At 32.6% G+C, this 144,179-nt stretch overlaps 3 protein-coding genes across 3 annotated transcripts; 1 reads left to right on the top strand and 2 right to left on the bottom strand.

The window, feature by feature from the left end:
- Positions 1-16,523: 16,523 nt before the first annotated feature.
- LOC114324252 (cytochrome c1, heme protein, mitochondrial-like) lies at positions 16,524-32,952 on the bottom strand. Its single transcript, XM_028272046.2, has 5 exons — positions 32,871-32,952; positions 32,766-32,813; positions 32,290-32,435; positions 24,812-25,104; positions 16,524-17,781 (listed from the first exon to the last, which is right to left on the bottom strand). The coding sequence occupies exons 1-5, from the start codon at positions 32,934-32,936 to the stop codon at positions 17,399-17,401; spliced, it is 936 nt and encodes a 311-aa protein (XP_028127847.1). The 5' UTR covers positions 32,937-32,952; the 3' UTR covers positions 16,524-17,398.
- Positions 32,953-64,831: 31,879 nt separating this feature from the next.
- Positions 64,832-107,123, bottom strand: LOC114324259 (ficolin-1-like). The gene is made up of 6 exons (XM_028272056.2): positions 107,025-107,123; positions 96,921-97,044; positions 93,683-94,057; positions 88,496-88,717; positions 68,587-68,820; positions 64,832-68,532 (listed from the first exon to the last, which is right to left on the bottom strand). The coding sequence occupies exons 1-6, from the start codon at positions 107,088-107,090 to the stop codon at positions 68,360-68,362; spliced, it is 1,194 nt and encodes a 397-aa protein (XP_028127857.2). The 5' UTR covers positions 107,091-107,123; the 3' UTR covers positions 64,832-68,359.
- Positions 107,124-112,216: 5,093 nt separating this feature from the next.
- On the top strand, positions 112,217-112,951 carry LOC126888714 (uncharacterized). Its single transcript, XM_050657096.1, has one exon. It carries the CDS (start codon positions 112,217-112,219, stop codon positions 112,949-112,951), a length of 735 nt encoding a protein of 244 aa, XP_050513053.1.
- Positions 112,952-144,179: the final 31,228 nt, after the last annotated feature.

Raw genomic sequence — 144,179 nt, 5'->3', positions numbered from 1 at the left:
AACGGAGATGCAAAGTGGAGCACATCACGGACTGTAGAAGAGGAGGAGAGTACAATGAGACGATTTTATAAACCAAATAACAACAAATAGATTAGTAACGATGGAAAGAAACGGTTCCCCTATAGGAAAACGATCAGTGGGAAGACCACGAAAACCCCGGAACAACAACTTACTGGAGGTATTTACATTGAAATACATAAAGAGTCATGTCTACACAAAAAGAAGAAGAAGATAATCTGATAATTTATACATTCCTGAGAATTTTTCCTGGTGTCGAGCAGACTTTGAAAATAATGTTTCCATCTTGATATGATTTTTACTCGGTCAGAGTAAAAATCATTCCTTCGGTATTTTTAATTATTGTGAATGTCCTATTCCTTGCTTCATAAGGTTTTAAGTCAAAAAATATTACAAGAAGTACAAAGATCAAAATCTATAAATCCATCGTCAGACATCTACTAACATAAGGATGCGAAATGTGGACCATGACCAAAGCAAACGAAGAAAAGTTCAGACGTTTTGAACGAAAAATACCTACCTAAACAATTTTCGGACCTCACCACGACATTAACACAAACCAGTATAGGATCAGGATCAGAACCAATATCGCATTAAAAGCACTCTACAATCTACAATGACACCAATATAGTCCAAAAAATTAAATCACAGCGACTAATATGGGCAGGCCACATGCACAGACTTCATAACGAGATACTTATAAGACTGGAGAGATAATATCCAAGTAGATATCCGGAAAATTAACATTCCATTTGACCCTAGGTTGATGTAAGATCGAACAAATTGGAAAACAAAACGTCTATTATATGATTTCAACGAAATAAATATACTTTCGAACAGTTTATTTATATTTTATTTAAAGATTAAACTAATTTTTACTTACCACTGAGCTATACTCCTTTTGTTTGTGCGGGTGCGGACTACAAGATTTCTCAGACATAGTGTCAAATAGACCAAATGAAGTATAAAAATACTTTAAATATTACTTATTATCTTATTCTCGAGGTAGACAAATCCAAAGATACAAAAATTATAGTAAATATATTTACTAAAAACACTAACACCTATATTCTTTCCACACATTTCTTTGGACTAATACATACATAACTTAAAACTTTTAGCAACGAAGTCCATACTGTCTGTGTACGCATGCGCGCAGAATAATAAAAATTCACTCCCAATCGCGCCTAAAGAAGTATAACTTCAAAAAGTTATACAGTCAGCCAGGACCCACCCAGGGTTGTAGCGCTATGTAATGATGATGATAAGGCTTTAAGCACTTTAAAAAGTTGTAATATTATATTCCCTAGTATAAGTACTCCATTAAAATATTACATTTTTTAAGCCGTACCTTGAATTTGTTAGAGGAGTCAATTTTATTTCTTTAGTGTGTAGGGGGGATCAGTAGAAGTTTAATTTCAAGTTTTTGGGGTCGCCATCCTTGTGCCCCGGCCGCCATCTTGGAAATGGTGTGCAAATGGGTTTCGCGCTATATCTCGTAAACTACCAACCCTACGGAAAATCTAATTTAACATAAAATGTAGAAAATTAAATTTTCTACAATTTTATTTATATTACTTTTTGTCGTCAAGTGACCAAGAAAACAGATATAAACAAAAATATGTAAAAAAATTTTAACAAGATTCCTTTTGGAGGTTATAACTTTTTTCAGTTCATTTTAGAATAAAATAACATTATAGCAATTTTGTAGAGGGTTTTTCAGCGAACAATTTCCACTATAAATTTGTTTAATTTTATTTATTTATACAGGTGTTACAGCGCTCCAAACTTGACCAGATTCTCGAATGCTCATAGGGATATAATAAAAACAAAAGTTAGGCTTACTTTTCTATCTATATATATTTTTTATTCATACAATTTATTATGATTGTAACATTCCTATGCTAATATTAATATGTTTTTGACCTTTCTCCCCACTACAAAACTTATAACTCGAAGCATATATAGAAACGGCCCAAGAAGTTGTTTGAGGACAAATTCGCCGGTTCAGAAGAAGAATAACGCAACCACATATTGCAAAATTCTTAAGAAGAGCAAAAAACGAATTATTGTTATCAAAATCATAAAGTATGATCAAAATTAGGCATTCACCACACCGTGGTCAGGATCTCGAGATATAAGCGTTTTTGGGGTGTGCCGCTTGTATATGAATTAACATAACTTTTTTCCTATTATATATTTTGACTTAAAATTTTCCAAAAAACTTCTTCATGAATTATATTTTATTGTTGTGTTGGTTAAAATTATAAACTAAAAAGTTTGTCACTCAACTTTTTTAAGTAAACATGAAACTAACGAAATATGATGACAAAATGTTTAAAAACTAACAACTCCTTTTTTAATGTGTTTAAATACTTAGCACAAATTCCATTGCTATCTACATACTTCAGAGATTAAACAGTAAAATTTTCAAAAGGAAATATTTACAGAGATCAAAGATACAGCGAGGTAAATTTGAAAAATCATCAAAATTAATTTTCGGCATTTTTGTATAAAATTTGATTTTTGAACATGTTCCACCAAATCTAGATAAAAATAAACTTCATATTCCGATTCAGCGACCTCGAAAACATAAAAATAGTCCAAAATTGGTCATTCACCTTAAATTTGATTTTCGTGGTCGGCATAAAGATTGCTGCCGCTCGACTAATATATAGATAGAAAAGTATTTTTTTTTTATTGTATTCCTATGAGAATTCGAGAATCTGGTCAAGATTTGAGCGCTGTAAAACCTAGATAATAAATAAAATTAAACAACTTTACAGCGAAAATTGTTCATTGAAAAATCCTCTACAAAATCGCTATGATGTTATTTTATTGTGAAATGAACGAAAAAAAAGTTATAACCTCCAAAAGGAAACTTCTTACAAAATTTTCTCATATTTTTATTTATAACTTTTTTGTTGGTCACTTGACGATAAAAAGTAATAAATATAAAATTGTAGAAAATTTCATTTGCTACATTTTATTTGTTATTAAATTTTCTGTAGGATTGCTAGTTTAGAAGATACAGTGCGAAAACCCTTTGCACCCCTTTTTCCAATATGGCGGCCGGGGGACAAGGGTGGCGACCCCAAAAACTTGAACTTAAGCTTCTACTGAACCCCCCTACACATTAAAAAAATAAAATTGACTTCTCTAAGAAATGCAACCTAAATGTAACATTTTAATGGACTAAAGTGATAATAAACTTTATTAAAATGAAGTATGCGTATGCAGTGACACCATCAATTCAATAATATTGCTTGAATATTACTGACCATTGTTTTGTAAAACTTTATAACTAACCACGTAAATCGAAACCATTATTTTTTATAACAAACGATTTCTATTAAAAGCCACAAAAGAGAAAATTGGCTTTAATATTCAACAAGAGTATCTGCAATTTCCTGCAGCATAAATAAACTTTTAGTTGTGCAAAACGAGTCGAAAACAATCAACTGATAGGAATTGCAAGAAGTCTTGGCCAGCCAGGATGTACGTGATCAAACACTCCATTTAAATGACATGTGTTTTTGTTAGTTGTTATTGCAGGCTTCAAAATTAGATTTCGTGTAAACATTACAGGGTGGTTTGATCGTAGATATACTTTCGAGTCCTTGGCTTTTACAAACTACAATAATGTCTTCAAAGAAAACATGTTATAAAAAAGACAAGATTAGTTAATGCATTTTCGTAATAATAGACAAAGGAAAACTTATGGTTTATTTAAAGGGTGATTCGTTTAGAGGTACATACTTTTTTCAAAAAGAAAAGATAATCGAAAAATAAATTTTATTTGAAGATCTCTGTTATCATAAAATAGAACTATTCTTTACAATTACTACTTAAAAATAATTTCTTTAAAATGCAGACCGTGATGGCAGTTAAGATGGTCCATTCTGAATTCCAATTCTCGATAGCGCATTCGAGCATTTTGATTTTTATTTGACCAATAACTCGAGTAATCTTGGCCTCCAATGCTTCAATCGTAGCCGGTTTATTCAGTAGACTTTGGACGTTAGGTAGACCCAAAGGAAAAAGTCTAGAGGTTTTATGGCAAGTGGTGCCATCTTGTTGGAACCAAATGTCGCTAAGACCACGAGCTTCAATTTCAGGCACAAAATAGTCCTGTTATTCTCTTTGGTCTCCTCTATTCTCGATTCTCCTCTATCTTGTTTTCGTATACCTCTTTTCCCTCTTTTATCTAGCATGGCGGCAATTTCATCGTCCCAGGTCTTCATGGGCCTGCCCCTCGGTCTTTTCAGGTTTCTTTTCGCTTCCCAAACTTGTTTCACTGGTCTTCCTTTATCCATCTCACCATGTGGCCGTACCATCTTAGATGTGCTTCTTCGATTTTCTTCTCTATTGGTTGGACTTTAAGACGTTCCATTTAAGATTTCCTCATTCCGTATCCTGTCCATTCTGGTCACACCTAGTACTATTCTTATATACTTCATTTCCATGCTTTGCAGTTTCTTCTTTAGTCTGGTGGTGAGCGTCCAGCTTTCACATCCAAATGTTAGGATAGGTACGAAAACTGTGTTGTAGATTGTTATCTTTTTTCTATAGGAATGTGCTCTTAATTGCTTGGTGTATTCGGGTTGCGTTTGCTATTCTGGTGTTTATCTCAGTTTCGTGTGTAGCCTACTCTCCATTTGAACTCCCAGGTATTTGAAGTTTTCAACTTGTTCTAAGGTGTCGTTATTGATTTTAATTTTTATACGTTTATCTGTTTTCTTACATACCTTAGTTTTTCTTTCGTTAATCTTCAGATTACGTTTTTCAAGTTTATCCCTCCGTACTTGGAGGTTTTTCTGTAGTGCGGCCTCGTCACTTCCAAACACAAGGAAATCATCTGCAAGTACGCATTCTGCTATCTGTATCATTTACAGATTTCTATGTCCAACATATGTTTTCGATGTATCTTCTCTGGTTTCCTTCTTTACATCATCTAGAACAATATCGAACAGGATGGGGCTTAGTACACGTCCTTGTCTTAAGCCATCATTAACTATAAACTCCTCCGATTCCATAATCTGTTCTTACTCTGTTTCTTGTGTTTTTGTAGTATAAGTATGACGAATAACAACAACAACATGAAATAAAATACTAGTAGTTGAATTGGAGTTTATGAGAAGATAACTACATATCACCAGAGAGGATAGAATAAGAATAGAGGGAATATAGAACAGAAAGGAAGTAGAATGCTCAATTACAAAAAAGATGGAAATCAGTCCTGCAGTGGTTCGAGTATGTAAGAAAAATGCCAGAGCAGAGGTGGCCGAAAAGAACAGTGGACTGGGACCCGCCGGGAAGAAGACGTAGAGGAAGACCTGCTATGAGATGAGAACTTACATAGGAAATGTCATGATAGACCTCAGAGATGGCGACTGGGAGAACAGAGTGCTGTGGAGGACGAAACTGTTTAAAGCTCTACATAAGAAAACAACAGCAAAAACCTGTGCTGATTATAGAACCATCAGTTTGTTAAACCATTTATTGAAATTTTTTTTGAAGGTGATACATGGTCGTATCTACAATAAATGCGAGGAATACCTGGATAACACACAGTTTAGTTTCCGTAACGGGTTTGGAATGAGAGAGGCACTGTTTGGAATGAACGTACTTGCCCAAAGATGTCGAGATATATCTGTAGCCATATACTGTTGTATTATTGACTTCCAAAAGGCATTTGATCGTGTTATGCACTCTATATTGATCGAAGCTCTAAAAGGCATTGGCTCTGACGGCAGAGATGTTCGAATAATTGCAAATTTATATTGGAATCAAACAACATCAGTTTTAGTGGATGGTGTGGAATCACAGGCTCTTAATATTAAAAGAGGAGTACGGCAGGGATGCCTCTTGTCACCCTTGCTTTTCAACGTTTACTCCGAAAGAATTTTCAGAAAAGCACTTTCTGAAAAACAAGAAGGAATACTTGTGAACGGTGAAGTCATCAATAATTTGCGATATGCTGACGACACAGTACTCTTAGCTTCTAGTCAAGAAGATCTGCAAACACTACTTAATAGTGTCGTTGAGAGTTGTAGGGAGGCAAATCTGGATCTGAACATACGGAAAACCAAAATACTCGTAATAAGTAAACAACAGCATATAAAACCGTCTCTATATGTAAATAATACCAAATTTGAGCAAGTTGATAAAATCGTTTACCTTGGACAGCAATTAAATTGTAACGCAGAAAGTCATGGCGAAATTAGATCTAGGATAGCGTAGGCTAGAGCCGCTTTTAGAAGGATGTCCAAGGTGTTATGTAAAAATAGAGACCTAAAATTGGCATTGAGGATCCGCCTACTTCGCTGCTACGTGTCCTCGGTCTTACTTTATGGTGTCGAGTCCTGAACTGTGAATAAAATCGATCCAAATCGCCTTGAGGCTTTCGAAATGTGGTGCTATAGAAGAATTTTAAAAGTTTCCTGGGTGAAGAAGATTCGAAACTGCACAATACTAGAACGTCTCAGCAAGACTACTGAAATCATAAAAAGCATCAAGCAGAGAAAGCTGGAGTATTTCGGATATGTAATGAGCGGTCCCAAATATAGGTTGCTACAAAACATCATGCAAGGAAAAATAGCAGGCAAACGCAGTCCAGGACGAAGAAGAACCTCATGGTTGAAGAACTTGCGAGATTGGTATGGTGTTGATACAAGCATGCTATTTAGGGTGGCAGTGAATAAAATTAAGATAGCTATGATGGTAACCAACGTTCTGAAAGGACATGGTACATGAAGAAGAAGAGGACGAAAAGATGAAGAAGAAGAAAAATATTAATTGAGGTTTATTTCCAGTAACTATCATGTTCTTATTCTTTTGGTGTAGATTAAATAATATTACCACTATTCAAACTATTTTGTGTTACATTGAATTTATTTTCTTCATAAGTCCAATTTGTGAACCCTTCAAGTTCTTATAAACTTAAATTCGGTGCGAGAATGTTAAATTAGGCCATTAAAATGTTACATTTTTTAGGCCATACCTTGCATTTGTTAGAGGAGTCAATCTTATTTCTTTAATGTATAAGTGGTATCAGTAGAAGCTTAATTTCAAATTTTTGGGGTCGCCACCCATGTCCTCCGGCCGACATCTTGGAAATGGGGAGCAAAGGGGTTTCGCGCTATATCTCGTAAACTACAAACCCTACGGAAAATCTGATTAAATATAAAATGTAGCGAATTAAATTTTCTATAATTTCGTTTCTATTACTTTTTACCGTCAAGTGACCAACACAAAAGATATAAACAAAAATAAGTAAAATTTTTTTAACAACTTTCCTTTTGGAGGTTATAACTTTTTTTCAGTTCATTTTAAAATAAAATAGCAGTATATCAATTTTTTAGAGGGTTTTTCAGCGAACAATTTCCACTATAAGGTTATTTAAGTCTATTTATTTATATAGGTTTTACAGCGCTCCAAACTTGACCAGATGCTCGAATGCTCACAGGGATACAATAAAAAAAGGTTAGGATTACTTTTCGATCTATATATATTTCTTATTCATACAATTTATTATGGTTTTAATATTCCTATGCTATTACTAATGTATTTTTGACCTTTCTCCCCACTATAAAACTTATAACCGTAAGCATATACATATAGAAAAGGCCCAAGAAGTTGTTTGAGGACAAATTCGCCGGTCCAGAAGAAGAATGACGCAACCGCAAAATGCAAAATTCTTAAGAAGAACAAAAAAACGATGTTTGATATCAAAATCATAAAGTATGATCAAAATTAGCCATCCATCACACCGTGACCAGGATCTCGAGGTATAAGCGTTTTTTTTTTTGGGTGTGCCGCTTGTCTATGAAGTAACATAACTTTTTTCCTATTCTATATTTTGACTTAAAATTTTCCAAAAAACTTCTTCATGAATCATACTTTATTGCTGTGTTGGTTAAAAGTATAAACTAAAAAATTTGTCACTCAACTTTTTTAACTAAACATGAAACTAACGAAATATGGTGACAAAATGTTTAAAAATCAACAACTCCTTTTATAATGTGTATAAACATTTTGGACAAATTTCATTGTTATCTAAATTCCTCAAAGATGACACAGTAAAAATTTCAAAAGGAAATATTTACAGCGAATATATACAGCGAGCAGGCGCGAATACAGAGGACCCCCCTATTGTATTTAGTCTATAAGTATTTTTTTATTATTTATTATTTTTGAAGTTATACTTCTTTAGGCGCGATTGAGATTGAGGGTGAATTTATATTAATCTGCGCGCATGCGCACACCGACAGTATGATATTAGTCGTTATACGGGCTCTGATTGGGTGGAAATGATCTGTCAATAATAAATAATTGTTCAATATAAAGGTAAACAAATGTATAATATATTAGTTTTATTGTTGTGAGGACAGAGTTTATAATTGTAGTGACTTTTAAATAGTTTTTAAAGCAACAGGTACGTAATAATTGTAAATGTATCATAGGTACCTACCTATCTGAACCTACCAAAATACATAGTATGTAATACTTTTATTTACATAATTTGATTACCATCAAAGTTTCTATCAATATTCACCTAATATATTGTTTTCTTACTCTATGTTTTGTTGTATTTTTTCAATTCTAAATCATTTCAATTCAAAATCAAAATAATTTGATTTAATTCAAAAATGTCAAAAATTTAATCTGTTTAGATAGTCGATCTTCGCACATAATGACACATTGTCTCCGTGGCGAAGCGTTTAATGCGAATGAACCCCAATACAACGCTAATACCAACCGCGCTGATAAGTTGGTTCGAATCCCAATAGAAACTTTTATTTTTTTTATTTTTTTTATACATTTTATGATTGTAAGTATATTTATTTTATAATTTTATTTTCAGAAAATACGTATTTAGTTAAAAAAATTTCCGACAATTAGTGTCCAGAAATCATTTGTGGCATTTTTAATGTGTTTGTGTGTGTTTTATTCTTTTATAATTTTAATTTTTGGCACTGTTTTAATAAAAATGTTTGAGAAGTAGTAAGTATAAATTAGTTTAATATTTAAATAAAATATAAATAAAAAGTATATTAATTTCGTTTATAATCATATAATCATATTTTATAATAGAAGTATAACTTCTTACGTGCGTACCAAGTACACACACATTCTTTTTTTTTTCTGTCAACCAGAGCTCAATTCTTTTGATAGCGTAGGTATCTGAGATGACTGAATTTTATCCTTAGAGTAAGCGTGAGTCGTATGGCTAAATCTGGGCAATAAAATATTTACGGTACGTCTGACCACCCTATTAAGAATTTCTAGATCCGCGGCTGACAGCGAGGTAAATTTGAGAAAACGTAAAAATTAATTTTTGGCATTTTTGTATAAAATTTGACTTTTGAACGTGTTCCACCAACTCTAGATAAAAATAAACTTCATAATCGGATTCAGCGACCTCGAAAACATAAAATGTGACCAAAATTCGTCATTCACCTTAAATTTGATTTTCGTGGTCTTCATAATGTAATTTTAATTAAAGTATTGTTTTTATTGTATTCCTATGAGAATTAGAGAATCTAGTCAAGTTTGGACCGCTGTAAAACCTAGATAATAAATAAAATTAAACAATTTTATAGTGGAAATTGTTCACTGAAAAATGCTCTACAAAATAGCTATTATGTTATTTTATTGTGAAATGAACGGAAAAAAAGTTATAACCTCCAAACGGAAACTTCTTACAAAATGTTCTCTTATTTTTGTTTATAACTTTTTTGTTGGTCACTTGACGATAAAAAGTAATAGATGTAAAATTGTAGAAAATTTAATTTGCTACATTTTATGTGTAACTAAATTTTCTGTAGGGTTGCTAGTTTAGAAGATACAGCGCGAAAGCCCTTTGCAGCCCTTTTTTCAATATGGCGGCCGAGGGACAAGTGTGGCGACCCCAAAAACTTAAACTTAAGCTTCTACTGAACCCTCCTACACATTAAAAAAATAAAATTGACTCCTCTAAGAAATGCACACTAAATGTAACATTTCAATGGATTAAATACTTTGCTATAAAATATATATCTTCATAGTTAGGAACTCCACCCTGTAGCAAGACCGTGCCATAGGTCAATTTGAGTAGATGCACGTCTCGTATGAGACCATCCATATGTTCAAATATTTTCTTCCTCAACACATTAATCTTGTTAACGTGAGAAATTTGGGCCACATAGTTTTCTGCTTATTGATTTTAGATAAGTAGCGAGTGGTTTATTTGACTGATATCGTATATAGGTCTGGATCCCGCGTACCAAAAAAAGTTAATTAATAGCAAGCTGAAAATTTGTTAATAGCTTAACGGTGTCTAGTCGGACAAACTTTAATATATCGCCTTAGTACTATAACTTGATAACTCCAAAATTGACGTTTTTGAGATAACTAGTTCACAAGACATATTTTATTTGCCTCCATATTGTGTAAACACTTGTAGACAAGACGAAAACGGCGGGTTCGTTGGAAAAAATATTCCCATGAAATTTTTTTGCATAATCACATTTGTAATACACCCCAGAATAAGGTTCAAGAAGTCGCCCACGAGAAAAAGTGTCCAAAATTTTTTTAACAATTTTTTTTTAATCAAATTGCAAAAATTATTATTTTTGGTCTGGACAATTTTTTTTGTTTTTAGACCACTCTGGACAAAAAAGGTCTCTTGTAATTTTTCTCTAAAATTGATGGTTTTCGAGTTATAAGCAATTTAAAATTTGGAAAACGCAAAAATAGCCATTTATGTCTTAATAACCAGGCGCGGATCCAAGGGGGGGTCAATGGGGTCAATTGCCCCCTCCTTAAGACCTCGCCTGGTGTCTACTGACAGTTTTTTTAAGAAAGAGATAATTACATTGATTGTAAATTAATAGTGAGTTTTGTGCCCTGTTGATAACTGAATAACTGAAACATAACACAGAATTCTTTGGAATCGAAGATTACTAAAAGTCTTTAGAACATAATAAATGAAAAATTCTCACAATAAATCTGCTTATTACCATCTAATGCCAGAGACCAGATATCAATAGTAATTTGTTTTTTCTTTATGTAAAATTAATGAGTCAGTTTCGTTTCAAAAAATGTTATTCTCATCTGAGGCTATTGTAAGAGCTGAAGTACAAACAGTAAAAATTCAGTCATGCAAAGCTTTAAATTATGCGATGAAGATGTGTTTCCACATTGTAAAATACTATTACAAATATTGCTTACTTTGCCTTTTAGTACATCACGTGAACAACGATCGTTTTCTGCTTTTAAAAGCCTTAAAACTTGGCTTAGAAACAAAATGAGTCAGAATCGATTGTTACTGTTAGGTCTATCTTTACTCCATGTTCATTTTGATTTAAAATTAATATAAAAATTACATAAAATTGATTATATAAAATTAACGATCGTTTTCTGATTTCAAACGCCTTAAAAGTTGGCTTAGAAACAAAAGGAGTCATCATCGATTGTTAGGTCTAGCTTTACTCCATGTGCATTTTGATTTAAAATTAATATAGAAAATATTGTTAATAAATTTGTGTAATTTATTTATGTGATATATTTCGAGCGATCCTGCGTTTTCGTCTAATAGTGACTAAATAACAAATATAGTTGGTTTTTATGGTACTACTGATAAACTTTACCAAATTACAAGTTTTACTATCTTTTAGAAAATAATTATTAAATGTTATTAAGGTAACTTTAAACAAATTTACAAACTTTGGATATACATATGTCCATTTTAATTAAGTATATTTAACAAAGGATGTCCAAATTATTATGTAACAGAGATCTAAAATTGGCATTAAGGATGCGCCTACTTCACTGCTAAAAGCGAAGTACGTGTTCTTGGTCTTACTGTATGGTATACTTGGACTGTGAATAAAATCGATCTAAATCGCCTTGAGGCTTTCGAGATGTGGTGCTATAGAAGAATTTTAAGAGTTTATTGGGTGGAGAAGATTCGAAACTCCACGATACTAGAACGTTTCAGCAAGACTACTGCGATTATAAAAGGCATCAACAAGAGAAAGCTGGAGTATTTCGGACATGTAATAAGAGGTCCCAAATATAGGTTGCTACAAAATATTATGCAAGTGAAAATATAAGGCAAACGCAGTCCATGACGAAGAAGCACTTCGTGGTTCATTTAGGGTGGTAATGAATAAATATAAGATAGTTATGATGCTAACCAACGCTCTGAAAGGATATGGAACATGAAGAAAAAGAAAGTAATAGCCCATTCCGAAAAAGAATCCTGCCTACGCCAGTGACGAGAAAATTTTTATTTCATTGCCACCACCTTACCAGGTTGCTGGATCCGCCGTTGTTAATAACTCGGTTAATAATTATTATTATGAAAGTAAGATTAGTCAGAAAGTGATTAAATCAAAGTTTAAAGCCCCCCTACATGATCCTGAAGAAATTTGTGTCATTAATTTATTACTAAGCTGTTATTTTTAATTATTAACAATAAGCCGTAAGAGCGTATTGACGATGCTGTAAATGTGAGTGCGAGTAAGATTGGACTGCCGGAATGGCATCTCTCTGGCACTCACCATAGACGGCCGCCTAACACGTGCTGGCGCTCATTATTATTACTTAAAAATTACAGCTTCGTAATAAAATTATGACAAAAATTTCTTCAGGATCTTGTAAAGGAAGCTTTAAACTTTGATTTAGTCACTTTCTGACTTACATAATAATAACTTTTAAGCAATTTATTAAGCTTGAAAATCGCCATTTTTCGTTTTTTTCAATTTTAAATTATTTATAACTCGAAAACTATCAACTTTAGTGAAAAATTACAAGAAACCTTTTTTGTCCAGAATGGCCCAAAAAAACTATCAAAAATACGACCAAAAAATTGTACGGGCCAAAAATATTGATTTTTGCAATTTAATTAAAAAAAAATTGTTAAAAAAAAATTGGACCACTTTTCGTGTGGGCGACTTATTGGACCTTATTCTGGGATGTCTCACGAATGTGATTATGCAAAAAAATCTCATGGGAATATTTTTTCTAACGAACCCGCTGTTTTCGCCTTGTCTATTGGTAACTCTCTCCATACGGGTTAAGTATTTATTTATGATTGACGAAAGTTGATAAAACTCAAATGCCCCTAATATTCAGTGCTAAAACTTGACAAGATAAATTATCAAGGTATTGTTTAATCGAAGTAATCGTGAATATGACATACACTGAATGCTACAACTAGCTAACTCCAGTTATTAGTTTTAGCACGTGTTTATCTGAAACCATTGAGCTTACCACGTAATTGCTATCTGTTTATTCAGTTCATGTTAATGCAAAAATTCGAGAATTGTTAGCAGATCTGGCAACCTCCACGGCAGGGGGCTAATTTTCACCAAAATATTGCTTAAAATATTAGTTGTGTTAAAAAGTTCACTTAGATGCAACTTGGCACGGCATGCGACATTACCAAATGTTAACGTTGTGGTAGTGCTAAAAGTTGATAACTTTAATTTTTCATGTTATTTTCCATATTGGAAAACAAAGGACACCGCACACATCTTATGGAAAATATAATGTCACTCAAATGAAATAAAATTTACATGAATAGATGCGTCCTGAAATTTCAATAATTTGATACCATTGCGCCAACTCTGAATTTTGGTTAATTAGGGCGTTAATTGTAATTAAAGTTTATCTAAATCGCATTTTGAAGTCGATAAAACTGGAATTCATAAATAATATTAGTCTAGAGGCTATCGAAAACAGTCTTTTCACCACTAGCTTAAGCTGATTACAGGTGGTACAACTAACCAATTTATACCTACTTTATTATCAATAATAATAAGAAAAGATAAGAGTAAACCATTGCCTTAATCCCTTAGAAAGATTTATGGAGTAAGCGAATCACAAGATCTTTTTCCTCTCTTTGACACACGTACATTCCTATTTGATTTTAGATTTATTTTTATCAATTTACGCTCTTGTTAATCAAAATACAGAGTTGGCGCAATGGTATCAAATTATTAAAATTTCTGGACGCATCTATTCATGTAAATTTTATATCACTTGAGTGATATTATATTTTCCATAAGATGTGTGCGGTGTCCTTTGCACCGTATTCCTAAATAGATCAGTAGCCAAAAAGTTAAGGAACAGTATTTTAGAGCTGCAGAGTGAATTGCGTATTTACCAACATCATGGTAGCAGCACAGATATCTTTAAAATCTTTAAACCCGTTTATCTCAGAACTACTAATTTCGAGTTATCAAGTTATAGTATTAAGGCGACGATATGGTAACAATGGAACAGGGGAAGTTTTTAATCGGACAAAACTTCCAATTGATTTGTTGCCCTTTCATTAAACTCTCCGCAAAAATCAGACTGCTATTTATCACCAACGTAATTCCTGTTGTTTGACATGTTCTACTTGTCGGACTTATTAAAATGCACAGTTGGTGATATATAGCAGTCTGATTTTTGCATGAGAGTTTAACGAAACGGTAACAAATCCATTGGTAGTTCTGTCCGACAAAATACGTTTTCGTAATCTGACGTTCCAAATTTTTAAACTGTTCCACAATTAAAACTTCCCCTGTTCCAGTGTTCCCGTACATCAAAGTTTGTCCGACTAGACACCCTTAAGCTATTAACAAATTTTCCGCTTGCTATTAATCACCTTTTTTTGGTACGCGGGATCCAGACCTAATAGTTTTTGACAGTTGGGCATCGATAATATTTTATTGGGATTTTTGTATGTATCGCATACTCACCGCAAAATGAACAGATAAGATAATAGGACAATAACCTGTGAAATGACCCTTTTCAATTGCGCAATAGATTGGTTATTTTGATTATATCCTAGAATATACTGTTTTTCTTTATAGCATTATGGGAATTAACTCCTAGTTTTATATACTTTACACTATTTTTTACCCTCTTATTGTTTGCATAAAAAACATATTATACAGTCGGAAAAATGAAAGAATACCCATGAACGATCATATCAATCACATGTTATTCAGATTATTAATAATCTATCTCTCTCGTTTGTTATTTATGAAAAAAACAGCAAATACAAAATATGTGATTGATGTGATCGTTCATGGCTATTTTTTCATTTTTCCGACTGTAAGAATTATTGTACTAATTGTTTTCGCCCTGGAAGGAGACTGGCGAAAACTAAGTCTTTTTCATAAATTGTAAAAAAATAAAAAATTGAATCGGGTTGTATCGATCTCAGAAAAATACAATCCCCACAAAAAATCACAAAAAGCCATAAAACTTTTAAAAACCTGCGTTTTTTTGAGGCGTTAATAACATTTTTTGATATCGATAAAACCTATTTTTTTCGTTTTTCAACGCTTTGTGTTAAAAAATAAGACTCAGCGCAATTTCAGCAAGCCACCACTCTCCCTCTTCCCACTCACATGTCATCAGAAAATTAACACGCATAGTTGAGGCATTTACAAAGCTTATGTATTTTTTATTGACCCGTTTGCTGAGTGTATATAACCTAAAAATGCATTTTTTTTTTCTAAAAAGGCGTGTAACCTTTTTTGGCGATGGCTGCAGTTCATTTTTTTATTTTATCAGGTCATTTTAACAACAAATTTGTTTCTGATTTTTTACAGATTTTTACATAAGGTGCATTACCTTCAAAATCTTAACAAACTGGGTTTTTATGAATTTTTGGGGATTTTCCCCATTTTTTAGACTCAATAGATCAAATCGAGGTATGGGTTATACCATTTGAAGTAAATGAGTTCTTCAGGACAGTCAAAAATTGAGCGAAACATCTTTACCTTCCAAAAAAAACATGTTTTTGTCAGTTTTGAAAAAATATGTTTCGCTATTTTTAAATGTTTCATTTACTTTAATAAATTATATGTAACCTATAAAAACGTGTTTACATATTTTATATATTTTGAAGTCTATAAAATGTGGAAAATCCACAAAAACTCATAAAAAACAAGTTCTTCGAGTTTTTGAAGATAGTGCACCTTACAGGAAAATCTGGTAATATTCAGAAATATATTTTTTGATAAAATACACAAAATAAAAAATAATTAGACCTGCAGCTATCTCCAAAAAATAGTTAAACGCTTTATCGATAAAAAAATGCATTTTAGGGCAAGGTAGGGGCAGGGTCTTATTATTCAATCACATAGAACGTAAAAAAATAAAAAAAAAATAATTCTGAGAAAGATAATTGAACTCTAAAAAGATAGGGTACCATTCATGCATAGGTAATAAAAATAGGGTTAAGTAAATAAAAATGTTATAAATTAATCGTATTTGTAGTATTAACGTTATAGGACTCTAAATAAATTCAAATGAATGGTAGAAGACTGCAAATAAATATGTATTCCAATGTATATTAAGCGATTATATCAAGAGATCTAGAAAACAATATGTTGTTAATAGTAAAGTATCGATAGACCAGAAAGGAAGAAAATTTTTTTTGGCCAAAATGGAAACACTTTTCCCTGTATATACTTTATTTAAAGATACTAAACTAACTGTATATATATACCTCATAGACAAATTTGCCCGCTACATATTTTAAAACAATATAAAGTATCTAGTAACAAAATAGATAAAATAACAAACTAAAAATAAACAGAATAAATAACATCATAAATATCACAACGTAAAGGCACGTATCCGCTAGGTTGGCAGTTCGCGCTCCCTGCAACTGTTTAAATCGATACTGCATGCGCTCCTCTACATAAAAAACGCAACCGATTGGAGCACCAAGGCGGAGCGCGCACTGTTGTACGGGCCGGCAGCACGAACGCATCCACTATGTGGAGCAGTTGCAGGAGCGCGGAGTGCCAACATAGTGGGTACGTGCCTTAAAATATATCAAAAGAACACCGCACATATCTTAAGGAAAATATAATGTCATTCAAATTCAGTAAAATTTACATAAATAGATTCGTATCGAATTGACGGTAATTTCATATCATTGCGCCAACTCTGAATTTTTAATAATAAGCGCATAAATTGATATAAATAAATCTGAAATCAAATGGGTACGTACGTAAGATAGAGAGAGAAATAATATTTTAAAATACCCAAATTATCGGTAATCCATAAATCTTCTCCGGCTATTAAGCCTCTTGTTATATTAGTTTCACTAATCCGCTTAGGTCCCGCGGGGTTTAAGCTGTTTTGAATAGCGTCCAGAGTAATAATGATTGTGACTGACACTTTTATGAACTTCAAAAATGTGATTTCGATAAACTTTAATTGAAATTTGCGCCGTGACAAATTATAATTAAGAGTTGACGCAATGATATGAATTGAACGTTAATTTGAGACGAATCTATTCATGTAAATTTTATTGAATTTGGGTGACATTATATTTTCCATAAGATGTATGCGGTGTCCTTTAAACCCATCAAAATATCTATTAATGTTTGTCACATATGTGCTTATCGCCTTTAGGTCTATACTGAAATTTTCTGGCTCTGAGGGTCATGAATCTGAACCTGAACATAAACCACACGGCGACCATCAACATACTGCCCGCTGTTAGAAGTTTAACCATCATTCTCTGTCTTTGGTCAAACTCTGGCTCTCCTGCCCATTTTAGGAAAACGGTTACGTCTTTTGCTAACTGGCTTGCGTAGGCCGGTGTACCATCTGCATATTCAGCCGAGTCATCAAAGAGTGGTGGTCCCATGGCTGTGGCCCCTCCTATGAAGTATGGGTTGTAGTACTGTCCATCTCTGAGCACTACTCCTGCTGGAGGGTCGCAGTAGCCAGTAAGAAGAGAAAACACGTAGTCTTCGCCTAAATTAAAACAAAAAATGCAATATAAAGGTTTAAGTTTACTAATAAGGAAACATAATATTGGTTCTAAAATATCATTGTAGTTGAAGTAACAAAATATTGTAGCATAACAGTAGCAGAAGTATCTCCTCCTCCTTTATCTTTTCTCCTTTTTAACGATGTAGTAGAGATAGAGTAACAATGTACAAGAGGGTAAGTTTTGCACACTTAAAATGAAGACGTTCTTAAAGTAATGAATACAGAACGTCTGCTGATAAATATAGGGAGGAGAAAAACAAAATAGTTTGGTCATATACGTAGGACCTAAATCTCATCTATTTCTTCTTATAATACAAGGAAAAGTAGGGAAAAAGAGATGAATTGGTCGAAAGGAACTTTGGTTTCTGTGTGATTCTCCAGTAGAAGAATTATTTTGCGCAGCAGCCGATAGAGGAAAGCTTCAGGAAATTGTAAACATGATGATGGACAACGTCTGAATACGAATACGGCACAAGAAGAACAATGTAGTGGCATCATGTAAGTCGTCTGACCACGTCTGTCCAATTATCTCTCCCCAGGCGGAGAAGAACTGCATCGAAAAATATACGACCTAAGAATATGGATTTGGGAATAAGAAAGAATTCCATAAAAAGGGTGGATATTTCCTATTCTAAAAAATCGTGATTTCACACAATGCATCAATTAATGCATCAATTATACAGGAGTATCACTGTTAAATAGCTGATACAAAATATTGTCATTATTAATCAGACAATTAAATTTCAAAATACACTGATACTAAAATAGGAGACTACAAGCAGGGATTTAGAGAGGAAAGGTCAACAATAAACGCAATACCTACATATAATTACACAGTCAATTGAGAAGTATTACGAATATCATATCGACTTATACATCCTTTTCGTAGATTTCAAGCAAGCATTTGACTGCCTAATAAAACCCGACCTAAAGAATACATGAAAAACCTAGATATCCTAATGAAATTCATAAAGCTTACGAAAATGGCACTGTAAGGATCGACGGCAGCAATAATAACAGATGACGACATCTATAAAATCATAGGAATAAGAAACTGGAGTATGACAGGGTGATACTCTATTAACGTCACTATTTGGATGGCGTACGCTGACGAAATAGCATTGATTAGTAGAAACCTAAACAAATAAAAGGAAGAATTTTGCGTAGATTTGCAAAGAAGCATCCAAGAGTGGTTTTGCAATAAATCAAAATAAAAAAATAAAAAATACAGTTAATATGACAAGGATGAATATTGGTTCAATCGTTTTCGTCAAATCTTTAGACGTTAATTTTACTGCCTTTTCTTCAATGCAAATTAATGAAATTTTGCAGACATGTGCATTTGAGAGAACAATACACGAATAGTCAATAAAAAAAATTAGGTTTATTAATTATTGTTTAAATAAAAAAAAGATTTTAATGGAAACTGCTTAAATTCTCTTGTGTTTTACAATGTAGAAACTTAAAACTTTTACAGATTGTAGCTAATTATATGAACTATACATAATTTCACTTTTTACGTTATTTGTTTACGTTATGCTTCATAAATAAACAATAAAGTTTTTTTATCCAGTTTCTGTCCGATTTCTATCCAGTTTTCAGCGGAAGAAAGTAATGGCAACGTAGAGAGTCGAATGCTGCCCTTAGTATTGTCGTGGGCTTTGACTGTCCATAAAACGGAAGGTTCGACTGTTGACTACGCTGTCGTGAACTTGGGCCCGAAAATGTTTTCGTAAGGACAGGCTTACGTTGCATTGAGCCGAGTGCGATCATTAAGGTACGTATTCATACAAGGGTGAACCCCGCTCGGTGTAGCTGCTCAAATGGATACGGCATGCGCTCCCCTACATATAATCCGCAAACCGGTTGAAACGAAGAGGGTGAGCACTGAGCGACGATCACCGACGTATCCACTATGTGGAACTGCTACACCGAGCGAGGTTTACTCTTGTATGGATACGTACCTTTAGACGGCTTGCGCATCTAAGAACTGCATTGCGAGAAATTAACAGGGTCTACACCGTGCAATAGTAAAACATTAGAAGAGATGGAAAGACTGCGAAAACTGTAATAGGTGTAAATAATGATTTTGATTCAAGAAATGTATGAAAAAATTACAGAAAATGTACAATGTATGTAGTACAACAATGTATCAAAAGTTGAAATAAATGCAAAAATGTGTCTATCATATACTTACATCCCTTTTTTTAACATGACGACATATTTTAATGTTTGAAAAGTGTAAGACTAAAAAGTAAAAAATAAAATAATATGAAAAAAAAATTGTAAGAAACGTTTTTCTTTAGTTATGAGTAGTGTTGCCCAAAATCGGTCTTGGTCTTGCAGTCTTGGTCTTGTTCTTGCGTTTTCGCAAGACCAAGACCAAGACCAAGACCGCCTAATTTTAGCAAGACCAAGACCAAGACTTACCGTGCAAGACTTGAGCAAGAACAAGACTAAGTCTGCGAGACTCTTGCGTCTTGCAGTTAGAACTGAGGGTCGTTTTAGGGAGTATATAAGTTCGGCTATATTCTTAGATATTCTATGAGAAACAAAAAAAAATTGTAACAACAATTTTGAAAATTGGACTTTACGAACAATACCATAAACATACATAGCGAATCAAAATTTATATTAAAAGAACACTCGACACATTTGACATGTACTCAGAGGTCATTAAAAAATAAAAAACTTTAGTACACTTTCTCAGCAGCCGACTTCTTTGCTCTGAAATTAATTGTCCTGGTTTTGAGAATAGTCGTGTTCTAATCATATTCATATAACACAACATTCCTGCGTTGCGAGGCCTACTAGGTCTGGATCCCGCGTATGAAAAAAAAGTTGATTAATAGCAAGCTGAAAATTTGTTAATAGCTTAAGGGTGTCTAGTTGGACAAACTTTGATATATAGGAACACTGGAACAGGGGAAGTTTTAATTGTGGAACAGGTTAAAAATTTGGAACGGTCAGACCACGAAAACGTCACATGCATTTTGTCCGACAGAACTTCCAATTGATTTTTTACCCTTTCATTAAACTCTCATGCAAAAATCGGGCTGCTGTTTATCACCAAATGGGAATTATAATGAGTGGAACACGTAGAATATGTCAAATGACAGGAATTATGACAGGTGATAAATAGCAGTCTCATTTTTGCATGAGAGTTTAATGAAAGGGTAACAAATCAATTTTTAAGTTCTGTCGGACAAAATACATGTGACGTTTTCGTGGCCTGGCGGTTCCAAATTTTTAACCTGTTCCACAATTAAAACTTTCCCTGTTCCAGTGTTCCCATATATCAAAGTTTGTCCATTTGTCCGACTAGACACCCTTAAGCTATTAACAAATTTTCAAGTTGCTTTTAATCAACTTTTTTTTCATACGCGGGATCCAGACTCCAGACCTAGTAATATCGAATATCGTATCCAAACTTTTTAAAAATATGTCACCTTAGCACTTATATAAATTGACAAAAATAATTTTTTTCATTATTAGTTTTCTAGGAATCTAACCAGAAATTTTATCAGTATGCATTATAAAGCGCGTGATACACACGCAATCTTTAAGTACGCGGGTTTAAAGATCGCGGACTTACTCGGCTCGCCGTCGATGATACACGGCAGACTTAAAGTACGCGGTTTTAAAGATCGCGGTCTCCGTCGGTAGCAAAAAATTTAGAAACTGTCCTCGTGGTTAAACTTTTTATTTTCTGTGTACCTAATTTTGCTGAAATCTTATGTTTTTTAGTAGAGTTTGATTATTTTTTTGATCAGGTTTTGTTAAATAGAAGAATAATTTGATTTTTTATAAGTGTGGTAAAGCAGCCTATAAATAATTAGGTTCACTCAAAACCAAATAATCAAAATAATTTAGTATAGCTTAAAATAGTGTTTTACGGTTTTCTCAAAACTTATAAAATGTAACTTGTCTCCTTTCAATAATAAACGATTGAATTATTTCTAGGCAATTTGCTTAATTAGTGAAAATATAAGTGTAACTTTAAACGCAAAAACATGATGGCTCGAGGCTCGCGGCTCGTGGCAGTGATACAAGTACGGGTTACGAGTAAGATTTCAAACTTGTTGGATCGACGGCGTACTTACTCGGCGGACTTAAAGTACACGTACTTGCGGTGATACACGCGCGAAAAAGGTCGCGAGCCATAAGTTCGCGTACTTACTCGCGTGTGTATCACCCCTTTTATAGTAAGACTATTATGTATTGTTTCTGCTGCACAGTCAGCAGAAACAATACATAATAGTCTTACTATGTATAATGTATAATAATGTATACTGATGTGTCCTGCGTTATGAGGTCACTCGACTAAACAAAATTTTTGCTGAAACAGCGCGGCTATTATTTGTAAGTATCATAACCAGACAAAAGTATAGACATAATGCCGGATATCGTATAAACATAATACCGAAATTTTATTTTAACGATATACACTTCTCCAAGAAATTAACGCACCACCTTAAAAAACAGGTCATTTTTAATGGCTCAAATTTTCTAAACCTGTTGTCCAATTTAAGTGATTTTTTTAAATATTTTGTCTTATTCTTTATAAATATCGCAGTAATACATAATAGATATTGTTGCTAGACAGGTCAATTAATTATTGTCAGTGTATACAGGGTGTACCAATCAAACTGTGTTTTTCTCACTCTGTGGAATATTGTAGCATTATGCTAACTTATTATTCTAGCATGCAATAGCATACTGAAATTAAAGCCCAACTATAGCCTCATATTTTCTTAACAGTATGTTTTTTATTCATTCACTTATAATGGATAATACAAAAGTTAGATCCTTTTTTCTTTTTTAACTAACCATGTTCTTCATCAATACAGAATGTTTTTAAATAAGTATGGCAAAATTTAATGGGTAATTCTGCACGAAAAAGTAATGACAGTTTGCTTCATAAACGTTTACTTTCTAAATGCTTTGTTTACCAAATAGGGGAGGTTGAAATTTGTCTTACAAACTGACGATTTATTTATTGCTCTAAAACCGGTTGAGATATGCAAATGAAATTTTGTGGATTGTAAGAGGTAGTTTTAACTTTAGTTAGTTAAAACATAGGCAGGGATCACTTAGATCGTGGGTTCAAACCCCACCCGGTGTCAGTTGTTTCGATATATATTAATTTGGCTAGTCTTTACTATGGCTATGATATTCAAGTTTAAAATGTACCTCTTTGTTACGTTGTTCTAACATATTCAATAGGCTAATGGGCAACTGCGAGACTTGCAAGACTCTTGCTGCAAGACCAAGACCAAGACCAAGACCGGGAGCGCAATACCAAGACCAAGACCAAGACCAGGTGTATTGGCGCAAGACCAAGACCAAGACTGTCTAAGTCTCGTCTTGGTCTTGCATTTGGACAACACTAGTTATGAATGACCAAAATTTAAAAATATAATAAAAAAATCAACTAAAAAGCAAAAAATAAAAAAATATCAAACTCGAGGGATTATTCGAAAAAAACGTTCGTTAAAAAAATGAAAAAATCTAACACATTCGTTAAAGAAAACGCTATCCTCAAACGCTATCCTCAAACCGTTTATTCGATGAAGACGCGCCCCACGCTTTTCTTTAACGAATGTGTTAGATTTTTTCATTTTTTTAACGAACGTTTTTTTCGGATAATCCTTCGAGTTTGATATTTTTTTATTTTTTGCTTTTTAGTTGATTTTTTTATAATATTTTAAATTTTAGTCACTCATAACTAAAGAAAAGCGTTTCTAAAAATTTGTTTTTTCATATTTTTTAAAATTAAAAGCATATGTTCTAAGCAGTCTTCGTAGCAATTGTTTTATGGTTTCTATATAAGGGATATACATACAACTCTCACAAATATCTGGTATGGTGGAGGAATTCATCAGGAGACAGACGAATCAATTCATTATAGAACATTCGCAAAACTGACGGCAGACCTAATAAGCAAAGGCAGGAAACAGTCAAAGCCATAATAGGTCTGCTAACAGGGCACTGTAAGTTGAATAGGCACTTAAAGCTGATAGGATTGTCAGATGATGATCTATGCAGACTATGTCACCTAGAGGAAGAAACAAAAGAGCACATTTGGTGTCAGTATGCTGTACCTACTAGGTTAAATTTTCAAAAACGTGGATAGTACACAATAACTTAAAAACTAATGAATTATCTCTAACTGAAAACTAATGACTATTGATTATTAACATTACTATTAATATAATCATGATACATAATAGTAATGACCTACAAAGATTAATTAAATAATTCGAAGATATGGCGCTCATATACAACATGGTGATCTCAACAGAGAAAACTAAATCGATAGTGATATCAGCACAACCGAGACGATGTAAACTGGTCGCAAATAACAAAATAATAGAACAAGTGATAGAAACGGAATACTTGGGAATAAAACTGTCAAGCTACGGAAAAGTGGAAGAGGAAGTACAGAAACAAGTGAACATGGCGAACAGAGCAGCAGGATGTCCCAACAACACATTCTGGAGAAACAAATACCTCACAAGGAAACGAAAACCAGGATACTTATATGTATAAATCAACAGTAGAACCGATAATGACGTACATAACAGAAACAAGAGCAGATACGGAGAAGACAAAAAGACTGCTGGAAACAGCAGCAATGAAAGTCTTACGAAAAATAATAAACCAAACTCTAAAAGACAGAGTAAGAAGTGAGGAAATACGAGCGAGATGTGGTATAAAGGAAATAAACATGTGGACCAAAAGAAGAAAAACAGGATGGAATCAACACATAGAAAGAATGACAGAAAATAGAATAGTACGAAGCAAAACAGAATAGCAAAAGATAAATCGCCAAATGGAAGAAGATCATTGGGACGACCGAGGAAAAGATGGTCAAACAACGTTAAAAACTGAAGGAAAAGAGGCATGGGCCTATTTATAAAATAGAAAGAAGAAGAATATGATAATATTAATTATAAATTTCATGAACTTATATGCAAGATATGGTGTCAATATATAGTTTGTTGCTTACCGTGTGTTCTACCAAGAACAACGTAACTCAAATCTGCAGGATATGCCCCATTGTTAGCAGCTCGAGCAGCTTCTTCGTTGGGATATGGAGGACGGAAGAAATCGGATAGCTTTCCTGGTCTCTCGTACATATTTCCTTCTTCGTCAGGACCATCTACTATCATCTGCTCTTGCGCTTCAGCTTTTGCTTCTGCTTCAGTATGAGTCACTCCTACTAGATGTCTGTAAGCCACATACCTCAAGGAATGACAGGAAATGCATGCTTGTTTGTAGACCTCGTAGCCCCTTCTGATACTGTAAGTGAAATAAATGTTAATTTATACAGGGTGGTTCATCTTATCCACCTCGGTCTCTGTACGGAAAACCACTTGATATTTTAAAAAAACTTCTTCACATAAATATACAGGGCCTTTAATACTACAACCTAAAAATAATGCGAATTATACAGGGTGTTCCAAAAAAGAGTGGTATATCAAAGTTATATTTTTTCTTATAGAATGCCCTATATCTGATGACATTATTGAATTGACTTTAAAAATAAGCTATACTTTCATAAGGGTTCCCTATACCTAAATACCGGGTGTTTTGATTTATTTCAATTTTTATAAAAATGTAAGGTTTTAGAAAAAAAAATAAATATCTACGAATCTAACAAGCAGTAACAAATTCTTTCTTGGATCTTAATAATAGACTATTTAGCATACTTAAACAGATGCTTATTGCAACAACATTTCTTATAGGGTGGTCAAAATATGAAATTGTTCTATTAACAAATTCAAGCTGTAATAACTTACTTATTTTAAATGGAACACCCTGTATCTTCCTAGTCTATGGCGTAGAAAGTTTACTTAGTTTTTAATTTGTATAAGAGTTTCCTATACCTATCTTTTTACAGGGTGGTCAAAATATTAGATTGTTCCATTAAAAAATTCAAGCTGTAATAACTTAATTATTTTAAATAGAACACCCTGTACCTTACTAGTCTGTCGCGTAGAAAATTTACTTAGCTTTCAATTCTTATTAGGGTGTCCTATACCTATCTTTTTACAGGGTGGTCAAAATATTAGATTGTTCTATTAAAAAATTCAAGCTGTAATAACTTACTTATTTTAAATGGAACACCCTATATTTTACTAGTCTATCGCGTACAAAATTTATTTAGCTTTCAATTCTAATTAGGGTTTCCTATACCTATCTCCCTTCATTTTTTAAATATTTAAAGATTTCCTAATTTGTAACCTTTAAAAATTAGAATTAAGTACTTACCTATAAAAAATATGTCGTGTTTATGTACAACACATCACCAACACCGGCAATATGCTTAGACAAGATACTGTCATTAATAAACTTTTCATTGTTATCATTTAATCACACAGAGTGTTGTATTATTTTAGTTGATTTTGGCCTACATGTGACATTGAATAATATGTTTATATTAAGGCTATGGGTACATAATTCGCAAATATTTTACGTGTATCCCTACTTTTTCTGCCTTTACACGGCAAATTACGTGTAGTAAAATTCACACTGGTGTGGATATGTAAACATTACTAGAATGTCATTCTACTTGAAAATGTCATAATTAATTTAAAGAGATGGCTTTTGAATGTTCTTGGATAACTGTTATTTTTATAATTGCAAATTATTAATTCAGTTAATAAATGTGATAATTTTTTCACTAACTATGTTTTCAGTGATTGTAATAATTTATTTGTAGAACAAAAACTAATAATCAATCGAGAAAAGAGGAAAAGTGTTAAAGTGATTTTTTAATAATATGTTGTTATTTTGGAACGCTTACAATTTTGAACATCTCTAACAACAAAATACTTGGATCACAGGATATATCTGATGTATTCTCTGCTTGGATCTTTCACAAATAATACGCAATAAATAACTTTTTATTAAGTTCACGTCTTAAATCAATTATTTATCAAATACACTATATATCAATAATATTTAATCAATTTCTCAAAATATTCCCGATGCAATGTCAAATATTTAAAATTGTCACTGATTGTCAGTGTCTGACTGACAATATATGCTGACAATATTATATTCGGTTGAGTGCGTTGTAAGACAAAGACAGATTTGGAAAATATTACCACGGCATTGTGTTCATTTTTTTCAAATCCTGAAAAAACCAATAAATATTTTTGAAAAATTTAAACGCAGAATGAAAGACTAAATTATTACCGAGGGCCGAAAGTCCCTTAGAATAAATAAAAAGTTTATTTTGAATGAGATATTTGAATTTAAAAATCACACTAAATTTTCTCTTAGTTTTTTCACCCCTGTAACTTATTAAAATAAACATTGTAGAAGTTCTCAGGGACTTTCGGCCCTCGCTAATAACGTAATCTTTCATTCTGCGTTTAAATTTTTCCAAAATACTTATTAGTTTTCTCAGGATTTGAAAAAAATTAATCCCCATTTGAATAGCATTGCAGCCGAAAATACGTTCCGATCCTCTTAAACTGCATACCCTATATTAGATGCCGTATTCTGGAAGATATTTAAATTATATTTCATTCCGTATAAGTATTTTCCATATCTTATCCCAACGGTTATTGAGTAAATTTAAGAACACCACTTTTTGTTTGAATCTTTGAATCGCAATTACAAACAATTAAATGCAATGGCTACTTTGACGAAAACGAGTCTATTGTACAAAAATATGTAAAAATGGGTATTTACAGAATAACATGGGAATATATATTTACAGAATAACATGTGTATTGAGAATATTTACATGGAATTGAAGAGATTTTAAATATCTTCCATTATAAAGAATAGAATATCGAGTATGTCATTTAAAATAAGAACACTCTGTGTGATTAAATGATAAACATGTGAATTTTATTATTTAAACTATCTTGACTAAGATACTTAAGTATATTGCCGGTGTTGGTGATGTGTTGTACTAAGTTGTACATAACCACGACATAGGTACTTAATTCTAATTTTTAAAGCTTACAAATTAGGAAATCTTTGAATATTTAAAAAATGAAGGGAGATAGGTATATGAAACCCTAATAAGAATTGAAAGCTAAGTACATTTTCTACGCGACAGCCTAGTAAGAGACAGGGTGTTCCATTTAAAATAAGTAAGTTATTACAGCTTGAATTTGTTAATAGAACAGTCTAATATTTTGACCACCCTGTAAAAAGATAGGTATAACCCTAATACAAATTGAAAGCTAAGTAAATTTTCTACGCGATAGACTAGTAAGATATAGGGTGTTCCATTTAAAATAAGTAAGTTATTACAGCTTGAATTTGTTAATAGAACAATCTCATATTTTGACCACCCTGTAAGAAATGTTGTTGCAAGAAGCATCTGCTTAAGTATGTATTATAGTCGGTTATCAAGATCCAAAAAATAATTTGTTACTGCTTCTTAAATTCGTAGATATTTATTTTTTTCTAAAACCTTACATTTTTATAAAAATCGAAATAAATCAAAACACCCTGTATTTAGGTATAGGGAACCCTTATGAAAGTATAGCTTATTTTTTAAGGTCAATTCAATAATGTCATCAGATATAGGGCATTCCGTAAGAAAAAATAAAACTTTGATATACCACTATTTTTTGGAGCACCCTGTATAATTCACATATTTTTAGATTGTAGTATTAAAGGCCGTGTATATTTCTGTGAAGAAATTTTTTTAAAATATCAAGTGGCTTTCTGCACAGAGAACAGAGACCGGGGCGAATAAGATGAACCACCTTGTATATACACGAAACTTTATGAAATGTTTTACACCTTAATATTTTTTCACTATAAACAGCTTGACTTTTTCCAGGAAGAAGACAACAGATGCCTTGTTTACCATAAAACAGTTAAAAAAGAAATACCATTAGAAGAAAAGGCACACGACCCAGTCCAAGACAAGAGCTATGGAGATGTATTGAAAGAGAAATACACGTACATCAAAGTCAGGACTTATATCGGATTGAACGAAAGTTGTTGAGTGACGATTGGTTTGCATCAAGGTTCTTCACGGAGTCCCTACGTCCTTAATCTTGTTATGGAAGACAAGGAAGGTAACGGAGGAAATTCCTCAGCCAATGTTCTTTGCAGATGTTATCGTGTAAATGGAGAAGAGCAAAGACATGTTGGAGGAGAAGTTGTAGGGTTGGAGTACGGATATTGAAGAGGAAGATCTTAAGGATAGCAGGAAAAATAAAGTTATGTGGTTTACAGGAACATGAATGCTTAGTGAATCGAATTGATTGGGGAAAAGTAAGAACAAGTAGGAGACTTTAAATATCTTCGAGCCCTACATATTAAGGAAAAGGATACTAGGTCGAAAATTCGTTCACAGGATATAGGCTCGTTGGTGTAACTTGAAGCGAATATAAGCTAAGTACTTTGTGATCGAAATATTGGATAAGACAAGACAAAGAAAGGGCAAGATTAAGAACAAAATAATTAGGAAAGGAGATGGGATGACTACAGTTTCAAAATGTAGGTATTTTGATGTAGCGAACTTACTTTTGATCTTTTTCTGCAGAGGATTAAAATCTAACCACAACCGGAGAGAACATACCCAAACATAAAATATAGCAATCATAAATAATATAAACCATCACAATTTTAAACATTATTTAATGGGACCAATCCATCAGCAAAGAAAATAAAGAGAGGATATATGAGACTATTGTGAAAAGTATTACTCTAACTAGGGGTGGGCAAAGTGCGGCCCTCGGGCCGCATGCGGCCTTTTATACATTTTCTTGCGACCCGCGGAAAAAAGTGAAATATTTTCTTTTAAAGTTTTTTTTAATCATTGCTAATATTAATAAATAAATATAGATAATGCAGCTATTAACACAGCTAATATAATTAACACTTTCGCAGCGATTGATTTTTCCGCAAATTTTCAACATAACGCGGGCAATTATTTGAGTTTCCGGCAGAGTTTTGTCGCCTGTCTGAATGAAATCCACGAAATTTCAACAAATGGAAACGATATTTTAGAAGTAGTCTGGAACTGTTTGAAAAATTTTAAATTAGCGCGGTAACCACCTAGTAAGTGTAACAACTAATGGAGCACCATATTTAAGAGAAGCAAGGAGCAAATATTGTAATTTTGAGAAAACTTTAAGCGTACGTCCATGAACAATTTTCAGAACATCAGTTATTATTTTTCACTGCTTAATCCATGAGCAGGTATTGTGCAAAAATATTTTGTAAGTAGTCAACGCAACGTCATTTCAATTATAACCAATATTGTTAATTATTCGTTCAATAGGATTAAATCATCGTGCATATTTTTATATTATTTAATTCTTCCAAAGAAAACAAAAACAATGAAGGGAATCTAAGATTTTTCAAATTTATAGCTTTGTTTATATTGATTTAAATGACGCATGTTAGATATTACGTATGATGCGTGTTTGCATATAAGCACGGAATTTCTCTTCAGATATTTAGTAATTAATAGCAATGTGAAAATAGAATCTACTATTTTATTTGGGAATAAACCACAATTTAAGTTTGAAATTAAATTTATTTGACGTTTAAAACATTAATAAATTAAACTAATTAAATAAATGCTTAATTTTTTAAGGTTTTGTATTTTGATAACGATTACCGAAGTGGCAATCTAAACGTCAAGTAAATTCAATTTCAAACTTAAATTGTGGCTTATTCCCAAATATAAGATGTAACAAGGAAATAGCTTCAGAACAATATTAGGGAAAAAAGAAATAGGTTCATAGATAAAATAAAAATAAATAAATATATAGATACAAGATACACATATATTTGAGGGAAATACCATCCTTAATTAAGTGCGAATGCTGTTTAGGCGGAAGGGGTACGGTTTGAAAAATTTGAAATTTTTGATTTTTTTATTATTTTAAATGAAAGTACATAACTATATTTATTTTAAACTTTATTTTAAATTAAAGTACATAAATAAAGAAATAAATAAATAAACTTCAAGAATACTCTCTAAAATTTTCAGCTTGACCGGAGTAAAATTACCGGAAGTAAATCATCATTAATATCCCTACCTACGACTCGATTTGCAGTAGCTTGAGCGTAGTGAGAAACGTTCAACAGCTGTTCCCGTCTCTTTTGTAAATTACTCTGCGATTCAAGAACATATTCCGGCGTGCATCACTTTACAATTTGACAGACAAAAAATAAATTGAAATAAAAGTTGTCAAACCAAACGCGTTTTTCTCAAAACTGCTTTTTTCAGAGGTGGTGGACATTGTAACTCAAAAACTACCTACTTGACAGATACACCTGAAATTTTTCATAGATTTTCTTTAAACATTTCGTGAGGTAACTCTGATATGTTTTGGTTAACAATAATCAATATGTTGATTTTCACCCTTTTTACAAAAATTTCGTTATTTTGACTTGTATTTTGAGTGATATCAAAAACTCAAAAATCGTTGAAAGTAAAAAACTCAACAGCGTTACCTCGAGAAACTCATAAGCTAATAAAATATTTTTGACTTTTTGTTTCATATGATCCATTTCCGAGTTATACTGCAAAATCCCTTTTTTTGGGCTGCCTGTAAAAATTTGCCAGCGTTGGCTTATTTTTCAATATTTGGTGTTGAATTTTTTTTTTAATAATCTTTGAATTGTACTGAATATGTTTATTTAATTTAAAAATAAAACAATTCTACCATAATTTCAAACAAAATTCAAGAAAAGGTACTTGAAATGTTGATTTCAAACCATGCCCCCCCCCTTTAAACAAAATTAGTAAAAAGTTAAAAATTCGAACATGTTAAGGTAACAAATATTGCGGCCCTCGGTAATAAACCAAAAATATTTTGTGTCCCTTACTAAAAAAAGTTTGCCCACCCGTGCTCTATACAGATGTAAGGTCACCGAAAGAAAGAACACGAGCAACGCTGAAAGCAACGGAAATGGATTTTTAGAGAAGACCAGCAGGAAGATCTAGAAGAGAAAGGATAATCAACGAACGCATTAGAGAAATAATGGGAATCAATAGAACAATCGCGGATGACTTGTCAACAAAACAACTTATCTGGTTCGGGTAACAATGAATTCCATAGAAAATACTAAAATTGGAAAGAGAAAACGAGGTAGACAAAAAATTTGGAGCGATGGAATAGACAAAGATCTGAAAGAAAGAAATAGAAGACGAAGTGGCGATTGACAGTCGGAAAATGGCGGAGAATGTTATAAACCGACATTTAGTAGTAGTAGGTAGATCTAATAATATACTTTTGCAGGGCAAATAATTAAAAAACACAATTTACTTTACATTACAAAATTACAGTGTGTAGGTAGACTGAGAGCAGACAGAAGAAGTAGAGGTAGACCACCTACACGATGAACAGACGACGACGTCAAAAGACTTGCTGGGAATTGGTTGCAGGAAACCCAAGATCGACAAAACTGGAAGAAATTAGGGGAGGCCTATGTTCAACTTTGGATGCAGAAGGCTAGATGATGATGGTGATAAGAATATATACCTACCTTGCATGGTCTAATGCAGTAAATAGTCCTTGATGTCCCCATCTATTTTTTGGCGGATGCAATTCTAATATAGATGCTCTAACAGAACTGTTTAATGTACATATTAAAACACCTGTTCCTCCAATTAATAATCCAAAGGCACCAATCTGAAAACATAATTGGCAGCATTATAAAATAAACGGAAACAAAATTCTATTTTCTGGAATGTGCAAGATAAGAAACTTTCTGCTTTTTTTGTAATATAATGCGGTAGCTTTTTGTCCTTGTTTAAACGCGTTATACACGTTTCCAGAAAATATTTCTAGAAATTTCTTGAAAAATTTGTATTTAGTTACAAAAATTATTACAAATAATTAGATTCGATTAAAAATGAGTCCTTCAGAGGAGACTTCTAAAAACTCTATAAATTTTTAGAATTTTTCACACTTAAAAGATAGTATCTACAAAAAATAATAATAACAAGAAGTAGATCTTACCGCTTTCTTTTGCCAATTCTTTGATTTTTTCGAAAAATAAGTCTTTATCTGCAATCAATTTTTTTTATTATTTTATGACACTAAAATTAAATTAGAAAATTTTACCTTTCTAATAAAACTAGTATTGACTGGACTTACACGTAAAATAAAATTTTTTTGTAGATGTGACATAATTATTAAAAACGAATTTCGACTGTCAATGTCATAATGTCATAATGCCATTTACAGTTAAATAAAATAAATCAAAAAGAGAAGAATATGTCCAAAGTAAAAATTTCCGCATATTATGATGACATGTGGTGTTAATTATAGTCGATATAAGCATGTTACTACATCCGTACAAACTGTTTAAGAAAATAATTATCAATAGACTATCAAATAAGTTCGAGAATTACCATCCTGTTGAACAATCGAGATTTGGTAAAGAAAATTGCTATGGAACACCTACAGACACAACGGACACTTGAGGCACTATCTTTCAAAAATTGTTTACATTAGAAGTTGGGATGAAGAAGTAAATTTGGGAACAACGGAAAAAAAATCGATAGCAAATTTTTAAGTCATCTAAGATTTGCCGATGGCATAGTACTCATAAGCATAAGCAAAAATACGAAGGCCTATTCTAGGCCTATATGCTAAATAACTTTAATGAGAATAAAAATAAATAGTAATTAAAAATCAATTTAAATAAAATGAAAGTGATGACCAAGCAAAATATCACAATAGATTTAGATTTAACGACGTTCTACACCTTCGGCAAAGAATTAAGGATTTGCACGAAATTTTAGTATGTTATAGTTTACTTCAAAAAACTAAGACTTAGTTTTTTTAAAATTGTTTTAACGTGCCGTTTAATTACTATTAAGGTTCAAAGTTAAGTTTTAACATGGGCTCTTATGGGAATTCTTAAAAAGTTAATAACTCTTTACCCAAATTTACGATGTTTAATTATTTGTGCTTAAATTAAAGGTTTTTTTGCAAGGAATAACATATTAAAAAATGAGGATTGTTTACCGTAGCATTATTAATTAAAAGTGAAAATACTGTTTCGAAAATACTGTTTTGCTCTTAAAAAGTTAATAACTTTTGATCCAAATTTACGATTTTCAATTATTTGTGCTTAAATTAAAGGTTTTTTGTAAGGAAAAAAATATTAAAAAATGAGGATTGTTTACCGTACCATTATTAAATAAAATGAAAATACTGTTTCGAAATCATGTTTCGCTCTTAAAAAGTTAATAACTTTTTACCAAAATTTAAGATTTTTAATTATTTGTGCTTAAATTAAAGGTTTTTTTGTAACAAATAACATATTAAAAAATGAGGAGTGTTTACCGTAACATTATTAAATAAAAGTGAAAATACTGTTTCGAAAATACTGTTTCGCTTGCATATAAGGATCCCCCTTTCCTCTGAGAGGCATACCCCGCAACGAAGGTGTAGAAAGTCGTTAAGAGAAATGGATCAAAAGTACCAAAGAGTATATATGGCGAGGTCACATGATCAAACTAGATAACAGAATCAACAGGCAGAGACCATTAGAAGAATCCAAATGACTTGGACAGCAGTAAGAAGACTCAATGTTAGACTGCAAAGGCCACAAAAATGTGACTAAACGACACCGAAACAAAAATGGGGAGACACTGGTATCGAATAGCACAAAAAGAGAAGATTGAAGAACTCATGGAGAGCCATCTGTTTAAAATTTACTACTACATAAATATATTAAAAAGGGAAAAACTAAACTTCCTACAGTCCTATTTTGAGTAGAAAGGGCAGAAACTGTCCTTTTAAAGTTGAAATTTCTTCTAGGAAGTCAAATAACTATCCAACGAACTGTCAGTAATTTATTACGGTCTCCCACCGGTTGAATAATATATTAGAGTCAATTGTAGACAATACAAAGACACTACTTACTGTCAAAAGGGATAACTGGAACCATTTTGCAAAAGTGTGTCGCGACCATTTTTAAAAGCCTTCGTTCATATAGAAACTACAATACAACTATAAAACATACCCACCAATAAGGTTGGAGGGTAACATTTTAACAATTGGGTCAAGAAAAGGGCATTACCTCACTTAGTTTGAAATGAAGACAATAAAAAAGTTGGTGAATGATTAGTTTAGGGCAATGAATATAACCGACCCTAAAAGTGTTGCCAGATTTTTTTGTATAATGTGTTAAAATTTAAAGATAGTCTTTTACGATTTAATATTTTTAATATTTTTTCTTATGAGACGCTACAATTTTTTTATTAAAAGACAGATACTGAGATAGCTAGGACACAGAGAGAGAAGAAAAACGACTTACTGATTAAAAAAATTACCGGATGGAAGCCAGAAACTAAAATACCAAGGGGAAGGCCCAGAGAGATGGGAGGACGAGGTTATGCGGGACATCAAAATCATGCAAATGAGAAACTGGAGGAAGCTATGCAAAAATCGAAATGAGTGGAAGAAAATTGTAACGAAAGTCAAGTCATACAACAAACTTTTACAATACACAAGAAGAATTTCGAAGCGATTCACTGCAATAATCGAATCAGAGAGCTTTAAGTAAAAGAGGCAAACATTCTGGACAATTCGATGTAATATAAGTTTCGAAATGTTTCTAATGCCCTGTATCTCTTTCTTCTCGATCGACGATGATAAATAACTCTTGAAGTCGTGGAGTAAAAGAATGGTTTTAATGACAGCTACTGAATTATTACACTACAGTTGTTGGTTAGGTAAAATTTTACAATAAACTGCCCTAAATTGACAGCTACTGATAATTACACTCTGTTGACGTAACTTCAAACAATGACTTACGCAGTAGAGTTGTTAATGAGGCAACTACTCTAAATAGACTATGCTCAAAAGAGCCCGAATACCCTAATTAAGAAGTTCACCAATAAAGTATACCTCAGCATAGAGGTTAATGCATCTAGCATAGTAACAAAAACTTTGAACTTGGAAAGCTTAGAAATACAATTTAAACGAGAAAGCGATTGCAACACTAGGAATTAAAATTAGAAATATCACTATTTGGCAATTTATTTAGTTTGTAGGAAGTTGAATAAGCTATAATTAAGCTTTTACTGTTTCACAATTTATACACGGTGAAACTATAAAAATCTAAAAAGCTAAGATTAATCTGAGATTGCAAATTAAGGGATTAATTTGTGATTGAACACGTTCCATCCAGAATGTAGCTCCTTCATGCTTGCCAACCCTGTATTCAAGAAACTTTTTACACATCCACAAATTGCTTCCTAACGGAGTTATTATATGAAAAAACATACACAAAGAATATAAATTTAGCAACGTCAAATATCGTAATTTACATGGCAAATAAATTACGAAGTTCTTCACAAAAGCTTGTGACACCTGATTTAAGTTTTAATTGCTAAAGTTGTCTAGCGTAACTTTTATAAGCACATGTAAAAGGGCCATTCATCAAAGCTTTTAACGATTTTCATTATAATTACGGCACTGAAGATGTATATTTTAATGGAATAATGGTTGAATGGTATGCGAAAATTGTTCGATAATGGATAAGGATATAAATTTTTGCTGCGTCTCGTCGTTGAAGATATTATGCATTGCCGTTGCCGTCGGGATTTACGTTTAATGAGCAAGGCGTTGCATAAATAAATACAATTATGATGGAGATGCTGATCAGATCAGTATAAGTTAGGGTGACCAAACGTCCTGTAAAAACGGGATTGTCCCGTTTTTTAACGATTTGTCCCGGAGTCCCGAAAAAGTATCTCGGGACGCCTAAATGTCCCGTATTTGCGTTGGGTTGAGTTTTTGTATCTGACTATATTTTCTCTCTTTAATTTCTGCATTTGTTTTCATTCTTATTTCTCCCTCTTTTGTTACATTGTGGCCCAGAATTGTTCTCATTATTTTTCTTTCAAATTTCAGAAGGCTATCTCCACCTTTCTTGTTAATCGTCGTTGTTTCCATCCCATATCTAACACCAAGTCTTATTAAGGTCTTATATAGGTTCATATTATACTTAGAGTCTTGCTTCTCAACAGATTTCTACCGTGTAGATGTTTTTCTGTCCTTCAGAATTTTTTCCTCTGTTCTCTCTTTTTCCGGTTTTCCCTATTTTTACTCCTAAGTAGCTAAAGATGGATACAGTTTCAAATTTATGGTTCTGTGTTATTAGATATTTCTGAGTTGGGTCATCTTTCCCTATCGCCATGTATTTTGCTGTGAGCTGGTTTATCTCTAGTCCTATTATTCTCTTCGCTTCCTTATGTAATTTTCCAACTGCAAGTGTTATCTTCGTCTTCGCTGTGCTGAATCATCTGCATATATTACTATTTGAAGTTGATCTGTAATAATGTTCTTGTTTGCAAGTTTGTCATCCTCATGATTACAGATTGTCAATATCTGATATTGTTAATATCAGATTAAATACTGTCGGAGAGATAGAGTCACCTTGTTTCACGCCTTTGTATACATTGATCTCCTTAGGAGTTGTTCCGTTGTAACTGATCCTTGCTCTGGTGTTCTTTAGGCTCACTGTTAGCATATGTCTTAATTTTTCTGGGATTCCAACATTCTCTAACTGGTCCATCATTTTTGTCCGATTGGTTGTATCAAAAGCGCTTTTGAAATCCATGAATATTAGGTGCATTTCTCTGTTGTATTTTCTCGATTTTTGAATTATTTGCTTCACTGTATGTATGGAATTAATCGTCGACCTCCCCCGGTCTGAACCTGTTCTGGTATTTTCCTAATATTCGTTCAGTGCATGATTTAAGTCTTATGTTTAGTATATTTTCTAGAATGCTATAATATGTGTTGTTTAATAAAGTTATTGCTCTGTAATTCTCGCACTCCTCTAGATCTCCTTTTTTATATATAGGTACCTATAGTCCTGTCGCCAGGGGGGGTACAACGGCCTCTTGTATTCAGATGGACTTACCCAAGTTTTTTTTATGTATTTTGACCTGTAGAACACGAATTTTTTGGGTAACAGTTGATCCGGATGTCGATAAGATTGTTATAAACCAAGAAGTTGAGGAATCACATAACAGCGATTTCTCGCAAAACAAAACAGTTTTTTTGTATTTTTTGGGCCATTCTAACCAAAAAATGTTCCTACAAATTTTTTCGTAGGATGCATAGTTTTCGAGATAAACGCGGTTGAACTTTCAAAAAATCGAAAAATTGCAATTTTTGAACCCGAATAACTTTTGATTAAAAAATAAAATAGCAATTTTGCTTACCGCATTTGAAAGTTCAAGTCAAATTATATCGGTTTCAATTATTTGTATTGCTAAAAATTTATTATTTTATTGTTAAAAAAAGCTATAAACACCTAGTGCTTGAGTGATGTTTTCAATGATTTCTCATTTAAAATCGAACGAGTACGTAGAAAAGGTAAAAGTGCAAGCGCGGCTATTTCTACGTAGCATGCATTAAAACGCATGTATTAGACACGGGAAACACTATGTGTTTATAGATTTTTTTAACGATCAAAAAATAAATTTTTAGCAATGCAAATATTCAAAACAGATATAATTTGACTTAAACTTTTAAAGGCGGTAAGCAGAATTGCTATTTTATTTTTTATTCAAAGGTTATTCGGGTTCAAAAATTGCAATTTTTCGATTTTTTGAAAGTTCAACCGCGTTTATCTCGAAAACTATGCATCCTACGAAAAAACTTGTAGGGGCATTTTTTGGTTAGAATGACCCAAAAAATACAAAAAAATGTTTTCTTTTGCGAGAAATCGCTGTTATGTAATTCCTCACCTTCTTTGTTTATAACAATCTTATCGACATCCGGATCAACTGTTACCCAAAAAATTCGTGTTCTACGGGCCAAAATACATAAAAAAAACTTGGGTAAGTCCATCTGATTAAGAAGGCCGTTGTACCCCCCCTGGCGACAGGACTACTACTATAATACCTGCGTTCCAATCGGCTGGTAGTCTCTTTTGTTCATATTTGTTGTATTAGCTGATTTATTCCTTTACGTAATTCTCTTCCTCCGTATTTTATTCCATAGTTATTTCATCTTCTGTGAAAATTTTTCCTTCGTCGTTATCTTGTACGGCCTTACTTCTTCATCGCAGTGTATTTCCTTTACAGTGAATACCATTTTTTCGTAATATTCTTCCCATATTTTGCTGATCTCTCTGTCCTTAAACAAGGTTTTTCTTTTTTTTTGCTTTTTTAGTCCTCTTGTTTTAATGCTGGGCTTATTTTTGCTGCTTTGACTTTTTTGTAAAATTATTGTTGTATTTGATAATTTTTTCTGTCTTTTTCAATATCCTCCAGCGAAACCAGTCATTTTTCTTCTTTTTATTTGTTGAGTTGGCTTTGTTTCTCGATATTTTGTATTTTTCCCTGTTTTGTTCTGACGGGTTGTTGATCCATGCCATTCTGGTGGAGTTTTATAGTTTTCTGTTTCGCAGTCTTGATCGTATGTAAATTACACATTCAAAAGTAAATTGAATAGGATTTATAGGTCCCAAATTAGCTAAAAGACCATGTTTCAATTTCCCCTACCTGTTTGGTTATCGCTCCAAACCCTCCTTGGCAGTGGCGCACTCAGGGGGTTTTGCGGGTTAAACCCCCAAGGCGTATGAAAAATATACAAAAAATCGTAGGAAAATATAATATGTCTTTCACAAACAATACAAAAAAATTCGACGCCCAACCAACCCTCTCCCCCCAGAGAAAAATTCTAGGTTCGCCACTGCTCCTTGGATGTGTCCCGTTTTTTCAAGTTTATGATTTGGTCACCCTAGTATAAGTGTAGGTATATTTTTCTAATTCTCAAATTTTCTAAACCTGTTGTCCGATTTGAGTAATTCTTTAATATGTTATTGCCTTATTATTTAAGCAAATCGGTGTAATAATATTGTTGCTAGACAGGTAAATGTCATTTTTCTACAACCACTATTCAAAATGCACTTTTCTGTATAGTTTTATGTTAGCAAACTTGATATTTGCTCACAGTATAACGTACTCTCCCTCATATGGAAATGTTTGCAGCTTTCCATGTACACTTTTTGGCGAACATTTGGCAAACACTCATCGACAGGCAGCGCCTTCATAGTCGAATGGACAGCTCTTTGGAAATTTAATTTAATTAAGAACGAAATTACTGGATCCGATCTGAAAAGAGTAGTCTCTGTGGTTAAGTTTTTATCTTCTCGCGGATTAGCGTTTAAAAGTGATACAGAGATCCTTCGTTTACAAAATAATGGAAATTACTTAGGCATTTCAGAGCTACTTGCAGAGTACGATCCTCTTTAAGCCCTCATTTAGCTAAGTATGGCAATAAGGTTACTAGAAAGCCTTCTTACTTATCTTCAAAGATCTATGAACAAATAATAGAAGTAATGGGAAAACACGTTTGAATACAATTGTTAAACAAATTAGGAAGCCAAATACTACTCCTAAGTGTCGATATAATACCGGATTTATGTATGTCATATTGACCAGCTGAATATTTATTAAGCCTAATGCCAGCTGATCGTAAAGTGTATGAGGGTTTTCTTACATTCATATCCATAAGTAGCCATACTGGACAAAATCTTTCTTTTACTGTTTTAATAGTTTTAAACGATTGTGGCATTGATGTTTAAACGACTTGAGGGGAAAATTATTCATCAGACATGTCAAGCAAATATAATGGTATCCATGCTCATTTATCTAAGATTAACAATCTTGCAATTTGCATTCCTTTTGACGCACACTCGCTTAATTTAGTTGGAGTAAGTGCTGCTGAAAGTTGCGTTGGAGCATTACATCGTATTTTTGGTTTGTTAAGTCCATGTAAAACTTTTTTTCAGTCATTAAAAGCACAAGCAGCTTAGTATCCTATTCAATATTATTATATTCAATTCACAACCCCGTCTGCACAGCTTGGTAAAATTCCAACGGAATATGGACCTAGTTACTCGATAAGAAGTAATTTTATCTTGTCTTCATTGCAGCACCGATCTGGCTTGCAATTTTTAGAAGCCATGGAAGTGTTACCAGCCCAATAAGTTTTTCAATTAAATATCTTTTAAAAATATTTTTAATAGTTATTTATGATATGTGTTAAAAGTACACATTTAAGGCACGCATGTAAAAGTTTGCAGAATGAGCGAAGCGAGTTCTGCAATTCACATGAGTGACTTAAAAATGTACTTTTTAACACGCATATCATACAATAGTTTTTCAAAAAACGTAATTATAGAATAATATCTACAAAAACCTTTACTTGAACTTGACTGGCATTCCATTTTTATATTTTCTTGACATTACATCAAAATTGCCTATTAGGGGAGTGCAATTAGAACGAGAAGATACAATGTTTCGGAAAAAATCAAACAAGGTTATATTTTTCTAAAACTTTTTTTGTTAGTTTATAAATATGTTAATTGTTGTATTAATTGTTTAAACAATAACAATTGTTTTGTATAAATAATGTTAAGAGTATGGGTGAATTCAACATTTTATTTTGATAAAAAATGTTTTTATGTTAGTTTTGATTATGCTGAACCCGAATCTGACATTACAATTTGCAAATTCAAAATGGCGGATTCAAAATGGTGGATTTTTTCCTAAAATTCCTTAAAAAGCAGTTATAAAATCCGAATTTTTTTTATAAAACGTGTTTGTTTGCATATATGTGGATATTTTTGAGAGGTTGCTGAACCTGAATCAAATTTTGATAATTTAAATTATAAAATGGCAGATCCAAAATGGCGGATAACTTAAAAAATAGTTGTAAAATCATAATTTCTTTACAAAATGTATTTATTTCTACATATATTTATTTTTGAGAGCTTTGATAAACCTAACTTAAATGTTAACATTATAAACTATAAAATGGCGGATCCAAAATGCAGATTTTCTAAAAAGAACATAAAAAAGAACATTTTTCTAAAACATTTATTGTCTTTATTTTTAACAGGTTGTTGAATCTGAATTAAAGAATAAAAATTTAAATTTCAAAATGGCGGATCCAAAATGGCGGATATTTAAATGAAAACAAGTAGAATCCAATCAAACAAATATGGAATTTCATTCTTAAAAAAAAAGATAAACAAATAATTTTCACAAAAATATTAAAAATTAAAATGTATTAGAAAGAAAGAACCAATTATTCAAAATCTATCTCTTCAATATTCAAAAAATTGTTGCAATGGAATCATAAATAAAAAGTTATTCTTAGTAAAAAGCTCTGAATATTCTAAAACTTTAAATGCAATCATAAAATATCAATTTTTATCAATTTTGTACAAGATATGTCAATAAATAAAAATTTCAGTTAGGAGTAAAATACCTATATTTTTCATAATACTGAAAATTGTTATTATGGAAAGTTGTTCAGAATTAAAAACGATGTGTCAATATGCAATTACACTTTTATGCAATTTTTACTTTATCGTACTATATACGTAGTATAGTATAATAGATAAAGTTATAGGATCGTGCAAAAAAATTTTTTTCAGATTTCACTTTTTTTCGACGTTTTGAGTCCCGCTGAGTCTAAAAAGCAAATAAAAAAACGCTGGACGGAAGGGCCGCCCGAGAACTTTATCGTGCCGATCTATTATCGTTATGGTACTAGATATTGGCATTCTATAAAAATAACAAAGTTACTCGTTATTTTGATTTTTTAGAAACACCTACTGTACTTAAAAGTATTTTATGGTTCTACGCATCATTAATTCCTGCATTTGAGAAAATGTTCGATGCCATATTTCGGGGACACACTATAGATGTGTAGATTATTGCATAAATCAATAGAATATTATAGTCATACTTTCATTTCAAATTAGTTCATTTTTCTGAGAAATTAATAGTTTACAATATTTGCATTTCATTCTATTTCGATTAGGCCAGTCAATGCGCGAGATTAAGAACAAGATATTATCTCCAAATTCTATCCTACTGCATGGATTTTAATGAAATTTTGGGAGTAGCCCAATCTCCTAATTCAAAGTCTATCCTATATACTATGGCGCTTTTATCATGGGGGAAGTTCCCACCACTTCTCAGGGGTGAAATATTTTTATTTTCGAATTACATGGAGAAAAAGGAAGATTTTTAAGAAAATTTAAAAATTCATTCTATAATTTGATCACATTTTTTAAAAAAACCATTCATTTTAAACCCGTTTAACTTTTTGAAAGTAGAAATAACACTATATTAAAAGGTATTGAGAAGAAAAACAATGCATTTAAATTATGGTGGATGGGGAGTTAAATGTATATACTTTTAATTTTTCCTTAAAGTACATTAGTCATTATATTTTTTGCACCATATCTCGCTTAGTTTGTAAGTAACCGACATTTAACGGTGCTCGTTTTAAAGGCCTTTTCAAACACTACAAAAGGTGTTGGTAGCATTATACACCTAAAACCTACCGTTCCTCTGTTATTTCAAGTTGAATTCACCAATTTGAGCATGCACCAAAAAACAAACTATTTTCACCTACCATATCTCTTTTTGTATTATAAATAGAACATTTACGAAGGAACGAATCTCTTTATTATTTATAATCTAAAAAATGTTTTATATAGAGTTTTTAGTTCGATGCATAGTTTTTAAGGTATTCACAAAAAATCCGTCCGAAAAGGTGTCATTTTTCAATGAAAATGGCCAATTTTCAACTACGCATAACTCAAAAAGTATTGAGTTCTCAAAAAAAAGTATAGACCAGTTTTTGCTTAGAAATAGGTTCTTCAGCCACTTCCGTGCTTATTTTGACCAACAAATTTTCCACCCCATTGAAGAAGTGGGAACCGCCCCAAGATAAAAGCGCCATAGTATATAGGGTAGATTTTGTTTCTTGAGCTATTCCCTACTTACTGTGAAAATATCAAGTACATCAATGTAGTAGGATGGAATTCGGAGCCAAATACCCTCATTGACTGCTCTACAATAATGCTCTGCTATGAACGCGTGAGAGAGGACACACATAAGATTATGGCTACGGCTCCACGGGCTGGAAATTGACGCTAGCAGTAGCCGTAAAAGGAACTTAAGGTTCCGCGGAACGGAATAGGAATAGCCGAACTGTACCGACTACAGGACTTGTGCGTAGTCGGTTCAGTTCGGCTATTCCTATTCCGTTCCGCGGAACCTTAAGTTCGTTTTACGGCTACTGCTAGCGTCAATTTCTCGCCCGTGGAGCCTTAGCCTATAGCAAAATTTCTATTTACCGTAACTTTTCGAGTTTTTGAGCTATAGCAATAAATTTGATGTCATTGGAAAGGTAATTTTGCATTCTTTCAAAATCTGTTAAAATATACAGGGCGTATCAAAAAAATTAAGATTTTTTATTCATTTCCGGTTCAACCGGAAGCCATGTTTTCGGTAAAATTTATTGTGATAATAGATAATAAAATACCATATATGTCTGCAAAATTTCAAATTTTAGTTTCTATTAAGAAGGAAGTTACGGGCACTCGAATATTTTTTTATAAAAAATTCATAACTCCCCTCCTATGGGGAGTTAAGATATATGACTAATGTCATTCAATTTACTGATAGGATATCAAAAATATATCAAAAAATAAAAAAATTCCTTGGAGCCATTTTTGAGAAAATCTAGTTCAAATTTATGTCAAAATTTGACCCCTTAAATATAGGCAACCCGTAACTTTTTCTGAAAAACGATAACATCTTTCTTATAGCCCCATCTTTAGGCTATATAACGACTTTTTCAAATTAAACTTATCTTCAAAAACTTTTTAGATAGATAGGGAAATGTGTCGGGGGGGCGGTCGGCCATGTTGGCCGCCATTTTGAATTTGGAAATGTCAAATTCCGTACTTTTATTTACCTATCGATGAGCTTACTTTGAGTTGAATTTCATTTATTTCTGTCAAAATTTGCAAAAATGGGCCCTAAATAACCCCCCTATTTCGGCCCCCCTTTGAGAGATTTTTTTTAAAAGCTTAGTTTCTCGACAAAATTCTCTTAAACTTACTCATACCGAATTTCATCAAAATCGGTCCAGTAGTTTTTGCTGGGCGGTGGCGACATACGTACGTACATACGTACGTACATACGTACGTACATACTTCCGACATGTTTTTTTATTTGCTTTTTAGACTCAGGGGGACTCAAAACGTCGAAAAAAAGTGAAATCTGAAAAAATTTTTTTTGCACGATCCTATAACTTTATCTATTATACTATACTACGTATATAGTACGATAAAGTAATATTATACTATACTACGTATATAGTACGATAAAGTAATATACTATACTACGTATATAGTACGATAAAGTAAAAACATGTCGGAAGTATGTACGTACGTACGTATGTCGCCACCGCCCAGCAAAAACTACCGGACCGATTTTGATGAAATTCGGTATGAGTAAGTTTAAGAGAATTTTGTCGAGAAACTAAGCTTTTAAAAAAACCTCTCAAAGGGGGGCCGAAATAGGGGGGTTATTTAGGGCCCATTTTTGCAAATTTTTACCGAAATGAATGAAATTCAACTCAAAGTAAGCTCATCTATAGGTAAATAAAAATACGGAATTTGACATTTCCAAATTCAAAATGGCGGCCAACATGGCCGACCGCCCACCCGACACATTTCGCTACCTATCTAAAAACTTGTTTAAGATAAGTTTAATTTGAAAACGTCGTTATATCGCTTAAAGATGGGGCTATAAGAAGAATGTTATCGTTTTTCAGAGAAAGTTACGGGTTGCCTATATTTAAGGGGTCAAAATTTGACATAAATTTGAACTAGATTTTCTCAAAAATGGCTCCAAGGAATTTTTTTATTTTTTGATATGTTTTTGATATCCTATCGCTAAATTGAATGACATTAGTCAGATTTCTTAACTCCCTATAGGAGGCGAGTTATGTATTTTTTATAAAAAAATGTTTGAGTGCCCGTAACTTCCTTCATAATAGAAACTTAAATTTTAAATTTTGCAGACATATATGGTACTTTATTATCTATTATCACAATAAATTTTACCAAAAATATGGCTTCCGGTTGAACCGGAAATTAATAAAAAATCTTAATCTTTTTAGATGCGCCCTGTATATTTTTACATATTTTGAAAGAATGCAAAATTACCTTTCCAATGACATAAAATTCGTTGCTGTACCTCAAAAAGTCGAAAAGTTACGGTAAATAGAAATTTTGCTATAATCTTAAGTGTGTCCTCTCTCACGCGATCATAGCAGAGCATTATTGTAGGGCACTCAATGAGGGTATTTGGCTCCGAATTCTATCCTACTACATTGATGTACTTGATATTTTCACAGTAAGTAGGGAATAGCTCAAGAAACAAAATCTACCCTATATACTATGGCGCTTTTATCTTGGGGCGGTTCCCACTTCTTCAAGGGGGTGGAAAATTTGTTGGTCAAAATAAGCACGGAAGTGGCTAAAGAACCTATGTCTAAGCAAAAACTGGTCTATACTTTTTTTTGAGAACTCAATACTTTTTGAGTTATGCGTAGTTGAAAATTGGCCATTTTCATTGAAAAATGACACCTTTTCGGACTGATTTTTTGTGAATACCTTAAAAATTATGCATCGAACTAAAAACACTATATAAAACATTATTTAGATTATAAATAATAAAGAGATTCGTTCATTCGTAAATGTTGTATTTATAATACAAAAATAGATATGGTAGGTGAAAATAGTTTGTTTTTTGGTGCATGCTCAAATTGGTGTATTCAACTTAAAATAACAGAGGAACGGTAGGTTTTAGGTGTATAATGCTACCAACACCTTTTGTAGTGTTTGAAAAGGCCTTTAAAAAGAGCACCGTTAAATGTCAGTTACATACAAATTAAGCGAGATATGGTGTAAAAAAATATAAGACTAATGTACTTTAAGGAAAAATGAAAAGTATATACATTTAACTCCCCATCCAACATAATTTAAATGTATTGTTTTTCTTTTGCAATACCTTTTAATATAGTGTTACTTCTACTTTCAAAAAGTTGAACGAGTTTAAAATGAATGGTTTTTGTAGAAAATGTGATCAAATTATAGAATGAATTTTTAAATTTTCTTAAAAATCTTCCTTTTTCTACATGTAATTCGAAAATAAAAATATTTCACCCCTGAGAATTGGTAGGAACTGCCCCCATGATAAAAGCGCCATAGTATATAGGATTGACTTTGAATTAGGAGATTGGACTACTCCCAAAATTTCCTTAAAATCCATGCAGTAGGATAGAATTCGGAGATAATATCTTGACTGGCATAATCGAAATAGAATGAAATGTAAATAATATAAGCTATTAATTTCTCAGAAAAATGAACTAATTTTAAATTCTAAAATATCAAAATAACGAGTAACTTTGTTATTTTTATAGAATGCCAGTATCTAGTACCATAACGATAATAGATCGGTACGATAAAGTTCTCGGGCGACCCTTCCGTCCAGCGTTTTTTACATAATACCTCGTATAATATTGATAAAATATAATATTTTATATTTGCATATTAAGTGTTAGACCATGCACAGCTATTTATGACGAATAACTTTCTTCATAAAATTAATAATAAATCAGTTATCATAAATAATAAGTGAAAATTTAATGATGTTTGGTATAATTAATTTGAAACAATATTAAAAAAAACAAATTTTCAATTAGAAGGATATAATTACATATTGGAACATAGTTTTTAATTCCAAACAACTTTTTTTTATAAAAATTTTCGATATTGTGAAATATAAAAGTACTTTACTCTTGAGTGAAATTCATATTTTTTGACATAACTCGTACAAAATTAACAAAATTTGATATTTGATGGTTGTATCTTATGTTGTATACGATGCAGAGTATTTTATAAAGAATAACTTTTTTTCGTAAAACTGATATTAAAAAAGTTATCAATAGGTTCCAAGTTACGCAGACATACTGTATAAGAGCTAAAAAAAATTTTTTTGTTTAACATTTATTATTTTTGAAGCTTATTATTAAATTAATTTTAGGTAAGTTTTACAGAAAAAAGTTTTGATCACTCTGTATATACATTTTTTCAGCTGGTAATTTTCGGTTTTTGTATTACATTTTTGTTATCTTTCTTAGTTTTCTCAAAAAGAAATTGTTTATTTCATTTTTAATCTAAAATAATTCAGTTTTATAAAGATTGCATCCTAGGCTTTAAAAAAATATTAAAAAAATTGTATTAGATTTATTCAAACTTGAGTAATACCGTCTTAAAGTGGTGGGAATTCTGTAGAACTACGAAGTTTTCAAAAATTACATTTTTTGAGACAGCGTATTATTTGAATTAAATTTTTGAGATTTTTTTTTTGAATGAAACATCGTTTGTTAAGATGATTGAGAGGTAAGTTGTGCAAATTTGAGAGCTTTGTAAGTAAAATTGTATTAGTTACACATTTTTAAATCATTTTTAAACAAAATTCATGTAAGTCTCACTTTCCGCCCACACCGTACTTATGTCCATACATTTTATTTCTTTTTATTACAACCATAAGATAGCTTATTTTATCTTCTTTCATGTCCAATTTGTAAAATTTCTTTTGATCCATTAGTTAAAGAATTACATTAAAAAAACTCAACCATGCACTTCTTCCAACGCTAGTTTACATTGCGCCAATGTGTGTGAGAAGGGTGACTTTAGCGTTATAAATAAAAAATTACAGAAGCTAGAGATTTAATTTTAGAAAAATCTTTATATAAGGTTTTTTTTGTAAAATTTTCTGAATTTTTCAATGGTCAAGTCAGTTTTTTTCTAAAAATTATATTTTCGGAGTTATTTAAAAAAACATCTAACTTCGCTGTTCATTTGTTTAATAAAAAATGAAGCACCCACTTCTCGAGTAGAACTTTTTGATATGTTGTTTATTAAACATTTCTTAATGAAATTACAAAAAGTTTTATCTTGTTTGATTTTTTCCGAAGTGAAAATCTAAATGCACTCCCCTATATACGGTCAATATGAACTGCAGTGCCCTAAAAATTTTAAAGCACTTGTGCCTTAAAGTAACATTTTTAACGCTCGTATGGAGTGCTAAAAATTGCATTTTTAACACGGTTGTAGAAAAATATTTTTATTAGGTTGAAAAACTTTGACTTATACTTTTTAGCAGATGTCGCTAGGCACATACTACCATAACGTCAGTTGCAATGCAAGGACTTGCTCGTGGGCCGTTTTCACTTGGGGCAGAGAACAGCAAACCTATGCCTCTGATGATACCTCTATCTAAAAAGAGGCGAAAAGCGTCGATTTAGAGTGCTGGTTTCCGCTCTCTGGACTAAGTGAAAATTAAGACAGTTTTGCATTCGCATTGTAACTGAATAAAACTGGTATACATTTTTATTTTCTATTAGTATTACTTCTTTCGAGTAAGTATGTCCATTTTCCGTTGGAATTTTACCAAGCTGTGCAGACGGGGTTGTGAATTGCAAATTTTAGAATTCCCGTGTGTCTTCATTGCAGCATCCATCTGGCTTGCAATTTTTAGAAGCCACGGAGGTGTTACCAGGAAAATGGCCCATTAGTTTTTTCAATTAAATATCTTTTAAAAATATTTTTAAATATTTTTATTAGGTTGAAAAACTTTGACTTTTATAATTTATTTTGTTTATGATGCGATGGTATATCTCAAGAAGTATCTCACGAATCTCACGTATCGAAGAATGCTGAGAATCTCCTGGACAGACAGAGTGACCAATGAGGAAGTACTAAGGAGAATACAGAACAGCAGGGAGATACTGGATTCCATCAAAATAAGAAAACTTCAATACTTGGGTCATATAACACGTGGTGACAGATATGAACTCCTAAAATTAATTATGCAGGGAAAGATTCAAGGAAGGCGCAGCATAGGTAGGAGAAAAATGTCCTGGCTGAGAAATCTCAGAGAATGGTTTGGATGCAGCTCAACTGAACTCTTTCGGGCTGTAGTGTCGAAAGTGAGAATAGCAATGATTATTGCCAACCTTCGTCGCGGAGATGACATGTAAAGAAGAAGAAGTATATCTCAACTTGCGGATCTACGAGCATAAATCTTATTTGACCTAAAAAACTTTATGTTTATTTATAAACTCAGCAGTTTATAGCAACATATTAAGTATTCACTTCCAAAATCAATTAAATGGTGAATCTTTCAAGAACTGTAAATGTACCCTTAAATTATTTGATTCAATTACCCAAATTCAAGAGGCACAACCTTTGAATATAAATTTCATACTTATCCCGAACTTTTTAACGCTTTAAATCTGATTTGCAGAATTCAATTTTCTTAAATATTTTTGAACTTTTCGTTTGTAGAATGTTTTTGATAAGTTGGGGTCTATATTAGAGCTGCTGGGTTGGAATTTTAATGTTACAACGTACTTAAAATACAGTTAATATAAATAATAGTACAAGAGACGACGAAAAGTTGTTTAATGTATTATGTATTATATTAATTACTTTAATTTTTTTCGTGCAACTATTAATTATTGGTAGTAGATAGCAAGCTGAAAATTTGTTAATAGCTTAACGGTGTCTATTCGGACAAACTTTGATGTACGGGAACACTGGAACAGGGGAAGTTTTAATTGTGGAACAGTTTAAAAATTTGGAACGTCAGATTACGAAAACGTCCCATGTATTTTGTCGGACAGAACATCCAGTTGATTTGCTACCCTTTCATTAAACTCTCATGCAAAAATCAAACTGCTTATACTAACCAACACGATTCCTGTCATTTGACATGTTTTTCGTGTTCCTTTCATTAAAATGCCCAGTTGGTGATAAACACCAATCTGATTTTTGCATGAGAGTGTAATGAAATGGTACTGGAACGTTTTCGTAGTCTGACGTTCCAAATTTTTAACCTGTTCCACAAATAAAAATTCCCCTGTTCCAGTGTTCCCATTCATCAATTTTTTTCCGACTAGACACCGTTAAGCTATTAAAAAATTTCTAGCTTACTATTAATGAACTTTTTTTGGTACGCGCGATCCAGGACTATAGTCCAAGAGCTGGGATTTCGGATTTTGTTCGTGATAAGTAATATGGACAAACTATACGGTAATATGTTGAATTAGTTGGGTACATGACTTTCCCCTACGGTCGGAAACCAGATTGGGAGACGAGGGTAGTTATACGGGAGCAAAGTCGCGGTTTTTATTATATTTTTGTGACACTCATGATCGAGATAGTGCACAAAAATTTGGAAATAAGTAGATCATGACGTACCTAACTAAGCCAAATTTACAGGGGCTAAACTTTGCGTGGAGGACAAAGGGGTGGTGGCCAGTAGTGAAGATAAAAATTATAAGGACGATCGTCACAAAAAACACTTATAATTTTTTAATTCACCCCTGTCCACCCCTTGTCCCCACGCAGCTTTCGGCCGCTGGAGAATTTCTCAGTTCCGTAATGATCTACTTATCACCAGATTTTGGAGCACTATCTCGGTAATGAGCGTCACAAAAACCCCTTATAATTTTTATATTCACCCCGGCCCGCCACCACGCAGCTTTTATAAAGTTTGACCCCTTATAACTACCCTCGTCCCCCACTCTGGTTTCCGCCCGTAGGGGAAGTCATATACTCAACTGATTCAACATATCTCCATATGGTTTGTTCATATTACTTATCACGGACAAAATCCGCTTCTATCTCTCAGACTATAGTGATATACACAGACAAACCTAAAGTAACACAAAAGAAATGTCGAATTTTTATATAAAATGATAGATTTTAAATAGTAAACGGCTTAAAAATTTTTTATTTTGTACCATAAGTTATGTTCTGACCATTCAGCAATAACACTAATACTGAGCAAGAACATAATACATAAAGAAAATAACCCTTCGCTAACGAATAAGTACACCGATAGGGTAAGCTTTAGAGAAATGCTAGAAGAAACAATTAATTTAAACGTACCTCTTAGAACCGTAAAAGACATTGAAAAAAAAGTTGATCAGTTCAATAAAGACATCCAAAGAATATCTTGAGAGTGTCTTCCAGACATCAAAAGACGCCTAAAAGGATACAACTACCCTGAAGAAATTAGAATGTTGCTACATATATTAAAAACAGAAAGCAAGAAGAAAATGGTTCCAAAGTAGAGCTTCTCAAGACAAAAAAAAATGTAAACAGTCTCACCCAAAAACTAAAAAAAAATAAAGAATTTAAAGAAGAATCCATTAGGACATACCTAAACAACTTAACGAATGCCAGATCCACAGATTAGTCACTATCTATTTAGGCAACCAAAGGATTAAAAATACTAATGATGCAAATACCACTCATAAAAAAGAAAATGGCACTTGGGCTAGAAGCAGAAAACAAAAAGCAGAATGCATCAGCACGAAGAAAAAGCATTACAGGGCAGCAATTTGTAAGAAGAAGAGAACATAATGCTAGTAACTGTAGAAGAAGCAATAAAAGAAATCAAGTATAATTTAAACCCGAAAAAGCTCCTGGATTTGATTTAATAATAGGACAATAAAAGTTAAAAGAGCTTCTAAGAAAAGCAATTGTCAAGTTGACATATCTAATTAATGCTGCGATCAGATTAAAAATGCTCCTTGATTGTGGAAAGAGGCGGTAATAGTAATGATTTTAGGCGAGTGGCACACCCCTAATTTGAGGCTTAGAAATCGCAAAAGCGGCCGTAATAGGTGAATGGCAAATATTGGTCATTCTTTATATTTTCAAGGTCGTTGAATCCAAATATGAAGTTTAGTTTTATCTAGGAACATGTTCAAAAATCAAATTTTATGCAAAAATGCGAAAAATCAATTTTGATGACTTTTTCATTTTAACTCGCTGTACCTTTGGTCGCAGTAAGTATTTAATTTTTTTCATTTTTTTTTAATGACATTTTTGTCTTTTTTGCAGAGATTTGTTTTCAATTTTACAAACGCATTTCTTGCTATTTTTATCCTGGTCCGTATTTCTGTTGTTTGATCATTTTTCTCTGAAATTAAGGTTCCTAGGTGTTTGTATTTATCAATCCTGCCTATCGGTACTTTTCCTAAATGTATGTTTGTTTGTATGTTTGTTTTCTTAGTTATTATCCTGTATTTGGTTTTTTTATATTAATTTTTAGTCCATGTTCTTCACAGAAACTGTTTTGTAGTAACTGGAGTTGTTCGGCTGAGCTTGCCATAATCACGGTGTCATCTGCATATCTTATGTTGTTAATAGATCTTCAGTTAATTAATATTCCTTCACTTTGAGATAGTAATGCTTCTTTAAAAAATTTGGACTAATTTTTCGTGTCCTATGCATTGTCAAATGCTTTCTCAGAATCAACGTAACAAACAAACACATCCACATTCATGTCCATACATCTCTTGAGCAAACGTATTAAAAGCAAATAACGCCTCTCTGGTTCCTAGTCCGTTTCTGAACCCAAACTGACTATCATCTATTCCTTCTTCCAGTTTTTTATTTATACGACCATGTATTATTTTCAAGAATAATTTGAGAATGTGACTTATTTATGACATTGTTCTATATTCACTGCAATCTTTAGCGTTTGTATTTTTAGGGATAGCACAAAAGGTGGAGAGTAACCATTGTTTTGGTATGTTTGGTATGTTGAGCATGGAGTGGGAACAAGCAATACCAGTTGAAAAATAGGTAGTGGTTGTACTTCTATCAGAGGAGTCTGGAGAATTGGTGTTAGATTTTATGTTACATTAGATATTAGGTTAGCCTTGTCAGTTTCATCGAAGGGGACCTCGGGTATTACCAGCTATATATTAGAAACGGATCTTCATATCCAAAACACCTTAAATAAGGTAAGGAATAGAGATAAAATCCTTGTAGCGCAATCTGGAAGATTTGGAGGCACATCAAGCAAGACTCTGCTACACACCTACAAATCATACATAAGGCCTATTATCGACTAAAGAGCTTATCTCTATGCCTCACTCAACCACAGACACAATAACACCATGCTTGGTTGTAAGCACAATATCCCAAGAAAATGCCTCCGGAGGCACTGGAGGTGTTAGTACACCCACTCGCAAAAATTTCCCCCATAAAAGAGAGAATCCGCTCTCTCAACAACAAATATGTAACACGAACGATTAATGGTACAATCATTAGAGCTAAGAATATTCCAAAAATCCCTTGCAACTGGCAAGGTCACACACTCACCAGGATTCCCAAGAACAAAGTTTCATTATCTCCAGCGAATCTTCTACAATTGGCCAGAAACGAACTTCCTGATGAGTATTACGAAATTCTAGAGCAAATTCCCCTAAAACATCGCAGATAACGAAAGCTGCATCCCTACACGCTGAATCCAAGAGCCGTTCCCGATTAGTGGCGGCTAGGCGTCTTCGCTGGTTTGGGCAAGTTCATGGCAACAGTTCTCCTTTAACCTTTACAGTTTTTGCTCTAAACAACAACACCACCTTCTAAAGACCCCGCTTCATTAGCAGTTTTGCTTTTCCACTTACAATATTCTAATATCCACACTTCTGACCTAGTCAGTATAGTCCATACACTCCTGAAAAGGAGTTTCTAGTACCTGAAGAGGCTTAAGGCTAAACGGGGATTAAATAACCTGTTTCTTTCGTTCATTCGTTTGATCAGCCTTTTTTGACATTGCAGCTTATATGTTGGTGTAGTCTTTATATATTACAATCTGGAAAACCTGACAAGAAAAACCGAATTTCCTGAAGCCCAAACATTTGATGTCATTTTTAGTGAACACTCTAAAAGGACCGCTTTAATGGCCTATTAAGTGTGGCGTATTAATTGAAAGAACAATACTTCAAAGATATACTTGCTGCATATAGAGCAGGATTCTCTACAGAAATACGGTACTGGATTATCTCGTACAAGTGGAGGAGTAGGTATATTTTGCAAAACTAAGACTTAGGGCCGGTATTTCCAACCTCACTTAAGCCAAAGCTTACTTTAAGCCTTTGCTTAAGCTTAGATGCCTGTATTTCCACTCCAATTTGAGGCTTAAGCCTAGGCTTAAACCAAATAATTTTAAGCTCGCGCGGGAGTTGGTTTAAGCCTTTGCTTAAAATTTGTTTTCTGTTTTTTGAGGTTATTTCTATAAATTATTAATTAGAGAGTTATTTTGAAAGCCAAGTTTTGAGTAATAACGTTATTATTAGATTATTAAATAATAATCTATAAATCTATTAATTTATTAATCGTAATAACCATTATTAAAATTCTTACTACTTTTGGAAGGTGTAGGCATATGAAAATTATTTATTTATCGAATGCTTGGTAGGTATATTTATTTTACAAAAATAAACTTACATTCGAATTTGACATTTTAAGGAATATATCCAATAAACAAAATTACAAAGACGGATCTATTGCTTATGCAAAATAACAATAAAAATATAACCAGAGAAAATATAGACAATAAACTAACAACACATGTACCATGTACACAAAATTAAGTAATTGACATTGATACAGATGACAATATAAAATTAAACGACAACAGTAGTGGTTTTTACCTCAGAACAGTTAGTTCTGGCATTTTGACGTATTCAGAGGTACCAAACCAATTAACTTTACAGTTGAGCATCAGTTTAGTTAAGGAAATGATGGAAATACGGCACCCGGCTTAAGCTTTTCCTTAACTTTTGACACAGGCTTAGCTAAGCAAAAGCTTAAGTAGCTATTGAAATACCGGCCCTAAGTTTCTAGCTATATACTAATTAAGAGTTATTATCCGGGTATTTATAGCGTTCTCCGACTTCCAGTTTTTAGTTTCCAGCTTCGTCGCTCATTTCATTCGCTAGGGTGAAGGTTCCTTTCCGATACTGCCTTCTGAATGCCGTCTAGTCAGGATTTTTTCACCTTTCCACTTTTTCAATTTTCCCTTAGCATCCATTTTCAAATTTGTTTTTGCAACCTGGCGTCGTCCATTCTTTCTACAGATTTCTTCTTTATACGTTTCAGATTAGTTGTTTCCTTTGAATTTCATCTCTGATAGTTGACTTGACCCTGTGATATGTCTGATTTCATCATTTTGTATCCTTTTAAACCTTGATTTTCTAGTTTAACATTTCATCATCATCATCATCATCATCATTTGGCTCTACAACTCTATGTGAGTCTTGGCGGCGTTTACTATTTCCCTCCATTGTTGTCGGTCCTGCGCAGCTATTTCCCATTGCTGTACTCCCATTTTGCGTAGATCACTGGCTACTGCGTCCTTCCATCTATTTCTTGGGCGACCAACTGACCTTTTTCCATCGGGCCTTTCCCAGAATATGGCGTTCAGAAGTCTTTCGTCACTTGATCTTAGCACGTGACCCGCCCATCGTATTCTGTTTGCTTTAATGTAGGGTACTATGTTTTCATCTCCATATATTGTCTGGAGTTCATCATTGTATCTTCTTCTCCATCATTTCCAGAAGTTTATTTCCTGATACAGGAAATGCATTTCTTGATACAGGCGGAAATAAACTTCAGATAATTTGCAGAATTAGGAGCTGTTTAACACATCTGTCACCGTTGGCGACAGACAAATAGCGTAATTAGTTCTTATGGGTATTTATAAATAAAACAACATCTTGAGTTTTATAATGTATTTCTTATATTATGAAAATGTTTTATAACAGTCATAGTGCAGTCAGTGAGAGTATTTGACTCCGAATTCCATCCTACTACATCAATTAGTTGATATTTTCACTGTAGGGAATAGCTCAAGAAACAAAGTCTATCCTATATCCTATGGCGCTTTGATCTTAGAGGTGGTTCCCACCCCTTTAGGTAAAAATAACCACAAAAGTTACTAAAAAACCTAATTCTAAGCAAAAACTAGTGTATATTTTTTTTTGAAAACTCAATTTTTTTGGAATACTTTGGGATTCATTCGTGGTTGAAAATTAGTCCAGTGAAATAAGATTTTTCTCGTGACTCATCCTCCTCCAGGCCGAAACCAAATTTTTTGAGTAGTATGGAGATCTATATGAATATTTCCTTCAGCTGATTTTGATGATATACTTAGTTATAAACAAATGAACATAAAAAACGGTAAATTTTTGCTTTTTTCATCTATTACTAAAAAGGGAGGAATTTTAACCCGCCATTACACGCGCTATGAGGGAATCCCTCACCATATTTGTTTATAATCAATAAAATTGTGTAAACTAATACGATAACCTTAAGCACCCAGGAATGCCTTTAGCATGATTCATGAGAGGGTATGAAAAAGTTATAGAATATTTCAGGCGGTCAGTGTGCTGTGTGATAGTTGAAAGAAGAGACATCCCTCTTCAAGTGAGGGAATTCCTCACTGCGCGTGCAATCACAGTGAAATCACGTTTCTATTATCTCAAAGAAACTTTTAGGTTTTTATTTAATATTTAGGTAGGTTTAATTAAAATATTATTGTTTGGATTAGGTTTGGAACAGTGGCACAACGAGGGGGGGTTTGGGGGTTAAAATCCCACCCAGAGCATATAGAAATATATATAAAAGAAAGTAGGAAAATGTAACTTGTCTTTCACAAATAATACAAAAAACTTTCGGTACCCAAGCAAACCCCCCTCCCCCCCAGAGGAAAATTCTAGGTGCGCCACTGGTTAGGAACCCATTTTTAAATTTACCTATTCTAATTGGGAAATAAGCCACAATTTGACTTGAAAAATGATTTTATTGACGTTTCGAATTCCACCTCGGACGTCGTTATCAAAATACAAAATATTAATAGTTAAATTACATAAATGCCACAAAGAAATAGCTTCAGAACAGTTGTTAATTTTAATTTGTATTTTTAGTAAAATGAATTCGCGTAAAGACGTTAATTTCTTAAGTGGCTTGCGGAAATTGAAAATTAAGAACATTTGCTTTTGATCTATATTATTTTTACTTTTGTTTTGTTAACTTATTAAAAAAAATTGGTTTACGAGACTTTCTATAATATGTGAGTACAACCCATTTTATATTTCTACATGTTGACATTCATTCTTCCTCGAAATAAGTCGAATTTATGTAGGTGAGGGCGACGCTCATACGCGTGCAACCACGTCACAATAGAAGACGCGTGTAACGGCGGGTTAAACAAATTTGAGAATAAGAAAATCATAAATTATATAAAAAGCTTCAATATGGCTTTCGCTGAATATGTCTATCCTTATTTTTTGTTTCTTGGAAAATTCCAAAATAAATCATAAATTTTGAGATTTTATAAATGTTTATAACTTATGGAAAAATTAAGTTAGAACCTTCTTATTACACGGAATGCTGAGACTTCTTGTGATTAAAATATATTTTAAATTTCAAAGCAATTGGTCAAATAGTTTAAAAGTTTTTTAATTTAAAAATAAAATCAATGGGAAAATCCCAATAGTCGACTGTATAGCATAGTTCAAAAAAACTCATACAGAGGTAAAAACTTCAAGTTTTATACTGGTATAAAATTGTTTAAACAATACAACAATACAACAACAATACAATTGTTTATACAACTTGATGTTTTTACTTCTGTATGAGTTGTTTAAACAATTTTATACCAGTGTACAACTTGAAGTTTTTACTTCTGTATGAGTTTTATTTAATTTGTTTTCCCAAATTTACTTTTTTTTTTCAAACCCTATAAGTCAGAAAATTATGAGGCTACAGTAATACTTCGGACAGTTTATAAAACAGGAATATTTATTTTATTAACTTAGAACATAGACGAAGTATTTAACTTAGAACATAAAAATGGTATACATTTTTATGTTATTAACTTAATTAAAAAAAATGACAAAAAGTAATTTTAAACAGTGTAAAATTATTTTGCAAAAACATTTCGATTTTTTGCTTAATTATAAATAATAAGAATAGCTTGTTAACCGTTACTTGTAGAAAAATTATTTTTTTCTATGGATGCTATACAATGTGCAACTTCTCTCACTACTTACATACATTCAAAATGAACAATTTCTCAGGCAGTAAGAAAAGTCGGCCATTGCAGTGAGAAATATTTTTTCTCACGGGTTCACCGCCGGTTTACATACATATGATCGTCATTTCCATGGTAACATGCACAGTACAAACACAATTATTTTTGTTAAATAAAATGTGTTCAAACGTGTCAAAACTTATCAAAAATTACCTTTTAAGACTGTTCAACTGTAAATTATAATTTTAAATAAATAAAGTATATAAATATTAAGAATATTAAATACCTATGTGTATACATATAAGTATTCATTTTATTTCAATTTAGGCATATAATATACCCATGGGCGTCCGCAGGATCAAAACTAGGGGAGGGCAGATTTAAGAAATAAAAAAATTGGTTAGATAAGCAATAATAAATATAGATGTAAATTGAGAGTCTTCAGAGAGGGTGAGGGTGAAGGGGTTTCCTACGAAAAGTTTTGAAAATAACGTTTTTGGAGCCAAAATTATAACTCAATGATTTCATACAAAAATGAAGCAAAGTAAATATATATTAAATATTAAAAAAAAATTAATGATTTTTACAAAAACGTGATGCAAATTTAACAAGTTTATTTCCTCCTGGATAAGCCTTCAATGTGTGAAGCAAGATAAATTGTCTGTTCCTAAACACTATTATTCAAACAACAATTTACGCGGATCAATTGTAAATTCTTGTAAAACTTTCTCTACAAACTCTTTCTTTTTTGGTAATATTTGTTTTCGATGAATTCTCATTAGAGCTAACCCATTAAGGCAATCTTCGACCATTGTACTCCGCAACCACGTTTTATTCTTTGAAGACTGCTGAACGACCTCTCAACTGTACACGTAGTGCAAGGCAATGTTACGAGAATTTCCAGCAATTTTTTTGTTACCGGATAAAAAGTAGTGGACGCTCGAACCAGTTCAAAAATTTCAAGGGTGTTGAAGATGTCTAACTCATTATTAAGGCGTTTTTTATTCCAATGTTTTACCCATACTTCTAGCTCTGCATCTATTCCATTTATTTCATAGTGGTTTAAGGATTGTCTCAGTTGTTCTAATTTATGGCCATTTAAATCAATTTTTGAAAAATGCTTGGAATGCAGAAGACTCAGAGCGAAGGCTGGCGTATTTTCTTCGGAAACCGTGTCTCTAGAGACAATACGAAAGAATCATGGATCGCCTTCGGTATTTACTAGGCGTATCAGCTGGATGATTGCTTCTATGCTGTTGCTTGTCTACAGTTCTAGGGGTAGATAATTCAAAACCGCATTCTTCGGCTACCTTATTGGCTTCATTCAATAAAGTGTTTGTTACATTCTCTGCGTTCTGTCTGTGTTTTTAAAATATCCATGATTTGACGAATATGTTCCGCTACCTTTAAAACATTAGTTTACGCAGATTGTACGCGGTTGACTATAGGCTCTAGTTATTCGGAATATTTTGCAATCACAATGACAGCGACGATAAATCCTGACTTGCATGCCACATAATGCAACTGATAAGATGTTTTTCTAGTGACCAAATTTCCTTCAACGGATAGGGTTTGCAAGGCCTATACAATTTCAATGAATTTTTTTCGAAAAACCCTAATTACCTTGTATTTCTCGAACCACCGTGTTTCACAGAGGCTAGGGATATTTGCTATCATATTCCTTCTTAATACTGATTCACGGAAGAAATTGGTTGTATCTTTAATAGTTGCAATAGTATTTCGCACTTCATTTAAACTATTCAAATCGTTCACAACTAAATTTAATCTGTGTGACGCACAGTGGAAAAAATTCGAATAGAAAGAAAATACGAATTCAGGGGTGGTTGCTGTTGCTTGCAGATTTAAAAAATATTAGGTAAATAAAATAATAGCAGATTTCAAATTTGCATTAAAGTTTTGTTAAGTTTATGTGGTTTTTTCATCCCAGCTAGAATGTAGATATAGAGTGGTTGCATTGAAAATCAAGATTAAGTTACACCTTTGTATTTTTGTATATTGCTTATTCACCAATTTTACACTCGCCTCGTCCTCTCTAGGGTGGGCAGCTGACCCCCTCTGCCCCTCCCTGTGGACGCCCATGAATATACCTAAAAGCACCTAAATTATATAATTTTGAAGTTTGAACTCTTGACAAAAACGCATCCATAGAAAAAGTACAGTGTACAACACGAGAGAAAATGACATATTTCTCTCTCGCTTGATTTGCGGAACTCGCCTCGTGCCTCGGCTCGTGCCAACAAACTTCTGCGCTCGTGAGAAATATGTCCTTTTTTTCTCTTGTTGTACAATATACTATTTCATATTTAGAAAGACTGAATTTTTATACACATTGAGAAAGAAAAACAATTGTCGTAGGACAAATAGGAACAAAGTTAGCCCTCCCTTTTTTTAGTTCACATGTTCTTTCAAAATAATTTTGCAATATTTAGAAATATTTTTTGTCATTTTTTAAATTAAATTAATAGTGTAAATCTTCTTTCATAAACTATCCAAAGTGTTACTGTAACTTCATCATTTTCTGACTTATAGAGTTGCAAAAAAATTATTTTGGGATAAACAAATTAAATAACTTTAAAACTATTTGACCAATTGCTTTGAAATTTCGGGTATGATTGAAGCACCAGAACTCATAGGCAGGCCGCACATCAAATAAACATGAAACGTAAATTACGTTTCATGGAAATAAAACAGTGCTAAACAAATATACGTCCGGCCATTTATGAAACTCTCCGAAAATAAAAATGTGTCATGAGCATGAATCACACTCGTTTCATTGGTAGGAGGACTTTGAGATTTGTTTAGCAGTGTTTTAGTTTCATGAAACATGTTTTTCGTTTCATGTTTTATGTTTTTCGTTTCATGTTTCTTTGGTGTGCGGCTTGGCTTAGCATTCCGTGTAATAAGAAGGTTCTAGTTAATTTTTAAATGTTATGAATATTTATATGTATAAACTCAAAATTTATGATTTGTTTTGCAATTTTCTATGCAACCAATAAGGATAGACATATTCAGAAAACGCCATATTGAATTTTTTTTTATACTATTTATGAGTTTCTTACTCTCAAATTTGTTTAAAATGCTTAACTTTTTGGTAATAGACGAAAAAAGCGAAAATTTACCGTTTTCAATGAAAACTTTTCGTTTATAAATTTGCAAAAGTCTGTGTGTTATTGCGTCGCCGCTCCTGCAATAGTTAGAGCAGATGTATCGATGGATTCTTATGTAGTTTTATCTTCTGAATCCAAATCTGAAAACCGCATTTTGATATTTCTAACCGTCTTCGAGATAATCGACCTCAAAAACTAAAATGTGACGTCACAATCCGGTTATTTCCTACCAGGCACTAAACGTCAGCTGAAATCTTTGATTAGGAAGTAGGCTACTTTTTTAATTTAAATTTGTTAAGCAAAGCAAATGTTATTATTTACATTTGAGTTTGACACTTCGTGAATGTCAAACTAAATTTTAAATTATTTAGGTATTAATATTATTATTAATAAAATATAAATGACATTTTATAGTGAATTTAATTATTATATAAAATAGTATGTGTAATAAATGTATAAAACTACAATTTGAGTATATTTTGAAAGCAATAATGTATTAATAACTTTCAAAAGGTTTGTACGAGTAAGTGTACGGCCTCCCCTTTAATGTTAAATAGACTGTTCCATAAGTACCTACTACTACAGTTCATCAGTAAAAAGTATCTTTATGTATTATATTATATATTTCACAATATTTGAAAATTGTTCTTAAAATGTTGTTTGGAATAAAAAATTATAATATTTGACGAATTTTCTCAAATTAAGGATACCATACATCATTTTCATTTATAAATCTTGTATTTTTAATTTGACGAAGAAAAGTTATTCTTCATAAAAAGCTCTTCTTGGTCTAAGATTTATGATGCAACTATCACGAATCAAATTTTATTAATTTTATACGAGGTATATAAAAAATATGAATTTCGAGTAAAGTATCTTTATACACTGCGCGTCATAGAAAACGGGCACCCCAAAAAATGGGCCATGTTTGATGTCAAGTGTCTCCTAAACCTGTCGTCCGATTTAAGTAATTTTTTCAATATCTTATAGCTTTATTCTTTAACAATATCGCTGCAATAATATTGTTGCTAAACACGCAAATTTTGATTGTATACCGGGTGTACGAATCAAACTGTGTTTTTTCCTCAAAGTTTGCAACACCCTGTGGCATATTCGATCATTTATAAAATATTGAAATTAAAATACAACTATAGCCTCAGGTTCTCTTAAAATTCTGTTTATTGATACATTCGCTTATATTGGATAATACAAAAGTTAGGTACTTTAACAACAAGCCATGTGCTTCATCAGTACAGGGTGTTTCTAAATAACTACGACAAACTTTAAGGGGTAAATCTGCATGAAAAAATAATGACCATTTTGCTTTATAAACATATCTCCGCAAGTGCTTCGCCTCTGAGATACAGGATGTTGAATTTTTTCTTACAAACCGACTATTTATTTATTGCATTAAAACCGGTTGAGATATGCAAATGAAATTTAGTGGATTTTAAGAAATAGTTATTGCGCATTTTTTGACATGCAATTAAGAATTTTATATTCACGTATGCACGCCAATGGTGAATATAAAATTTTTAATTGTATGTCAAAAAATGTGCAATAACTACGTCATGAAACCCACCAAATTTTATTTGCATATCTCAACCAATTTCTAAGCAATAAATAAATCGTCAGTTTGTAAGAAAAAATTCAACATCCCGTATCTCGGCAACGAAGCATTTGCGGGCATACGATTGTAGAGCAAACTGTCATTATTTTTTAATGCAGAATTACCCCTTAAAGTTTGTCGCACTGGTTCTCGCATTTAGAAACACCCTGTACTGATAAAGACCATGTCTAATTATTAAAGTACCTAATAACTTTTGTACTATCCAACATAAGCGAATGAATCATGAAACAGAATGTTAAGAAAACCTGAGGCTATTGTAGGGCTTTAATTTCAGTGTTTTATAAATACTAGAATATTTCACAGGGTGTTGCAAACTTTAAGGAAAAAACACAGTTTGATTGATACACCCGGTAAGTATATAATGAAAATTTACCTGTTTAGCAACAACATTATTACTATATACAGCGATACTGTTGAAGAATAAAGCTATAAGATATTGAAAAAATTAATTAAAGCGGACCACAGGTTTACGAGATACGAGACATGAAAAATGGCCCATTTTTGGGGTGCCCGTTTTCTATGACGCGGAGTGTAGTTCACAACATTTAAATTAGAATGTTTATTTGCACATTAAAACATAATTTTTAATTCTAATTAACTTTTCGTAATAGCAATTGTCCATATTATGAATTTAAATACGTATATAAACAAAGTTTTCGTTATGATAAGGCTCGCATTTTCAGCTTGTTTGATCTATATTTGTTTATAGCTAAGTACCTATATCATCAAAACCGGCTGCAGGAAACATAGCTTATTATTATAGATGTCCATACTACTCAAAAAATTTTGTTTCGTCCTGGAGGGAATTGTGTCACCAACAGGTTATTTTTTTCTTATTTCTCTGAACTAAATTTGCCATATTCATTAAAAAATGTCACCTTTTCAGACGGTTTTGTGGGAATACCGTAAAAATTATGCAGTTTACGAAAAAAACTATAAAAATTTTTTTGCAGTTTATAAAAATCAAACAGATTTATCTCTTCAAAAATCTTCTGGTTATAATACAAAAAGAGATAAGGTAGGTGAAAAGAGATCTATTTGGAGCATGTTCAAATCAGTGGATCGGTGTAATCGATGTATAGTGCTTGCAAAGACCTTTAAAACGAGCACTGTTAAATGTCGATTACATTCAAACTAAATGGTGGAAAAAAATTGATAAATAATGTATTTTAAGAAACAGTGAGAAGTATGTTTAACCCCTCATCCACAAGAATATAAATGCACAGTTTTTGAAAGTCGGACGGGTTGAAAATGAATGGTTTTTGAAAAAAATAAGATGAAATTATAGAACACATTTTTAAATTTTTTTTTTAAATCTTCCTTTTTCTCCATTTCTCGAAAATGATAAGAGATAAGAAAAGAGATATAGAAAGAATTTTTTGAGGTAAAAATTTTGTTTTTTCCATTAATACTGTATTTCTTTATAATTTTCGAGTTAAATATAGAAAATGGAAGATTTTTAAGGAACTTCAAAAATCCGCATTATCATTAAATTTGATCCTATTCTTTTCGAAAACCACGTCGCATTTTATCTTAAAATAAATTAGCCATCAATTTTGTTGCACTATATATCGCTTAGTTTGAATGTAATCGACGTTTAACAGTGTTTGTTTGAAAGGTCTTGTCAAGCACTATAAAAGATATTGATAGCATTATAACCTTAAATTTGACCATTTTTCTATTATTTTAAGTTGAATACATCGATTTGAGCATGCACCACAAAAAATATCTTTTCACCTACCATGTCTCTTTTTGTATTATAACTAGAAGATTTATGAGGAGATGAATTTCTTTGATTTTTTATAAACTACAAAAAATTTTATAGTTTAAAAACCGTCTAAAAGGGTGACATTTTTCAATGAAAATGGCAAATTTTCAACCACGAATAACTCAAAAAGTATTGAGTTTTCAAAAAAAAATTATAGAACACTTTTTGCTTAGAATTAGGTTCTCTATTCAATGCCGTGATTGGTTTGATCAACAAATTTTCCACCTTCGAGAAGAGGTGGGAACCACTCCCTAGATAAAAGCGCACATCGGCATAGGGTAGACTTTGAATGAAGAAATAAGTAGAGGCTATTCCCAAAATTTCATTAAAATCCATGCAGTAGGATAGAATTCGGAGGTAATATCCTGTTCTTGCTCTCATTGACTGGCGTATGAAGCAATTTTAATTATATCTAAGTAAATTATTATTAGAAATATTTTAGTATATACAGTATGTCCCTGTAAGTTGTATCCATATGGAAAACTTTTTTATTATTAATTTTACGAAAAACAGTTATTCTTTATAAAAAGCTCTGCATTGTCCAAAACCTAAAATTTAACCATCAAATATCAAATTTTTTAAATATTATACGAGGTATATCAAAAAGTTTTAACTTCACTCAAGAGTAAAGTAGCTTTATTTTTCATAATATTGGAAATTGCTATTGTGAAAAGTTGTTTGGAATTAAAAACTATATTCTAATATGCAATTACATCCTTCTAATTGAAATTTTTTTTTTGAAAAATTACGTATAACTATCATTATTTTTTCATGTTGTTCTGAAGCTATTTCCTTGTGGCATTTTTATGATTAATTATTTATATGGGAAATAAGCCACAATTAAAATGAAAAAAATAATTTTATTAACGTTTCGACGCCCAAATCGGGTGCCGTTGTCAAAATACAAAATATTACTAAATAAACAAAAATGTTGTTGCTAAGCAAAAAAATTCTTCTAATAATTATTTTTTCAGTTATTTCAATTCTGATAACTCTTTTATTATTAATTTTACGAAAAAAAGTAATTCTTAATAAAAAGTTCTAGATGGTCTAAAACTTAAAACACAACCATCTTATATCAAATTTTATCAATTTTATACGAGGTATTTCAAAAAAGATAAATTTAGATCAAAAGTAAAGTACCTTTATATTTCAGAATATTTCAATTAGAAGGATGTAATTACATACTGGAACATAGTTTTTAATTCTAAATAACTTTTCATAATAACAATTTTCGATATTGTGAAAAATAAACGAATTTTACTCTTGACCGAAATTCATATATTTTGACATACCTCGTATAAATTTAATAAAATTTGACATAATAAGATGGTTGTATTTTAGATTTTAAACCATGCAGAACTTTTTATTAAGAATCACTTTTTTCGTAAAATTAATAATAAAAAAGTTGTCTGAATTAAAATAACTGAAAATAACTTTAGTTATCCATAATTTTTCAAAAAAAAATAATGTGTGTGTACTTTGTACGCACGTAAGAAGTTATACTTCTATTATATGATTATATGATTATAAACGAAATTAATGTACTTTTTATTTATATTTTATTTAAATATTAAACTAATTCATACTTACTACTTCTCAAACATTTTTATTAAAACAGTGCAAAAATTTAAATAAAAAAGAATAAAACACACACAAACACATTAAAAATGCCACAAATGAATTTTGAACATTAATTGTCGGAAATTCTTTTAACTAAATACCTACGTATTTTCTGAAAATAAAATGATATAATAAATATACTTACAATCATAAAATATATAAAAAAAATAAAAAAATAAAAGTTTCTATTGGGATTCGAACCAACTTACCAGCGCGGCTGGTATTGGCGTTGTATTGGGGTTCACTCGCATTAAACGCTTCGCCACGGAGACAGTGTGTCATTATGTGCGAAGATCGACTAACTAAACGGATTAAACTTTTGACATTTTTGAAATATATAAATCAAATTATTTTGATTTTGAATTGAAATGATTTAGAATTGAAAAAATACAACAAAACATAGAGTAAGAAAACAATATATTAGGTGAATATTGATAGAAATTTTGATGGTAATCAAATTATGTAAATAAAAGTATTACATACTATGTATTTTGGTAGGTTCAAATAGGTAGGTACCTATGATACATTTACAATTATTACGTACCTGTTGTTTTAAAAACTATTTAAAAATCACTACAATTATAAACTTTTTTGTTTCTGTCCTCACAACAATAAAACTAATATAGGTATTATACATTTGTTTACCTTCATATTGAACAATTATTTATTCTTTACAGATCATTTCAACACCCAATCAGGGCCCGTATAACGACTAATAAATTTCGCAATCACTTGCATCGTGCAAAGTAGCTGTGTTCAAATATCATAACAAAATTTGATCAACTATTTTTAAAACACTTACCAGTGTAAGATTATTTAGCTTTGAATAAGCGAGATCGTAGATCGTCCCGGTTGATTGTTGTTATCCACAGTTCTCTACGCCTTCGAGCTAATAGGTTTTTTATCAGTAATTTTGCGGCACTCATACTAGTCACAGTTTGATGGGCTTTCACATTGGCATGCAACAATCATCTCTTCTATATTAATAAGTCCAAAAATATAATATGAAAACTATTTCAAAAGGCAGTATAACCATTAACTAACTTTTTTTTGTTGTTTGTCTTCCTACAAATTTTAAAACGCAACAACCATACATAACCAAACCACAGTCCCACAGCTGTGCCACAGCTGCCATATTGGATGATTTTTGTCATGTCATTTGAACATCCAATCAGAACATCCAATCAAGTTGTAATGCGACTGCGGCGGGATCAAAGGTTTTAATGCTATTAAAATTCACCCTCATATCGCACGTAAAGAAGTATAACTTCAAAAAAATTTTCAATTAGAAGGATGTAATTGCATACTAGAATACAGTTTTTAATTCCAAACAACTTTTCATAACAGCAATTTTCAATATTGTGAAAAATAAAGCTACTTTACTCTTGAGTGAAATTCAAACTTTTTGACAAACCTGGTATAATATTAAAAAAATTTGATACTTGATGGTTAAATCTTAGGTTTTGGACCATGCAGAGCTTTTTATAAAGAATAACTTTTTTTCGTAAAATTAATAATAAAAAGGTTTTCCATATGGATACAACTTACAGGGACATACTGTATATAATTTTGTGAAATCGTAAATATCATATACAATATTACCAAAAATGTTCTTTATTGTTTTTTCCGGAAAAATAATTTTATTCTCCAAATGGTCGTATCATCATTCTTGACCCTGCCAAATGATCAGATGCATATACACCATAGTTTAGTCCATGGTCGTTATATGCCTTGGGAAGTAATAGAGTCATAAATTTTCCATTTAGATTGCTATAATGACAATAGACACCGTCTACGTACCACCAAGCTCCCTCTGAAATATAAAAAAAAATTAGTTTTAGCAATAATTATAAAAAATATTTCTTACCTGACTCTTGTGCACAATTTTTACTATTATTTTTATCCAGATCCACATCCATAGTTGAAAATTTTGAATTGAGATGGCTTCTCATGTAATCCCCCGCATCACCTGAATAACCTCCGAGTTTATTTAATATGTAGCCATCTCTTTCGTTGCCTATTGAGAACGATTTATATTGGGCGTAACTGTTCGTTTTGTTTGTAGCAGTTATTTCTATAAGAAGTTGGCTTGCTTCAAAAGCTAAAATGTAGAAGAAAGTCGCCAATTATTGAATACCATTTTGTTTTGGGGATATAAAATAATACCTTTATAGAAATGAAAACAATTTAATGTTATGACACATCAGCCATACATTTTTATGTAGTAATTAAAAGCCTTTTATTAAATATCTTAATTAACAAAAAAAAATCGAACAAAGAAACAAAATCCCAAATGAGTAACCAAATATGGAATAGGTACCCATATATGGAATATAGGCATAAACCAACATATCAATAACAAAAATAGACATATAGATCTGAGATCAAATAAATTTAAATAAGAAAATTGTGAAAAATGAAAGAAGTAGCTTAATTCACTTGCAGACATCACAGATCCATGTATGAAACTCTGGACCAGCACAATCATAATGAGCCCACTTACACTTAATCCACTATTAAATAATTGGGCACCAACGACTGTCCATATTTGGATTTGTACATTCGTTCAAACTAGTATCAACATACAGAAGGTCATAAAATATCAAAATAAAGGTACTATTGATATACGCAATAACATAACAAGTCTGTATTCATGCATAATAACCAATAATACTCGTTGAATATATTTACCTTTGAAATTTTCTGCAAGACGATAAAACAAAACGCGCCTGTCCGACACGTATCGTTCGCGCATCTGACACAGAGGTGTGAATACGATAATAAAGAGAGCGACTGAAATAGAGGATGGTCTTGTAGTGCGGTTCCAACTTATATTTTCGGAGAAATCAAGGAATTCCATATTAGGGCACTATTCCATATTTGGTTACTTTCCTCTAATAGAACCTTGTAGCCCAGTCGGGATAGCATTTGACCTTACATACCGAGCTGCCCCTAATTTTATTTTTCTAATCTTTAGAGAGGGTCAATGGTAGTGCAAATTTAAAATTTTGATTTTAAACGAGAACTGTTTTTGCTCAATATCTCCGCCATTTTCAACGTTTCGACAAAAAGAGTAGGAATTTTTTTCGGGCGGTCGATATTTTCCGAGTTATGGGAGGAAATGGTGGCAGTTTGAGCATAATTATTGAATTATCTTGTTTATTATTAGTTTTACGACAAAAATGCGCTCATTCAAAAATGAAGAGAATTAAATTCTATATAATTTTAATTTTTTAAAAGAGCAAACAGTAGCGATCAACAGGTAGCAACAAACGCGTTCCAAGAATGCGGCACTAATTTTGAATATTTTGTACAGATATTTGGCACACATATTTGTAATATAATAAAGAATGGCGGTACAGAGCCTAATTTTGGAAATTACTCTATAACTAGATAAAATATTGAATAAAAGAACCTATACCGCCATTAAAAGACAAAAAATACACTTTCTTCAAATAAACTTTTTTATCCCATGCCTAGATTTTGCGTAATCTTGGAACTACTAAAAATCGATTTTTTTATAACAAGAAATCGAACGTCACTGACTTGGCAGCATTTCGCGCCTATGTGTATAAAAATTATTGTTTTTGATAGTATAAACGTCACTGTCAGTGTCGAATTACCGACGCACTGTTGCCTCACTTTAGAAAGTTCGCAGAACTTTCGCAATCTTGGACCGCGTTTATTGCTACCTGTTGATCGCTACTGTATCAACTTAAAGACAAATCACCAAATCACATGCTATGATTTTTTTGTGACGGATATTCTTGAGGTAAAGTTGATTTCATGTGATCGAATGAATACTTTAAAATGCATAATTATGTCTGAATTGCCGATATGAATGAGTTAGATTAAATTAAATTATTAGAAAAAAATTTTACAAAGCAACATTTGTGTTTGATTTATTAATATTTTGTAACGACGTCCGAAATGAAATTTGAAACGTTAATAAAATCATCTTTCAAATTAAATTGTGGCTTATTTATAATTTAAAATAATAAATTTTAATGTATATAGGTTATTACATATTTATGTCTTTTATGTACATAGTTTCGTTGGTGTTTCATTGGAAGTTTTAAAAATTGTATCAAATATAATTCTCTTTATTTTTGTTTGTGTACAATTATGTAGTAAAATTAGTAATAAACGAGACCATGAAATAATTATGCTTCCCCTCCGGTACCACTCTTTTCCTCCTTAACTCGAAATATATTGAGCGCGTAAAAAAATTGTGCAAAAAAAATTGTCTACTATTGACCTTCCCTAAAAGTTAGAATTATAAAATTTGGGGCGGCTCGGAAATAAGATTTGATTCAATAATTATGCTCCACCCCTTTTTACTACTTTCCCGCTTAACTCGAAAAATATCAACCGCACGAAAAAATTGTAGGAAATCATATTTGGAACAATTTTAGTTCCGGCCATTTTTGTCGAAAAGTTGAAAATGGCGTCGATATTGAACAAAACAATTGCTATAACATCAATCAGGTTTTACGCTCGCGCCTTTACCGCATACGTACTACCCTAATATTGATTTTGCAAAAAAAAAATGAGAGAAATTAAAATTGTGTAGAATTAATTCCTCTTTATTTTTAAAAATAAATAACCATTTTTAATTTCGTTGCAACACGAAACTACAGCCGCATCATTATTCTAGTCCAATCAGAGAGTGCAGCAAGCACCCCTTCCGGTTTCGAAACTTATTAGTCTCTCATCAGGAGGCACATATGCTGCTCTCTCTGACCCAACTAGGACAAACCCCGGCGTGCAGACACGGATTGCAACTAACGAAATGGCAGGGAGGCCCTAGCGGCAACTGCTAGCAAAAACTAAGTTTTCAATCTATTAGATCACAATCTATTAGATCACAAGAGATATGCAGCATTAAATCGAGATGTAAAAGAGAAGTAGTGAAAAGTAAAAATGAGATGTGGGACCGAAAATGCGCAGAAGTGGATAGGTATATGGTTGGAACAAGAGTTGGGCAAGCGTGGAAGGTAATAAAGTCTCTCCAGAGGGAAGGAAAGGAAAAATCTAACATTAAGTTAATAGATCTTAAACAGTGGAAACACCATTATGAGATTTTACTGACAGAAGATAGATGTAAATTCCAAGAGATCGAAATGGAAGAATTAGCCGAACATACACAAATAGTTGAGATAACAACCGGAGAGTTAAGCGAAGCCCTCAAAAGATCTAAAAACGGTAAAGCAGCAGGACCTGGAGACATCCCAATTGAGTTGGTAAAGTACGGACCAAACATATTACATGAGATGTTGCTTCAACTATTTAATAAATGCTTAAAAGGACAAAATATCCCTGATGATTGGAATGTTGGATACATTAGCTCAGTATTCAAAAAAGGGGATAAACGCCTATGCTCTAATTATAGAGGAATAACTGTTACCAGCTCAGTAAGGAGGTTGTACGGTCGAATAATAAAGAAAATAATAGAATCAGAATACGAAGACATGGAAGAACAAAGTGGATTTCGTGCAGGAAGATCGTGCACTGATAATATATTCGTTCTGCAGCAGATAATAGAAAAACGGAAGGCAAGGAATCTATCTACCCACCTATTGTTTGTAGATTTGGAGAAGGCATACGATACGGTACCTTTGAAAAAACTGTTTCAAACATTGACGAAGGTAGGTCTCAGTAGAGAGTATATGGATGATATCGCAAATATATACAGAAATGCAAGAAGTGTCGTTAAAGAAGGAAACTTTATATCTGAATCATTCCCTATATCAAAGGGGCTTAAACAAGGATATTGTCTGTCTCCGACTTTATTTAAAATATATATTCAATCATCGCTAGAGCAGTGGAGGAAACAAGTATCCGGAATGGGAATAGACATAGGCAGTGATAAATGTCTAACAACTTTGTTTTTTGCAGATGATCAGGTAGTCGTAGCGAATGATGAGGAAGACATGGACTACATGTTTAGAAAACTAAAGAAAGAAGAGGAAAAATGGGGCCTCAATATGAATATGTCAAAGACAGAGTATCTTAAAATAGGGGATGATGAAGAAGATCCAGAGTTAGAAATTAGAACCACGAAAAGATCTAATGAATATAAATATCTCGGATCTATAATATCTAAAGAAGGCACTACCAAAAGAGACATCGAAAAGAGAACGCAGCAGGACAAAAAAGCGGTAAATATTCTGAGCTCTCTACTGTGGTCTAAAGATATAAGACAAGAAACGAAATTGACAATCTATCGTACCTTGGTAGAGCCTATTATGACTTATGGAGCAGAAGTTTGGCAGATGACAAAAAAAGATAGGAAAATAATAGAAGTAGTAGAAATGGATTATCTAAGGAGAGCGTGTGGTATATCTAAAAAAGATCACATCAGGAATGAAGATATTAGAAGGAGGACACATACTGTATATTCCAGTGTAGATAAAATTGAAACTAGACAACTAGTGTGGTATGGTCACGTAAAACAAACGAATGAAGATAGATGGCCAAAGAAAGCTTTAAATTACATACCACACCAAAGAAGAAGAAGGGGAAGACCTTCAGTTGCCTGGGAAGAAAATGTACGGCACATCATGAAAGATAGAGCCATAAAAGAAGACGAATGGATGGACAGAAAACGATGGCGGTCGAAATGCGAGAAGCGGCAGAGGCTGTAGGAACCTCGCTGATAGATAGATAGATCTATTTATTAGCACATAAAACAACACCAAACGATGTTACTCTACATCCTACCAGATTGAAAACAATTGGAACCTTCTCTGGTAACACCTCCGAGGCATCTACAATTTGCTAGTCATAACGGATGCTGAGACTAAGGAAGATGAGGTCTCATTTGCTCAGCGCGGTAAAGTTCCAACGAGAATGGTTCCCTTCGTACTCCATGTAAATCAAAAATGAATAACCATTTTAAATTTCGTTGCAGCAAGAAACTACAGCCGCATCATTCTAGTCCAATCAGAGAGTGCAGCAAGCACCTCTACCGGTTTCGAAACTTATTAGTCTCTCATCAGGAGGCACATATGCTGCTCTCTCTGACCCAATGGATTGCAACGAACGAAATGGCATGGATAGATGCCCTAGCGACAACTACTAGCAAAAACTAAGTTTTCAATCTAATAGCACATAAAACAACACCAAACGATGTTACTCTACATCCTACCAGATTGAAAACAATGGGAACCTTCTCTGGTAACACCTCCGAGGCTTCTACAATATGCAAGTCATAACGGATGCTGAGACTAAGGAAGATGAGGTTATTTTACAATTTATAATTCACGTCCCATCTGCTCAGCACGGTAAAGTTCCAAAGAGAATGGTTCCCTTCTTACTCCAATTAGAGTAAACATGTAAATCAATCAAACATCGTTATGGCTTGCAAATTGTAGAAGCCTCGGAGGTGTTACCAGAGAAGTTTCCCATTGTAACATCGTTTGGTTGTTTTATGTACTATTAGATTGAAAACTTAGTTTTTGCTAGCAGTTGCAGCTAGGGCATCCCTGACATTTCATTCGTTGCAATCCGTAACTGCACGCCGAGGTTTGTCCTAGTTGGGTCAGAGAGAGTAGCATATGTGCCTCCTGATGGGAGACTAATAAGTTTCGAAACCGGTAGAGGTGCTTGCTGTACTCTCTGATTGGACTAGAATAATGATGCGGCTGTAGTTTCGTGTTGCAACGAAATTGAAAATGGTTATTCATTTTTTATTTACATGTTTACTCTGATTGGAGTACGAAGGGAACCATTCTCATTGGAACTTTACCGCGCTGAGCAGATGGGACCTGAATTATAAATTGTAAAATTCCCTCATCTTCCTTAGTCTCAGCATCCGTTATGGCTTGCAAATTGTAGAAGCCTCGGAGGTGTTACCAGAGAAGGTTCCCATTGTTTTCAATCTGGTAGGATGTAGAGTAACATCGTTTGGTGTTGTTTTATGTGTCAATAGATTGAAAACTTAGTTTTTGCTAGCAGTTGCCGCTAGGGCAACCTTGCCATTTCGTTCGTTGCAATCCGTAACTGCACGTCGGGGTTTGTCCTGGTTGGGTCAGCGAGAGCAGCATATGTGCCTCCTGATAAGAGACTAATAAGTTTCGAAACCGGTAGAAGTACTTGCTGCACTCTCTGATTGCACTAGAATAATGATGCAGCTGTAGTTTCGTGTTGCAACGAAATTGAAAATGGTTCTTCATCATTTTTTATTTACAGGTTTGATCTGATTCTAGTAGGAAGGAAACCATTCTCATTGGAACTTTACCGCGCTGAGCAGATGGGACGTGAATTATAAATTGTAAAATTCCCTCATCTTCCTTAGTCTCAGCATCCTTTATGGCTTGCAAATTGTAGAAGCCTCGGAGGTGTTACCAGAGAAGGTTCGCACTGTTTTCAATCTGGTAGGATGTAGAGTAACATCGTTTGTTGTTGTTTTATTTGCTATTAGATTGAGAACTTAGTTTTTTTCTCTTTATTTTTGTATAGGTACATTTTTGTCGTAAAACTAATAATAAACGAGTAAATTCAATAATTATGCTCTAAATGTCACTATTTTTCTCCATCACTCGGAAAATATTGACCTCACGAAGAAATTATAATAAACGAAATTATAGAAAATCGCACTTTCAACAATTACAGTTTCTACACTTTTTGTCGAAAAGTTGAAAATGGCGGAGATATTGAGCAAAAACAGTTCTCATTTAAAATCAAGATGGCGGCTAACGCAACGATGGAATTCAGTCGAGATTTTAAATTTACACTAGTATTGATCTTTCTTAAAGATTAAAAAAATAAAATTTGTGTCAGCTCGGCATGCAAGGTTAGGCCTGTTATTCGTGTAACCCTACTAGACTATTATAAGTTGATAAACCACGGTTATTTGACCTGCATTAATAAAATATAAAAAAAAGTGTAAATAATTATTTTACCTAGCTTATTAGTTGGACGTATATTTAAAATTTAAAGTTATTGACAATAAAATGATCGTATGAACGAGCAAATGTTTACTGACAAGATCAGATAAAATCCCTCATCATAACTGACGCATCTTCTGACGGTTTGAATCTTAAGTTCTTCGTCCTGATCATTAATCCTTTTTTTACTTGGTAAACCTCTACGTCTACTACCCTTTGGCTTTGAGAATATTATATCCTTATTATCTGATATTCTAGCAATATGTCCGGTCCATCTTATTTTCTGTCTTAATAAATTTGACAATATTATAATATGGATCTGTATGTATTGTGTATATGTATTGTTATGATCTGCTTCTTATTAATTTTATATTAATTATTATTTATTTGATTAATTATTTAATTGTCGCAAATCATACATAAAAATTGAATAAAAAATCTCAGGGTGCCTTTTTTATACTATTAAAAAAAATCCAAATTATCTCACGTTATACTTATCTTCTCTCGTGGGTTCAGTATCTCTGAGTTGATCCTAATCGGGATAAAATAGGGAAAAGAAACAAAGCAAAATATTAAAATAAATATACAGAATTGTCTTTTATTTATCAAAATCAATACTCTGAAATCTATCGACTCTAAAAACCTGTGGACACAGATGTCCGAATGAAATTTTTACCACTTAAATTTATTATAGTTAAAAAAAAACAATTTATCGGTTTGTTCCCGATGACTTTGGTAAAACAAACTAAACAAAACAAATTTATGTCTTCGCAAGATTACCTATATTTACTATTTATATTTTGAAATATTGGAATTTTAATTCATATGCTTTTTTCTCAAAAAATTTAGTTCCCGAACATAAAAATCTCTTTCACATAAATTGACTAACCTTTTGCTTCTCTCACTCGGATGTCTTCTCGTGACCCCAAACAGCTCTCCCTCGTTGACTATGTTAAAGGCTACTCATCAAAGCCTCTCTCCGTTGTCCAGCTTCAAAACTATCAGCATACCAGCACCAATTCTCCAACAAACCGGGTCTCTTTTGACACGTACTCGATTCAAACAAAACTCCAAAAATTCTCTGTTCTCCTTCTCACAATAATACAGAATCAAAGAGGTATTTCATCTCAATTTGATCTGTCTCTCGTTCCACTTTTCAACACTATTCTCCACTATCAAACAGCCACTCGTATCTGCTAACTATCTATCCACTTAACACGTCGAACCGCTCCTTAGCGATGCCAAAAACATAATAATTTCTTTTTCACACTCCTCAATCATTCTAACTACTTTTCCCCTTCCACATTGCCAAACATCAGAAACCTCGACTTTTCCATTCGACAAACACAACAGTCATTTTCAAAATTATTCCGACAATCCTAATTACTTTCGGAGAAACTCTACAACATATACTCGTGTTGAAATAAAGATATTAAAATTCCAACTTTCTTTTCAATTATCAATTTCGAGAAATTTATAATTACCTATACCCTAAACAATCTTTTTCCATTTTAAATCTAAATACATCGTTATTTTCACTTTAATTATTCACAAAAGTCTTTAATGGTTCATCGGAAAGCTCATTAAAAGAGAAATCTACTTACATCCAAACTACATTCTAAGAAATATCTACAGCTCAATATACAGGGTGTATCAAATTTATGTGCCCGCGTTATTTAAAAAAAAAATTAATTTAATTTTTATTTTGCTTTTGATTGATAAAATTGAAAACAGTATATAACTGGTATAATTCAAAATTATATTATTTTCATTTGCCGCCCATTTAGAAGTATTTTTCTGTTAAACATACCAAGCAGTCTCTCCTAGCTTTGGTATAAGTTTATACACATTTTGGAAAAGGCAAGAGATATTTTTATAACATAATAAAATTATAACAAAATTAATAAAAATAAATTCAGTTGATCGTTTAATTTTATTGGAATTTGTACAGTTGCTCATCCTGTAGATTTTTGTGAGTAAATCAAAACGGCAAAAGTGATAACGATTATTTGACAAGGCTTTTTACAGGAGAGGAAAAAACTCTAGGTTTTGGCAGGGCCGCGTTTAGGTCAATTGACGCCCTAGGCAATTCTCTAGTAGCCGCCCTTTAAACATGTATCATTTTTGCGAAAAAAAAATGGCAAAAATTTTTATTTAAATAAGAATACACTAAAAATGGATTTAAACTACGATATTTATGTATATACCTATAATAGAAAAAAATTGTAATTCTTCATTGAAAAAAAATCTTTTCAAAAAAGGACTTTTCAAAAAAAAATTTGTTCTGTACAAAATCGACAAATTGTTAACACGTTCTTGCGTCATACTTAATGGGAAAATATTTTTAATTCTTGACATTTTCGAAAATGACCTTTCAGCGGACACGTTGGCAACTGGGAAGCACAAATAAATGTGCAAAGCAATGTCAAAATTAGGGAAACATCTTTCAATCCACTTAGTGCAGCCACTGAAGGTTTTCACCTCCGATTTCGTTTAACCTCCATCGATTTTCATGAAAGTTGGTGAGTAGTAAGAGGATACCTCAAGGAACAAAGATGACATGATGCCAACTTTACCACTTTAAGTGGGGGTGAAAGAAATAATACCATAAATCGATAGAGAGACAAATTCTAAGCCAAATTTGTTATATTTTTATTATATATTTGTTATTAATATAAATCAATACTAGTTGAGTTATTAAAGATCAAAGATTTTATTTTTTTGTAGAAAATACATGTTTTAAAGCTGTTTTTCACGTATAACTCGAAAACTGTAAGCTTTTACAAAAAAGTTATTTTTACCAAAACTGAAGATAATAAAAACATAATACCTACACTCCTCACTTAATCAACTAAACCAGCGGTTCCCAACCTTTTTTCACTGCCGTACCCCTTGATATAGATTTATTTCAAATTGTACCCCCAAGAAAAAAAAGTTGGAAGAACATTAATCATGGAAAGTAAATATTTACGCAAGAGTTTTTTTTATCTTTTATTTGACAATAAAGTTATTGTTCCAAAATTAGGCCTATATATGTTTCTAGTAAACTTAGTAAATTCTTAATACCAACTGTAAAAAAATAATAACAAAGTAAATACAATGTTTCTTATCACAAAAACATACTAGAATTAGCAAATAAGTTTATTGAAAAAAAAGAAATCAAAATTATTCTTAAAACAAGTCAAAACTGTTTTAGTGTGACCCTTGGGCCTGTTTTGTTGCACATAATATTTTGAAATCAATATCAAAGGTTGATAAATACACTCTTAAATCAGGACTTGCATTTAGCTTATTCCTATACTTATTCTTAATGAAAGCATAGGAAGAGATCTCTCAACTAGTTCTGTGTTTGTAAAAGGAAGTAAAACCAGAAGGGCTTTTGTGGTTAGGGATACATATTCATCCCTAATGCTCACCCAGAATTGTCTAAGGGGTTTCTTCTTGAACTCGGACTTCAAGGAGGAGTCACTTGAAAGTTCTAGAAGCTTTTCCATCTCATGAACGGTCAATGTAGCAGTCTTGACGTTTTCTTCATTGAAAGGATCTGCAATCCAGTTCTCTCCGTCACCTCGTTTAGGAAAATACTTTCTAAAAGAGTCCTTCAGGTTTGTCAAATGTGCCACTATTTGATGTTTCACTTTGTCAGATATGGGCAGATTATTGTCACTCAAGAAATCATGAAGCGTGCCAAAAACTTCAGCTTGATTGTTTTGAATACAGGTTTTCCAAAAATCAATTTTCTTCAGCATGGATTCAATTTTGTCAGCAACTTTGAATACTGTAATTGAGCTGGTGTGTAACTCTAAGTTGAGTTTATTGATCCGAGAAAAAATGTCAGCTAAATAAGCAAGCTTTTGAAGCCAGTCACTATCATGAAACTTGGAGGCTAAATAAAAAGGATGCTCTTCAAAAAATACTAGCAGTTCATGTCTGAGCTCAAAAAGTCTTGTAAGAACCTTCCCGCGAGATAGCCACCTTACTTCCGTGTGCAAAAGCAACGTGGAGTGAATGCCACCCATACCTTCACAAAGCACTTTGTCTGGAGTTTGTTGCACTGGCTTTAACAAAGTTGACTACTTTAACTGCTTCATTGAGAACATCATTCAAGAAGACGGCAATTTTTTGGCTGCAAGACTCTGTCTGTGGATGCAACAATAGCTCCATGCTACGTGGGGGGCCACTTCTTTTACGCGCCCCCGAAGACCGATATATATGCCAGACATTGATTTTCCTCCGTCAGTGCATATACCACACAATTTACCCCAGTCTATTTCTTTTTCACAGAAGTAGCTATAAATCACATTGAACACATCTTCCCCTGTAGTACGCTCAGTTAATGCATGGCACAGCAACAGATTTTCTTCAAACTCCTTGTTGGGATTTACATACCTTGCAGTAACAAGTAAGATTGCTAGGGCAGCAATGTCCGTACTTTCATAAACTTGGATGGAAAAAAATCACTGTCTTTTAATTGCTGAACCACTTTTTCTTCAATGTGCTTAGAAATGTCTTGAATTCGCCGTGAAACTGTGTTGTTTGACAACGGGATGGAGTTCACCTTAAGAACAAAGTCCTGACCAAACATACACTGAACAGCATCTTTTATACAAGGGGCTATTAAATCCTCACCCGTTGTGTGGTTTTTACCACTTTTTGCAATATGGTAGCTAATTTTGAAAGAGGCTTCCACAGCATTTTCATTATCTCTATTAACTGATGCGAAATAAGAAGAAACCACGCCATCTGTCCCATAATTTTTTGAAAGTCGTTCAAAATAGGTAATTTCTTTATTTTTGTGCTGGGCGTGTTTGGATTTAAGGTGGCGCAAAAGTAAGGAAGGTTTCATGCTACCATTACTTAAAACTTCTCCACAAACAACACATAGTGGGTTTGGACTTTCCTCCTCTCCAGTAAACGAAAAGCCATATTTCAAGTACTCATTTGAATATTTTCGTTTCTTTGAGGAAGTTCCAGTACTAGTACTACATTTCTGAGGTTTACTATCACTGGTACTCACACAAGAAGAATGTTCTGCTGCTGAGTCCCGGGACGTACTAGGCTTGCTAAGCACCTGACTTGCCGTATCAGTCTGATTTGTTTTAACCGATCCAGTTTTTAACCACTTTTAACTTCTTGAATACAGTTAAATCGTTTACAAATCAGTCAAAAACTAACACGCACAATAAGCAAGTAAAAAGTAAACTGAACATAAAATCACGTAATGAAGAGCGACAGACGACAGTCAACTACTATGCGAGCACTGACTAACGCCACTGTCGCCACTGACGGTATGGTAGCAGTGCATTGTGATAGTGGCTAAGTGAGTGGGGGAGGGGGAGCGGCAGAGGGCGAACTGACCTTGACGAGCGAGCGTGAGTCAGACCATCGGACGATTCGGCGCGCCAGTACTGTACTGTACTTTTCAACCATCACGTACGTAACGTATGACAAACACATAAAGTCCGCCATTACCAAATATTCTCGGCGTACCCCCAACCAGGTCGTTGCGTACCCCAAGGGGTACGCGTACCCCAGGTTGGGAACCGCTGAACTAAACTAATGTTAATTCAAAGTGAGTTGTGAGTAATTGAATGTATATTTTTTCGACGAGTACTCAAATCTAAGTATTCAAGCTTAAATGACGGGAAAACGATGCATTTTATAAAATATACATGCTAAGTACTTGCCAAAGTACTTCGGAGTACCTATCAAATGAGCCATAGGCGTAACCAGGGGGTGGTTTTGGGGGTTATAACCCCCCCTTTTGGATGTACGTTGAGCTCTATACGCTTAACACCATTATTATTCCATACCCCCAGACACCTTCAAGTAGATGTAACCCCCCCCTTAGGATCATCCTGGTTACACCTCTGAAATGAGCTGCAGTATAAGTTAATAGCATCACAATATTAAGCAAGTTATGATGAAAATAAGAGAACCAACCATTTAGAACTTTTTAGGAAAAAGTGAAAAATAAAATATACGTCATTTCCACAAAAATCAAAATTTATAGTAATCCTTAGAAGAATATCTTTATATTAGCACAAGTAATGATTTCAACAATTTTTGCCGGCTTAGAATGCATATTTTTGAAGAAAAGATGTAATTTAAATAATCAGAATTTTTAAAATTATCGTAATTTTCATTTTCTTTTGATAATACTTAACTCCAAAAATTCTCGATATACGTAAAAAGTGATATAATAACCAAATTTTAGTTTTTTCTGAATCAAATATTTTACCTTTTTACTATTTCTCTAGGGTAAAAAATAACCGAGATAGAGAAGTTTAAAGCTCAAATTTTGCTGCGAGAACCATGTAACCGGTAGAGATGTTGAAAAAGTATCTATTCGTTACAAAGTACTCGTTACTTACGAATACCGAAAGTAACGATTACTATACAGAGAGGCAAATCGTTACTTTGATTACCTGATTACTTCGTTACTTACCAATCGTATCAGAGCGAGTAACGACTTAACGACTATTGTATCTCTGATTACTTCGTTACTTCATACCAATCGTATCAGAGCGAGTAACGACTATTGTATCTACTTTGATTACTCTGATTACTTCGTTTCTTCGTACCAATCGTATCAGAGCAAGTAATGACTATTGTATCTACAACCAGTACACTTGATTACTTTCTACCAATCGTATCCCAGCGAGTAACGGACGGGACTGGTATTTTACGAGTGTTATCGAATATCGTTATCGGTATGAAGCGTTTTAAGGGTGTGAGGGTGAGAAGAAGATAGAAGATGAAACAGAGGGAGGTATAATGGTATACGTAAAATATGTAATGTATGTCATTAAAAAAGATCGAATGCGAGAACTAATATTTTTATCTAGATCTATATCTATACCTATACAAAATACCTACCCACTGGGAAATACGATTCTCGATATAATTACCGGTACTCAAATACAAAAGTAATCATAGTAATCAAATCATTTTTATCCCTTAAACAGATTGGTGAAGGTCGTTGTTATATCGGAATACCTATACAAAATACCTACCTACAGTACCTAGAGATACAATTCTCGATATGATTACCGGTACACAAATACAAAAGTAACAAAAGTAATCAGTATTCAAAGTAACGAGTACTGTAAATGATTACTTTATACAAAAGTAACGATTTGTAACGAATACTCGAAAGTACCTATAATCAACATCACTAGTAACCGGGGCCATTTAACCTTTTATTTTTTTAAAAATAAGGGGTTTAAAAGATTAAATTCAACGTGGTTTAACAGCCATTAAAATTAACTTTCAAACGGTTTTTAGGCAAACCTGATATCGTAAGAATTAACGGAGTTATTTAAAGAAAAACAATAACTTTTTTGGAAAAAATTTTTGAAGATAAATTATGAAAAATATTTGGTGCATAAATTTTAATGCTATCAACTTGTTCGAGGGCTCATTTGATAGATATTTCTAAGTACTTTGACAAAAATGTTTTATAAGGTTATGTTATAAAATGCATCATTTTCCCGTCATTTAAGTTTGAATATGATTTGGGTACTCGCCGAGAAAATATACATTCAGTTTATAACTCACTTTTAGTTAACATTAAAAGGTTTTTCCACTACGGAGTTTATTTCGTTTTCTATTAGCTTTAATTTTGGTAATAATAACTTTTTTGTAAAATCTTATAGTTTTTGAGTTATTTATGAAAAATCGGTAAGAATTTTATTTAATAAATTCGCAAGAAAAATTAAAATCTTTGATCTTTAATAACTCAAAAGTATTGATTTATTTTAATAACTTTATCTAACAAATTTTGCTTAAAATTTGTTCTCTCTATCGAATTTCTAATAAAAGTTCTAATTTTCAGGGATATTTCTAATAAAATAGTTTTCAGTTCCGAGAAGGGGTGGCATCCAACCCCCAGGTTAAAAGCGCAAGTTGACCCATGTAACCTTTGCTCCTTGAGATATCCTCTAACCACTCAACAATTTTCATGCAAATCGATGGAGGTTCAACGAAATCGGAGGTAATAGCTCATATCCACCTTCAGTGACTGCACTAACTCTTCTTTAAATGTTAAGATATGTCAATTGGTGATTTTATTGTGGGATCCAAATGACCCTTTGTGAATGCATTCATGGATGAATGATGTATCTTGGTCGTCTTTATTTTTTATCAGATTTTCAGCTTCTTTAATAATTTCTTCATTGCTTAATTTTGGCAAATCTGTTAATAACACGAAAACGTTGATACATAAGTCGATAAGATTCCAGACGTCTATTCAGGCCTCTTATCAGAGTGTCGATTATAACATAGAATGTGTGGATTTTCATCTCATCACTAGCTGAAAAGTTTAGTTCATCATCGGCCCCCTCGTCAAATTGAATTTCTCTTTCTTATTTCTTTATATGTTTTATTTGGGCACAATTTTATGGCTTCCTTGCGGTACAGTAATTTGAAAGAGATACTCTTTAATGACAGAACCTAGATTCATAATTTTTATATACAAATATTTTGTGTACAGTATTTTTGCCGCCCTCTCATAATGTGCCGCCCTAGGCAACTGCCTATATTGCCTAATGGATAAAGCAGCCCTGGGTTTTGGACTTAGTCCACTGAAAATATTGTTTTTTTATTTTGGAACGGCCTCTTCAATGTGGCATGCGGCAAACTATTGTGTCTGAGCGCAAGGGAGTCCCCCAAAGTGTGAGAAGTCAATTGTGGAGGCGTTTTTGTAATACTGGAAGTCCATGGAACGTCATCTAGGAGGTGAGCGCGCTACAGCTGCAGCTCAAGACCGATTTTTAGTGACCGCTAATAGACAACCACCAATTACAGCGCCTGAATTGGTTAACGACATGCAGCGCGCACACAAAGTAACTATAAGCCGTGATATTCTATGAAGCCAATCTTCACAATAGAAGGTCTTGAGATGATCACCTATCTCCAGAGGCAATCGCATTTCAAGATTAGAGTGGTGTTAAAAATATCAAAACTGGGATGCAAATGACTCGCCTACAGTTTTATTCTCCGACCAATCTTGATTTGGATTTCATTCAAATTCTCGTCAAGTAAGAGTGTGGAAACTATCTGGAAATGTACAGTGCTTAAGATATGTACAGGACGTTTACACGTACAGATGTAGTACGGTAATGGTATGGAGTGGAATAATAGTCGGTGTCCGAATGGGCCTCGTTCTTCGAAACCGCTTCCTTATAGCTCAGCAGTACCTCGACACCATTTTACAACCTATCGTTCTTTGGTTTCCTGATGCGGTTAGTCAAAATTTCTACCTAATGCATAATAATGCATAATAAAAGGCGTAGCACTATTAAGTCAAAAATGTTGGGGAAAATATGTACATGAATACGTTCCAGTAAATGATCCAATAATCGAAATCACTTTAAACGCTGAACGAGCCAAAATGCACATTATACAGGTATGTATGCCACCATTCGAAGCGGCAGAAGATATAGTTGAAGAGACATACCACCTGATATATGAAACCATCTCTAACATTCCAAAGAAAGAACGCATTATGATAATAGGAGATTGGAATGCAAAAATAGGAAAAACGAAAATAGGTGACTATTGCATAATTGTTATATGAAATCTTCAGTAATAAATATATGCCACCATTCGAAGCGGCAAAAGATATAGTTGAAGAGACATACCACCTGATATATGAAACCATTTCTAACATTCCAAAGAAAGAAACCATTATGATAATAGAAGATTGGAATGCAAAAATAGGAAAAATGAAAATAGCTGACTATTGCATAACTGTTCGATAAAATCTTCAGTAGTACCTATGATCCAATATTGATAAAGCTGTCCCTTTGTCATGCTTCTCTACAATGCTTAATAGCCTGGATACCTCTTCCACAGAATAAGAGTATCATTGTCATTCACTTTCATCGCCATTTTAGTATAGGTATATCCCAAAACTAGAAAAGTGAGCTTTATACGATGCAGTCCGTCTGGAGAGCTGAATCTCAGATTGTACAAATTGTATAGAGGTGTTACTCCTTAATAATATCTCCTCTTTTATCTGGGCTTGAGCACGAATAAATACAGACCAGCATTGAGTGTACAGCTAGAGTTATATATGAGTTATATGTATGAGCTAGGGTTATATGCTCAGTTTACCCCACACCTATCTTGTTTGAATAGAACCTGTACAAGGCAACCTTACGCTTTAATTGTTATTTAATATTACTTATGTAAGCTTATACTGTATTTACTAAATATATATAATGAAATTTGGATGCGCCGCATAAAGATTCCTGACGATTGGCACGTTTACACTATTATCCCGGTTTTAAAACCAGGAAAATCATCAAAGAATTGGGATTCTTACCGTCCAATCGGTCTGGCTTCCTGTATACTAAAAACATATGAGAGACTTATTAAAAACCGTCTGGAATTTTGGCTAGAAAAGAACGACCTATTACCAAGAAGTCAGTTTGGTTTTAGAAAAGGTAAATCCACACAAGATAGCCTCTGCCACTTTTTAATAGACATTTATAGTTCCTTTACTTATAAGAAAGCAGTTAGTGCTTTGTTCTTAGATATAAAAGGGGCTTACGACAACGTTAATCTTCACATACTATACGCGAAAATGTTGGAAATAGGAATATCCGAGATAGTAACATGGAACATCATTAACTTATACATTAATCGAGCAGTTCACGTTAGATTAAATGGAGATCAATCTAACTCCCGATACACATCTTTGGGACTACCTCAGGGTAGCATCCTAAGTCCTATATTATATATACTGTATACTGCTGACTTAGAAACTAAACTTCCTCAACACATAAAAATCCTACAGTACGCTGATGATGTTGCGATATATGCAGAAAATAAGTCAATAGATAGATGTAATAACTACCTTAAATCGACATTGAATATTATAAAAAAATGGGCTACCGATAATAACTTAACAATATCAGAGAGTAAATCAACCATTGTTACCTTTACTAAAAAACGATATGTTCCTCACAGCCATCTACAATTTGATAATACTAGTATTCCTTATAAAACTTCAATAAAATTTCTTGGCGTATTTTTAGACTCCAAATTAAATTGGAAAGAACACACAAATTACATATTACGAAGAATGGAAAATGCAATGAATATCATGAAGACTGTAAGTGTCAGTAACTGGGGAGCTGATCCAAACATATCAATATTACTATACAGAAATTTGATAAGATCAATCTTAGACTATGGATCTATTTTTTATGGCTCAGCATCAAACTCTGTACTCCAAAAAATCGAGAGCATCAAAAATAAGGCACTTAGGTTATGCACTGGTTATCTTCGTAGCACACCTATATTGGTCATGGAATGTGAGCTTAATGAACCTCCACTTTCATTACGCAGGGAATACCTAAGTGAGAAATTTATAGTTAAAACAGCGGTTAACGATAAACTGCTATTAAATAAAATTGTTCATTTAACCACCTCATACCTAACTCATTATTACTGGGAAAAAAAGAAACTGCTTTTAGTTGTGGAAAGCTTCCTCAACGTTTCTAATTCCATTGGCGACATACACCAAATTGAACAAAGCTCGTCTCGAAAGCTAAATTATGAAGATTATTTATCTCCAGTTAACTGTCATTTAAGTAATATTCGTGCGACAGACTTCCTTACTAAAATAGACCACCTTCAGTGTGTACAAAAAAACTGGGGGAGTTATCAGAAATTATATACGGATGGTTCAAAAATGGAAGGAAAAGTTGGATATGCTATATATTACCCACAAAAAAGTATAAAAATAAACAACAGATTACCTGATAAAATGACAATTTTCACAGCTGAACTCATTACAATCAAAGAAGCATACAAAATATGTATTAATCAAAAAGAACTCAATTATGTTATATTTACAGACTGCCAAAGCATTGTAAAGACATTGAAATATAATGTACATAATTTTGCAGAAAATTATATCATCAGTGACATCATAGCAATGAACAGTGAAGCTTTGAAATCGGGCAAAAATATAATATTGTGTTGGATAAAAGCACACATTGGTATAAAAAACAACGAAATAGTAGATGATCTGGCTAAAAAAGCAACAACGAAGGAATCCACTCTGCATACTTATCAACTTCCTATGGGAGACATAATTTCTATTATGAGATCTATCAAACGGACGAAATGGCAGGAACAATACAATAATTCAGACAAAGGAAATTATTACAAAAAAATCCAGCCTACACTTCCCATCAAGACATGGTTTAATCAAGTTTCCAACAAAGGCTTTATCAAAACTATTTGTCGAATAAGAAGTAATCACTGTCTGACTCCAGTCTACAAAAGAGAAATAGGACTTGTAGATAATGATGAATGTTTATGTGGAGAGCTAGCTGATCTACAACATATGCTATTAGAATGTCCTTTACATTTTATTGAAATATCAAACTTTTTTGCCAATCTAGTTCAAGTTAATGTACAATTTCCTTTTAATCTTATATACCTTTTACAATCAAACAATCTAGATGTTTATAAAATTTTGTACAACCATGTTAATTGTTTAAAATTAAAGCTCTGAGAAAAAAAGAAAAAAAAATAAAAAAAAAAAATAATTAAATAAAATAAAAAGTTACTAGGATCTAAACCTCCGCGAGGTTGAATCGGGTTTAGGTCTTAGCGCGATAAAAAAAAAAAAAAAAAAAAAAACTAAAAAAAAAAATAAAAAATGTAATAAAAAAAATGTTAAAAAATATAATAAAAAAAATAATAAAAAAAACAGAGTAAAAAAAAACAGTAGTACTAATAGTTTTAAATTTAGATACTAAGCATATATTTTGTAAAAGAGAGAATTCAAAACACATTGACTGGCCAGTTGGTTGCTTAAACCAGTGCCAATAAAACATAAACACACACACATACTGTATTTACCTGTCATGTGGTGAATATTTTCCAATCCAATCCAAAATTCACCCCTAAGATCACCAAAACCGAATTTATAGTCTCTCCAAGGTAGGTAGAAATCTTGCGATCCATCAAACCTTTTCTGAATATGAGTCCAGCCACCCCCTTTAGTTTCCATATCGCACAAAACAGCAAAAGGCTTGTTACTTGTTTTAGGTTTGATTACGTACACATCTGACTTATTTTTACCTGAAATAGTAATAATCTAATAAACTATTAAATTTTTTATCATTTCCTTCTATCAACTATTACTATAACTAATAGATAAAACGAAAAAATATAACAATAATTTAGGTAAAATTTTATCTAATTTACTAACATATTCTCTATTGTCACTTCCAAAGAAATTCAGTGGAACTTGTGGTAGCACCATCTTCTTATGCCATAAATTATATTTTACAAATAAATATTGAGACCTATAGTAGATCTATAGTAACCCATTTTGGGAGTGGACTAAAATTGAGGTAAAACTAAAAGAAATATAGCAATATAGAAATATAGCATTCCAAAATAAAGTACTCAGAAACGTTATAGATGCTACTTGATGCGTGACAAACAGTCAGTGGCGGCTCGCGACCTCAATATGCGGGTAGGCTACACATATACTTCGGGTAGGCGACAAAAAATATCCTACAATTTGTAATACATTTTGAGGCGTCTTGCAATACTAAATGTAATCTATGAGCGCAACAATGTGTAAAAATTGCTTTTGGAGCATCTACTTTAATTTTTGATTGTAATCCGTTTAAAGAGCCAGCCATTACACTTGCACCATTGTAAAATTGAGCAATTTATTTATTTTTGTAATCATATGGCTCAAGCACGTTTGAAATTAAACTATATAGAGCGTCTGCAGATCTATTCTCGCTAACATCAAAAACCCTAAAAATCTTTTTGTTACCTGACCAACTTTTTTAACAAAACGGATTGTTAAAGTACACTGTGATTTTTCGGTTATATCAGTAGTATCGTCCGCTAGTATAGAAAAAAATTGACTTTCGTTAATTTCTGTTGAAATTTCATTTTTTACGTAATCGGCAAGGCAATCTATTAAATCATTTTGTATTGTTTTTGACAAACCCGTGAACACCCCTTCTATTTTTTAACATGATCCTGGATTTCCTGATCGCGTTTAACTACTAAATTAAAAATTTCTTTAAAATTACCCATGTTTGAAGAATTATGGCTCTCATCACGACCGCGAAATGCAGGTTCTTGTTTTACTAACAGAATTGTAACATCAATTTCTTCAACTTCTTCAATCTTTTTCAACTTCTTCATTATATATCTTATTAGATAGAGAAATTTGTCCAGCTAAAGCACTGTCAATAGTTTGTTTATTTTTTTCTAACCGTTTTAAACCTAAGCAATTGTTTAAATGTTCTTTCGAAGATTCATGTTTTTTTACACTAGCTGATAAATTTTTCAAATCTGAATATCCCTGACTCAACCAAACATTTTGCTTCAAATTTGAGAGTAACAGACAAGGCCAACAGAAAAGTGAATTTTTAAAATAACTTCCGCTTAGCCATTTATGATTTTCATACCATATTGTTTTAAACGATCTCGAAAATGGTTGATTGTCTTTTGTCTTATCTGTGGATAAAATTGTTAAATTTTGTAAAGGCCGGCCCATTGAAATAATTTCTGACCTTTCTTGATTTTGGCGTCTCGATCAAACTGCATATTACATCGTTTAAAATATTCATATTCGATGACTAAAGTTTTTCCACCAATAAAACTAACACACCTACGTTTCAACAACGTCAAATATTACTTATTTTATTTTTGTATCAAATAATAATTTACTCTTCGAATAAATTGATAACTTAACAATTAACCTCGCTTTAAATTTTTAATTATCTATAAATTCTAATAACACTTATATCTATATCTATAAAATATAATGGACGACTGACAAATAACTATTCACAGATTTATTTGTCGTTAGTGATTACTAAATTAATATAAAATTAAAATGCCCTTCAATATAGGTCTGGATCCCGCGTATGAAAAAAAAGTTGATTAATAGCAAGCTGAAAATTTGTTAATAGCTTAAGGGTGTCTAGTCGAATACACTTTGATATATGGGAACACTGAAACAGGGGCAGTTTTAATTGTGGAACAGGTTAAAAATTTGGAACGGTCACAGCACGAAAACGGCACATTTATTTTGTCCGACAGAACAGACTTAAACTCTCCGAACAGAGATTAAACTCTCATGAAAAAATCAGACTGCTATTTATTACCTGTCATAATTCCTGTCATTTGACATATTCTTCATGTTCCACTCATTAAAACGCCCATTTGGTGATAAATAGCAGTCTGATTTTTGCATGAGAGTTTAATCTCTGTTCGAAGAGTTTAAGTCTGTTCTGTCGGACAAAATAAATGTGTCGTTTTCGTGCTGTGACCGTTCCAAATTTTTAACCTGTTCCACAATTAAAACTGCCCCTGTTCCAGTGTTCACAGATATCAAAGTTTATTCGACTAGACACCCTTAGGCTATTAACAAATTTTCAGCTTGCTATTAATCAACTTTTTTTTCATACGCGGGATCCAGACCTAATAGACCGATCTCAAATTTACCTGTTTATTATTCAGTTTTCATAAACAAATTTAATTTGTCCTACCTAGTTTTATTCAATACTTAACCTACTAATAACAGCCAAAATCAAAAAACAAAATTATTTAAAACAGTTTCACAAGACACAGGATAAGCAACTGATAAAATTTTGGATGTCCGGCTATAAGACTCTGTGCCTATGCGCCCTTTCAAAATCGTAGAATACGCGAGACCTGCAGCAGGCCTGCTTGCGTAAACAGAGAGAGATCGCACGTCAATTCGGTATTGGCGTCGTTCTATTTCAGGCTACGTTTTCAAGTGCCTGACCTAGGAAGAATATAGAATCTTATACAGTACTACTGATACTACAAGGAGCGTACAATAATTATAACTACGGAGAAAATTTTTTGGATATTTTTACAAATAATTTGGATAATTTTTGCTATTTTATTGTAGGTATTGTGTCAAAATTTATAAATTACAATTTTGAAATAAGTAATTTATATTAATAATTTATATTATTGTACTACATTTGAAGAGGGTAGGCGGCGCCTACCTTGCCTACCCCAACGGGCCGCCCCTGCAAACAGTCACCTCATAAGAACTTAACAATCGAAACTGCGACTACAATCATCAAAAAAATGGCAGGAAGCCACGAGCAACGATCACATAGGAGCTATGATATTAAGGCAATCCAGATTCTTAACATAACTGGGCTCACTAGTAGGTCTAGATCCCGCGTATGAAAAAAAAGTTTATTAATAGCAAGCTGAAAATTTGTTAATAGCTTACGGGTGTCTAGTCGGACATACTTTGATATATAGGAACACTGTAACAGAGGAAGTTTTAATTGTGGAACAAGTTAAAAATTTGGAATGGTCATACCACGAAAACGTCACATGTATTTTGTCCGACAGAACTTCTAATTGATTTGTTACCCTTTCATTAAACTCTCATGCAAAAATCAGGCTGCTATTTATCACCAAATGGGAATTATAATAAGTGGAACAAGTAGAATATGTCAAATGACAGGAATAATGACAGGTGATAAATAGCAGTCTGATTTTTGATGAGAGTTTAATAAAAGGGTAACAAATCAATTGGAAGTTCTGTCGGACAAAATACTTGTGACGTTTTCGTGGTCTGACCGTTCCAAATTTTTAACCTGTTCCACAATTAAAACTTCCCTGTTCCAGTGTTCCCATATATCAAAGTTTGTCCGACTAGACACCCTTAAGCTATTAACAAATTTTCAGCTTGCTATTAATCAACTTTTTTTTCATACGCGGGATCCAGACCTATAGAAGGTTCAAGACTTTTGAATTAATTTAAGTGATGGTGAAATGGTTATACTAGAATATTAAATTATCTGGTTAGTTTACAGAAGATACGCTATTTGCTTTATAATTCTTATAGGTCTTAATTTGCAGTAATAAAAAAATTGTTTCTAAATGGTAAATTATTTAGTTTGAGTCAACTGCAAATTTTATCACAAGAAAATGAAGCTATAGTAACAGCAGATTAAGAAAAATAATCCTAGAAAATATGGTGATAGATCCTTCTCAGAGGAAGGAGTATCAGTGGGCATTACTGCAGAAAGAAAAACGAAGATAACAAAAACGGAGTACTCAAAGAATAAAGTAACGAAAGCAATTTGGATGAAGAAACAAGAAAAAGAAAACAGCAATTGAAGATGAACTTGAATTACCGAAAACCGAAGACAGAAAGAAATACGTACTGTCTGTGCGGACGCCCCTGTATCATATTTAATAGTATCAGTACTCTAGAACTATTACTCTAAAATCAAAGAAACTAGAAAACTTATGGTATGACATAGACTTTCAGAGTCTAACGGAACAAAAAACCAAGCTAGGCTTAAATTGCTGATCAACGGTACGGAAGAAGCCAAGGAGGAATATACTGCAAGTTGACGACAATTAACAAAAAATCTAACATTAAAAAAGGAAACAGAATAAAGAAATGCTTGAAGAACTAGAAGAACATGGCAGAAAGGTGATATAAAGCAATAATTCTATAAGGAAATAAATTTTGAGAAAAAAGATTTCCAACCAAGAACAAAATTATGCAAAGACAAACATGGTGAGGTAATCATAGACAAAATGGGAAAGAAAAACAAAAGGAAACACATAGTCAACTATAATCAAAGAAGCAAGACATACAAGACGCCGAAATGATCTTCTCAAAAAAGATAAAATACGAAGTAATTCTTTCAGATATAACGTTGGAACTTTTGAGGAGTCATGTGTGTGGCTGGCCTTTCATAGTATGTAAAATTTTGTAGGCAAGGCCATGTAAAAATCCCAAAGTGAAACCACGGCCCTCGATGGGCTGTCAGGCGTCACAGATGATGATGGCTACATGGACATGGAGTCCACTTGGAGTACAATATTGAAAATTATGTAATAGAAAACAGTAATGTAAATCTAGGCTATAAAAATTGCCCGTAAATGAAAACTGTATCTCAGTAGAGTTTGTTATAGATAACCAATAACCAAAAAAATGATATTTTATGGTAAAGTAGTAAACCTATTTTGTTAAACTATAAATACATATTTTTATTTTCTCACCGCTTTTCAAAATTTCTTTACAACTAGTTGGGTAAGCGTGCTCAGCTTCGGAAACTGTTTGTACTGGATTTAACCGACATAATGGTATTTGACTTTTACCAACCAGATATTTGCATTGATCCAAAAAATGTTTTAAAGTGTTTTCATAATCCTGTAAAGTATTTAATTTATCGAACACATTTTTTAAAGTGTTTTCATATTCCTGTAAATTATTCAACTTATCGGACACATTTTTTAAAGTCTTTTCATATTCCTGTAAACTATTTAATTTATCGGACACATTTTTTAAGGTGCTTTCATATTCCTGTAGACTATTTAATTTATCGACTACAAATGAAGGCATCATATGAACCTTTTCGCTGTCTTTTGTGGTATCTAAAAAAGTGAGATAAAATTAAATTACTATAACATACAGTCGGAAAAATTAAAGAATACCCATGAACGATCATATAAAACACGCTGTATTTTCCTGTCACCGTGTCACAAATAAAATTGCCCAGCGCAAGTATATGTAATAATAATTATTACATGTACTGTTCTTACGATGTCAGTTGGACCAGTATAAAAACAAAATTCGACACCGATTGTCGGCACCGTTTGTAAAACATAGGCGGCGCAATAGAAATTAATGAGTAAACTTTTATTTTTAAATTATGGTTCAATATTTGTTAAACAGTAATAATGTTGTTAATTGTTCACATTTCTTTATGAAATTGACACCAAAGATAATTAAAAATACATAATACAAATGAAATTTAACGTGCTTATTAATTTGAGAACTAAAGAAATAAGACTACACTTTGAATATACACATAAAATACATGAAAACGAACAATTCCTTTTCCAGTCGAATTGTCTAATTCATGACTAATGAAGAGATCACTTTTACTACTGTATAGTATTTTTACTACAGAAGCGATATTACGTAGGTCAAAATTTTTGACGTAAGAGCACTGTCAAAACATTAGAATGTGACTCTTCTTTATATCCATGTTTATAATAAACATGGCAATAATGAAAATTCACATTCTAATGTTTTGACAGTTCTCTTACGTCAAAAATTTTGACCTACGTAATATCGCTTTTGTAGTAAAAACACTATACATAGGACATATTTTTGACAAGTTGAAATATACCACTATCCGTGTGTTCAGAACTTGATTCGACACTTGTCGTGTTTATAACTACCACACCAATATTGGAAAAGAAGTGAAAGGCGCAATTTACACAACAGTTATCAGACAATAATGACATAAATACGCGGCAGAAACACGACTTGATACAGAAAGGACAGAAAGAATGCTAGAAACAGCAGAGATGAAAATACTTTGAAAAATCGATGGGATATAGGAAGAGGTAGAAGTGCAGATATACGACAGATATGCAAGGTGGACAACATCAATAACTAGGTAAAAAGCAGAAGAGTATAATGGAACAACTACATGAGCCAAATGACAAAAAACAAAGTAGTAAGGACGGCGAGAGACGGTTCCCCAATAGGAAGACGATCAATTAGGTCTGTATCCCGCGTATGAACAAAAAAGTTGATTAATAGTAAGCTGAAAATTTGTTAATAGCTTAAACGGTGTCTAGTCGGATAAACTGTGATATATGAGAACACTGTAACAGGGGCAGTTTTAATTGTGGTTAAAAATTTGGAACGGTCAGACTTAAACTCTCCGAACAGAGATTAAACTCTCATGCAAAAATCAGACTGCTATTTATCAGCTGTCATAATTCCTGTCATTTGACATATTCTACATGTTCCACTCATTAAAACGCCCATTTGGTGACAAATAGTAGGCTGATTTTTGCATGAGAGTTTAATCTCTGTTCGGAGAGTTTAAGTCTGTTCTGTCGGACAAAATACATGTGCCGTTTTCGTGGTCTGGCCGTTCCAAATTTTTAACCTGTTCCACAATTAAAACTTCCCCTATTCCAGTGTTCCCATATATCAAAGTTTCAAAGTAAATTAAATGTAAGACCAAATACTTACGATGTCGGGATAGTATCACGAGGTTTTTTCCTGGTTGTCCCTCGTGATTTACTATGGAATCTCTAACGCGAGAATTTTACTGTCATTCGTTGCATTTGGTTGTTTTTTAAAGAAAGATCACATGCTATGATTTTTTTGTGACGGATATTCTTGAGTTGGGATTGATTTCATGTAATCGAATGAACTATCTTTTAGTAAAGTCGTCCCAGGAACGCAACTCATAAATATAGGCGATATCATTTTAAAGTCTTATACTTTAAAATGTATAATATACGTCTGAATTGCCAAGATAAATGAGTCAGATTATATAAATTATTAAAAGAATTTTTTTACTTAGCAACAACATTTTTGTTTATTTTAGTAGTATTTTGTATTTTGACAACGAAACCCGATTTGGGCTTCGAAACGTTAATAAAATCATTTTTTTGGTAAAATTGTGGCTTATTCCCATTGAAAATAGTTGATTGTAAAAATGCCACAAGGAAATAGCTTCAGAACAATATTAAGAAATATACACACGTACGCAAACACATGAGCAGATGTTTCTTCTTTTCTATCTATAGACTTGAGTGGAGAAGGTGGAATATATTATAACGTATTACTGCCAAAAAAACCGGTTCTGTGGTATTATATACATTGAACATGTTTCATTTCCTGGCCTAATATCCAGTAACATTATTTAATTTCTAGAATCGGTTGTTTGTGCGAATTAACTTCTAAATGGCATTGGGAAGAGTATACTTTAACTAGTTGGAATCTACTTTTACTAGTAAATGTTGAAAAGAAATCTTCATTTTATATTTTTATAATTAACTTTTATTGAAACCAGCCGTTTGAGTTAACTCGAACTAGGAATAGTAAACTCCAAATGGATAATCACCTTGAACTGTAACATATACAAGTATATTTATCATGATGTCAGATATGTCAAATCAAAGAGCATACCGAAATCCATAAAATAACCAATTTTCAAAACTCCCGGGAAACTTTCAAGTTAATCTCCTTTTTTTTCGACCAAATATTTTTTGATACACCTCGTATAAAATTTATAAAACTTGGTAAGTGGTGTTTGCATATTAGGTTTTAGAGGCCATCCAGTGCTTTTATGAAGTATAACTTTTTTTCGTAAAATTAATAATAAAAAAGTTTCCCATTGGTTCCAACTTACGCGGACACACTGTGTACGTATGCGATCAAAAATAATAGATTTCGGTTAAAATTAGCTTTGAATAATAGTTTTACCTAGAACAAATGCCTCATTTTCCGGATAAATAAATTTTGACAGATCATTTTTCCAGGAGTTGGCCCCACTCTCTGCCGTAAAATCTACGGAAAATTTTACGTTAACGGGATTTGCAGCTGGTACCTGAAAATAACACATATCTCTAAATTCAGAACGATTCTTATCTAGTAAGAGATTAAATAAGCCAAAAACAGATTGGACAAAACAAAAATTTATTCAATAGTGCTTTTTATGGAAAACTATTGTAACTAACGTTATAATATTCTGTACATTTGTTAGGTGAGCATTATCCTATGATACATAATAATATGTTATTATTAGTTTAGTATACGAATAACTTAAAAAAATTTAATTTGATAGAAAAAATCATTAACAACAAAATTGTAGCTAATAAAAAAAAACAAAGAGATTCGCGTCAGAAAGACCTACATAAACCCAATAACCACTGAGTTATTACTCTTTAAAGGATGGTTATTTTCGAAAAACATCGAAATAAAGAATCATTAATCTCAAATAACTCGAATGTGTTGCAATTTTCTCGAAAAACTTAAGAGACATCTTTTAAAATTTTAAAGTAAATGAGAAGAAGTTTAGCACTGACTACCCGCACAAAGCCAACTGTTTACAGTGCAAACGCGCAGAATACCCTAAATAAGCCAAACGGTCCGTAAACTACAGATAATTGCCGTCGCAAGTCCGTTATCCCCCTCCCCTCACCTCCCCCCAAGCGCTCGCAGAACACATGCAAATTATCTTCAAATTTGGTGATTTATTTGGCAATGTAAAGATTTTTTGCCGGCACTGTAGAAGTGAATAGCTTCCCACTTGAAATTAAGTTGGTTTAGGTATGGTTGATATATAGTCTGGGCTGATTATCGGAGAATAGGCCATTTTTGGGAAAAGTTATTTACCAGCAATTTTATTGCTGGAATCGAATCTTATGATTGTATATATTAATAATATAATTATGCAAAGTCCGCAGATAGTGTGCTACTTTTTTTATAAACAAAATGGCGCCCGAAAATCGTGTTTTTTCAATTTTTGCTCTATAACTCCAAAGATTTTAACTTTACACCAAAAACACTCAAATAAAAATTCACCGCAATTAAATTCTGCATAGAGACGTGTTTTTTCCGATTTACTTCGATGAAAGCTGTCCCCGGAAAAAGCGGGTTTTTCCAACAAAATCTTTAATTTTCAACTAAAATTTTAGATAAGTAATTGTTAATCAATAATTAAATAACTTAGTAACGTAAAAGCCCTTTTCGTATAGATTAGAGTTCCAGAAGCCGATAGAAATTGAAAAACAGTTTAGCAATAATTAAATTGTTAATTAAAAATTTATAGCCAGGGAGGTAGTGTCAAATTTGACCGGAGCATTTTAGCATGGCTGTTTTCTTTTTATTTAGGTAGGTGTTCCAAAGCTTATTAACAAATGATGTGTCAGCTGGCCCAAAACCGGGGATTTTAGTCAAGAAAAGGTAAAACATGAAAGTTGATGGACCAACGCTACAGCTTAAATGTCAAATATTTATATACGTTATCCAGAACATTTAATGGACTTGCTTACTTGGCGCCTACCTTTCACTCAGGAGATCGGGGTTCAAATCCTGGCGCGGAAAATTCTTTTTGTTTTTTAAATTGACATTTTATTTTGAAAGATATTTATTTTTATAATACCACGTTTTTATTATTTATACGAGACAATATAAAAAAATCTGTACGTCTTTTATAGAATTATGCATAGAACTTATGAAATAGCATAATATATACATTTGATCATAAATATTATGATTCACCTTAATAAGCAAAATTACTGTACGTGAACCCCTGAAGCTTCCTGAGTTAGTACGACCAATCTAAGTGAAAAAGGGGGTTGGCCTCCCCACCCCACCCCCCTCCTGACATTTTTTTATCTTTTTAGACAAACTGTTTTTTGCATAATTTTATGTGATGTAAAACCAAAAAATACATACAACCAACCCTAATTTTTCACTTTTCTATCACCAACCCCCATTTTTAATAGCAATCTAATTATTTCCCTGTTCTCTATAATATATAAAAATGAATTTTTGTCTGTATGTCCCTTATAGAATCGTAAACTATGCATTTAATCATATAATGACCTCAAGCAAAGTTTTTGTACTTACATGAACCAAGGAAGGAGTTAATACGACCAACCTAAGTAATCATGATTTTGTGATGTCTGCGTAAATAAATTATTTACGCAGACACCACAAAACAATAAGTATGTATTGTTTATTAGAAAAAAGTAGACGCAATATTTTTGAGTATTTTTTGGCTTTCTGGTATTTTTTAGGTATTTAACTTTTATACATTATTTGGTTATAAGGCGGTACGAAGTTTGCCTGGTCAGCTAGGTAATACTAAAAAAATATTCTTGGACTAGTTTGGCAAAGACTAAAAAGTATAAATCATTAATTTATGAATTTTAGATTGTAAGAAAAAAGCGTCCACATGGAACAAGTGGAAGAAGGTCTGAAAGCACTTGAGATTACCAATTGGAGGAACAAAGCAAGGAACAGAACAGAATGGCGGAAAATCTTAGAACAAGCCAGGAGCCAAAAAGGGTTGTCGAGCTACTGATGATGATGATGAAGAAAAAATGATACGGGATTTCCGTATTTTTCTGTCACGTTCACTTGGCCAGCTAACATTTTTTGCCATGTACCTACATAATGCAGCTGACGATTTTTTCTTCATCATCATCATCAGTAGCTCGACAACCCTTTTTGGCTCCTGGCTTGTTCTAAGATTTTCCGCAATTCTGTTCTGTTCCTTGCTTTGTTCCTCCAATTGGTAATCTCAAGTGTTTTCAGACCTTCTTCCACTTGTTTCATGTGGACGCTTTTTTCTTGCAATCTAAAATTCATAAATTAATGATTTATACTTTTTAGTCTTTGCCAAACTAGTCCAAGAATATTTTTTTAGTATTACCTAGCTGACCAGGCAAACTTCGTACCGCCTTAGAACCAAATAATGTTTGAAAGTTAAATACCTAAAAATTGCCAGAAAGCCTAAAAATACTCAAAAATATTGCGTCTACTTTTTTCTAATAAACAATACATACTTATTGTTTTGTGGTGTCTGCGTAAATAATTTATTTACGCAGACATCACAAAATAATGATTACTTAGGTTGGTCGTATTAACTCCTTCCTGGGTTCATGTAAGTACAAAAACTTTGCTTGAGGTCATTATATGATTAAATGCATAGTTTACGATTCTATAAGGGACATACAGACAAAAATTCATTTTTATATATTATAGAGAACAGGGAAATAATTAGATTGCTATTAAAAATGGGGGTTGGTGATAGAAAAGTGAAAAATTAGGGTTGTATGTATTTTTTGGTTTTACATCACATAAGATTATGCAAAAAACAGTTTGTCTAAAAAGATAAAAAAATGTCAGGAGGGGGGTGGGGTAGGGAGGCCAACCCCCTTTTTCACTTAGATTGGTCGTACTAACTCAGGAAGCTTCAGGGGTTCATGTACAGTAATTTTGCTTATTAAGGTGAATCATAATATTTATGATCAAATGTATATATTATGCTATTTCATAAGTTCTATGCATAATTCTATAAAATACATACAGATTTTTTTTATATTGTCTCGTATAAATAATAAAAACGTGGTATTAGAAAAATAAATATTTTTCAAAATAAAATGTCAATTTAAAAAACAAAAGGAATTTTCCGCGCCAGGATTTGAACCCCGATCTCCTGAGTGAAAGGTAGGCGCCAAGTAAGCAAGTCCATTAAATGTTCTGGATAACGTATATAAATATTTGACATTTAAGCTGTAGCGTTGGTCCATCAACTTTCATGTTTTACCTTTTCTTGACTAAAATCCCCGGTTTTGGGCCAGCTGACACATCATTTGTTAATAAGCTTTGGAGCACCTACCTAAATAATAAGAAACCAGCCATGCTAAAATGCTCCGGTCAAATTTGACACTACCTCCCTGGCTATTACGGTCGCTATAATAACGACAATAATAACTATGATTTTTTCATAAGAAGACACTATACCTTTCTAATGTACTTTACAGAATTGAAATTAGACTATTTAAGCGGCCTCAGCAATTTTTTAAAATTATAAAGAATTTTTTGGCTAATAAACAAATAGAATATCTTGGGAAATATTACACTAAATTAAATTGTAAAAACGGCATTCGAAAAACAGCGGCAGGACGCTTCGTTTAAAAGAAAAAACGTTTAATTATGATGAGTAGTTCCTGAGATACAACCGGTCAAAGTTGACCGAAATTTACGGCAAAGATATAAACAATAGGATCATAATTTTTAAACCATCACCTTGTTATTTTTGTCCTCTTTCTCCATACCAATTTTCATATCCTTAAAATACTCTAAAAAATGTGAAAATTGTCAAAAATAGCAAAATTCCAATCAACAATTAGGTTGGAGAACATGTAACCCTCAAAGTTCAAAATCGGTATACGTTTAAAAAATTCATTTTCTCGGCTTCCCGTGGAGCAATTTCCTTTTTTTTTGTTCCCAAGTAACTCGAGTAGAGCCATCGAACTAACGCATTATTAAATGTCAGACTTGCTTTTGTTTTGTTATAATAAATTAATTTATTTATTATAACCCAACATTTTAATTTGTTTAAATAAAAATTGTTTAAATAATTACACAGCTTTCAAATGAGAATATTTATGTTTTTAACTTTAAAAGGTACGCTTGTAGTAAATTTATCTAAAAAAAAAACCAACAACTGGAAAAAATATGTAGTATTCTGTTCTTATAAATAAATTAATCTATTATAACAAAATAAATATACCTCAAAATATATAATACCTCAGGAATGGTTGGTGTCCACCTAAAACAATATATGCCAAAGATTGTTCAGACTATAGGACAATATCACTAATAAGCCATACCCTCAAAATATTTCTAAAGGTGATTCATGGAAGGTTATACAGAAAGCTAGAAAATGATATGGATGATACCCAATTTGGCTTCCGCAAAGGACTTGGAACAAGAGAGGCATTGTTTGCATTTAAAGTCCTCTCTCAAAGATGCTTAGATATGAACCTGGATATTTATTCCTGTTTCATCGACTTCCAAAAAGCGTTCGACAGAGTCCGACATGAAAAACTAATAGAATTGTTGAAAAACAGAGATATAGACAGACGATACTTACGAATTATCATCAATCTGTATTGGAATCAAAAGGCCAATATAAAGATAGACGAACAAGAGTCCGAGAATATTGATATAAAGAGAGGGGTAAGACAGGGTTGTGTACTGTCGCCGCTACTGTTTAACGTGTACAGTGAAGCCATATTTCAGGAAGCGATAGCGGAACTAAGTGATGGAATCTCTATAAACGGAAGAACAGTAAATAACATAAGATTCGCTGATGACACCGTTATAATGGAAGACACCCTTGAGTCGCTACAAGAATTGTTAAATAGAATTAACGATTATTGCATTCGATATGGACTCAAAATAAACAAGAAAAAAACTAAATTTATGATTGTCTCAAAAACACAACATGGAAATGAAAGGTTAATACTAGAGCAAACCCAAATAGAAAAAGTAAAGACATACAAATATCTGGGAACCTGTGTTGATGACAAAAATGACCAAAGCAAAGAAATTAAAGTCCGAATTGAAACTGCAAGGCAAGCATTCATAAAAATGAAGACACTGCTTACAAACAAAGACCTTCAGCTGCCTCTCAGATTGAGGGCTCTAAGATGCTACATATTTTCTATATTACTATACGGAATGGAAGCTTGGACATTGAAAAGGCAACATATAAGAAAAATAGTAGCGTTAGAAATGTGGTGTTACAGAAGAATGTTGAAAATTCAGTGGGTTCAAAGGATTACCAATGTTGAAGTGATACGACGTTTAAATAAGGAGTTAGAAATTATGAACAGTATAAAAACAAAAAAACTAGAATATTTGGGTCACATTACCAGAGGAGAGAAATATGAGTTGCTGAGAATTATTATGCAAGGAAGGATCCAAGGAAAAAGAAGCATAGGAAGAAGACGCATCTCCTGGCTGAGGAACCTTAGAGAATGGTTTAACTGTAGTTCATTACAACTGTTCAGAGCAGCAGCCAACAAAGTGACCATAGCTATTATGATATCCAACCTCCGCTAGGAGATGGAACTTTAAGAAGAAGAACAAAATAAAAGCAAGTTTGACATTTAATAATGCATTAGTTCGATGGCTATACTCGAGTTATTGGAGAACAAAAAAAGAATGAAGGAAATTGCTCCATGGGAAGTCGAGAAAATGCATTTTTTTAACCTATGCCGATTTTGAACTTTGAAGGTTACATTTTCTCCAACCTAATTTTTGATTGGAATTTTGCTAGTTTTTGCAATTTTCACACGTATTATCGATAGTTTTTATTATAATAATATATGTTATGAGTATTTTAAAGATATGAAAATTGGTATGGAGAAAGAGGACAAAAATATAAAGGTGATGGTTTGAAAAATATGATCCTATTGCTTATATCTTTGCCGTAAATTCCGGTCAACTTTGACCGGTTGTATCTCAGGAACTACTTATCATAATTAAACGTCTTTTCTTTTAAAAGAAGCGTCCTGCCGCTGTTTTTCTAATACTGTTTTTACAAATTAATTTAGTTTAACATTTCCCGAGATATTCTATTTGTTTATAAGCCAAAAAATTTTTTATAATTTTAAAATATTCCTGAGGCCGCTTAAATGGTCCAATTTCAATTCTGTAAAGTACATTAGATAGGCTATTGTCTTTTTATGAAAAAACATAGTTATTCTTATGCATCATAATTATTGTGGATATTATTGCGACCGTAAATTTTTAATTAACAATTCAATTGTTGCTAAACTGTTCATTTAATTTCCATCGGCTTCTGGAATTATAATCTATACGAAAAGGGCTTTTACATTATCAAGTTATTTAATAATTGATTAACAATTACTTATCTAAAATTTTAGTTGAAAATTAAAGATTTTGTTGGAAAAACCCGCTTTTTTCGGGGAAAGTTTTCATCGAAGTGAATCGGGAAAAACACGTCTCTATGCAGAATTTAATTGCGGTGAATTTTTATTTGGGTGTTTTTGGTGTAAAGTTAAAATCTTTGGAGTTATAGAGCAAAAATTGAAGAAAACACGATTTTCGGGCGCCATTTTGTTTATAGAAAAAGTAGCACACTATCTGCGGACTTTACATACCCATATTATTAATACATACAATAATAAGATTCGATTCCAGCAATAAAATTGCTTAATTATTTATATGGGAAATAAGCCACAATTAAAATGAAAAAAATAATTTTATTAACGTTTCGAATTTAAATTAATATTATTTATAATTTAAACATGTTACAAGTCAGAATTTGGTATTATTTTTTGAGAGTAAATTAATGTAAGACCAAATACTTACGATGTCGGGATAGTATCACAGGGTTTTTCCTGGTTTTCCCTTGTGATTTACTATGAAGTCTCTAACGCGAGAATTTTACTGTCGTTGCATTTGGTTGTCTTTTTAAAGACATATCACATGCTATAAATTTTTTATGACGGATATTCTTGAGTTGGGGTTAATTTCATGTAATCGAATGAACTATCTTTCAGTAAGTCGTCCCAGGAACGCAACTCATAAATATTGGCAATATCATTTTAAAGTCTTCTACTTTAAAATGTATAATATATGTCTGAATTGCCAATATAAATGAGTGAGATTAAATAAATTATTAGAAGAATTTTTTTGCTTAGCAACAACACTTTAGTTTATTTTAGTAATATTTTGTATTTTGACAACGGCACCCGATTTGGGCGTCGAAACGTTAATAAAATTATTTTTTTCATTTTAATTGTGGCTTATTTCCCATATAAATAATTAATCATAAAAAATGCCACAAGGAAATAGCTTCAGAACAACAATAAAATTGCTGGTAAATAACTTTTCCTTGTATTTTGCTAATTAGCCCAGAGTAATACGATACATAGGTATGTAATACGATAGTAGTAATACGATACATATAGTAATACGATACACATACCTATATGTGATTCAATCGGTTTGAAATGTTAAGTTTAGAAAAAATAGTTGATTAAATCGAAAATGGCATTTTAAAAATTAAAAAAAAAGTAACTTTTCTTAAATAAATCTAAAAGTTTTCATAATATGAAAAAATGTTTGAAATAATAATTGTAGAATATCTTTTACTGAAAATTTTGATATTTTTTGTTTATATGTTTACTTTTAGGTTTATTTAAGGAAAATGTAAAGATAATAATGTCATTTTCGATTTAATCAACTATTTTTTCTAAACTAAGTCTGTTAAACCGGTCTAATCACATGGATTTTAACGATCACATTTCTATTAGGATTGTAACGATTAGGGTTTAAATTTTACATTTCAAAAAAAAGCAGAGGTCGACTTTATTTTCAATAGTAATACCACTAGTGATTCAATGTTCGCGATAAGTCTGTCGATTTACTTCTAAACGAAACTGAGTTGCTTGAAAACACCACGAGTCCGTAGGACGAGTGGTGTTTTCTTTAAGCAACTCAGTTGAGTTTAGAAATAAAAGACAGACTTATAAGATAAATTAAATCACGAGTGGTATTTTATTAGACTATTTCACGAACAAAGTGATAGGTCAAAAATTCAGTAGAATGAGAGGAAGGAATTTAATAATAATACATTTGATCTAGGTAACCCAAATCTACCCATTTTTTGAATAATTCACAATTAGTCATAATCATGAAATATTTATTATAACTATAAATAATTTGTTATAATTATTTTTTTACCTATAACAATAAATAGTTGAAGGCCCAGTCTTTTAGAATGAATGCTAGTCTTTCGTTGTTATTTTCTGCATCTAATTTGTAGTTGTACACACAGAACATCATAAATTGTCTCCACATATAAGATTTAGATTTTCTTGTGTTACTCGGTATATTTTCTTCAATGTTTTGGTTTATAACTTCGTTTGAAGTACCACCGAAACGACTCATTTTGACGTATACAGCTACAATAATTTTTTTGGCAAACGTCAAACTTTGCTTTGCGATCGGTATCCATGGTTACGTCGTTGAAAACACGAAGCTGATAGACCAATCAGAATTGAAAGACAGTTGGTGTTTTCGCGATAACACAAGCTGTCTTTGGTTTGTGATTGGTCAGATTATGTGAAAATTTTAAGATGAGTGAAATAGTCGTCATAAGTCAGTCAGTTCTTATGCAAAAAACTTTTGTCAGAGCTTATTTAAAAAAACTTTTAATGAGCTTTCAAAGGTGTCTCTCTGAAATGCACCACATTCGACTTATTTGAGATTGAGGGTTCTCCATTTCGAGGTTCTTCGAAAATAACCATCTTTAAAGAGCAATAACTCAGTTGTTATTGTAAGTCTCTTCGCTTTTTTATTGGGGACAATTTTCTTTTTCATGACTTTTTCTATAAAATTAAATTTTTTAAAATTATTCATGAAAAACGGTAATAAAATGTGAATTTTTCAAGAAAAAATACATAGTTTTAATCGTAAATAACTTGGTCATTCTATCGATTTCAATAGTTATTTTGATTAAAAAAATTTTCATTCCCTAGATGGGGTTGTTTTCACCCCCATCTCAAAAGCGCAGTTCGGCATAGTGTAGATTTTGACAAAGGTTATAATTACTACATAAATCCAAATTTTCAAGGAAATCGACCTTGGTTCTCAAAATTATACAGTTTTACAGTTTTTTACCGCTGATGAATGGTCTAAATAGTTCTGTTGCCGACTTGTTGAATTTTATTTATTGAAAGTAATTTAAATAAACAATGTTGATGAAAATCTTAAAATTCACTATTTACCAGCAGATACCTGATTCAAAGGAAGGGTTAGTTGTATCGTGAGAAGTACTACATAGTCGAAGTCACTGCTAAGTATATACGGAACTAGGATGTGAAAATTAAGTTACAAGAGCATATTTGCTAGTATATTTTAGATCCTATAGAATTTATACTTGTAACCCGTTATATTCTTATAATTACACATATATTAAAAAAAGCATTCTTTCATTAAAAAAAGCAATTCTTATTTTTTTGTACTACTTACCTCAGCCGGAGAAAGAGAGACACCGAACTTGACACATATTAAGAGAAGAACCACAAACGAGATCATTGTGATTTATTAAAATGATATCAAACGGTTTGGCTATTTATGCGTTTTATTATACAGGAAAAGAATAGTATAATTTGCAATAATTATTATCTTATAACACCCACCAACAAGTTTGTGGGTTTTTTTATCTAGCAAAATGGCGGGAAATATTTTACAGAATGTTATTTTATCATTTTTGTTGTTATCTTCAGCGGTATTGTAGTTGATATCAAAAAATATTTATAACATTATCTCATTAAAACATGTCGTATACAGGGTGTTTGGTAAAGAAGGGGCCATTGCTGAACCTTAGATTGCTGAGCTTATCATAAGTCGATTTAAGCTAACTTACCTTAGTACGAACGTTCATAATAAAGGGTGTCAAAGGTCTTGCCTGCAAAGGTAAAACAGTATATGTGAAAAAAGTGAGTTTTGAGATAAATGACTTTTTGTTCTTTATTGTGCCGTTTTGTCATTTCTTAAATTAGACAAGTGAAATTTGGAATATAAAAAAGTATGTTATTATAATAATTATTGCAGCAGCAAATAGGTATAGTTTTTTCAAATGTGCTTGTAAAATGTATACCCAAAGAGTATATAAAAGACTTTATACGTATATACCGTCGGGGAGATAAAAATTCCCATTGGTCATACTATGGTAAAAGAGTACATGAAATGTTTATACCATTTTACCATTGGAATTGGGTCACCGTTTTTATGAAATGTTACCGTTTAACAGCATATACCACATAATATATCCTGTTTTACCAGTAGAGTTTTAAAAAATAGATATAACATAATACCAGGGATAAGTAGTGTATGATAGGGTGACCAAATCATAAACTTCCAAAAACGGGACACATCCAAGAAGCAGTAGGGTACCTAGAAATTTTTTTTTTGGGGGGAAGTTGTTCACCGAAATTTTTTGTATTGTTTGTGAAAGACAAGACAATATGTGCATTTTTATATATATTTTGCCTTGGGGGAAAGGAAAGGCGGTTACACCCCCAACCCACACCTGGGTACATTACTGCTTAGGAGAGTTTGTGGCGATATCCAAACAGGTAGGGGCAATTGAAACATGGTCTTTTAGCTAATTTGGGAGCTACAAATCCTTTTCCATTTACCTTTGAACATGTAATTTACGGACAATCAAGACTGCGAACCAGACAGTAAACAGTAAAAACATTACTGGTTTCTCTGGAGGATATTGAAAAAGCCAGAGAAAACCATAAAATAAAACAATTTTAAAAAAGGTCAGAGCAACAAAGAACACGCCCAGCATTAAAACAAAAGAACTAAAAACCAAAAAAGGGAAACCGTGTACTGGGCCACAATGTAACAAGAGAGGCAGAAATAATAGTGAAATCACATGCCGAAATTGGAGAAAAATTAATGAGAGAAAATATAGTCAGATACATAAGATCAACCCAAAGCAAATACGGGACATTTAGAGGTCCCGAGGGACTTTTTCGGGATCCCGGGACAAATCGTTAAAAAACGGGACAATCCCGTTTTTACGGGACCTTTGGTCACCCTAGTGTATGACGATGTATACTGTTCTGCCTTTGTAGAGTTTGTCGAATATACTGTTTTACCAAGGTCACATTTTAAAAACTAAATGAGATAGAAATAAACTAAAAATTGCATAAGAAAGAGCGGAAAAAATAACCCAGTTTCGGCGGCAAATTCAAAAATCGATTTTTTTCACATATACTGTTTTACCTTGGCAGGCAAGTGGTAAACTTTTATTTTGTTTATTCTTGTATATTTCCTGACAGGCATGAGCTAACAACGCTAAATTTGGTAAACGGGGTTTTTTGGGACGATAAATCTAAATTCGTCACCAAAAATTATTTATTACCCAGAGGGCGCCACATACGTCTTTCAGCGCTCATTTAATACGTTAAATTTTTTTTATCCCCCACTCTATGTACTTCTTGTATCAATATTTTTATTCTCTTGATATTTTTGCTTAAAAAATGTGTAGATAGATAGATACATAGATCTTTATTTGAAATAGGAAAAACCTAATATACATAAACTTAAAACCAAAATTACAATATGAAGTTAAAGTTAAGTTAAGACATAAAATCACAGGTAATATAATATATAATAAAATTAAAAACATATATAAAACATAAAGACAACAAAAAGGTACATAATACAACAAAGACACATACATTGATAAAAGATAAGTCCAAAATTTGCAGTTATAGTTTCACAAATCTTTTATATATTTCCTTAATTCACTTTTAAATAATAAAAATGACTTACAATCCTTCAAATGCATATGTAGTTCATTATATTCTTGAAAACTCCTAAATAATAAAGATGACATTGAGTTGGTTAGATTAACTCTGTTTACATAAATGTTGTTTTTATTTCTTGTGTCATGGTCATGTATGTCACTATGAAAACAAATAAACTGGTGAAAATAAGGTGGAGCTAAGCAGTTAATTATTTTATAAATTAACAACATTGTAAAATAGTACAGTCTCTGCTTTACTGAAAACCACTGAAGCGTCTTTAACATATTTAGTGTAGAAGTATAACGATTAGTTTTTAATATAATACGCATACCACGTTTCTGGAGTTTCTGAAGTTGGTTCATTTTATCTAGATTAAATAGATGTAGAACAGAAGCACAATAATCGAAGTGAGGTTGGATGACGGTGTTGTACACCGTTATTTTAGCGAACGTTGACAAGTTTTTTGCAATTCTTGAAAAAAAGTATAATTTTTTACTAATTTTTTTATTAATGTAATTAAAATGTTCATCGAAATTGAGAAAGTTATCCAATTAAAAACCCAAATATTTAATAGTTGATACTACTTCAATTTGCTCACAATTAAAATCCCTATCCTGACGTTATTTAAATTCAACAGATTAAATTTATATTTGGTTGTAAAAATAATTGCTTTTGTTTTATTGACATTTAACTTTAGTTTATTGCTTTTAAGAAAAATATCCACTTTTTGCAATACCCTATTCATTTTTGCAACTGCTGAATTTAAATATGTGTCCGCTAAAGCTAACACAGTGTCATCGGCAAAAAGATTAATAAATTCACAATCAACAAAGAGCTCTATGTCATTTAAATAAAGAATACAAAGTAAAGGTCCTAAGACACTTCCCTGAGGCACTCCGGTGTTAATTTCAATCTCTGATGATACTTGATTATTGTAACGTACTTTTTGATTACGACCTCTAAGATAGTCACTTAACCAATCATATACCTTTCCGCCAATACGGGAGCGTTCAAGTATTACGTAACGCAGTTTGGGTGGAGAGGGGTCTTGTAAAACGCTACAGCGCGTTACATGGGGGGAGGGGGGTTCGAACAGCGCGTTACGTAACATTCTTTTTTAACTTAAATAAAAAAACTACATAATTTCTTTTATGTTTTACATAGACCCCTGAATTGTATTATGTTGCACCCTCACGCAGGGTTACCAGGTCTACTAATTTTTCAGTAGACGTACTGATTTGAAGTCCGGTCTACTTATAACTGTATAAAACCTACTGATTTGAATTCCAATCTACTTATCTACTGAAAACTATATAAAATCTACCGAAAAATCTAAAAAAAATTCATTGCTCAAATATAAACCATTTCTCGTTCATATTATACAACCCAAAGCCCAACATCCAACAGCGCATTAATCTTCTTTCGTTTCACTTCACCTAAATTATATTTGATGGTAAAGTTAGCGACATAGGATTTTCAGAGTAAAAATGATGTCAAGTGCCTAATCTAAGATAACAACGGACTCTTTCGTTGAGAATTGTTTTGTTTTCAATAGACATGTGTCATATTATGTTTCCCATATCCGGAACTGTTCCCTCGGAGTTATTTATGGGTTTATCTGATGAATAGATAGGTAGGTACTTTATATTTTGGTAAAAATGAAATGGGTAATTTTTGTCTTTTCTTAAAAGATGAAAAGATACATATTAAGGAATTAAGAGGTTGCAGAGGGAACTATATGCTCATAAATCATGTATGTTTTCTGAAGTCCATAACATGCAGTATCGTTTTCAGCAGTAGGTATTAAATACAAAACCCACAATATTGATACCTAGTTTAGAAAATTGATAGATATTTTTAAAAATAATACCCTTATTTAAAGTGTGATTCCAGAATTATTAATTTCAAAGTTTTATGTGATTAACATCTTGACGAAAATTATACATAATTTCAAAGTTTCACCTTGCATTATTCATAATACACCCTACATTCTACATAATACACATTTTTGAGCTGAGGTTGTTAAGCAGCTTCTAAAAACAAAAATACACAGGGTGTTTAATTCAAATTAAAGATAATGGACTACGCTAGGCTTGCATGAATCACACTGTACATTTAAATTTATGTTTAAAAAGCACACATTTTTATATATGAAAATCTACGGGTCTCAGCATTTTTAAGATTATTTAAAACAAGGTCAGAATTAATTTTATTCCATAAGTGCCTTCTTATATACATATATACAAGGTGTTTCAGACAAAGGTAACACGATCTCTAGGATAGGTGAAAAATTAAAAAATAATTGGGATTTGCTTACTAAATAATTTTTGTAACGGCATGCGTTTTCACGATACAGGGCGTTGAAGAACAAAAAGTTTTACACATTTTTTTCACTATTTTTCTGAAACTACTGGTAACATCGTTGTTGCAGAATACACAAGTGTATGGCAAATAATTGCTCGTTCCATGTCAGCTGGTGACAGCGCGCATGACAATGTCAATCATAATCATCATGTCGTAAGGTTATATCATATTGTAGCAGTGTACAAATAAAATTCAGTTTTTAATTCAGCATATCAGTTTTTTACCAGACTTAACCATCAGAAGCAGAAATAATACTTTGTATAAATAAATACATAACATTTTGGCGACCGTAGACAGGACAAGAAACAAATAATTACCAGAAAACCAGACAGCATTTTGGCGGCCATTTCGAAGCAGAGGTTAATGACCGGGCCACGCCAGGATTACAGAAAATCAAAGCAAATTATCAGAAAATCATTGGAAATCAGGTATCCTATGTAATATCCTTTTTTATAAAAAATTCCTATGCATGACTTGCATCTAATTTGTGTTGTTTTGTATTGTAACAGTAAATTTTTATAAATCATCAGAATGACAGATGAAAATACCTTAAAAACCACTAAAACTTCCTTAAAAGGTCAGTTAACGAGATTTTTTAATTTTATAAAAGATGTAGAGTCAGGTAAAGCAAACAAAGATCAGTTAGAATGCAGACTAGCAGTAGCAAAAGATTTATTGTCAGACTTTAACTCGGAAATGGTTCAGCTTATGGTATTAGATTTAGATGAGACAAAAAATAAAAGTAAGGAATATGAAGCTGAACTAGAAGAATATGAAAAGAAGTTTTTTGATTGTATATCAAAAGCGGATATTTTAATAAAAAAACAGACATTTAATCAACAAGCAGACACAATAAATACAAGTTGTAGTTCACAGTTACAAGCTTCACAAGACATAAGGTTACCTTGTATTGATCTTCCAAGGTTCAGTGGGGCCTCAGAGAATGGGGTTTCAGAAAGTGGGAGCTCATGGCTTGAGTTTTATGACGGGTTCACTAGTTTAATTGGCAGTGATCCTAATTTAAGTAACATTAAAAAATTTTATTATCTCAAATCTTGTTTGACAGACAGTGCGGCAGCAGTAATTTCCTCTTTGGAGGTTACGAATGAAAATTATACGATTGCTTGGTCGATCTTAACAGATAGATTTCAAAATGATAAACTCATAGTACATTCTCATGTTCGGGCGTTATTTGAGTTATCCGTGATACAAAAAGAATCACCTTCTCAGCTGAGAAAACTGATTGATGAGGTAAATAAAATATAAGGGTATTAGAATCATTTAAACAACCTGTAAAGGAGTGGTCAACAATGTTAATATATTTAATAACTTCTAAGTTAGACAATAACACAAGACGTCAGTGGGAATCGGAGAATAAAAGCAAAAAGGCACTTCCAACAATTGAAGAATTTTTAAGTTTTTTAGGTCAGCGTTCTCGTCTTTTAGAAACTCTTTATGCAAATAATGATAAACAAACACATGGTGCAAACCATAAAAATAATAATCAACCACATAACAAAAATAAAGTACAATCATTCGTAAATCAAACTAATCAGAATTTTAAATGTTTTTATTGTAAAGAATCACACTCAATTTTTTATTGTAATAAGTTTCTACAATTATCCGTAAAACAAAGAAATGTTGAAGTACAAAAAATGAAATTATGCACAAACTGTTTAAGAGGAAATCATTCAATAGAGAAGTGTGTATCAACCAGAGGTTGTAAATTTTGCACGAGAAGGCACAACTCGTTGTTACATTACTCAAATTCTAGATTTCAAACAGATCAGCAACAAAGCCACATCAATATGAACCAAGAATCAGAATCATTTGGGAACTCAATGAATGAGCACAACCAGGTAAAAACAGTACAGATTAATTCAGCGCAGCCATCAACATCAGTAGTTCTAAATTCAAGCGCCAATCATCAATCAGAAGTTTTATTAGCAACAGCAGTTTAGAAAACATACTTCATAGTTTCAGGGAAAATAGATATTTTATTAGGTGCCTCTATATTCTATGATTTATTATGCATTGGACAAATTCGACTTAACAGATTTTTACCAATTTTGCAAAAAACCATGCTAGGTTGGGTTATTACTGGGAATGTTCCATTTCATTCAAATAAACCAACCATCTGGTGTAATTTTACTGTCAACAGCATTAATGATCAGATCAAACAATTTTGGGAAATAGAAAATATTGATAATTCAAAATGTCTAACTAAAGAAGAAGAATCATGTGAAAAAGACTATCAGACATGATTTCAGAAAAATCAAGAAGGACAAATTGTTGTTCCACTGTTAGCAAAAGACAACATACAGAACTTAGGAGATTCATTGCAAACAGCACTCGACAGATTTTCTAGTTTAGAAAGAAAATTAATGAAAAATCCAGAATATAAAAGGTTATACACAGACTTTATCAAGGAATATCAGGATTTGGGACATATGTCACTTATAACAGTAGAGGATTTAAAGTATCCCTCATACTATCTACCACATCATGGAGTTCTAAAATCAGATAATACTACTACTAAATTAAGGGTTGTTTTTGATGGGTCAGCAAAAACAACTACAGGCTTATCATTAAATGATTGCTTAAAGGTTGGACCAACTATACAGAGTGATCTTCTTTCTATCTTAATAAGATTCAGATTTTTTAATATAGTTTTAGCAGCAGACATTGAGAAAATGTACAGACAAATCTTAGTAAGTGAAAACTACCAGAACTATCAGAGAATCGTATGGCGTACAAATCCCTCAGAAGAGATCCAACATTTCAAACTTAAAACAGTAACATATGGAACAGCAAGTGCACCATTCTTAGCGATAAGAAGCCTAACCCAACTAGCCAATGAAATTGAGGAAACAGATCCAGATGTAGCAGTAGTAATCAGAAATGGATTCTATGTTGATGATTTGTTATATGGATGTGAAACTGCAGAACAGGCAAACAGTTGAAAAATAAGTTACAGGAAATTCTTAGCAAATCAAAATTTATATTAAGAAAATGGATGTCCAACGACAAAGATATATTCTCACCAGGAGAGCAAGAACAAGTAGGTATAGAATATTTTATCTCAAGCAAAGAGGAAAATAAAACTTTGGGAATAACTTGGCAGTCAGGTCAAGATAACTTGTTATTTAAAATTAAATGTAAAGACACTGAAAAAATCACAAAGAGATCAATTTTGTCAACAATATCTCAAATTTTTGATCCTTTAGGTTTAGTAGGACCTTATGTCATTCAAGCAAAGATAATATTACAGAAGTTGTGGAAACTTAATTTAAAATGGGATGAATCAGTTCCTGCTGAACTTCATACTTGTTTTGTAGACTGTAGCAACACTATAGTGTCGATTCATAGAATGGTGAGATTTCACTCAAATAAAATGATAAAAAAAATGAGAAACACACTGGAGGAAGCTAACACATATAAATACCACGGTAGCTCTAGTCTCTAGAGATTATAGGGATGGATTCTTATGGATGTTATTAGAGATGTGATGCTGTTTATCAGATCAAATTATGAAAATCAAATAAAAAAAAAATATTTTAGTACAACGATCGGTGTCAGGTCTTATTTTCCAATCTTCAGCGGGCGCCACCATATCTTTCAGCTAACCTAGGAGAAACATGGAAACCACACAAAACAAACATGGTATACATAGTCAGATTACACAAAAAAAAAATATATGAAATATTTATTAGGAGGTTAACTACCTTTACTATATCATCTAGATACACCTCATCATCTGGAATAGAATTAAGTATAAAAAAACTAGGAATAGTGAACAACGGTAATAACGTTAGAGTATGGTATATTTATCGTTCAATTAAATAACAAAAAAAATTATAATTTTATCAAAACGAAAAAGAAGATATTATTATTATTTACTATGTAATTAACTTATTTTTGGACGCCGGAAAGCTTTCTTAGTCTTCACAAATAAGAAATAATATAATATTATGTAGCGGAGTATTCTAACAAAATTCTTTAGAAACTAAATATTCAATTTTCAAAAAAAAAAACAGGAAATAAGCTGGATTCTGTCGTCACATTCCGAATCGATGAGAAATATTAATAAAATTTATTACTTTAGTTTTCCAAATGGGTATGTAGTGGAAATTCAGCAACAGGATAAACAATTGTAAAACAATCAAAATATGGTTGACTTTATTCGTACAGGCCTCAAACTAGACGGTCTTAAATTGAATTGGTCTCAAATTAACGGCATATCAAAACGAGAGCGTCCTAACAATATACGCTACCTCGCAAAATCTGGCCAAAAAGTCAGGACTTTTTGTGACTTTTTCACATTCCAAAACCAAAATTATTGTGTGAAACCAGATTGTATGCACAAGTAAATTTTAAAATGATTTATTAGACAGTGACAGTTAGTCGGTCGATTATCAGAAAAATGACTTTTGTTATGGAAGTTGTTGCGTTTGAAAATTGAATTTAAAAAGTTTTCTCGCGGTGACCACTTATTATTATGATTACGTCATGCAAGTAATCGGTGTGAATTAAAAGAGAAATAAATATTATTAAATTAAAGGTATACTTATTTCGGATCGTTACACAACCTCCTTCACGAACTAAAGCTCGCTAGCGCGATTTAGATCGGACTATGGGTGTGGAAACACACGTAACGAAACGACCAAGACAAATTCATACATCCAAAGAAAATTTAGATAAAATTTATTCAAACGACCATACTATTACACTAAAATGGAAGGAGAATTGTAGCCTTTGTGGCTTGACATATAGAGATTTTCATTATATCTCTCGACTTGAGGTATACGTATTTATCCTCACGTCTATAAGCGGACTTAATCACATATTTTCACATTTCTACGTTCACTCACAGCGTAAATGTTATATGAGTAAACTAAAAAAAAACAAAAAGTAGGAACATGGCCATAAAAGAAACAAACCATGAAATTCAGACATAGAGGTACGTTACTAGTTTTTCGAAAACAAAAGAATTGGGTTATACTGGAGAAAAGTTAGACATTAGAAATACGGGATGACATACTTGCATATGAGATAGATGGTAATAGTTATTGTTTCCTTAGGACTGGTGATAACTAACGCGTATCAAACGCCTGTAATAGGGACATTTTTGGTGAGGGTCAAATTCGGTAAGCTCAAAATCGGTGAGGGTCTAAAATCCTAGGTTACATAACTTAAAGTTAATCAGGATACTCAAAAATTATTATTGGTACGGTATATCTGAAAAACTTATTATTCCGACAAGTAGCTGGCGGAAATCTGCTAACATTTTTCCTAGCCCTTCTCTGTGCCTGGCTATCCAAGACATCCGTTGAACGCTAGTAACAAAATGAGAAAGAATGAGAAAAATATTGAATGCAAGGAGTCAAAATTCCTAGTCTATAGGGTAAAGTACAACTACAATATTCGAACTAGTACTCATATGATAGAATACATATCAGAACAGTAGGTACTGTTTACTACAATTCAGGATATAAACGATTCCCATAAAAAAATAAAAAAAAATACTATATTTACTACTACTACTATATTTACTATTAACTACATTATGTACTAATACATCATTTTGTTTTTGTGACCCCATGAGTATATCAAATCTCTCTATATAGGGAAAGAGAAATCACAAAACACACATGTTGACTATTTAGATGTATTATCTAAAAAACGTTATGTCGGCCAAAAATTTACCATTTACCAATATTCATGAAATCGACACTAACATCCAGCATCAACCAGAACTAAAAGGTAGTGTGTTAACAATACACACCAAGATTAAAACAAACTGCACAACAGATATATGATATATAACCTACATATCATTAACATTGTGATACACAGTAGAGGCATAAACCAAAAACGACCAGCATGCGTATAGTATACACATCTGACAGCTTTATGTATGGTTGCCGAACTCAAAGCAAAAACAACACAATTATAAAATTTTTCTCTCGCAATTACCAGATAAGACAGATCATGGATGTCTGGATTTATTTGGCAAAAGAAAAACAAAATCGTTACAAAACAAAAATGGTCACAAAGGACACACTGGCCATAAGTAATTTAAACAGGAGAAGTTTATACATACACTCGATACAGTATTAAATAAAGAAAAACTTTCTTTTATTCTGTATCTGACGAGTTCGGTTCGTCGTCTGAATCATTATCAGGATAATATGTTTTCAAATCCTTTATGTGCCATTTGCCAGCATTAGATCCATCAGGATTTTTCAAACCATATATTAGAGGAGAAAATTTCTTCACAATTGTACATAACACATATTTAGGCGCAAGTTTTGCCATATATTTTTTTGGTGCACTGGAGAGAGCCATATTCTTTCTCCATACTTTATCTCCAACACTAAATTGGACATCACGCTTGCGCAGGTTGTACGTCTTGGCATTGCGCTCATAAGCTTTGGTGATATTCTTGCGTACAAAAGAGAAAACTTCAGACAAACCTTTAACTTCAGAGGCATATGATTTACGGTCACCTGGGACAATTTCCAAATCAACAAGATCATTTGGTATTCGACCGTAATAATTTCCGGAGATAGGTACATGCCGAGCAAAATTTAAAAAAGCTGGAGTGAATTGAGTCACTTCATGCTTGGCGGTGTTTATTGCCTGACGAATCTTATGGATTTCTTTATCCCAGTCACAGTGATTTTCTACGTAACAACGAATAGCAGTTCCGATGACACGGTTGCTTCTCTCGACAAAATTAACCTGAGGGGAATAGACTGCGGAAAACCATATTTTTTGAACGTTGTAACGATCACACAGATCTTTCATGATCTTACAATTAAGATTAGGGGCATTATCACAAAGAAGATGCTGAGGAACTCCAAACATGAGAAAAACTTGATTTTCAAGAAAATTGCAAATATTCGAAGCAGTAGCTTTCCTCAAAGGATGTAATAGAGTAAATTTAGAAAACCAATCAGCTACTACAAGTAACCAGGAGTGGCCACTTTTACTACGAGTCAAAGGACCTATTAAATCTACAGCAATGATTTGCCAAGGAAAATCGGCTTGTTTTTGACGACCCATTTTTCCAATTTTAGCAGTATTAGGGGCTTTTTGAGCTCCACAAGTCTTACAAGATCTAACATACTTTACAACGTCTTGGCGCATCTTCGGCCAATAATAACGTTCTCGGATACGTGCAAGAGTTTTGTAAGCACCGAGGTGTGCACATGTTGGTGGTTCATGGCATGAATTGATGACATCACGACGTTGAGGTTTGGGCACTAATATTTTCCACTCAAACATATTCGAATTAAACGGTAAACAAGACGGTATGAATTTATAGACGAGATCGTTTTCGACTTTCCATTGGGGAAATTCATCTGGATGATTAAGGATCTTAGAACGCAGATTATCGAACCAGGGATCGATACGATCGGTATCTACCTCAAGATAGGAAATTTCAGAATGTTCATGAGTTCTGCTAAGTGCATCCGGTACATTGTGGGAAGTTCCTTTTCGATGTATAATTCTAAAACCAAACTGTTTTAAACGCATCGCCCAACGAGATAAACGTCCAGTCGGATTCTTAAGATTCGTTAGCCACAAAAGAGAGTAATGATCAGTTATGATAGTAAACTCGACTCCATCAATATAAGGACGAAATTTTTCAACCGAAAACAACACGGCTAAGCACTCTTTCTCAGTCGTGGAAAAGTTACGTTCCTGCTTAGTTAAAGAACGACTTGCATAAGCGATTACCTTTTCTCCGCCATCAATTTCTTGGGTTAAAACAGCACCAAGACCAGTATTGCTAGCATCACATTGAACAGTAAACGGACAGGAGAAATCAGGCTGTACTAAAACAGGAGAAGATATTAAAGCTTCTTTAACAGAGAGAAAGGCTTTTTCAGCTTCGGGATTCCAAGATATAAGTTCCTTTTTCTTCTTACCTTTAAGTAAGTCATTAATGGGAGAGACAAGTGTCGAAAAATCTTTGATAAAACGTCGGTACCAAGAACACAAGCCAATGAAACGTTTTATTTCCGTGGTGTTAGTCGGACGAGGATAATTGACCATAGCAGTTATCTTATCAGGATCAGATCTCAATGAATTATTGCCAACGATGTAACCTAAATATTTAAGAGATGTTTTAAAAAATTCACATTTCTCCACATTGATGGTAAGATTTGCTTCTTTGAGTTTATCTTTCACTTTTTGAAGGAGGGCTATATGCTCTTCGGCTGTAGCTGAACAAACTATTATATCGTCGATGTAAGTAAAGATATATGGTTCGAATTCGGGACCAAAAATTTGATCGACTAGTCTTTGTTGTGTCTGTGCAGAATTGCATAAGCCAAAAGGCATGACTGTAAATTGGAAAAGTCCACGACCTACTACAGCGAAAGCGGTTTTTTCACGTGAAGCATTATCAAGGGGAATTTGCCAGAAAGCTTTTTAAGATCGATGGAACTGATATATCTAGCATTTCTTAAAAGAGACAAAATACGATCGATGTTTGGCAAAGGATAAGTGTCATGACGGGTGACCTCGTTCAAATTTCTGCCATCAAAGCAAAATCTATACTCGCCTGTCTTCTTCTTGACCAGTAACACAGGGGAACACCATGGACTATTAGAAGGTTCTATGACGTTAAGTTTTAACATTTCGTCCAATTCATCATTTAGAATTTTGGCCATATATGGGGACATTGGGAAAGGACGTTTCCGAAATGGTTTGGCATCACCAGTGTCAATAGTGAGCTTGATCTTATTAGTTAAACCTATCCCATTTTTATTGTCTACTTCTTGGAAACTTTGTATAGCTTTTTCTGCACGATTTTTCGATTCTGGATCTAACGATTCAATAGAACTCAAATAATCAAAAGACTCATTCATTTCTGATTCATCACATGATGTTAAACATACTCGATTTTTTACATTCCAAGTGTTTTGAGTAAAATTCAACGAAAGAGAGAATTTCGAAATAAAATTGCTACCAAGAATAAATGTAAGAGGTAAGGATGGAACAATAAGACAGTTTATGACGTGACATACGCCATTAGCAACTATCGGCAAATCTACAATTCCAGTTACCTTTTGACTAGAACCATCGGCAAGCGATACACTCTTATGATTGGGTATTGCAATCTGAACGTCATGTTTTAGAAGAAATTCAATTCCCTGGGATCCTACGACAGTGGTAGTACATCCTGTATCTAACAGAAGAGTAAAAGTCTGAGAAAATATTTGTACCTTTAGATATGGTCGGTTGTCACACGGTTTGGAATATATAACTGGAGTTATTTGTGGTTTTGGTTGGTTTAAAAAAATTTTAACGTTATTGAGCCATTTGGACCACTCATTTGAATCGAAATTTTTGTTAGTCGAAATAGAAAGACATTTTCGTTCGGATTCTTTACTCCTACGAAAGACACACCTACCGAACACAGTAGTGTCATTCTTTAGTTTTTTGAATAATTATTGGGGCATGTTGGAATGGTGACATCTTTTTTACCACAGCGATAACAGTAACGCTGATGTTTTCGTCTACACTCACTGGAAAAGTGCCCCGGTTTTTGACAATTAAAACATATAACATTTTTGGGACTTCCACTTGAAAGGTTTTCAGAAGACTGATTCGATTCAGCATGGTTTTGAGAAGATTTTTTATTCCTAAAATTAGAATGTTTAGTCTGACGTTGGTGACTAACCAAAGCAACATTAGAAGATGATTCTTTCTTAACATTTGAAATCTGAGCGTTATTTTCTAATTTTCTGATAACTATTGAAAGTTCCTCGATGGTGTTAGTATCGGTTAAAGCAATTAAGGGAATATACTCTGGAAGAATATTCTGTCTCATATATTTAACTAGAGTTTTTTCAATAGGAAGGGTAGTCAGACGTTTTGACAAGGACAGAATTTGAGCTTGATACAAAGCAAAAGATTCATTCCTCTTTTGTTTCCTAGTTTTGATCTGACTCCATAATTCCTCGTCATAGTCATGCGGTAGAAATGTAGTTTTTAATAAAACAGTAAGGTCGAGCCAATTCGTGATGGTATGACGAACGCTTCTAAACCATGTAGCAGCACTGCCAGAAAATAATTCTACAGCTGAACGAAAAAGTAGTTCTTGTGAAACATTCCTAGATTCTGAGATGTCTTTAACTTTTTCAAGGAAAGAGAATACACTTTTTGGATCACCATTGAATTTGATGTTCCAATCAGCAAGATTGATCGGATGAGAAACTTGTACAACTGGAGTTGGGATAACGACATTGTTCTGATTAATCGGAGTACCTAAGGTAGTGGATGGTTGACTAGAGACAATCTTATCATCAAGTTGACCTTCATATAATAAGCAATTTGCAGTAGCTTCATTTTTGTATTCTACTTCATCAGCTGAAACACTAGGAAGACGAGCAATTCTATAAGCGAGATGGGTCAACCTAGCCTTAGCTCTACGGTAGACAGAATCATTATCATCACCTTCAAATTCATCAACAAGGTTGGTAATATCAGCTAAAGTGTTATCAATGCTTGTCTTTTCATCGTCAAAGTGAAGAACATTGATTTCAATGTCTATTGGAGAATTCTTTAACAGAAGTTTACGAAGAATAGTCTTTTTGTCACTAACACTCCTTGTAGTTTTAACTCCCCGTATAAAAAGTTCATAATCTAACTCATCAACTTTTAAATATGGTACAATAGAGGACTCCATATTATCGTTAAAAGAATTAACAAAATCTCAATAGAAAAGAAAAAAAATTTTCTTAACCAAATCAATATATTTAAGTCGTCGAAAAAACGATAGTGTGCACTTCAGCAAACAAAAAAAAAACTAAGTCATATTTGGGGAAATAAATTTGTAGTAACTTGACTCAAAGACACAAGATAAATATTTTCGTAATCTCCTTGGTATGTTTGAAATTTTCTTTCTAAACTGGAAATTCACACAAAAAGAACTTTCAGAACTTTCCGAAAGACAAAAGACTTGAGTCAACTACAAACACACGACGACTTCGTTATTACCTGCCAAAAACAAAATATTTGATATGCGACCAGACACGACACTGTTGTCCAGAAAAAAAAAACATACACTAAAAAGGCAAAATCACTCAATCATTAGGACACAATCCACAGTTTACCCTTGGAGGTATTCTGTTGACAGATTCAAACAAACACTAACAATCGGAAAAAACTGGAATTATTTATTCCTATCATTCAGTTTACATAAACAATGCAACCAAAATTTTTATCATTAACAAGATATCTATTTTTTCTAAATTTGAATAGATTGTTCTTTGTTGCTGTTCCTGGTACTTACTAAGGTGTTATGTTATCGAAAAAAAATAAAAGGCGAAAGAAAAAAAATTTAGTTCCTTTTTTATTTCTATGTATGCCTGTTCTTATACTTAAAAAAACACTATCACAAACCTCTACAGAATAAGTCCCACGTTCGAGCGTCAAATTATGTGTAGCAACACTATAGTGTCGATTCATAGAATGGTGAGATTTCACTCAAATAAAATGATAAAAAAAATGAGAAACACACTGGAGGAAGCTAACACATATAAATACCACGGTAGCTCTAGTCTCTAGAGATTATAGGGATGGATTCTTATGGATGTTATTAGAGATGTGATGCTGTTTATCAGATCAAATTATGAAAATCAAATAAAAAAAAAATATTTTAGTACAACGATCGGTGTCAGGTCTTATTTTCCAATCTTCAGCGGGCGCCACCATATCTTTCAGCTAACCTAGGAGAAACATGGAAACCACACAAAACAAACATGGTATACATAGTCAGATTACACAAAAAAAAATATATGAAATATTTATTAGGAGGTTAACTACCTTTACTATATCATCTAGATACACCTCATCATCTGGAATAGAATTAAGTATAAAAAAACTAGGAATAGTGAACAACGGTAATAACGTTAGAGTATGGTATATTTATCGTTCAATTAAATAACAAAAAAAATTATAATTTTATCAAAACGAAAAAGAAGATATTATTATTATTTACTATGTAATTAACTTATTTTTGGACGCCGGAAAGCTTTCTTAGTCTTCACAAATAAGAAATAATATAATATTATGTAGCAGAGTATTCTAACAAAATTCTTTAGAAACTAAATATTCAATTTTCAAAAAAAAAACAGGAAATAAGCTGGATTCTGTCGTCACATTCCGAATCGATGAGAAATATTAATAAAATTTATTACTTTAGTTTTCCAAATGGGTATGTAGTGGAAATTCAGCAACAGGATAAACAATTGTAAAACAATCAAAATATGGTTGACTTTATTCGTACAGGCCTCAAACTAGACGGTCTTAAATTGAATTGGTCTCAAATTAACGGCATATCAAAACGAGAGCGTCCTAACAATATACGCTACCTCGCAAAATCTGGCCAAAAAGTCAGGACTTTTTGTGACTTTTTCACATTCCAAAACCAAAATTATTGTGTGAAACCAGATTGTATGCACAAGTAAATTTTAAAATGATTTATTAGACAGTGACAGTTAGTCGGTCGATTATCAGAAAAATGACTTTTGTTATGGAAGTTGTTGCGTTTGAAAATTGAATTTAAAAAGTTTTCTCGCGGTGACCACTTATTATTATGATTACGTCATGCAAGTAATCGGTGTGAATTAAAAGAGAAATAAATATTATTAAATTAAAGGTATACTTATTTCGGATCGTTACAAGACTTTATAAATCAGTTAACAGAATTAAATCAAATCAGTATTCCACGACATGTTACTTTGTTTCAAGGGACATATACAGAATTGCATGGATTTTGCGATGCATCTGAAGCAGCTTACGGAGCTTGTTTATATATTGTTAGTCAGTATCACGATCAGAAACAGAGTCAGTTACTTATTGCAAAAAGTAGAGTAGCACCATTAAAGGTACTTACAATTCCAAAATTAGAGTTATGCGCAGCAATGATATTAACAGATTTAGTAAAAAAAGTAAGAGATTGTTCAGATATTAATTTTGCCAAATTTACATTTTGGACAGATTCAGCTATAGTTATTCAATGGATAAACAGCGAAACTCATGTTTGGAAACCTTTTGTATCAAACAGAATTGCTCACATTCATGAAAACAGCAAGGCAAATGAATGGAGACATGTTCCTTCAAAGGAAAATCCAGCAGACCTTATTTCAAGAGGAATAGACTCAAAAACATTGTCAACTTCTTCCTTGTGGTGGCATGGACCTTCATGGTTATCAGAAAGTGAAGACAACTGGAATATACCGAAATTTAAATCAGTAAAGGATTTACCAGAAAAAAGACCTAAATACCAGTTATCAGCTCATGTTAAAGAAAAGGAACCATTTAGTATAATCCATAAATATTCTTCAATATCAAGGTTACAAAGAATAATAGCATTGCTTTTAAGATTTAAACATAACTGTCTTAATAAATCAGACAAATATTGTGGCCAAATTTCTATACCAGAACTGGAAGTCAGTTTAAATACTATTGTAAAACTTGTACAGAATGAATGTTTCCAATCAGAAATTTCACAGATTTTGAAAGATAATACAGTCAAAAAGAATAGCAATCTTATTTCACTTAAGGTACTAGTACACTTTATAAGACCAAAAATAATCATTTTTTCAAGAATTTTTTTCTCAGAATCTTTATTAAAAATGAACATAAAACTTTTTACATATTAATATCTAACTCTTAGAGAGTACAAAAAATATATCTTTTTTCATGTATGCACGTACACTAATATTGTAGAGGGCGCAAATTCGAGGCCTCGAAAAATGATGGCGGACAGTTAATCTCAGGATTGGGATACCTGAAACAAAAAAATCGTACTGCATTTGAACAAGGAAAGTTTCTTACGTGACAATTTACCACAATTTGACCAAAAAATAAAAAATAAATATTTTTTAACCATGAAAAACTGAAGAAAAACGGGCGATTTTTTTACGAAATTTTTTCAAATTTCCGTAAAATCTTTTTTTGGCAGGATTTTTCAATACCGGTGGTAGATTGTCACGTAGGCAACCTTTCTTTTTCAAATGCCGTACGATTTTTTTGTTTCAGAAATCCCAATCCTGAGATTAACTGTCCGCCATCGGAACTAGTTTTTTTCGAGGCCTCGACTTTGGCGCCCTCTACAATATTAGTGAACGTGCATAAATGAAAGAGGATATATTTTTTGCATTCTCTAAGAGTTAGATATTAATATGTAAAAGGTTTTATATTCATTTTTAATAAAGATTCTGAGAAAAAAAATCTTGAAAAAATGCTTATTTTTGGTCTTCTAAAGTGTACTAGTACCTTAATCCATTTCTTAAAGATGGTATTCTCAGAGTTGGTGTTAGGATCAAAAATGCAGATTTTTTACCTTTTTCTCAAAGACATCCAATACTTTTACCTTCAGACCATCACATTACTACTTGTATCATTCGGGATGAACATTATAAAAACTTGCATGCTGGTCCACAACTATTGTTATCAACATTGAGAACTAGATTTTGGATATTATCAGGTTTAACTACAGTAAAACGAATTTTAAGAAAGTGCATTGTATGTTTTAAAAATAGGCCAAGTTCAGTCAATCAACTTATGGGTGACTTACTAGAGAAGCGAATTACTCCTGCTAGAGCATTTTTACATACAGGTTTAGATTATTGTGGACCATTCTCAGTTAAAGCTAATAAATTACGCAATTCAAAAATCATCCATATATATATGTTTGCATATTTGTTTGTTTTAGCACAAAGGCTACACATTTAGAACTTGTAATAGACTTAACAACTGAAAGTTTTTTAAATTGCTTAAAACGATTTATCAGTCGTAGAGGTAAACCATTGACTATCTCATCGGACAATGCCACAACTTTTGTGGGGGCTAATAATCAACTCAAATCAATGTACGATTTAGTACAGAATTCCAGACCAGAAATTAACAGTTTTTTGACAGTAGAATCAATAAAGTGGCAGTTCATTCCTGCTAGATCACCACATTATGGGGGAATTTGGGAGGCAGCAGTCAAATCATTTAAATTTCATCTTAAAAGAATTGTGGGAAATCATATATTTTCAGTAGATAATTTTGGAACTTTGACAACACAAATTGAAGCATGTCTTAATTCCAGACCTTTAACTCCTTTATCCTCTAACCCATCAGATTTTCAACCTTTGACCCCAGGTCATTTTTTAATCTTTTCACCATTAACAACCTTTCCTGAGCCAGACCTACGTAGAATTTCAAATCTCAACACGTTTCAACATATGACTCAAGTGCTCCAACATTTTTGGGCAAGATGGTCAACAGAATATTTAACTCAACTTCAGTCAAGATCCAAATGGAGGACTGTTAGCAACCAAGAAGTGAAGATAGACCAGCTAGTGTGTCTTAGAGAAGACAATTTACCACCTCTACAGTGGAGGTTAGGACGTATTTCAATGGTACATCGAGGCAGGGACAATAGAATACGTGTTGTGACAATAAAAACAAACAATGGTGAAGTGACAAGAGCTCTCTCACGCGTGTGCATATTACCAACAGACATTTAAGTTCATTTCTATGTTTTGATGTATACTGGGCAACTATGACCCTTTATTGTAATGTAGTTTATTGTTTTTTTTTTGTTTCTTTTTGAAATAGCCAGGGTATTTCAAGGCTGGCGGTATGTTGCAGAATACACAAGTGTATGGCAAATAATTGCTCGTTCCATGTCAGCTGGTGACAGCGCGCATGACAATGTCAATCATAATCATCATGTCGTAAGGTTACATCATATTGTAGCAGTGTACAAATAAAATTCAGTTTTTAATTCAGCATATCAGTTTTTTACCAGCATTAACCATCAGAAGCAGAAATAATACTTTGTATAAATAAATACAAAACAATCGTATATTATTCGTTATACAAAAATGTTTACTAATAGTATGGTATAGTTAGACCCAAACCCAGACATCCAAAGTGAAAGTTATCTTCCAACACCAAATTGTTCTATATGGTCAACATAATGTTCAGAAAAAAGTCACACCATTTTGAGCGTCGGGTTTGAGGGGTAGAGGGGGGAGAAATCTGCAAATTTGTAGTTTTTTACGTTTTTCGTCAATATTTCTAAAACTAAGCGGTTTAGCATGAACAACCTTCTACACAAAATTGTTCTACATTAAATTTGAAATAAAAAAGGCCCTATGCATAACCCTTCTAAAATGAACGGTTCCAAAGTTACGGAGGTAGTATAGTATAATTGGTCCAAAAAAAGGCCTAACCTGGACATCCAAAGTAAAAGTTTTCCTTCAACACCAAATTGTTCTATATGGTCCACATATTGTTCAGTAAAAAGTTACACCATTTTGAGCGTCCGGTTTGGGGGGGAGATGGGGGAGAAGTCGGTAAATTAGTAGTTTTTTTACGTTTTTCGTCAATATTTCTAAAACTATGCTTTAGCGTAAGGAATGTTCTATAGAAAAATATTCTACATAAAATTTAAAACAAAAAAGGTTCTATACATAATTGTTATAAAATCAACGGTTCCAGAGTTACGGAGGGTGAAAAGTGGAAGTTTTCGATACTTTTTATATTTACCGATTTCTCCCCCCTCTCTCCCCCAAACCCGACTCTCAAAATGGTGTGACTTTTTTCTGAACATTATGTGGACCATATAGAACAATTAGGTGTTAGAGGATAACTTTCACTTTGGATGTCTGGGTTTTTGGTATAGTTATATCATAAATATTGCCCAAAAAATATAAAAACTATCGAAAACCTCGACTTTTCCCCCTCCGTAACTCTGGAACCGTTGCTTTTATAACAATTATATATAGAACATTTTTTGTTTTAAATTTCATGTAGAACATTTTTGTATATAACATTGTTTACGCTAAAGCATAGTTTTAGAAATATTGACAAAAACGTAAAAAGAACTACTAATTTACCGGCTTCTCTCCCATCTCCGTCCCAAACCGGACGCTCAAAATGGTGTAACTTTTTACTGAACAATATGTGGACTATATAGAACATTTTGGTGTTGGAGGAAAACTTTTACTTTGGATGTTTGGGTTAGGCCTTTTTCTGGACCAGTTATACTATACTACCTCCGTAACTTTGGAACCATTCATTTTAGAAAGATTACGCATAGGACCATTTTTATTTCGAATTTAATGTAGAACAATTTTGTATAGAGGGTTGTTCATGCTAAACCGCATAGTTTTAGAAATATTGGCGAAAAACTTAAAAAACTACGAATTTACCGATTTCTCCCCCCTCTCCCCCCCAAACCCGACGCTCAAAATGGTGTGACTTTTTTCTGGACATTGTGTGGACCATATAGAACAATTTGGTGTTGAAGGATAACTTTCAATTTGGATGTCTGGATTATGCCATCTTTTGGATCAACGTTACTATACTATAAGCAAAATAAAATGTTGAAATAATAAATATGTTAGTTTATTTTAAGCTTTTATTAAAAAAGATAAAATAGAAGAATGCACGAGGAGAACAATAAAGAATGAAGCCAAAACTGTATGTATGTAAGGATGGGGCCAAGTAGGGAAAATGTAAATGTAAATGTAAAATTAATAATAAAAGATTATTATTGTAAGTTTTGAACATATTTCATGTCATGGGACATGAAATTACGATTGGCAGGGATAACCAGACATATGAACTGAATAGAAGAATCGTTCTTGGGTGGTCAGCATTTGGAAAACTGAGAGAAGCTTTTAAAAGTGAGTTGCACACATGCCTAAAGAGAAAGGTATTTGATCAGTGCGTCCTCCCAGTCTTGACGTACGGATCAGAAACACTTACCTTAACTAAAGCCTCGGCTACCAAACTAAGAGTAACGCAGAGAAGAATGGAGCGGTCAATGTTAGGAATAACTCTATCAGACAAAATCAAAAACGAAGAAATCAGGAGAAGAACAAAGGTGACTGACGTCATCGAAAGGCTAGCCAGGTTGAAGTGGAGATGGGCAGGACACATTGCCAGGTTATTGGAATGAAGGTCAAGAAAAGACAAGAGAAACGTCGGTCGACCGCCTTCAAGATAGACTGACGACTTAAGAAAGCTAAATAAAAACTGGATGAGAGCGGCGCAGGATAGACGTGGTTGGAAACGAGGGGAGCAGGCTTATGTTCAGCAGTGGACATTTAGGGCTGAATGATGATTGTAAGTTTTTATTATTACCGCAAATGCCATTAAAATAATAACAAAGTTCTTTTACCGAGTTTCCGGTATTTTTCGCAACCTCTTTTTCCATTTAGGTTCAAATGGCCACTTGGGTGTTACGTAACGTTTAGGTAGGGGGAGGGGGGTACAGAAAAACGTTACGGTGCGTTACGTGGGGGGAGGTGGGGTCAAAAATCTTCAAAAATTGCGTTATGTAATACTTGAACGCTCCCTACCATACTGCTGAAGCTTTTGTAATAAAATATTCCTGTCTATACTTTCGAAAGCTCTTTTAAGATCAAAGAATACACTTACAACATATTTATTATTATCAATATCATTTTTAAATTTACTTATTGTTAATTGAATAGCTGTCTCACATGAGTATTTTTTTCTGAAACCAGACTGATTACCAAGTAGAATAGCATTGTTCGTAACGTGGTCAAGTAGTTGCTCGTATACAATCAATTCTAAAAGTTTTTCAATTGGAGGTAAAGTATTGATTGGTCTAAATTCGTTAGCTTTTGTTGTATTGTGAACTTGTACTACATATGTACTACTTGAATATGTACTACATTGATCTCGCCAAACTTAACCGTTTTCGAAATAAACGTATTTTAAATCTGCGATGCAACATGGTTGTTTGTTTAATATCATTGTAGTTACACCCAAAAAAATAAACTTAAAGCCATAATAATTTCCAAACCTATATCTCAAATTTCTTCTAATGAAATTTAGGTTGCAAAACATAAATATAAGAACTTGAACAATTATTATGGTTTTAAGGTTATTTTTGGGGTATAACTACAATGATACGCAACCATTATGTTGCATCGCAAATTTAAAATGCGTCTATCTCGAAAACGGTTAATTTCAGCGAGATGAATGTGGTATATCTTTTTTAAGTAAAAATATTAAGAAATTAAAAATTTTTTTTCAATCTGTCTCTGTTATCATATTATACAAAATACTTTGAATTTAAAATAGACTAGATTTATCAAAGCAATTAACTTATTTACTGCAATTAGTGTTGCCCAAAATCGGTCTTGGTCTTGTTCTTGCGTTTTCGCAAGACCAAGACCAAGGCCAAGACCGCCTACTTTTAGCAAGACCAAGACCAAGACTTACCGTGCAAGACTTGAGCAAGAACAAGACTTGGCCTGCGAGACTCTTGCGTCTTACAGTTAGAACTGAGGGTCGTTTTAGGGAGTATGTATATTAGTTCGGCTATATTCTTACATACTTTATGGGAAACAAAAAAAATTGTAACAAAAATTTTGAAAATTGGACTTATGTTCACTACGAACAATACCATAAACATACATAGCGAGTCAAAATATCCATTTAAAGAACACTTGACACATTTGACACGTACTCAGGTTATTATTACAATGTAAAAATAAAATATTTTGTACTTTCCTTCCCATCAGACGACTTCTCTGAAATTAGTTGTCCGGGTTATAGGTCTGGATCCCGCGTATGAAAAAAAAGTTGATTAATAGCAAGCTGAAAATTCGTTAATAGCTTAAGGGTGTTTAGTCAGACAAACTTTGATATATGGGAACACTGGAACAGAGGAAGTTTTAATTGTGGAACAGTTTAAAAATTTGGAACAGTCAGACCACGAAAACGTCACATATATTTTTTCCGACAGAACTTCCAATTGATTTGTTACCCTTTCATTAAACTCTCATGCAAAAACCAGGCTGCTATTTATCACCAAACGGGCATGATAATGAGTGGAACACGTAGAACATGTCAAATGACAGGAATTATGACAGGTGATAAATATCAGTCTCATTTTTGCATGAGAGTTTAATGAAAGGGTAAACAATCAATTGGAAGTTCTGTCGGACAAAATACATGTTACGTTTTCGTGGTCTGACCGTTCCAAATTTTTAAATTGTTCCACAATTAAAACTTCCCCTGTTCCAGTGTTCCCATATATCAAAGTTTGTCCGACTAGACACCCTTAAGCTCTTAACAAATTTTCAGCTTGCTATTAATCAACTTTTTTTTCATACGCGGGATCCGGACCTATTATGAAAATAGTCGCCTTCTAATCTTAACGTAACATTCTTGCTTTGCGACGCCGATAGTAATATCAAATATCGTATCCAAACTTTTTAAAAATATGTCAGCTTGCGGATAAAAAATATACCTAATAAATTTAATCTTATCGGTATATAGAATAGTAAGACTATTATGTATTGTTTTTGCCGAATGTGCTATGACCTATGCTATGAGATCGAGATCACTGGGTTACAGAAAATTTGCCGAAACAGCGCGATTATTATTTAAAAGTATGATTACGAGACAAAGGAACAGTGTAAATAAAATACCGAAATTAACGATATACACTTCTCCAAAAAATTTACTCACCACCTTAAAAACAGGTCATTGTTAATGTCTTGAATTTCCTAAGCCTGTTGTTCGATTTAAGTGATTTTTTAATATGTATGTTGTCTTATTTTTATAAATACCGCTGTGTAATATTGTTGCTAGACAGGTCAATTATTATTGTCACTGTAGACCGGGTGTACCAATAAAAGTGTGTTTTTTCACAGAGCTACATCACTCTGTGGAATATTCTAGCATTTATAAAATACTGAAATTACAACGATAACCTCATATTTTCACTTACATTGGACATTACATTCGCTTATATTGGATAATAAAATACACTATTACTACTATTAATATCGGTTTACAGCGTTCTTCGACGCCTTCCGACTCCTAACCGCCATGCTTCTCTGTTTAACCATAGACCTGGAGGGATTTCTCTTTCCTCTAGTTCTTTTTCAATTACCACCCTCCAGCTTCTTCTCGGCCTTCCTCTTTTTCTTCTCCCTTGTGGTGTCCATGCAAAAATCTGCTTATTGATCCTGTCATCTGTCATACTAGTTGTTTTGTTTTTATGTCATCAATTATTTAGGTGTGACTCCCATCATTTCTCGTATTCTCTCATTTGGTATCCGATCTCTTCTTGATTTGCCTGCTGCTCTTCTCCACAAGTCCATTTCTGTTACTAGTAGCATTTTCTCCGTTCTTTGTTTCAGTGGCCAAACTTCACTGCCATATGTGATTATACTTTTAAGTATGCTATTGTATATGAGCTGTTTGTTCGCTTTAGATATTGTCTGGTCCCACAGAATGCCGTTCATCATGGATATGGCTTTTCTAACCTGCATTAATATAATAAAATATATAAGTTTCTAATAAACTTTAGTTAGTTAGAACATAGGCACGGATTACTTAGATCATGAGTTCAAACTCCACCCGGTATCAGTAGTTGTCTAGATCAGTAATTCTCAATCTTTTTGAGTCATGAACCACAAAATACTTTTTATTATTATGGTTACCAACTAACTGAAATAGGTATCTAGCTAGGTAATCTAATTAAGTATAATAATAATTGTGGTGCTGATTTTAGCTGTGTTTGCGTTTTGTGTACCACCGCAAATAATGATATGTACCACCAGTGGTACATGCACCCCAAATTGAGAACCGCTGGTCTAGATATTTATTAATTTGGCTGATCTTTACTATGGCTATGAAATTCTAGCTTAAAATGTACATCTCTGTCACGTTGTTCAAAGATATGTAATAGGCTAATAGGCAACTGCGAGACTTGCAAGACTCTTGCTGCAAGACCAAGACCAAGACCGGGAACGCAATACCAAGACCAAGACCAAGACCAGGTGTACTGGCGCAAGACCAAGACCAAGACTGTCTAAGTCTCGTCTTGGTCTTGCATTTGGGCAACACTAACTGCAATCATGAAATAGTTGATATACTTGTCCGTTGGATTATGCTTTCGTAATACTTAACGAGCTTTCACTCTACATATTCTTCTTTTTTGAAAAATACATTTATTGTTAATTGACAAAATCTGTACATTGGTATTGTTACAATAATCAATTTATAGTAGTTGTTACACATAATTTTTGGATGTTGCTATTTAATATTTAACAATTTAACAATATTCATTTTGTAAATTTTGTAAACTTCATGTCAATAATAGATTTACTTAAGTTGGCAACTATTAACAAAAATTTGAGAAGAAGTGTCTGACATTTCAGTTAACCTCCATATGTCTAAATACTGTCAAAATTCCCTCTAATAGAGGAAACACAAAAACTAAATTTGAGTTTTGGAAAATTAAAAATCAGTTATTTAGTGAATTTTGGAAATGTAGTGCTACTTCCCATCCAAATTTTATACCACCTGTTGTTTTGTCTGTGCAGTTATAAAAATCCTATGTGTTCTGTGTTAATTTATTTATTTATTTTTAAAATTTCTCAAGTAAGTGCCTACACCCTTTAATTATTTATTCAATATTTCTTTATGAACATACACTATCATACAATAGCTCAAACAAACCCTTCCTTTTTCAGATCTCCTTTAATATTTTATAGTTTTTCAACCAAGTTTATTTTGACAATCTTTTTATCTATCTTTTTTATCTAATTACTTTTCTTATAATCCTCTACATTTCATAAATTTCCAAGTGTTAGGCACCTACAATGATACTAAATAAATGACATCCCGTAGTCTTGTGACTGGGAACAATACAAACTTGAATATTTATTCCTATCTGTCATTTTCCTTACTTTGACCTCTGTCCATAGCTTAAAACATCTACGAGCAAAGACCTTCACAATAGTACAATTGTTTACAATAAGTCTATTTATAGTCCAGGGTTCATCTGTTTTGAGATGGACGTTGAGAGGTGACTCAAATTTTTTTGCAGAAATTGCTTAAAAATAACTCAAATAATAATATTTGAGTTATCCTCCCACTCAAAATGGTCCGGAACATTGTTTAAATAATCAAAATGTCAAAATATGAAGGAAAAATTCGATTTTTTTATTGGTTTTTCGAATATAACTTTAAAACTGTTCATTTCTGAAAAAAGTTGTACTGACATAAAAGTTGCGTAATTAAATTTACTATAATATAGAATTGGTTAAAAATTTAAAAAATAGTTACCCTTGTTGCAAAATAGCAATACTTGCGAAAAAAAACCATACAAAAACAACTATTCGCATTTTACGTTTTTCAACCATTTATGCTACACTTAGGACCTTCATATTTTACTCAGAAAAACTTTATGATATAGTGAAACAACACTGGAAATTTCATTAGGATCGGTTTAATAGATTTTGCAAAATAAATTTTGCAACCCAGCTTTCGCAAAAAAAATTCATTTTTTAAAAATGTTGCAGGCCTAAAAATAAAGCAGATAGTAAGTTGAATTTTTTTTTTGCTTATAGAAGTGTACTGTACCTTTCATTTGCAATTTGCAAAATTAAAATCGAATAATTACCACGGCGTCAGGAAATTTTTTAAATAAACATTAATTTTTGGTGCTGCGTGCAGGACAGCGGTGTTCGATTCACACAAGTTGATTTCCATCAAAATTTCTTCTAATCTTTATTTAATATATTATTTTCTTACTCTTTATTTTGTTGTATTTTAATATTTTAATTCCACAAAAATCAAACTAATTTTATTATTGTTTGTGAAATATTGTTTAAACAATTGCATATGCTTAAAAATAATAAACTTTTATTCTCTAAGTTAAAATATATGAACAAAGCAAGTTTTTGCTAAAAAAAGTGTTATTTTAAAAGATAGAGTATGTGTTTTTATTTTGCAATAAACAAATTTATTTATTTATATCGAAATTTAATAAAAATTAAAATGTATCAATCATTATCAAAGGTCATTGAAATGCCCAATCAGAGCAAACTATCCGCTGTCCTGCGCGTAGCACCAATAATTAATGTTTATTTAAAAAAATTCCTGACGCCGTGGCAGTTAATCGATTGTAATTTTGTAAATTGCAAATAAAAGGTACAGTACACTTCTATACGCAAAAAAATTTCAACTTGCTATCTGCTTTATTTTCAGTTCTGTAACAATTTAAAAAAACGAATTTTTTTGCGAAAGCTGGATTGCAAAATTTATTTTGCAAACTCTATTGAACCGATCTTAATGAAATTTACAGTACTCTTTTACTGTATCATATAGTTTTTCTGGGTGAAATATGAAGGTCCTAAGTGTAGCATAAATAGTTGAAAAACCGTAAAATGCGAATACTTGTTTTTGTATAGTTTTTTCGCAATTATTGCTATTTTGCAACAAGGGTGACTTTTTTTAAATTTTCAACCAATTCTATATTATAGGAAATTTAATTATGCAACTTTTATGTCAGTACAACTTTTCTCGAAAATGAATACTTTTAAAGTTATAATCAAAAAACGAAGAAAAAATCGAATTTTTCCTTCATTTTTTGACATTTTGATTATTTAAACAATGTTCCGGACCTTTTTGAGAGGGAGGATAACTCAAATATTATTATTTGATATATTTTAAAGCAATTTCTGCAAAAAAATTTGAGTCACCTCTCAACGTCCAAATGTACTAATATTTTTACAGATGCGCCCTGGTCTATTAGAACTTAGCTGCATTTAAGAACATTCCCCTCGAACGTTGTCTTTCTCATTACTAATACATCTTTCTCTGTTTCACAACACTCATCTGCCTTCAGGGTCCATTCCATTTACTGTGTTTTGCCCTACGAAGCATGTCCGCTTACCCAGTCCCTCACCTAGCTATCCTGTTAGCATAAGTTGAACGTATAAACATGTTATCGATGAACTTCGATCCAAAGCTAGGCCATAAGAATTCTGAAAAGCACCGTTGGCGACTGACAATTAGCGTAATTAGTTCTTATTAATTAGGGTTTTTATAAATAAAACATTCATCTAGAGTTTTATAATTTATTTCTTATATTATCAAAATGTTTTATAACAGTCATAGTGCAAGTCAGTGAGGCTATTTGGCTCCGAATTCCATCCTACTGCATCAATGTACTTGATATTTTCACTGTAACTAGGGAATAGCCGATAATGGTAAACTCATCACAGACATCAAAGATAAACTAAGGCTTTGGCAGGAGTACATAATGAAACTATTTGACGATGATATAATGATACAATAAGAACCACAGGAACAAACAGGGCCGAAAATAATAATGTGCAAATTAGAACAGGCAATTAGAAATGCAAAGACCGCAACAGCAGTAGGCCCAGATCAGATACCCACTGAGCTTATTAAATGAATTGACGAAGAAACACTGCATATACTTTTAGAACTATTTAACGAGGTATATACAACAGAAGTAATACCCTAGGATTGGTTGCTGCCAACGTTTGTAACACTACCCAAATCAGTACATGCGACAGAATGCTCCCAGTACATAACAATTTCATTAATAAGCCACATATTTTAGATTTTCCTCAAAATAATACACGAAACACTGTACAAAAAGATAGAAGAAGATATAGATGACAACCAGTTTGGATTCAGAGGAGGACTAGCAACGAGAGAGGCTCTGTTCGCTTTTAACGTTTTCGCGCAAAGACGACTAGACATTAACCAGGATCTGTATATCTGCTATATAGATTATGAAAAGGCTTTTGATAGAGTACGACATCAGAAAGTCGTAGAACTTTTAAATGAAAAGAATGTGGACAGCCGAGATATAAGATATACGGGTTATTGTCAATCTGTACTGACATCAAAAAGCAAAGGTTAAAATAAAAATGTCGAAAATGAAATTATAGAAATCAAAAGAGGTATTAGACAGTGTTGCGTATTGTATCCATGTGTTCAATCTCTACAGCGAAGCTATTTTTAAGGAAGCAATATCAGAGGAAGAACAGGGTATTTCAATAAAGGGAAAAATCTTGAACAACATAAGATTTTCAGACGACACCGCTATTTTGCACATAGTTTAGAAGCACTGCAACGATTAGTAAATAGATTACATCAAGTTAGTATAAAATATGGACTACAAATGAAAGTTAAGAAAACCAAGTTCATGATTATTTCTAAACAACACACAGTAGGAAGGCTAGATATCGAGGGAAAACAAGTAGAAAGAGTGAATAACTACAAATATCTGGGAACCTGGGTAAATGAAAACAATGACCAGGGTAGAGAAATCACGACGTGCATCGAACTTGCAAGAAAAGCATTTATAAAAATGAAAAAAATGTTTTTTAATCGAGACCTTCCTTTGGAGCTGAGAATAAGAGCCTTAAGATGCTACGTGTTCTCGACTTTGTTGTATGGAGTTTAAAGCTGGGCACTAAAAGTAGTAAACATAAAGTAGTTGAAAGCATTTGAGATGTGGTGCTATAGAAGGATTTGAAAATAAACGAGTTACAAATGCAGAAGTGTTAAGCAGGCTACAAAAGGATTGCGAGGCGATAAAGAACATCAAAACAAGAAAGCTGGAATATTTGGGCCACATTACTGGAGGTGCGAAATATGAGATATTAAGGCTCATAAAGCAGGGCAAAATTAAGGATAAAATATCCATAGGTAGAAGAAGAATTTCCTGGCTGCGAAACTTAAGAGAGTGGTATAGTTGCAGCTCAGTAGATCTTTTCAGAGCAGCCGCCAATAAGATACGGATAGCTGTGATGATAGCCAACCTACAGGATAGGAGAAGGAACTACAAGAAGAAGAAGAAGAAGAAGAAGGGAATATTTCAAGAAACAAAGTCTATCCTATATCTTCTGGCGTTTTTGTCTTGGTGGTGGTTTCCACCCCTTCTCGGTGGTGGAAAATTTTTTGGTCAAATTAACCACGGCAGTAGCTAGAAAATCTGATTCTAAGCAAAAACTGTTGTATAATTTTTTTGAAAACTCAATACTTTTTGAGATATTCGTGGTTGAAAATTTGCCATTTTCATTGAAAAATGACAACTTTTCGGACTGATTTTTCGAGAATACTTTAAAAATTATGCATCTAACGAAAAAAAACTATATAAAACATTTTTGAAACTTATGAAAAATTAAAGAGACTCATTTCTTGATAAATCTTCTACATAGTTATAATACTAAAAGAAATATGGTAAGTGAAAAGAGATATTTTTAGTGCATGTTCAAATCGGTGTATTCAACTTAAAATAACAGAGAAATGGTCGATTTTTAGGGGTCTAATGCTTCAAAAACCTTTTGTAGTGCTTGAAAAGACCTTTAAAACGAGTACTGTTAAATGTCGATTCCATTCAAACTAAACGAGATATGGTGGAAAAAAAATTGATGACTAATGTATTTTAAGAAAAAATTTAGTTTTTAAAGTTTATTTATTAACCCCATATCCACCAGCGTGTGAGCGTCTAATAGAATTCTGCCAAGAAAATGACTTCGTCATTACAAATACCTGCTTTCAACTTCCAGAAAGGCGTCTCTACACGTGGAAATCCCCTCAAGATGGACATCAAGGTAAAATAGTACGGAATCAAATAGACTACATCCTAATAAACCATCAATTTCGGAACAATATTAAAGATGTAAACTTACCCCGGGGCCGACATAAACTCAAATCATAATTTACTCTGCTCCAAAATACAAACTAAATTAAAGAAACTAACAAAGCCAACTAAGCCTAGTAAGATATATCTCGACCCCCTTCAAAACACCCAAACGCGCGAACACATAGCACAGCAGATAAATAGTAAAATGCACAGAATATCAAAATTACCAAACGAAAACAGAACTATTAACGAATGTTGGTACGATATTCAAAACTCGATTTTAGAGGACGTAGGGGAATCTTTAAAAACACCTACAATGTTGGCAAAAAATGAATGGATGAACCAAGAAATTCTAGACTTGATGGAAGTTCGACGAAAATACAAAAATAGAAATATTATCAAATACCGTGAAATTACCAAACTCATAAAAAGGAAAATTAAACAGGCCAAAGAATCTTGGCTCGAGAATTCATGTAAAGAAATAGAAGACCTCCAAAAAAAGCATGACAGTTTCAACCTCCACAAGAAACTTAAATATACCTCCGGAATTAGAAAACAGAAAAATGCTCACGTACTTAAAACCGCAGACGGAAAAATTTGTGATCACGAACAACAGTGCAAAGAATGGGAGAGACACATCAGTGACCTTTTTGACGATGCTTCTCGAGAAAATGCTCCAAATACTACCTGTGACAACCAATTAGACAGAGGTCCCAGTATACTGAAGTCAGAAGTCATAAAAGCAATACAACAAGCCAAAAACAATAAAGCACCTGGACCAGATCAAATCCCTGTTGAGCTACTTAAACTTTTGGATGAGGAAAACATTACCTACTTGACTACTTTCTTTAACAAAATTTACAACGAAGGAAAAATACCAGATGATTGGTTGGAGTCACTGTTTATAACATTATCAAAGAAAAGCAGGCCCACCAAATGCAGCGATTTTAGACTAATCAGTTTGATGAGTCACACACTTAAGATACTTTTACGTATTATACAAAACCGAGTATTCCTTCTGTGCGAAACTAGAATGGGTAATAAGCAATTTGGATTTAGAAATGGTCTAGGAACTAGAGAAGCACTATTTTGTATGCGCGTTGTATTACAAAAAAGTTGTGAATTCCGAAAGAACGTTTATGTTTGTTTCATCGACTTCGAGAAGGCATTCGACCGAGTACAACATGATACACTTTTCGATTGCCTGCAGGCAGCAGGACTTTACCACTACGATATAAGACTGCTGAAATACTTATATTACAATCAAGTAGCCTCTATCCAAATTGGAGACAGTCGTAGTGAAAAACTGCCGATAAAACGTGGAGTACGACAAGGTTGTGTTTTATCACCCACCCTTTTTAATCTGAACTCTGAAGAAATCTTTAGGGAGGCTTTGGATGACAGACAGGAGGGAGTAAGGCTAGGCGGAGAAGTAATCAACAATATTAGATACGCTGACGATACAGCAATTCTTGCTGAAAATTTACACGATCTTCAGACACTACTAAATCTAGTCAGTGAAGCAAGCTATCGGAGAGGCCTTAAAATCAACATTTCAAAAACAAAGTGGATGGCAGTTGGAAAGATTAATATAGATCAAGGTCAGCTTTCTCTTGATGGAGAGGAGTTAGAACGGGTAAATCATTTCAAGTACCTTGGCAGCTGGTTAAATGTAAATTGTGACTCTGATGAAGAGATAATAACTAGGATCGAAATATCACGGAAGGCTTTTATGACCTGGAAACCAGTTTTATGTAATAGAAACCTGTCGATGAATATTCAAAAGAAGGTGCTGAAATGTTATGTGTGGTCTATCCTATTGTATGGTTGTGAGACATGGACGTTAAAAACCACAATGCTAAACAAAATAGAAGCATTCGAATTATGGTGCTATCGACGAATCCTAAAGATATCGTGGGTTTCGCACACTTCCAATGAAGATGTTCTTCAAATGATGAATTCGGAACGTCTGCTGATAAGCATCATAAAGAGGAGAAAAACAGAATACTTCGGCCATATAATTAGAGGACCTAAATACCATCTGCTTCGCCTTATAATACAAGGAAAAGTGGAGGGAAAGAGATGGATTGGTCGAAAGAAACTTTCATGGCTGCGTAATATTAGACAATGGTGTGGCTGCACAGTAGAAGAATTATTTCGCGCAGCAGCCGATAGAGAGAGATTTCAGGAAATTGTAAACATGATGACGGCCAACGTCTGAATACAGACACGGCACCTAAAGAAGAAGATATCCACCAGAATTTAAATGCATAGTTTTCCTTCTACAATACCTTTTATATGTTAATTCTATGTTTAAAAAGTTGGACGGTTTTAAAATAAATGGTTTTTGAGAAGAATAAGATCAAATTATAGAACGGATTTTTAAATTGTCTTAAAAATCTTTATTTTTCTTCATGTAACTCGAAAATGATAAGAGATAGGAAAAGAGACACAGTACAACAATATGGGTTTTTTTTCAGATAAAAATTTTGTTTTTGCTTTCAGTACTGTATCTCTTTATAATTTTCGAGTTAGATGGAGAAAAAGAAAGATTTTTAAGAAACTTTAAAAATGCTGTCTATACTTTGGTGTCATTTTTTCAAAAACCGTGCATTTTAATGCCATCCAACTTTTTGAACATAGAAATACCACTAGAATAAAAGGCATTGTAGAAGTAAAACCATGCATTTAAATCAGGTGGGTGAAGGTTTAAAATTAAATATACGTCGAATTTTATCTTAAAAAAAATTAGCATTCAATTTGACATTTGACAGTGCTCGTTTTAAAGATCTTTCCAAGCACTATAAAATATATGTACAGCATTATACCTTTAAAATCGACCATTTTTCTGTTATTTTAAGTTGAACACATCGATTTGAGCATGCACAAAAAAATCTCTTTTCACCTACCTTATCTTGTTTTGTACTATAGCTAGAAGATTTATGAAGAGATGAATGTTTTATAAACTACAAAAAAATTTACGGTTTTTTTCGTTAAATGCATAATTTTTACGATATTCGCAAAAATCCGTCTGAAAAGGTGACAGTTTTTAATGAAAATGGCAAATTTTCAACCACGAATAACTCAAAAAGTATTAAGTTTTCAAAAAAAGAATGTGTGTGTACTTTGTACGCACGTAAGAAGATATTCTTCTATTATATAGTAGGTAATTTAAACGAAGTAAATATACTTAAAAGGTTATTTGTACTTATTTTATTTAAAAATCAAACTAACTTTCTTATCTACCACTTTCAAAAAAGAAGAATATCTTCAAAAATTATATAATAATATACCTACAATTATAAAATCTATAAAAAAAATAAAAAAATAATAACTTGCTTGGGGCTTGAACCCATTTCACGTCTACCGCGCCGTACGAAAGTTGACGGCATTTCAAACTGCACCACATTCGCGTATACGTCATGTGGGAATATACACAAACTAAACGTTTACACCAGAAATTTATATGAATTTAATAAAATTATTACATAGTTTGATTTTTGTCGAAATAAAATACAACAAAATATAGAGTAAGAAAACGATATATGAGATGAAGATTTGTAGAAAGTTTGTTCGTAATCACATTATGTAAATTAAAGCATTGCCTACTAATAGGTAAGGTAACTACATTATTTTGTTTACATGTTCCAAATAGATAGGTATTGAAACTATTAGGTATTTCCAACTGAAACATTTAGAATTACGTACCTGCGGCTTTTCAAAACTATTTAAAGAGTCACTATGATTATAAATTTGATTTTATTTCTGTCCACACATCAATAAAAACTAATATTATACAATATTTTTGTTTACGGATAACCTCCATATTGAACAATTATTGACAGATCATTTCAAAATTTCAACACCCAATCAGAGCCCGTATAACGACTAATACCATACTGTCGGTGTGCGCATGCGCGCGGATCAATCAAATTTTACCCTCAATCGATTCGCCGCTAAAGAAGAATATGTATCTTCAAAAATTCCAAAGTTACACAAACAGATATCAATTCTTTAGATATTAAATAGCTATTTTATAGAAATGTATGTACAGATAAACTAGCTCCTTCAAAACCCCCTCTAAAAAACACATTTTAAGAGCTCTTTGGTAAATTAATGGATATAATCAAGCTATAGAATAGAATAGAAATATGCTGTATTGTCATGAAAAATTTAACAATTTTATATACAAAGCTTACAAAAATGCATAAATAAACACAATAACAAATATAATTTACTAAAATTATATAAATCGTCAATATAAATAAAATATAATCAAGTGAAACAAAAAAGAGTAACAATCTATTGCAAAATTTAAAAAAATTTGAAAATTGCACAATCTACCTTAAGAAATTTAATAAGTTAAGTTAAGTTAAGCTGCTGCATACGACACTCAAATATAGATTAAGATTCTACTTATACATAAGAATAATGTCTTAGTTACTGGTTAAGAAACTCTGCTTTTGAAGAAAATGGTCTTTCAGAGAGATAGGTTTTTATCATTTTACGGAACTTGGGGAAAGATGTTGCAGATTTAAGTTGTAGAGGAAGATGGTTGTACAGTTTTTTTGCAGAATATAATAGATTTATTTTTTAACTCATTGGACGCGATCGGTAAATAGATGTCAAAGGTAGAATTTCTGGTGGAATAGTCATGTCTAGGTCTTGCTGGAAAGACATGTAGATGTTTACGAATTAAGCAAAGAGTTTCTAAAATATAAAGAAGGTAGAATTAGAATCCTGTGATCTTTAATCTTATTGCTCTTTTTTTGTAATTTAAAAATAACATCAGATTGGGCAGGTGTACCAGAACCTCAAAAAGGAAGACCACATCGAAGATGGGACTCGAACAAAGGAAAATATATGTTATTTTGGAAGAGGCTAAATTCATTTCCTTCGAAACAGATCTTATTGCAAAGCAAGCTGACGATAGTTTCTTGCTTAATACATCGATATGAAGGGACCATTTAAGGTTGCTATCTAAAAAAATACCAAAAAACTTTA

This window comes from Diabrotica virgifera, chromosome 7, assembly GCF_917563875.1.
Source record: "Diabrotica virgifera virgifera chromosome 7, PGI_DIABVI_V3a".
NCBI lineage: Eukaryota > Metazoa > Arthropoda > Insecta > Coleoptera > Chrysomelidae > Diabrotica > Diabrotica virgifera.
Note: the sequence above shows the minus strand (reverse complement) of the source record. Positions and strands in the feature narration are given on the sequence as shown.

Coding starts and splice junctions, on each gene's coding strand:
- LOC114324252 (XM_028272046.2), bottom strand. CDS start 32,936: ATGTCACATCTACAAAAAAATTTTATTTTACGTGTAAGTCCAGTCAAT. Junction 32,814..32,870: donor ATACTAGTTTTATTAGAAAG/GTAAAATTTTCT, acceptor AATTGATTGCAG/ATAAAGACTTATTTTTCGAA. Junction 32,436..32,765: donor AGAATTGGCAAAAGAAAGCG/GTAAGATCTACT, acceptor TTATGTTTTCAG/ATTGGTGCCTTTGGATTATT.
- LOC114324259 (XM_028272056.2), bottom strand. CDS start 107,090: ATGATCTCGTTTGTGGTTCTTCTCTTAATATGTGTCAAGTTCGGTGTC. Junction 97,045..107,024: donor TCTCTCTTTCTCCGGCTGAG/GTAAGTAGTACA, acceptor TGTTATTTTCAG/GTACCAGCTGCAAATCCCGT. Junction 88,718..93,682: donor TAAAGAAATTTTGAAAAGCG/GTGAGAAAATAA, acceptor TTACTATTTCAG/GTAAAAATAAGTCAGATGTG.
- LOC126888714 (XM_050657096.1), top strand. CDS start 112,217: ATGACAGATGAAAATACCTTAAAAACCACTAAAACTTCCTTAAAAGGT.